We start from the raw sequence: 144,179 nt of genomic DNA on the forward strand, positions 1-144,179 counted from the left end.
CAGTGGGGGCGCCCCCTCCTGTTTCAATCTACTTTAACCAGTGTATATGAGCCAATATAAGTCTGCCCTTGCCTGAGGTGACATTGCCTGTAGGTATCCTACAAATGCCCTGCCAAAGACCAAGCACTCAGTTGACCAGCTCATCATTTTTCTTTTCTTATCATTCCCTGATGTGCTGACACTGACAGGCAATAGTAGAGGAATGACTTCAATGGATCAGTAATTTTGCCACAGTAGACTACCTAGTTGGCAGCATTGTAAACTGATTTGCAAAATACTCCCTGTACTCACAGACCCAGCTTGGTGTTCAAGATTACAGCTCTGGGTTAAAAACTGCCAAGTTATTCATTGTGAATATAGTATTTGAAAATTAACCTGCTTTTCTGTGTGGGAGGTGTTCTCAAACCACACCTGATTTCTACCCACCTATTTGTTGCGTGTATGTATCTGCCAAATAACTTATGCAAGCAAACTTCCATCAGTGAATAGTTTGTGAACTGTTTACTCTGATAAGCCACCTAAGGTCTTGTCTACACTGGAAAGTTTCTGCACAGTAAAGCAGCTTTCTGCGCTGTAACTCCCGAGGTGCACACACTGCCAAGCCACTTAGCACGCAGAAACTGTGCAGTTGTAGCTCTCTAGAAAAAAACCCCAAGAAGAGGCGTACAGCTTTCTGTGCCAGGGCTACAGTGCTGCAGTGCCAGTGTAGACACGATGGCCATTACAGCGCTGTGATTGGCCTCCGGATGGTGTCCCACAATGCCTGTTCTCACCTCTCTGGTCATCGGTTTGAACTCTACTGCCCTGCCTTCAGGTGATCAACCGTCATCCCCACCCCATACATTCCTTTGCAAATTTGAAAGTCCCCTTCCTGTTTGCTCGGTGACGCGTGCAGTGGTCTCAGCGCATCTTTCCAGGTGGCCATGCCTGCTCCACACACCAGGCGATCCCCGCTTGGAGCAATGCCGAGCTGCTGGACCTCATGAGCATTTGGGAGGAGGAGGCTGTGCAGGCCCAGCTGCGCTCCAGCCGTAGGAATTATGATACTTACAGACAGATTTCACAATGCATGATAGAAAGGGGCCATGACCGGGACACATTGCAGTGCAGGGTCAAAGTGAAGGAGCTGTGAAATGCCTACCACCAGGTGCGGGAGGCAAACTGCCTCTCCGGTGCTGCGCCCACGAGCTGCCTGTTCTACAAAGAGCTGGACACGATACCCCACCTTCACTGCGAAGGCGTGCCAGTCAAGAGTGGACCGAGCCAGGAGGAGGAAATGTTGGACAAAGAGGGAGAGGTGGACCCAGAGGCAGAGGATGACTCAGAGGTCAGAGGTGCATGCAGTCAGGAGCTCTTTTCTACCCTGGAGGAGCCTAGCTAGTCACAGCAGTCAGATCTTGGTGAAGCACAAACAGGAGAGGAGGCCCCTGGTAGGTGGATCTGATTTTGGGAATCGCTGAAGCGAGTTGTTGGGGGCAGGAGGGTTGCAGAAAGCAGGCTTGTCTCCCACCGCATGCCTCGTCTGAGCGGCGGAACAGGCTGTTGGTAGACTCCCTCACTTCACAGCAATCTCCCTCAGAGAGCTCCAGGAAACTCTCGTGGAGATACTGGGCAATCCGCTGCCGCAGGTTCCTCGGCAGAGCTGCTTTTTTCTTGCCTCATTAAAGGTAACTTGCCCACGCCACTGTGCCATGGGGGGGACAGGGGGGAGACACGATTGCTGCACACAGGCGAGCTGCATAGAGGCCAGGGTGGAAGCTGCAGGCTTGGAGAAGACACACCCTTGATTCCCTGTTCACCCTCAGCAGCGAGATATCTTCCATAATGATCACATCCTGTGGAAAGTGTGGGGACAGGAATGATTATCAGCGCCCCTCCCCCCATCCCCACCCCATGCTGGCTCTCCCCAAGAGCCACATGCCCAGTGTACAGCAGGGTGCGGGAAGAGTGATTTACCCTCACCATTTTGGGGGTCTTGTGGCTCATGTGTGCTTGCCTGGGGTCAGCCAGTTAGTGACAGGTGTGTGAGTACTGGCTGTGTTTTAAAGCACTGAACCAGTGTTGTCTGTGTTGCAAACAATACTGCTTCTGTAAAATGTTGTATTTAAACTTCACAGAGATGGCATTGGGAGCCCAGCCTCCCCCTTTGTTATCAGCTGAATGGCTGCACAGAATTAGAAAGTGGCCAAGAAGAACGAAGAGGACTTTCTGCGTGATGTTATGATGCACTCCGCCACCGAGAAACAGGAATCGAAGGAGTTGCGGGACAGTGAGAAGAGGGACCGAAAGGAGAATGTGGCACACCAGAATGAAGCCATGGAGCGGATCTTAAACGTTATGGAGCGCCAAGTGGACATGCTCCAGACAATACTAGCTCTTCAAACCGAGCAGCTCCACGCCCACCCTCCCCTGCAGCCACTGTTGCAAAACTCTTTCCTATGTGCCCCCCACACACACTGCCAAAACACTATTATCAACCTCCTGGCTCCACTCTCTACCCGCAGCATTCCACTTCTCCCTCCTCACAGTCCAGCACTGTGGACTCCCACTACCTACTGCACTCAACACCCATCCCTCTGCAGTTTGGCCCTACTGAAGTACAACACCCGCTGAATTGTACTCCAAAGGAGAAGGTTGGGTATGATCCCTGGACATGCACAAATCTGTAGCCGTCTCGGGACCCCTCCTCATCTTGAGACCTTCCCTTCCCCCATCCCCCTCCCTGCTGATGAATTTTTTCATTTGACTCTCTCCTCTGGTTGTCTTTTAATAAAAGAATTGCATTGGTTTGAAAGCAATCTTAATTCTATTAAGTGAAAGCAAAAAGAGCACTGCAAAGCAACATACAATTATGTTAAGCCCCCTTCTTGCATCATGTGCACCAATCACCTCCTAGCATTACAAGCACTGCAATCCTGAGCATAGCAACAAATATTAGTGGCTTTCAGCTTCAAATTGCTGCTTCAAGGCATCACTGATCCTTATGGTCCTGCGCTGTGCCCCTCTAATAGCTCTGGTCTCTGGCTGTTCAAACTCAGCCTCCAGGCACTGAGCCTCTGTGTTCGAGCCCTGAGTGAAGCTTTCACTCTTCCCTTCACAAATATTATGGAGCTTACAGCACACAGCTATAAGCATAGGAATATTGTCATCGGCCAGGTCCAGCTTCCCAAACAGGCATCGCCAGTGGGCTTTTAAATGGCCAAATGCACACTCAAAAGTCATTCTGCACTTGCTCAGCCTGTTGTTGAACCGCTCCTTGCTGCTGTCAAATTGCCCCATGTATGGCTTCATAAACCATGGCATTAAGGGGTAGGCAGGATCTCCCAGGATCACAATGGGCATTTCTACTTCCCCTACAGTGATCTTCTGGTCCAAGAAGAAAGTCCCTGCTTGCAGCTTCTTGAACAGGCCAGTGTTCTGAAAGATTCATGCGTCATGCACCTTTCAAGACCAGCCTGAGTTAATGTCTGTGAAATGCCCACGGTGATCCACCAGTGCCTGGAGAACCATTGAGAAATACCCCTTGAGATTAATGTACTTGGTGGCTAGGTGGTCTGGTGCCAGAATTGGAACATGTGTGCCATCAATTGCGCCTCCGCAGTTAGGGAAGCCCATTTGTGCAAAGCCATCCACAATGTCATGTAAGTTGCCCAGAGTCAGTCTTTCAGAGCAGGATGCAATTAATGGCCCTGCACACATCCATCAACATGACTCCAACGGTCGACTTTCCCACTCCGAACTGGTTAGCAACCAGTCAGTAGCAGTCTGGAGTAGCCAGCTTCCGCAGTGCAATTGCCACGTGCTTCTCCAGCGACAGGGCAGCTCTCATTCTTGTGTCCTTGCGCCACAGGGCTGGGGTGAGCTCATCACACAGTCCCATGAATGTGGCTTTTCTCATGCGAAAGTTCTGCAGCTACTGCTTGTCATCCCAGACATGCATCACGATGTGATCCCTCCACTCAGTGCTTGTTTTCTGAGCCCAAAAGCGGCGTTCCACTGTGGTCAGCACCGCCATGAATGCCACAAGCAATCTCGTGTTATAGCTACTACGCTTGGCGAGATCAATGTCTCACTCCTCTTGCCTTTGTCGTTTAAGGAATAACTCCACTGCCACTTGTGACATGTTAGTCAGAGTGAGCAGCACACTGGTCAGCAGTTCGGGATCCATTCCTGCAGCCTGAAGAGGAAGGGCGTGCAGTACACAAACCGTTGAAAGATGGCACCAAATGTGGACGGAAGCACAGGGATGGCTGGGATGCGAAGCAATGCATCACGGGGCATTGGGACAGGACCCAGGATGCCCTGCGACCCCCTCCACCTTCCCACAATTCTTAGTGGCAAAACAGAAAGAGGTGCTCGGTGGGATAGCTGCCCAGAGTGCATCGCTCCGAAAAGCGTTGCAAGTGTCCCAAGTGTGAACAAGCTATTGAGCAGGCAGCTGTCAGTGTGAACACACAACAGCGGTTTTCCTTCTGCGCTCTCTAAGCGGTGCTGTAACTGCCGGCGCTGTAACTTTGTCAGTGTAGATGTGCCCTAAGTTACATGTAATTGTTTCTACTCTCTGAGTGGAAGCCTCTTCAACAGGCAGGTATTTATTGATGAATAACAAATCGTGCACTGATGGTTACTGGGAAATGATGAAGCATGTCATTCTGTATTCCCAACAGCAGAGTGAACTTGCTACACTGGCCTCTACTACACAAGAAAATGTTTGCTGGCACAACTATCGCTGTATCGTTGTCCCAGTAAACCTTCCTGGTGTAGACTTAGATTATACAGGCAATGAAGTGCCATTGCTGGTATCCTTATGTCAGTTTTCTATATGACAAACTATAGCAGCCAAAGCACTTTTTTTGCCAGAATAACTGTGTCTTTAGCAGGGCATTTGCTGGTATAAAAATGTTGTTGAAAAGACCATCCCTTCTAAATGACATTACTATGCCAACTGTACTAGTGCGACCAGATCTTATTCAAAAACATATTCTCCAATTTCTGTATGCACTCTATGGGCCAGCCCGAGCAGAAAACATCAATAGTGAAAACCTGGGCAGGGATATGGTGCAATTTGCAGCAAACCATAAGCTTCTCTACCTCATGTCAGGACCATTTTGGCCACTATGTGGGCTGAGGATAAGGGGAAGCATAAAAATGGCTTAGCTCCACCTTTTCCTGCTGTGCTGAATGTGAGCATAATGCAGTTCAGAATTGAGCCCCTATGTATTTTAGTGCATATCTTTATTTAACTAAAGAAAATTTAAAGGTTATAGAGAATAACATTTAGAAATTAAACCTCTGTCTGTGTAAGGATTTTCTATATTGCCCGTCACTGTGTATCTAAGTGCTTCCCAGGTGAATTAGATCTTCGTTGTGAGGTTCCTCATAGATTTCATGGACCCTTCTGCTTTTTCCCCCCTTCCCTGGCTATTGGAAGTTTTGTTTGGGAGGGTATATAAACTTTCCCTTTTCTTCTCGTCTCTTCTTACTCTGTTCATTCAAAGTGCACGGAGTGTTTCTTAGTCCTATTGTTTCACTTAATCTTTTCTTTCAATCAGTAGGTCTTGGTGTAGGACTCAAACCCATTCTGAAGCATGACAATGGGGCATGCAGTTCTTCACACCTCACCTCAGCTGTCTTTTATAAGACCCAATGACTAAGTCCAGAAGTGGGAAGTGGGCAAACCAGTTCACGCACACACAAACACACACCCCTGGAAGGTTCACCTAAGAACTCCACTTGTTTTATCTAAAACCCAAATCCCCAAAGGTGCTTAGGCACCTAACTCTCATTGATTTCAGTGGAAGTTAGAAGCTCAAGTAGGGCTGATCAGATCTGAGTGTAAGGTCTTTTTTCTGGTCTTTGGTCTGTTGCATTCTCTGGCTTTGCTATGTTATAAAAATCTAAACCTCTTGAAGTACTCAGGGTTTCTGCTTCTCTTTCAGTACTGCCCCTGAAATCACTGAACAAACAATTACTAATGATCACAGTTGTAATTTACCTAAACCATGGAGGTGAAATGTACAGTTCTCACTTTCATACATTTTTACTCCTTATTCAATAATTACTTATCCCGAAGATTTCAAATTATTTACCAGCTTTATGATTAATCGGGTGTGGAGCTGCAATGTACTCACATGAATGTTTCATGACTTCCTTTCCAATAAACTCAGAGAAATGATATCTCAAAATCTTAATCCTTATCAGGTTGGCAGGAAGCCAGGAGCAGAGTTGAAACTTTGATTGAATTTTAAATACAAAGATTTTTATTTTGCAGTGTCCATTCCTTTGCCAGAGGAAACAAAGCTTTTCTTAACATTCCTAAGAAATAAAACAGGCATCAATCATATGCTAATTTTCACATACAAGTAGCACTCAAGATTCAGTTGGCTTGGCTCATTGTGCTAATAAAAGCAGAGCATAGATGTGAAACATTAAATATTAAAATACAATATTCATTAAAATATGTGCCCAGAGGTACATATTGGTCCTGATTTACAATGACTCATGACACTTTTATCCCATTTGCTGAGATTTAGGCAGTGCACTGTGCAGACAGACGAGGAACAGTATTAGGAAATCAAAAGCTAAGGAAGTAAGAGAAGGAATGATTAGAATGCTCATCTTAGTCATCTGACTAAAAGAATTAAAATGCCTCCTTCAGACTGCGTTGGAAAGTTCCATGTCTGTTCGATTTGCATCATCCTAAAGAAATGTGCATGTTATTCCACTCCAAAATTTCCCTTCCCTTTCTTCAGCCTCCCTAACAGCACTGCAGCTCCCCTGCATCAGCAGGCCCTGGACGTCACATCGCTCCTTAGCACACTCCCCATGATGCTCCCTTCCTGTAACACCACTTCAGATGACTCCTGGATACCCACAGCCATCGCAACTCCCCCATCCAGCCTGCTCCTGGCACCCTATGCCTTTTCCAGTAGGATCTTGGATTCCACAGCATGCACATGAACCAGGCTAGATCCCTGCTCCCACAGCTCTGACTTCCTACAGCCTTCTCCAACAGAATGGTGATGCCCTTGGACCATCCCTCATTGCCATTCCAACACTCATACAGGCTTCTGATTTCCTGTACCGCTACCCCACCTCCAGGAAGAATCCTGCTTCCCCCACCTCCACCCCCACAACTGAGTGAGCCTTCAGTGCTCCCACACAAGAGACTCCCAGCACCCAGTCCATAGGCCCCCTGCCTTTGCCAACAGGAGAGATTCAGTGCTAGGATCCAGCTGGTGTAAACTGAGATGCTTTGGAGCCTTATTATCTTTTCCTGCTTGGTACCGTTGTCTGATAAAATGCATTTTAGTTAATGTTTCTCTCTCTAATGGATCCTCCCCTAAGCCATAAAGAAGCTGCTGTGTGTTATGGGACAGAGAGAGAAAAACATGACATACATACGCACATACAAACACTCATATTGGGTTGAATGTTTGATTTTTCTTCTTCTATCGTAATCAGCCAGAACTGGACTTTGTACAGGGAGCATGCCCCGATGTCGCTACAGAGATTTACGTACCTAAATCTCAGTTTCAGGCTCCAGTGCAATTCACAAAACTCCTGCTGAACCCTGTAGATGCCTAAATTCATTCAGCACCTATGCTTCTGCCTCTGGGCATTTGCACTACTGCCACCCTTAGGCAACTGGTTGCCTCTCCCATCCAAGATCCAGAGCATAGACGGCATGTAATGGAGGCCAGGGAGGCTAAGCCTCCCCAAACCTCGCACTGCCGGGGGCAGGGGAAAGTAGTGGATTTGGAACCCCTGAAAAATCTCCTCCGCCATGGCCCGAGGGTTGGAGAAGCTTGGGCTCCCTGCCATGATCCTGGGGCACAGAGCTTTCCTGGTCTTGGGGCAGTGTCAGGAGGAGGAGTGAACAGGAAGCAGAGCCTCAGGAGGAAGAGGCAGACTGGGGGCAGAACGGGGGTGGGGCTGTGGGTGCAATGGGGTGGGGCCACAGGGGAAGGGGCAGAACGAGGGAAGGGCATCAGGCTCGGCGCTCCAGCCAAGGCTGAGAGCTGGACCTCAGCCGGGGCCGAACTCTCAGCCCCCCCACTGCCCCAGAGAGGAGCGAGTGGGGGCGGGGCCTCAGCGGGAAGAGGCAGGTCAGGGGCTAGCCTCCCCAAGGGGAAGCTTCACCCGCTGCCCATGCCCCCAGAGCAATTCACAAAACCAGCAAAGGTAGGCATTCAGCCATCTAACTCAAACATGGGGCCCGATCCGGGAGGCATGCTCAGAGCACATATACCAGATTGGGCAGCTCCGCCAAGAAAGATCACACAAAACAGCTTGTAGGGAGGCCCTTCCTTATAACTTTTAGCCCAGTGATCAGGGTGCTCACCTGGGATGTGGGAGATCTCCCTGTTCAAGTCCCTGCTCCACTGGATGAAGAGAAGGGATTTAAGCAGGGATCTGCCACTCCTCTAATGCCCTAACCATTGGGCTATGGAATAAACTGATGTGGGGGCTTCCTCAATCTCTGCAGTTGAAGCTGTTACATTTTGGATAAATAAAGAGTCACTGGAGCAGGAAGTCTACACCCTGCATCACCCACATCATGGGTGAGTGACCTAACACCAGGCTACAAAGTCACTCATGCTGACTTGCTTGCTGTCTCTTCCCTCTATCCCTCCAGGACTTAATTATTTAATCAATGTAAACATTTCTTTAGTAACTTTTTTAAAGAAGATTCTTTCAACTACATTTTTGGCTAGAAATTTCCTTAGATTTTTGTTTTGTAAATCTGCTGTGTGAACTATTCTAAACTTGAGTGACTAAAGACAGGCACCTAAAACCATATTTAGGGTGCAGTTTACCTCATCCACCCTCTGAGCACAGCTCTGCCTCAGTTTCCCCACTAATTGCAGTCTCCTTCTCTCTGTCTGGTGGGTTCTTTTTGATTTGGCTAGAGGGCCAAAATTGTTTCCTCTTGTGGGAGAAACAAAAAGTTAAATACAATAAATGCATTGCAGACAAGTCCTTCACTCTCTTTTGTAGCAGCCCTTGCTGTAGACTATAGCTACATGATGGGGCTGAAAACAGAGCAGATGAAAGAGGAGCCTGAGCTTCTCTTAAAGGCCCATCTCAAACAGTGATAAGCGTCAGCTAACAGGCCTGATTTCAAAAGTACTGAGCATAAGGACATGACTTCATTGGGAGCTGTGGGTGCGCAGCAGCTCAGGAAACAGGCCGTTTACTGAGGTCATGGATTTCAATGCCCACGTTCAGGCACCCATATGCGCAAACACTGAGATTGATGATGGGAGACAACATCGTCCAATAGAGAGGACACTGGAATGGGAACTGGGACACTTGGTATCTATTTCCCACTCTGCCGGTGACTTGCTGTGTGACCTTGAGCAAGTCACTTCACCCACCTATATCTGAGTTTCTGCATTTGTAAAATGGAGATATTGATATTTTGCCAACTTTGTAAAGTGCTTTGAGCTCTGTGGATGATAAAACTTATATAAGAGGTAAGCAATAGTAGATGGAATTATTCTCATTTGAAGCAAAGAAAGAATAAAGACTAATTTGTGTGAACAATTACCACAGTTCACTCTGGAACTTTATGCCTAAAATATTTAAAAATCAGGCCTTTTATATTTTCCAGTGGCCCTGGTCTTTTACATTTGAAAGCACTTTACAAACTCCAGTTCAATTTTTTCACAAGTGTATTGTGAAGATTAGTTAAGGGCCTACTTTCAGAAGTGCTGAGCACCCACAGCTTCAATTCACCTCAACTTTGAGTTGAAAATCAAGCTCAAAATCCCTTAAAGAGGGCCCAGAATGAGGTATTCTCAGAGCTGGGATTAAAACTCAGATGATCCTGGTGCCAATTTATGTGCTGAAACCACTAGACCATGCAAATAAGCCATTAATAAAACATGAGTATATAGCAATGTGTTTTTCATTTGGTGTTGACTTTAGTTTGGTCTAAAATCTTGAATTTCCTACAACAATAAACCTGGATAATATAGAATCATTTTAGAGTGATCAGTTTAAAGCAAAACCTGGCCCAAGGCCTTTCAGCACCTTTCCCACGGTAAGGGCTTGAAAACATTTCAAGAGTATAATACGTCTCAATGGAGAAATAAATATTTATCTTGCTCCACAAGAAGAAGGACTGGAAGCAAGTCCAAATAAACCATGCACATAAATCTCTTTTATAGGAAAATCCAGCAATCAGTGTTGTTCAGCCTTGGTAAGGAGTGAGGCCTGGGCTTGCAATCAATAAGCAGAAATGCACAATCTATCAACATGTCTGTGTGTGCTAGTGGATAAAGGAGAACTATCATAACCTGAGTGTAAACAACAAGATCGTGCGTCAAGCTGAATTAAATGCAAAAGCAAACTGTTTTCATTTCTCTTGTCCTGTCTAACCAAATATAATCTTTCCCAGCTAGGACAGTTTCATCCTAGCAAATAGGCTAATTTACCAAGAAGGATCATAAACAATATGCAGGGGGAAACAGGTTATACACCATTGTGGACTCAGTGTAAGCATTTTAACTGCGGGAAGAGAAAAGTCTATGGACATCTATTGAATATAGAAGTTTAGATCAGCTGATGTATATCAGAATACACTGGCTGAGGATCTGACCCAGAATGTCCACTTACAGGTTAACAGAGTATGCTAAAAGTGTATTTATATTTTGGTGCCACGTTGTACAGATGAAACATGGCTTGATTATTTTTACAGACACAATTTAACTTCATAAATAAGTGCTGTAGACTCAACATCCCTTCACAGTGGTGTCTGACAGAGGCCACCACCTCTGTACTGTGTCACCTAATTTCTCTAGAACTAATTAAGTGAGAATGTAGAAAATTCTGAGAAGCAGTGTGAATAACGTTCACCCAGAAGTCCAATATTAAAACCAGGAACGTCCCATTGTTTAATAGCTCTGACAAAGCACTATCAAATGTAAAAGTCCTTATTAAATATTTCCATATACATCAATATAAGAGTAACGAATCAGAGTAAAACTTTAAATATTTTCTCAGTTATGCTTACACATACATGGCTTTTAATATGGAGAACTCAACATAGAGGCTTACGAAAAATTGAAACAATATGTGTATATAGTTGGGAATTGATAAATAGCCACTTCACACTGAACTTGCATAGGAATCCACAGTCTTTAAGCTATTTGCTGTTGTTAAATTTTAATTTTAACAGAAATTACTAGGAATAATGAATCCTGGATTTAACAGAATAAAAAAAAATCCACTGCCCAGATAGAATGATGTCAAAGTAAAACATTCAGATGCTGCACACATTGTAACCTCTAACTATCTGCAACTCTACCTAGCCATAACAGCAGATGTTGGCTGATGTATTGGCATTTACCACGTTACATTGACATATAGCTTTGGGGTACAGTATGTCAAAAGTTGAGCCAAATCAAGCAAAATGTACAGTTAAAGCTATGGTGCTTAAGTTTGCCTCTGCCAGGACTCCTCTGAACATTATCACAACTTCTGACCAAGTACAATAGGAAGCTTTACACTACATCAGTGAGTTATTTCTCTTCTGCCAGAGAAAGGAGAGGCTACAGACACAGGATTGTAGACACTGGTCTACTTCATTTACAAGGTGTACAGTTCCTGCTGAACACAGACTGTTAACCAGAGGTGGATGTTTAACATCAAAAACAGCATAGCACAGGCTCAAACTAGAGCAAGGGTGTTTTCGAGATCACTTTGTTATTTCTTTGCTGGAGCAGTTTTGTCATTGATTTTAATGAGAGCATGAACAAATTCCCTGTCTTAGTGCAGTTCAACTCCAGTAACACTTTCTTTAGTTTCCAAAAAGTTTGTGTTGTGAAACTCCCCCCTAAAAGAGCCCTTATTTCCCTTGTTGTTAAGGGAGATATTTTAGCTCATAAGCAAATTACATTTCTATGATTATGAAAGTTGCTTACTTTGTACTAGCCTGGTGCCTCCTTTTGTATGGTCCCTCCACAATACAAATGGAACTCCACTTGGATTCAAGTGTCAGTGACCTGTTCTCTTTAAAGCCAGCGATGTGATGAATATAATAACAAGAAGTTTATTTATCTGTCACTCCTTCCTTGCTGAGAGGCTGGGTTGTCAGACAGCTATTTCAGAAATACAGGATAATGAAAATATACTACTTCCAAGTAGCTTTTGTTGTAGTTAGTTTGTAACAAGCCAACTTTCTTTATTTTAGTTGGAACTAGTCTACAGTGTTTTGAACTCTTAGCTATTCCTATTTTTTACAGATCATGGGCCTAATTTTCATTGGTGCAGAGAACCCACAACAAAGTCAACATGTGCCAGGATTTTCAACACCCCTGAAAATTAAAGACTTAATATTTAAGTTGTATATTTTCACCACGTCTGTCACATAATCATATTGGGTGAAAAACTAAGCATGACAACAGGGAGAATTAAGACTAGAGTGGTAGACTTCAGCCTGATTTTTTGAGTGTGAGAGATCTTACTCTATGTCATTATTTTCACATATGCATATTATAATATTTTATATCTATAATACAATTGTAATATACACACAGGCACATACAAACATGCATGCTGTCTGGCACACACTCACACGACATATATACTTTTTACTAACAGTAAAGAACTGCCAATTTTTCTGTCAGTGTATAAAATTTACTTCTGATATCACTGCTTTCTCTGTTCACCTTGAAAAGTTTATCTTACCCTTCCATGGACATTTTCTTATCAAAGGGAAAGAAAATGAAGTGCCTTTAAAAATGTCATATGGCCAATTAAATTGGAGGGCACAAAAAAGTTGTTATTTTTTCCCAAGAAATTGCGGACAGGTGGTTCAATACACTAACTTTTAAATGAGGCCTTTAACATGTCAGCATATGCAAATATACTTTTTTTGCTGCCAAAGAGGTTTAACAATGTTCCTGGACGGCTAGCATTGCTAGTGTAATTCTGAAACCTATATTTTGAAGAAATAAAACACCAGATTGAAGAATTTGTATAAAGCATTACAATTTATTTTTACTTTTGCCACTGTTTTATCCCGTAGAGTCTAAAAGAACAATTTGAGGAAAAGGTCATGTGAACTAGTTATAGTCAAGAGTGAGCCAAATGCATACATGGGTATGAGGCAAATCTGAAATATTTTCATTTTTGGAGGTGTGATACTAGCTCAGACCAGATGCTTATGTGGTTCAGTATTTTGTCTCTGACAAGGACCAGTGCCATATGCTTCGGAGGATGGAGCAAGAAATCCCAGAGTGGCAACTATGGAAAAACTAGCCCCTAGGAGAAGTTTCTTCCTATCATTATCACAGATGTCCACTTCCGTTCTAGAATCTAGGAAAGGATATCTCGTTGGAAAAATATGATATAGATTCCAAGGCCAGAAGAGACTACTGTGATCGTCTAATCCAACCTCCTGTGTAGGGTAGGCCAAAGACCCCTTCCCGCTTCCACCTCCCCCACAAAAAAAATCCTAGAGCAGATCTTTTAGAAGATCATGGAACCTCTATCATTTCCTACCTTAGTCACCTCTTTTCTGAGATGAACAATTCTAATTTTTTTAGTCTCTCCTTGTATGAACACCATTCCAAACCATTAATCATCTTTGTTGCTTTTCTCTGAATCTTTTCCAGTCCCACAATATCTTTCTGAGATGGATGACAAGCACTGTACACAGTATTTAACGTATGGGAGCACTATGGATTTATATAGTGGCATTGTGATATTTTCTGACTTATTTTCTATCCTTTCTTAATAGTTCCTAACATATTATTAGACTTTTTGACTGCTGCTGCTCACTGAGTTGACGTTTTCAGAGAACTATCCATGGTGACTCCAAGATCTTTCTTGAGTTGTAACAGCTAATCTAAACCCCATCATTATATATGGGTAACTGGGATTATTTTTTCCCAATGTGCATTACTGTGCACTTATCAATGTTGAATTTCATCTGCCATTTTGTTGCCCAGTCACCTGGTTTTGTGAGACCCCCTGTAATTCTTTTCAGTCAGTTTTGGACTTTAATACGTTCTCAGGGCTCTTCTCTGAACCCTCACCAATTTACAAACATCCTTCTTGAATCGTGGACACCAGAGCTGGACACAGTATACCAACTGTGATAGCACCAGTGCCAAATACAGAAGTAATATAACCTCTCTACTCCTACTCAAGGATCACATTAGTACTTTTGGCCATAGCATCACTCTGGGAGCTCATGTTCAGCTGACTGTCCATCATGACCCCCAAATCTTTTTCAGAGTCACTGTTTCCAGGCTACAGTCCCCCATCCTCTAAACATGGCTGCATTCTTTGTTCCTAGATGTATACATTTATAGTTGGCTGTTTTGAAATGCATATTTGCTTGTGCCCAGCTTACCCAGTGATCCAAATTGCTCAAATTTGGACCTGTCCTCTTCATTATTTACCACTCCTCCAATTTTTGTCATCTGCAAACTTTATCAGTGAGACTTGTATGTTTCATAAAACATATAAAATAAAACATTCATAAAAATGTTAAATAGCATAGAACTAAGAACTGATACCTGTGGGACCCCACTAGAAACACACCTGCTCGATGCTGATTCCCTGTTTACAATTACATTTAGCCAGCCTTTAATCAATTTAATGTGGGCCATGTTACTTTTATATCATTCTAGTTTTTTAATCAAAATGACATGCAGTACCAAGTCAAATGCCTTAGAAAAGTCTAAGTGTAATCCATTAATACTATTCTCTTTGGTGAACCAAAGTAATAATCTTATAAAATATTAAGTTAGTTTGACAGCATCTGTTTTACATAAACACGTGTTGATTGGCATTAATTATATTACCCTCCTTTAATTCTTTATTAATCAAATCCTGTATCAGCTGCTCCATTATCTTGCCCAGGATTGATATCAGTGTGACAAGGCTGTAATTACCCAGCTCACCCTGTTGACCTTTTTTGTATATTGGCATGTTTGCTTTCTTCCAGTCTTCTGGAACTTCCCTGGTGTTCCAAGACTTAGTGTAAATCAGCATTAACTGTCCAGCAAGCTCCTCAGCCAGCTTTTTTAAAACTGTTGGATGCAAGTTAGCCAGACCTGCTTATTTTAAAATGTCCAGTTCTAGTAGCTGGCATTGAACATCCTCGTGAGATGCTAGTGGAATGGAAAGAGTGTTATCGTATGATATGATTATATAATCAGTTTTGCCCCAAATATGAAACCAAAAATATTTATTGAACACTTCTGTCTTTATTGGATTATTATTGCTTATTTTACCATTTCCAGCTGCTAATGGATCAATACCATTGTTAGGATTTTTTTTGTTCCTAATATACAAAAACTCCTTATTGTCTTTAACATTGCTGGCCATAGAGTTCTCCTTGTGTCCCTTTGCTTCTCTTATCAATTTTCTACAGTTCCTTCTGAAATTATATTCATTACTATCAACTTCCCCTTTTTCCAGTTATGTTACATTTTTTACTTTTTTTAGCCTTCATTTCCCCTCTAAACCAGGTCAGTTTTTTAACCAATGTAACAGTCTTCTTTTATTCTGGGATTGTGGTCTTTTGGGCTTCTAGTAAAATGTTCTTAAACATTTCCCAATTATCATTCACCTTTTTTTTTTATTAAATTCTTGCTCCCAGCTGATTTGGCTCATAATTGTTTTCAGCTTTGTGAAATTGGTCCTTTTAAAGCACCGAGTATAAATATTACTGGTCTGAACTTGATTTTGTTTGTATGATATAAATGTGATTAAGTCATAACGTTGTATCTAAGCTATCATTAATCTTTAGTTCTGTGATCAGTTCTTCATCTGTCAAGATGGGGGGGTTAACCCCCATGTTGGAGGCAACATTATTTGAGTTAGGACATTGTCATCTATAATATTTGGAAATCCCAAGGATGTTTTAGTCTTGGCAGCATGAGACCTCTAGCATATATCATTCAAATTGAAGTCCCCCATCATCACACTTTTCCCCCTATAAATTATAGATAGGTGCATAAGGTGCCAGTCATTCTGTTCCCTGGTGTGATTTGATGGGCTGTAGCAGACACCAACGAATACCCCATCTTGTGCCTTATCTGTGAGGCCATTGATCCATAAGCATTCAAGATCTCTTTCTTCTTAGTATCTATGACACAGAAATACGTAATGCCATTTTTGACATACAGTGCCTCTCCCCCTCGCCTTTTGCCCTCTTGAACTTCCTAAATACATTGTCACCATTGATTTTTACACTCCAGTCATGCAATCATCCCACCAGGTTTCAGTAATACTAACTAGAACAAATTTATGCTCACAAATTAGCAACTCCAGTTCCTTTCATTTGTTATTTAGGCTATGTCTACACTTAAAATACTATAGCAGCACAGTAGACACACACTATGGTGACAGAAGAGGTTCTCCTGTTGCTGTAGTTAGTCCATTTCCCCAAGAGTCAGTAGCTAGGTTGATGGATGAATTCTTCTGTTGACATAGTGCTCTCTACATCAGGGATTAGGTCAGTTTAACTATGTCTCTCAGGGGGGTGGATTTTTCACACCCCTGAGAGACATAGACATAGCTGTGCTGATGTAAGTTTTCAGTGTAGACTAGCCCCTAACATTGGTGTGTAGGTGATTAAAGAATTTCTTCTCTTCATGTCCTTTGATTTCTTTATTAATTTTGTTCTTAACATCTTGATTTTGTTCTAAATGAGTCCTCATATCTTCCTTCCTTTTACCCTCTGCTTTTGTATGTGTGTGTGTGTGATAAATATGTTACAGCTGATTATGAGACAACTGAAAAATTTTGTTGGTTTCAGACTTATTCTCCAGTATAACAAGATCATTTTGAATTCTAATCTGTCCTCCAAAGTGTTTACAGCCCCTCCCAGCCTGGTGTTAAATGCTAATTTTACAAGCAAACTCTCCACTCCATCATCTGAGTCTTAAATGAAAATATTGAATGGTATTGTACCCAAGATAGCCCCCTGCAGGAGCCCACTTGATATGTCCTCCCAGTTCAACAGTGAACCATTGATAACTATTCATTGAGTAAGATCCTTCAACCAGCTGGGCACCTACCTTATAGTAATTCCATCTAGATCACATTTCCCTAGTTTGCTAATAAGAATGTCGTGTGGGACTGTATCACACCTTACTAAAGTCCCTATATATCATGTCTATCGCTTCCTCCATCCACTAAGCCAGGTACCCTGTCAAACAAGGAAGGTAGACTGGTATGGCGTGACTTGTTTTTGACAAATCCATGTTGGCCATTACTCGTTATCCTCAGGGTGCTTACAAATGGATTGTTTAATACTTTGCTCCAGTATCTTTCCAGTGTTGAAATTAGGCTGACTATGGTAGTTAGGATTATCCACCAGCCGGAGGAAATGGGAGAAATAGTTGCTGCTGCAGGACCTCCCCTCTTCAGATTCCTATTTCCCTGATCTTTGTCTGAACTTCCCTTCTGATTCCCTTCTCTGTTCTCCACATCCCCTCACTGCACCATACACTGAGTACGGAAGCCAAGAACAAGAGGGGAAGCAGTGTAAAAGAACAAGAGGGAGCTGATGCTCATGATAGTGTCCCTACTGACTGAAGGGCCAAATCACGGGGGGGGGGGGGGGAATCTGTCTTTCCTCACCAATACCCCCCTTCTGGGTAGGAGGCAGGGAACTCAGATTAAGGGAGTGTACTGCTCCTTATTGGCTTTATATCCCCACGCCTGCAACATCTGCCACTGCAGCCAACAGGAGTGGATAATCACAAGCTTTGTTTACTTCCAAACAAAAAACTAGCTGAACATGGAGTTACGGTGGACAGTACATATCAGTAACGTGAGGGTAAAACATCTTGCTTGGATGCTCTAATTATCCCAGAATCATGCATTACAAACCCAGGGAATTCAGATTTAAGGTTATACTTAAAAGAAATCCAGACATATTCAGGTGCAGAAATGCACCGTTAAGGCACACGAGCAACCTTAACTCTGCCCTGCAGTGATGCTATGAAATCAGAACAATAAAGTGCTTGTGATCTCATTTTTCCAGATATTCATTTTTCATGTTTTTCCCCTCTTGGTGTCACTACAGGACAGAGTTAAGATTTACACTGCTCTCCATTCCCATGTCCCCAAACAGAGTCAAGGCCCCATTGTTCTACTATTATACCAACATATAAGAAGAGACCATTCCCACCCTGAGCAGCTCACAATTGGATGGACATTTCTGCTAGAACAATCACTAGAGGAAAAAGTTAATGATGTTGACATTTAAGCATTTATCATCAGGTTTCAGGGTCAACACTCCACTTCAGTGAATGGGGAAGTTCACATCTTTTGTAACTATTGTCTAACACTTTCTGCTGATTCTGAAAGACAATCCTGGATCAAGAAAAGGAGTACTTGTGGCACCTTAGAGACTAACAATCCTGGATCAGTTTACTTTGGAAGGCTCAGAGCAGCGTCATCTCTGAAGTGTATAGAGCAAAAAAGCAATATACATAAAAATCAAGAAGTAATGAAACGAGAAAAAATTACAAAATAAAAACTACTAGATATATAAAACTGAATCATTATTACAGTAATTATGTTGTGCATATTCAGTGGGTTTTTTTTGTAATATGTCATTGAACAGATATGCTAAGTGACTCATACCTTTGGATCAGTCTGTGATCTTCAGATATGCAATTTACCATGAGCCACCTGGCACCTGCAAAACTGCTCAATCACGATGAGGTAATCTGTTTCAAAAATTTGGAGTTGATTCAAAAGTGCTAGATTTTAGATTTAGAACTGGACTTGAACCTTTGAGCTTGGTCTGATCGTAGCAAAATACGACTTCCAGGTTGCTGAATGTGCTTTTACTGTATTCCCCAAAAGCAAGGCAAGAATTTCTTTCAAACAAAAAGAACTGTTTGAATAACACATGTTCCTATTGAGCTGTAAACTTGTTTTTTGATGAATTTCCCTGCGGGGGGGGGGGGGAAGGCTTACATTAAGATGGGAATGGTTCACAACAAAAGCTGTTTGTAAGAAGTATGCAGACCTCTGACAAGATTAAGGGTTATGTAGTTCAAAGGTCTTTGGGTCTCTAGGGATATCACTGTTTAAAACAACATTTACTCATTTAATCCTTCTCAGAACTTTTTTATTGTAAAGGCAATACTAAAAATAAATAAGAAAAAAATGAAAGACTTCCCTCCCTTCTTAGGGTTCTAACATGAATTCAATACTTCGATTCCATTTTTTTTCTTTCTACCTAGAGTCAAATAGTTCTGAGGATGATCCATTAATTTAAGCTTAGTTCTATTCATCCACATTTATAGAGTAATTATTAATTTAAATGTTAATACTTTTATCCAAAACAGCATAGATAAAAGGTCTAAGCAAAATTAGACCTTGTGTTATTTATAAACATAACTTGAAGTAGGTTAAACAAGATATTAACTGTTTTTTCCCCCAACAAACCCCTTATTTTGGAATAAGCAAATGAGCAAGAATTTGTATTTAGTTCTACCTTATTATTTTTATTTAATATTAAGCATTCAAAACCGCACGCAGAATCAAGGCCTGATTGTGCTAAATGCTATACAAACACATATAACATGATTCTTACCCTGAAAAATTTCAAGCTAAGACGACATATAAAGGGCGGGAGGAGAGTTTTATATGCATAACTTAAAGACAGTCTTTCATTTCCCAGATTAAAGGTGAAGCTGCTGGTTGATGTAAATTATTACCAAGTTCGAATCAGTCAAAATAATGTGAACCTGAAAGCTGCAGCAGTACCCAAAATATTGTTGTTTTGGCTGGAACTGTACATTTTACTAGTACCTTATTCCCTTAATAGCCCATCCATGCATTAATTAGTGAGTCCAGCTCTTCAAGAGGCAGCATGCTCTAATAGGATGGACACTGGACAGGAACACAAGAGACCTGGATTCTATTCCTGGCTCTGCAACTGACCCGTGCCACCTGGAGTAAATCAGCCCCTTCTCCGCCTTATCTATTTAGGCTGTAAACTCTTCAGATGGTCTATTACCATGTGTTTCTACAATGCCTAACAAAATGGGACCACAGTGTCAGCTGGTGCCTCTAGGCAATACCTTAACACAAATAATGGTAATTTTAAAAGAAAGTCTTTCCTATAGTCTTCCCTGAGGGAATCGTAAAAATAAGAAAACATGCACTTTACCTGTTCACATAAATCTGGTTGTACTGTACACATAATTGTGTGACCAGTTCCCCGTATTAAAGGGTATCTTTCATAAGATATCTATTAACATTAGTCCTCCTGTACCACAGCACTTTGAGAGTTCACATGTTAACAGTGGTAGACATCTGCTGCTTTCTTCATTTCCCCCTTCACATCCAAAAAGCAAGGGCTGTTTCTTATCTCCAGAGCTTTTATTAGCAATAATCACAGTTCTTCAGCACAGGGCCAATTACAAGGCAGTGGTTTAGCCGTCTTAACACTCATTAGCCCTTATGCTAAATATGGCAGTCCTTTCTTCAGGCTCTGCATCCTGTACAGTTAGGCTAAAGGTATGATTTACTTCTTCTGTTGTTATCAATTAACAGCAGTCAGGAGCCCAGAACAAAATATGGAACCTTCCACTTCCAGGTTGTCATTTCCAATTTAGGCGAGGTCAATAGTGACTGAAAGTTGGTAAGGCCTGGCTGCGTCCAGCTCCCAGAGTCACAAACTCTGAGGGCAGCAGGCTCAGCAGTGAAGCCGAGCTCTGAATGGCCTACAAGAGTGAAGACTCCTTATCCTAAAATGTGCTCTCTCTGGGTCAGGATTGAGGTATGTTGATGGAACAGTGAGAGGAGAAGGTTTACACTGCTGTTTCTCACGTAGTACCCCTTTTCTGTATAAATAGAGGTGACTACCTGGTCTGCCAACCTGGTACTCTTTCAGCATCACCACATTCACAAATTTAAAAATAATAATGGTAAATATATGCATATATATTAAATAGCCACAGAATAAGAAAATATTTCTGAAGACTCTCTTACCTGACTAAACCCAACATTGTCATCCTTAAGCAAAGTAGCACCGAAGCAGATGAGTGCATGCACTCACAGTGTTATTTCTAAGTGTGTTGTATTTTAACTTTTACCTTTCTTTTTCTTCTGTTCAAGGGACACTCTTGAGCTACATATAATACTTGGTACTGAATTATCATTTACTAATGGCAAAAAGGATTTTCTTTGATGCACTGTGGACAATACATGTTGAGAACAGGGGTCAGCAACATGTCCGTACATGGACACAAGTGAACAATTTTGAGGTCTGTGGTAATTTTTCAAAAAATTGAATGACTGAATGACATAACTCCTCCTCCCCCCCCCCACCCACCCCATGTCCGTAACTAGGTATGATAATTTTGTCAAGTGTCTGTTGCACAACATGGTGGTGTCGACCCCTGGTTGAGAAATTTAGTTATCTAAAGGGAACCTTTATAATAGGCTTTATATATAATTACTTTTTTCACTGTTTGACACAATCAATATTTTAAAGTGCATTTTTTCTAAGTTATGTTTCATGAAAGGAAGAGGATATCTCCAAATCCTAATCTACAGCAGAGATAAATGGAGGTTATTGTATAAGTCAGGATATGTTTATTACTAGATTTCAGAGTAACAGCCGTGTTAGTCTGTATTCGCAAAAAGAAAAGGAGTACTTGTGGCACCTTAGAGACTAACCAATTTATTTGAGCATGAGCTTTCGTGAGCTCATGCTCAAATAAATTGGTTAGTCTCTAAGGTGCCACAAGTACTCCTTTTCTTTTATTACTAGAGAGTGCAATTCCCTTTCTTCAGTACTTAACACCTCTGCTGTTAGCTGGTTTCTTCCTCCCCCTCCCCCCTCATTTTCTCCCTTTAAAAGAAGGCACATATTGCCAATCACAAATTTGTTTTACCATGAGTTTTCCTCTTCCCTTCTACAAACTCTATGAGTTAACACAGAATCAAATGGCTAACATTAAGATCCAAAATGTGTTTCAGTAAACAGAATTTACTATTTTGACTTGAGTTCTCTGGTCACGATTATAAGCCAGCTGTGTTTTTCACCTAAGGCAACATCCGAGGAAGTGGATAGAGTGAAAAACAATTCTTCTCTCCCTCCTGCCTCTTCCAACACTTCTCTGCAGAAGTTTTTCCACTGCTGGAGATTCCAAGGGAAAAACTTTCAAAGGGAAGTATTGAGAAGTTTAATTCCCTAGCCTTGTTCATAATCATTGACACACTTTATTCTGTACACTATTCAAAATGCTAACTCCAATTTATTATTTTCCTTCGGATAACATAGTTCCCCATTTTAACACATTATCTGATAGTAACAGTTTCAGGGTATTATTTTAGATGCACAGAGAGTTGCAAACATCAGCACAGAGTAACACAGAACTAGAGGTAGTGAATGTGCTTGACATATTTTACAGCTACTGCAGGTCCACTTAATTCTTTTTCCTTTACACTTCTAAGATCAAAGGGTTTTGTTGAAACAACTTTCACAATAATAACTTGGCTTCTTTCCTTTACGTCATTTGCAGAGGTTTACATAGGCCTTGAGTTTACCATTATAATTAGAACAAATGGCCAAACTGGCCCCACACATGTAATAGCTTAGCAGTTGTTCTACTTAGTTGGCTTGGGGATGGCTGCACATTGCATTACTGGTGACGATTATCTTTGAGGTGTCTGTGAGTTAGCGAATGAAGCCTAATGTTCGTGTGATAAAACTTCTGATCACAGAACAGAATGAATTATGTCCTTGACTCCTCCTAGAACATGCATAATTTGAGACGAATACTTCCCACCGTATATGAACCAAAGTACCTCTCATAGCCCTGCATTTCCAGTTCTGATCTGAAGAGGTTTTTTTCATTTTACTGATCCTCATAGACATCCACTAAAAACTGGGCAAGAGCTAAAGGTGTGCTGCCTGGCAACAGATGTATGTGTAATTTCAGCTAAATCTTTTCTCCTAAGTCTCTTCTCTTTTACACCAGTGTAATTCCACTGCACCAGATCCTGTTGTTGGTGCAAAGCTGCCCAAAAGCTGGTGGCACTGATCTCTGAGTACTCCCCCTGCCTGGGGAGTGGTGTAGAACCCAAGTGGTATAGAACCATCACAGCAGATCTTGTGCCAGCCCTCCTCCAGACCCGTGACACACAGGATGTGTCTGGGAGAAGGTGTTAAGACCCCCTGTGCCTCAGCAATCCTCAGCTATTGGCACAACTTATGGGGGTGATTGCCAGCCTGGGGAAAAGTAGAATTGCCCTGAGGCTGCTCTATTTTAGGTCAGAGATGAGCTCTGTGCCTGCATCGGGGGTGGGGCATAAAGGTGGCTTGCGACCACTCCCATTCTGAGATGCATCAAATGTAGCTAACACACAGCCCAGAATCTGGGACCTAGACTTAAACAGATTTACTGCTGATTCTCTTCTCTTGTGCTACTGATTCACACTGATGAAAGTGAGAGAAGAATTAGGACCTGTAGTTTTTTGAGTTCACTTTGCCACTGCTATGCACCCAAGGAACATGCAATCCAAAGGGTAGAGGAAGGTAAAGTATTTGTCCTTCTTCCAAAGATGAGAAAGCAGAGTCAATCTTAAAAATCTTTAGCAAAAAAGGATACACGAGAAATAGCAGTAGCCTTGTAGCAGCTCGCAGCAGTGTGGCGTGTATCATACCAATGAACAGGGGGTGCAAATACAGGTCTGCAATACTTTTGATTCACAAATAAAGCATGATGACAAAGGAAATCGACATGACTGGATTTCACATGAGCGCCTGTATATTTTCCAGCATCTGTGGGGACAAATGTTTTCTTTTTAAACTATTTATTTATTTAGGAAGTTTTAACAGGTTTACAAATCCCTGCCATGTAAATAGCAGAGACAAAACAATCATTACAGCAGTGAGATTTTGTTTAGAGAAACATACAGTAATATAAACATCAGATGGCTCTCTAACAGGGTGTTATAGTACAAAGTGTTTCTGATGACTTTAGTAAATTGCGTGAAGTCTCCGCAGGTTTGTTTCCTTTCATATCACTCTTAATTTAAAGCAACATTATTTTCTTCAATTAAATCATTTGAATTCTAAAGATTTTATTTTTGTATAAAGGAGCGGAGTGAGTTCAATTGTGAAGATACTGGATACATAGGACAACTGGAGACTAAGGACCCAATTCTGCAAACACTTCCATGTGTCTTAATTTTTTTTTTAAATCTATGTATGTATTTAGGAAGTTTTAACAGGTTTACAAATAATTGCCATGTAAATATCAAAGACAAAATGCTGATCATTACAACAGAGAACTTTTGTTTAGAAAAACATACAGTGATATAACCATCAGCTCTCTCTATTTAATAGGTATTATCATATTGCACTCCCCACAATGTGTTATTTATTTATGGTGATATTATTAAATTGAGTGCTTAATTTTAAATGCACATACAGTAACTTTAAACACATGTATCTTTGCGGGATCAGGGTCTAAGTTTGAATGCTCATTTTCATTCAGAGCATGGTGAGAGAGAAAAATCCTTTTGTATTTTGTAGCAATGTGCTTGGTGAGCCAAGATAGGTACATGATGCCTTTTGTAGAGTATATTTTCAACACCTCTGTGGCTCTGATTGCACTATTAAGGCAAAGGTCCACACTGGCAGTAGTGCAGAGACATCCCACTCCAAAGAAAGGCCCAGGAAGCTGGTCACAGCCCTTTCCCCATTGCCTCCCCACAAGGTGCAAGCAGGGAGCATTCTCTATGCTCAGACAAGTGCATAGACTGCAATTGTACCCATCACATGTGCTAGACAAGTAGGAGGGAAAAGTCTTCTTGTAGTTCAGGGGACAGTGGATGGAGCAGCAGGATGCCTGAGTTCCATTTCCAGTTCTGACACTGACCTAGCAAGTCATTTTTCTTCTTAATTCTTCCATTTTCCCATGTGGTAAATGGGGATCCTGATACTTACCTTCCTTGGTAAAGTGCTTTGAGATCTACTGATAAAAAATGCTATATAAGTGCATAAATGTTATTGTTGTGGTCCCCTCCTTTCGTTCGCACACCAGGCAAGAGTATAAGCTGGCACGGCAGCCCAGATTTGTAAAGGTATTTACAACCTCAGTATTGCAATGCCTAACCGATTTAGGAGCCGACATCTCATTATAAAAACTGGTTTTGGCATTTAATAGCCTAAATGTCAATAGGCTTTTGGCTTCCAACTGTCTAAATCCCTTTGAAAATGAGATTTAGGTTCCTAAATCAGTTAGGTGTTGTAATGCTGAGCACAGCAATACCTAAATACCTTTACAGATCTGGGCCTATGAGTATGCATGAGAAATATGTTGGAGTAGGCAACACAGGGCATTTTCACTAACACACATTTGCCTATACCCTTTATAGGCATGTAAATAGAGTTTGTTGGGGAATCTGTTTTGTTCTTCAGCTAAAGGCTGCAGAAATATAATATTGTGGGCATTTTTCAAACTGATTCTAAAAGACTGACAGCCTATCTACCAGGTAATGTTAATGCTCCATTTACCATCTACAAAATCATTTCCAGTTTTATATCTATCACATAAGTGTTATGACCCCGCTGTCAGTGTTAAAGCAAGAGACCCATATTTTCTATTGTGTGTCATTTCTAGTTGTATGAAATAAACAGCAGTTAGATGGTCCTTTTTCTGTCAGTTTTCTTGTGTTGATCCTTTCATATGATAGGATTTTCAACTTAGTAAAAACGCAGTTGAACTCATAACCCCATTCCAGAAAATAGTGAGCACTGAGCTGTGTAAGCATTACTATAATACAGAAGGCATTAGTAGCAGACATCTGTCAGTAAACAAAACTGCAGGCAAGGTGAGCTATTCTGCCTTTACTCTTGCTATATGAATTTGATACTGAATCAGTAGCTGGTTCATTAAAATTCAGGGGTACCAGTTTGTGTCATAAGTGCCAAATTACAATTGAATTTGTTAAGAATGTCAAAACACTGCTATTCTACAGTCAACATTCATCTACTGAATACCATTCCTCCATGTTATCTAGATGGCAGTAGATAAAGCCTTTCCCTAAAAAGTCTCTTTAATATTTTGTTGATCATGATCTTTTTCCTATGGTTGTACGTTTGATTTTGCACATGGGAGTATTTCTTCCCTTCTCTGCACAAAGTGATAACGTTCCAAAGAGTTTTTAAAAGTTTAATTTAAAAAAAAAAAGTTTTCATTATGTATGCTAGAGATGGCTGAGTGGTCAGCAAGGGATGACTAAATTCAGGGGTGTCATTGTGCAAGCTACACATCAGTAAATCGGTGTAAGTGGGTGTGACAGCAAGTATAATTGACATACCAAAGGCGTGTGTGGATGAGGTGGTAGCAGGAAAAGCACTGAACAGGAAGCCGTTACATCTTGTTACGCCCATTAGTTGGCTACATTTGCTGTTACAATCCTGCCCTTGCAGTATGTAAATTTCAGTGGTTTCCATACCTGATCCTGGATGCATAGTTGACACCAGAGTTTCTCAACCAAGGTCTGAGGCCCCCTGGGGGGCTGCAAGCAAGTTTCAGGGGACCACCAAAATAAATCAGACTGCAGGGCCAGCATTAAGAGTCGCTGGCACCCAGGAAAGAAAGCTAGACCCTGAGCCCCACTGTGTGGGGCTGAAACTGAAGCTCAAACTCTGCCGCATGGGGATGAAGCCAAAGCCCAAACAACTTAGCTTCATGGGGCCCCCTGGGGCTACCCCATAACTCCAGCCCTGGCTTTTAATCTACTGGATATGCAGAAAAACATTTCTTGTGGCACAGGCGGGCCGTGGAGGTTTTATAGTGGCGGGGGGGGGGGCTGCAAAAGAAAAAGGTTGAGAATCCCTGACTTAAACCATCATTTATGTCACCTCTGAATTTGGCTGGGAAAAGCTCTTTCTCATCTTACTTATCTATGGGCTGTATTATGCCATCAATTTAAGGCGGAATTCCTCATTGATTTTGTTTCAGTGAGGAGTTCTACTTAAACATCTGATGGCAAGTTATGGCATTATGTAACTATTTATATAATATTGTACCTGATTTTGAACTGTGCATTGCCCAGGGCTGTGCAAAGCCCTGTCTTTATCTTCACTTTAAATCTCAACTGGAGACAAGTAATTACCAAACGAATGTCAATGAAACCATCTACTACAAAGGCTTTAAGAAACTGACCAAACAAAGCCAGGATTAGGAAACGTTTATCAATTCTTACCACTCTTTGCCCATTTGTCTTTGTTGCAGTACTTACTTACGCCAAATATCCTTAAAGATAATAATTTCCGTAGCTGCACTACCCAAGGATCTTTTGTTTGTGATCGGATTTTCTCATTTAGTCGATCTAAGTTCAAAGAATTATAAAGATGAAATTGATTGGTATGTGAAAAAAGAACAGCACTGCTCTCATTAACACGTCACCACAAAGGCCAGCTAATACCATTAACACTTCACCACAAAGGCCAGCTAAACCAATATCTATACTAAAAGGATTAGTAGTGTTTTTAAAGAGTACATTTTCTAAGAGAACCCAAACTATATACAGAAGTATAGTGAAGCCATTTTAAATACCAGCTAGAACAATATACACCATAGAATATATCTCTGTTATATAATATATAATAAATTATATAGTCTATATGATCACCTAAATGGTAGTTTTCGATATGCAAGGAATCCAGGATCAGACTCTAAATTTGTTAAAGGAAAAGGCTGTCATTGAACTAAGGGTAAAATGCCATAGAAAATAGACTGCATGGAAAGCTACATTAATTTATATTCACTGGATCAGACTAACATGCAGTGCACTAAAGAGCAGAATCCTCTTAAGTCTAAAATAGTAAGTCAAAAAGAAAAATACTGATGTAACAAGATTATTTAACACATTTCTACATTAGCTAAATAGCTACACCAGTAACACTTTCCATTGATTCTAATGTACTCTTATTCTGGTTCAGCAGCACTTTATTCCATGAATACTTCTATTGACTCCAGTGGGGCTACAGGTGGAGTAAGGCTATTGGAATCTGTCCCATAGTGTTTTCTATCATAGATCTCAAAGCACTTTACAATCGTGGTAAGAGTTGTTATCTTTATTAGACGGATGCAGAAACTGAGGCTCAGAGCTATTGAGGCCAAAATTTTCAAACGTATCCACTCATTTTGAATGCCTCAACTTTGGGAGCCCAGCTTGTGAAACTGTGCACGCCAAAATGTAGAATGTCTCATGCTCACACAGCTAGTTCATGGCACTGTCAAGAACCACAGTCCCTTGACTCTCAGGGCTTCTTTTCTCACAGGTTTTGTACGACTTTAAGTATCTGGGTTTAAAAACAGATATAATTAAAGCACTACAGTGCCTGAGTGGGAACACAGCTATACCGGTATAAAGGTGTTTATAGTGGTATAGTTTACTCCTGTAAATATTTGGAGAGAAATAAACTATACTGACATAAGCACCACATGCAAACTGACATACAAGAAAACTTTGGTTCACTCTCTGGCTGCAGCAGGGAAGGGGAAGGCCGGATACTGTGGCATTCCAAGCGTTAATTTCTGAGAGTGAACTAAGGCCCCAAGGCCAGCTGGATTACAGGTGTTCCCCCTCTTGAACTTATCTCATGAGGTGGCTAATAAAGAAAAGGCCTTTCTGCAAGCAGGGGGAAAGAGGTGCAGAGTAGGCGATGACTGATGGAGACAGAATTGTCAGAGGGAAGAGACTGTTATATTTAATGTCAATAGTGAAAATGTAAGGATAAAAAAATATAACTAGGAATAAAACAGTGATTGTGCTACCCATGAAGCTACAAACCAAGTAACTACAAAAACAAACTGCTCAGGTGTGGTGTCTGCTATTGGTGTGGTGTCTGGCACACGAATCAATGGACCAACTGGTCAAGCCCTTACTCTTATGAATAGCCCCATTGATTTCAGTGATCAGGCCCCTAGTGTGTGTGTGTGTGTTTGTGTGTATGCACGTGCGCACACATTTTTGCTTGAAACTGTCAAAGAATGAAGATGTGGTCTTCTCTGAATAATTCCATTGGGAACCGCTAAGGACTCTGTTATCTGAAACAACACATGTACGGTGGGTTCTCGGAGTTCAGTGAAGACTGTCATAAGATATACCCACACATGCTGTGTTTTCTCATAGAGATATGATTGTTATCTTTTGTTGTTGTTCTCTTAATCTAAAATACAATACAGTACAGGGCATTCAAACCGAGAGCGTCTGTTTGTTCTTTATTCATGGGACAATATAACACGTCGTCATCACAAAGATTATAAAATGGGAGCTGAACTTTCAAGAATCATGCTCTTTTCTCCAAGCTACTGGGCTCTCTTCCAATGGCCGTAGTTTCCCAATAGTCTTGTGAAAAGTGTGAGATCCTTAAAAGCTTCTCCACCTCCCTTTTTTCCTAGATATTCCAATAAAAATTATCAGATTATTTACTGCTTGGGAGGTGTGATGAGATGGACAACTGTAGCAGGTTAGGAAGAGGTTAATAGTCTATCCTGGACACGCACTGAATCAGGCTCCATTCTGCAACACCTTCCAGCAATACCAAGCCTTGAGAACTTCCACTTAGATGGAGTGAAATACAAGGGAGCAGGCTTTCGAATTGGGCTACCTTGGAAGAACCTAGGCAGCGGGTTGAGTTGAATCTTGTGGTGTTTAGGGACGTTCTATAGACATTCATAGCTGCTTGACGTTCTATAGAAATTCCAGCAATTTCTCCATCACACTTTTTACTAGCTGAAAGTAAGGTCATTATGGGATAGAGTCTGAGCTTGCCACAAGCCCTGGCCATGGGCCAGCGGGTAGTTATACTGCCCCACGCAAAGACTGGGAAGCAGAAAATGATAGAGAGAGACAACATCTCCTTCCTGGTTTCCCCTCCTGAAAGGGGAATGTACCCTGTGCCAGCAATGTCCCACCAAGGCTGCACCTACTCCTTATCCCTTTCTGCACAGTCCCCGTCCACATGAACAGCCTCCGCAGGGGCCACGTGCTGCCGTTTGCACAGCTAACTGCAGTAACGGGTGTGCAGAGCGGTAATGGAGTATTCCCTGAGCGGGTGCACAGGCAAGACACAATCTGGCACTAATTACAGCTGGATATATCTCTTTAGATTTCATAAGCCCTTTATGATAAAGACAAGGTACATCAAGTCAGTGTGTATAAATAAATAAATAATAACTGACCACTTAAAATGCATTTATCAAAGGGGTTCAAACCATGCTACTTTAAAGCTCTTCAGTGCACATTACAGACTTGTGACTGAGGCACAAAGCTAACATTTTCCCCTTTCTGTTTAAATGCCAGGTTTGGGAGACTTAAGATTAAGTGCACAGCCCTTATTAAGAAAGATCTAGTTTAGGGTTCGTGCTTGACATCATAATATCCTTAAGTGGTCATTGTACAAGTCCATGAGATATTATGTCTACTGGTTGTGTTCCAGTGAGTGCTGCAGGATTAACTCAAAGCAAGCATTGTTCAAAAGTTGTGGTCAGCATGTTCTGCTAAAGTGTGTTGCTTTAATATAGTTAAGCAATTAATCAATTAAACCTGGGTGATATATTTGACATTTAAAACTGAACTACATCAGGGTTTTCTCCCTTTCACCCTGATCTCCTTCCAAACTGCATCCATGGAATGCCTAATTTTTCTTGACAGAAGTGTGTCACTTCTTTAGATTTGGTGGGAAGTTGTGATGAGGACACTATTAACCCCATGGGTTGTTATAGAGCCTGACATACTTGTGTTTATTGATCACAGATCCTATGGCCACAGTCTGCTTGATAAACAGGAGAAAGGCTGAAGATGCTGGATTTTAAATCTCACACAATTGCAAGAAAATATTTGAGCCTTCCTACAGTTAAAATTAGTTTTCCAAAATCATAAGTATTTAAACTAGATCTGTCCTCAAGAGTGGATAATCGAAGTACGTTACAAAATAGTGCTAAAAATATACAAACAAATGGGTATATGGATAAAGGATTTTGCAGCTGTATAGCCCCAGCAGAAGCTCCTGGAGGCATGGTCCTTCTAGGAATAGAGATATAGCACAGCTGCTATACTACCCTTGAGATACATGCAGCTGCACACATCAGACTGGTTGAACTCCTGGGTCATGAAGTCCAGTCCCCTGCCATTGCAGGCAACCCTGTCATATAATCCCATTCATAAACTCATCAAGATTCATCTTAAATCCAGTTAGGTTGTCCCCCCTTCTCACTCCACCCCCTTTCCCCACACACCTCCACACACTGGAAGTCTGTTCCAGGGCCTCCATTGTTTTACACACACACACACACACACACACACACACACACACACACACACACACACACACACAGTGTGTGTGGAGCCAGCTCTGCTGGGCAGCATGGAATTTGAGATTGGAGCCCTGGTCCTGTCCCTCCAGTTCCTCTCTGCCATCTCTAGGAAGTTTGAGCCAACAGCAGTGCTGATCAGAAGTAGGTCTTCTTGGTCCTTGCAGTGCGAAGATTGCCATTGTAAGAGGCCTCTCTTTAGGGAGTACGAAGGGAAGGGGATGTTTTCCATGCCTGTCTTCCCCAGTCACAATCTCGCCCATATGGTATATATACATTTTTCTTCAGAATCCATACTATTGGTTGTGCTTATTACAAAATGAAAAAAAGTCAGTTTTAGCCCAAATACTGGCTCTCTGTAATGTGGCAGGTTGATCTTCAGCAGCACAATTATTAGAAATTATATTTAGAGTGCCTTCTTTTAACTGTCATTAACGACTGAAATCTCACTGGAGGTAAACCTGGACATTCTAGCTTCAGCAGAAAATCATATTTTTTACTAGAGTGCAAGATTCTCCCAGGAGAAAGGGAACTGCCCACAGCCCTGGAGTTGAGACTCAGAGGTGGTGGCCAGGCGGAGTGGCACAGAACACAAGTGACTGCTCTATATTGCAGTGGCAGCTGCCAGCTGTTCTCAGTGGGTGAGCAGAAGTGACATCTGTTGCCCTGCTGAAAACAACTGGGATGCACAAAAAGCACCGGCTGAATCCCAGCTGGGAGGCCCTGGGTGGCAGGAGAGTGGAAAGGGGCTGACAAATGGCTCTCATCAGGCCACAGTTAACACAGGTGGGATAGGGGAGGGTGCGTCTTTTCATTCCATTAAGGTCCTGGCAAAAGAAAAAAGGGAGAGAGACAGCTGCGTAAGAGGGGAAAGAATAGTTGTGTGTGAGAGGGAGGAGGCAGAAAAAGGAAGGGAATGGAAAAGAAGGACAATGGAGGAATGTGATCTGACTGGGATAAAATCACTGGGTGCTGACGAAATCATCACAGCATCCTACAATCTCAGGGCTTGTCTACATGAGAAAACTGGCCAGCATAGCTATAGCGGAATAAGCTAATCTCCAGAATTAAACTCACTTTCATTCCAGAATAGAGTTTCCACATAGGGAGTTATTCTGATATAGCTACTGCAGAATAGTTTTCCCCCCTGTATATTCCTCTGTAAATATACTGGTCAATTTCCCCATGTAGACAAGCCCTCATTGTCTCCCCCTGGGTGCTGTCGCATGGTTTCCTCGGCGTAGTTGAATTGGCAATAAGCCAATTTCCCCACCGGAATCAAAACTACAGGTGTCCTGGAGATTATTACCTCAACACATGCAAGTATGAAAATAGGATTAATATACATGTCTTGCAGTATGGGAAGAAAGTGGTGTCAGCCACAACGCTAGCGGGCCCATTCTCCCTTCTCACTTGGTTTAATTTGCCTCCTTTTTCCATTCTGAATCCCAAAGAAAGAACTATGATAAATAGTGGTCATGGGGCAGGTTCCGAAAACATACTGTACATGCCAGATTAGGAATCAGCTTCTAGCACATGTTTCAATTAGATAATCAACACCAGCCATCAGGAGAGAAATTTGGTTTGATTATAAAGATAAAAATGGAGCCTGGTTTAAGAGAAAATGAGAAGCAGATTCACCCCTGTGCAAAGGCTTTCACAGGCTTAGGTACCACTTAATCCCCATTCGGAAAGATAAATCAGATTTATGTGATTCATAGACCTTGTCCTTGTGATAGGGGTGAATTTCACCTACACAGTGAAATCCGTTGCTACCAGAAATCGGAGGACAAAAACTGATCACAAAGCTTAGCAGCTGCCACTATACCATATGGGCCACGGGAGAGGGGGAGACCATTTTACCCATTTCAGGGGAAATTAAATATAAGATGATATAAATGTTAATAAAAAAATGTTATCTGCTCCCTGCTGTGTTTCATCTGGGGAAGAGGAGATAAAATTCTTGTTTGCCATATGCTACTGTGTGAAAAATTAAAAGTTGATTTTAACAATCGTTCAATAGCATTGATAGCCCTAATTCAATCACACAATGCATTAAAAAGATATTAGAGCAACATATTACAGCTCATGCAATCTCAACCTGTCAAAGGAACACTATAGAAGGAACACGGCTGACATTAGTAAGTCAGAAATGGAACACGCCTCTTTGGTTTAATGTAGCTGTTTGCAAAGTCAAAAATAGAAATGTTTAAATAATACAGTATTTTCCAGACAAAAAGGACTCCCAGGCAATCCCATGACAGACCGGTTTGTACACACTGTGGGGACAAACAGTTTTAAGTATGTAAGGGGTTATTTAAAAGAAAAGTTAATTAGAAATCTATTTAAATTATTAAATACCTGCTGCGTGTCCCTATAAAAGGCACCACAATGCACCCATGTATTTGTATTGCTTGACTGCTTGCATATTCCCACCCACAGCATAGCTAGATCACTGATGGGTTTTCTTTGTTTTTTGTTTTGGACTGGATATATCTATTAAGTGACCAGACTTGCGTGGTGCTGAGTGCCCTCATCTCCCCTTGAAGCCAGTGCTATGTAAGGTACTTACCACCTTCCAGCATTGAGCCATAGATCACACAGCAGAGTTCAATTCTCAGATGAAAAGCTAGGAAGAGAACACACTGCAATTTCACCCACTAGCCCCTCTCTTCTCACCCCTGGCATGCTCATATAGATTAACGCAGTGACCCAGAAGGGCTAGGATGGGAAAAAAAGCTGTAGATCATTTTGGTCTTTCAGGTTACTCTGGCATTTAACAAGTCTGTGCAAGTGTCGGATGAGTCACGAATGGCTCAGCAAATGCCGGCATTGCCGAACCAGATGAGAGAGCAGCCTCAAGCACTTGAAGGGAAACATTTGTGATGATTTACAGTGCGCTCCTTGAGCCTTGCAGGGCCTTAGCCTTCAGGATTAGCATGGTGAAGAATTAGAGAAGGACTGGTATTAAAAACAATAGCTACCTGCATCTCTCCACCACTAACGACAAAGGACCTGACCGTGCAAGGGGCTGACTGCCTTTAACTCCCACTGACAGCAAGAAAGATGGAGGATTCTCAGCATATTGACATATCAGGCCCATTGTGTTCATTTATCCACTGCCTTTCCAGCTTCCTTCAGCAAAGTGTCATATTTCCATCTGGAAACCATGGCACCAGCCTGCTGACAGTGAAGCTATCGAAATTGCTCCTTAAAGTCTGGGTCATCAGGAAAAAACACTTGCTAAAGGTGCACAAAGCACAGGCACTAGAATGACCGGTCCAGAATCTTGTGGTGTTTCATGGCAATGTCGACTGGTGCCTTCTCATACTGGAGGGGCACCAGCTAAAGGGGAGGGCACGTGACCACCCTTGTGTCTCCTCCCCACCCCACCTCCAGCTTGGGGCTCCCTCACTATTCCCACCCCCTCTCTGTCCCACGTTACCTGCAGGGAGGGGCTCCGTCCTCCCACTGCACCGGCTCTCCCCTTCCCTTGGCACATTCAGCTGCTCTCCCTGACAGCCAGGCCCTGGCAGGGAGCAGGATGGAGCCGCTCCCAGTCGCTGCTCTGTGCAGCATAGCCAGCTTCCTGGGAGAGAGCCCAGCTGGGGCGGGGCGGCAACCCGCTCCCTGCCTGGGCTCAGCTTCACTTCCGGAGACAGGGGCCAAACATGTTGGGAGCGGGGGGAAAGGAGGGGTTCCAGCTCACCTGGCCCGATGTCCCTGGAAGCCGAGCCTGGGCAGGGTGGGCAGCCTGACGCCTCAGCCAGGAGCTCTCTGCAGCGGGCAGCATCCCAGGCCGGAAGAGGCTTTGGTCCCAACTCATCCACTCCAGCTCTGGTCCAGGCCCTTCCACTCCCCACCCGATCTGGCTGCTGGGGGGTAACTTCATCCCATGTGCCCCCCTGACACGTCGCTTCTCATAATGTGAAATGCAAATAATTAAAACATCCTCATCAATCTCTTTTCTTCATACTACCCTTCAACCAACTCAAAGATTACAGCTGACCATCCAGTGTAAAATTACATATTCTCTCATCTGTGTTTGTGTGTTAATGATGGAAGTTTGAAATTCTCTGATTGTACAAAAAGTCACAGACACTGTTCCTAAAGAACAGAATTAAATAAATTAAAGATTTGTTTATGAAATAAAAGGAAAAATGCAATGTAACCATGCAAATGTGGTGAGGTTGCTTTGTTGGTGTTAGTAGTTGCACAGGGCTGGCCTTACCATGAGGCGACCTCAGGCAGCTGCCTCAAGTGCCAGACTGGGGGGGGGGGGGGGGGGCACCACTAAGACCCAGAGTGTAGACAATTGTGTCTGCTGCTGGTGCATATATATTCTCTCCGCTCTAGATGCACAGAGATGGTGGAGTGCTGTGCTGGAGGAAGGAAGGCACAAGAGACATAACAGGCAGGCAGGAGAAAAGGTGAGAGGGAATAACAGAAAGCAGCAGGAGCTGCAGGGAGAGAGAGGAAGAGGAGCCTCTTATGTACCTCTCTAGCACCCCAGGAGCCTGATTAATTGGACTGATTAACACCAGCTTCTCAGAGAGCTTCCTGTTTCCTGCTGCTTCCCTGAACCCACTTGAGGAGAACAGGCAGTCAACTGAAGTAGTAGGAGCCAGTTAGGCCTTTAAGACGCTGATATCTTCCCTCACTCAGGCCCTGCTACCAGCCAGCTTATTTGTCCCTTTCAGCTGAGTGTTGAGAGCCACTATAGCTGGCACAGAACAGCAGTCATGAGTGAAAGAATAAAATGCCCCTCTGGGGCAGCATTCAAAAAAAGAAAGAAAGCAAAGGAAGCTTTTCTATCTAAGCAGGAAGGCGCTCTTCTGAGATACATAGACACAAATGTTCACAGTGAGCCTTCTGGCCCCTGTGAGGATGTGAGTGGTGAGGAGATGCCTGATCTTCCAATTAGTCAGAGTGCAGGTGACTTGGCAGCTACTGCAGCATCCGTATCTCCATCTCAAATGGATGTAACCATGCACATTCCTGAAGAAACGTGTAGATCAGAGAAGAGTGTGGTGGAGGCGAAAGAAACAGCTGCTGCTGAGTTTAGTTCCTTAAGTCTAGATGATCCAGGACTGTGGACCCACTTGAGCAGTAGCCTGAGGGACTTCCTTGTACTGCATGGGCCACAGCAAGTGAAAAACTTCATATTCCCCAAAGACAATGAAAATAGATGTTTCCATCCAACACATTACTGACGTGAAATCCCCAATGGTGACAAAGTGGAGAGGCCATGGCTTATGTACTCAAAAACACAGAATGCTGCATACTGTTTTTGCTGCAAACTCCTCCAGTCTAATGTTCCAGCCACATTAGGTTCTACAGGAACAAGGGGACTGGAAAAATCTGGCTAGAAATCTGGCATGCCATGAGAAGGCAGCAAATCACCAGAGAGCATTCTATAGGTGGAAAGAGCTTGAGATAAGACTAATGTTAAAGGCCACCACACTTGATCAGCATCAAGAGAAGATCGCATCAGAGTCTCTTTACTGGCAAAATGTTCTGAAAAGGCTCATTACCATTGTGAGAATGCTTGCTACCCAAAACATAGCACTGCATGGCACTTCAGATCAGCTGTATGTGCCAAACAATGGAAACTTCTTTAAAATTGTGGAGCTGATGGCTAAGTTTGATGCTGTACTCCAGGAGCATCTAAGAAGAGTCACCACCCAAGAAATGTACACACACTACTACCTTGGAAAAAACAATTCAAAATGAAATCATACAGTTACTGGCAACAAAAGTCAAACAAAAGATTATGGCAGATCTGAAGTCAGCAAGATATTACTCTGTTATTCTGGACTGCACACCTGACATCAGCCATACGGAACAAATGACTTTAATGGTGCGTTTTGTAACAACAACAGAACCTAGTGAAAATGTCCCTGCAATGGTGACTGTCAGAGAGCATTTTCTAGAATTTATTGACATTGATGATACTACAGGAGCTGGTATGACAAATGTGCTTCTTAAAAAGCTGGAAGGTATGGAATTGCAATAGCTGACATGAGAGGTCAGGGCTACGATAATGGTGCCAACATGAGAGGAAAGAACAGAGAAGTGCAGACACGGATCCAAGAGTTAAACCCTCGAGCTTTTTTTGTCCCATGCAGTTCTCATTCGTTGAACTTGGTGGTCAGTGATGCAGCATCAGCTTCTAGTGAGGCTGCTGAATTTTTTAATATAATTCGAAGCATCTATGTATTTTTCTCTGCATCAACTCATCAATGGCAAATTTTGAAGCAACATCTGGGAACATCCTCTCTGACACTGAAACCACTGAGTGCCACACGATGGGAAAGTCGAGTGGAGGCGATAAAGCCTATCAAACACCAAATTGGGAAGATAGATGATGCCATAGTTGCCATTATGGAGGATAATGCTATGACAGGAACTGTTCATGGGAGAACAGTGACAAAGGGAAATGGAATCACCAGAAACATACATAACTTCACATTTCTGTGTGGCTTAGTGTTGTGGCATGACATACTGTTTGAAATAAATGTTATAAACAAGAGACTCCAAGGTGTTGACCTTGATATATCTGGAGCAATGGAACTACTGGACAAAGCAAAGTCATAGCTACAGTCTTACCGGTCAGATGAGGGATTTCAAAACATTCTGAAGAGTGCACAGAAGTTGGCAGAGGAACTTCACATTGAAGCTATTTTCCCACCCATTCAAGAATACAAGAGTCACCGAAGAAGACATTTTGATTACGAGGCATGGGATAATCCCATAAGAGACCCCAAACAACAATTTAAAGTTGAATTCTTTAACCAGGTGCTAGATTGTGCAATACAGTCAGTTGAAGAACGTTTCATGCAGCCCAAGGAACACAGCAGTATATTCAGGATGTTGTAGGATATTCCAAAACTTCTCACTATACCTGAAGAAGACCTACACCAGCAATGCAGGGTACTAGAGACAGTGTTGACACATGATGACATGCGCAATATTGATGCGAGTGATTTAGGTCATGAACTGAAAGCCCTTTCAAGATACATTTCAGCAGGATCAACTCCAAAGGCTGTTCTGGAATATATGAGCACAAATAAGATGACCACCCTCTTTACAAATGCTTTTGTTGCTCTGTGCATATTTCTAACACTTCCTGTAACAGTTGCCAGTGGAGAAAGCAGCTTCTCCAAGCTGAAGTTAATAAAAACACATCTATGCTCCACAATGACACAGGAGAGGTTGGTCAGCCTTGCAACCATCTCAATAGAGCATGCGTTGGCCCAGACTATGGACCTTCAGGAAGCAGTTCAAATCTTTGCAACCAAGAAGGTACAGAAAGCATCACTTTGATTATTCAAACAGATAAAATGCCAGTGTTTACTATGCAGACAAGAAAAGTTACATTTGCTGTTCAGGCATTTGAAAGTTAAGTGTTACTTAAAATTTTTGAACAAGGCATTTTAAGTTGTTAGTTCTCCTTTATTGGGGTAGGTAGCAGAGCATTACCATGAGAGGAGTAGAACAGGGAAGATGGCAGAACTGAGACCTTTCAAGGTTTTGGACCAAGTGAGGGGGTATGGGGGCATCATTTGAGCTCCCCGCCTCAGGTGCCAAAATGTTGTGGGCTGGCCCTGTCATTGCATGTGTGTGTGAGATCCCTTTGCTAACTATAAAGCATGTTATTGGAGAAGGAAAAATATGAGACAATCTAAACTTGACATAACATAACCAGCCATGGTCATAAACAGATGAAAAAGAGGGTCGTGGAGAGCAGAGACAAAGTTTACAATAATAAGATCAGAAGGAGGGTTACAATAATAAGATTGCATGGATAGTCAGCAAGATACATGTGTACATACATTAACTAGGTTACTTTTTAAGGGTTTTCTGTAGTTATTGTTTGTTGGATATTGTTTAATTATTGTTTATGATAAATGAGTTTTATTATGCCCATGTAAAACTCCCCCTGTAGATTCAATTGGAAACTAAAAAAGCTAGAGAAGGACTTTTTGTCCAAAATCTGTGCACACTGCTAGAATACATGGATGTTACGTTTCACCCCAGAGAAGACTGCAGTTCAGTAGTTGATGAAGTGATCAGTATATATTATCTATCACATTTAAGTTTGTATATCACTTGGCAATTATTATTAATATTATTACTTATTATGTATTCTGTGTCCAAAAATGTTGTAGGAGCTCTGCAGACAAATAAAATAGACTCACTAGCCCAAAGAGCCTGCGATCTAAATAAAAAATGACACCAAGTGATAGTAACAAACAATGAGTGTGAAATAAGGAAATGGGAAGAGGAGGATACAAAAATCAGGCAACAGAGTTACTTGATAGGTTCACGTCGTGTTCTGCAAAATCTATACAGTTTTTTATATTCCCTTTCCTGTTTGTATCTAAAATGTTCCCACATTTTCTAAACTTGAAATGATTTTCTGTTTCATTACTAAACAGATAGACTCCTTACAAACAATCCACACAAAGTTGCCTGTTGTTTTAAACTATTTCATGTGTTAAAACCTACTAAGCTCCCACTTCTTAGCTTAAGTGCTTGTTTACACATATCCCCTATCTGACTTCACCACCAAGCACCTTTAGCCCAGACCCCCAACCCAGGGCGTCTGTAAGCGTCTCATCCTATGATGAATGCATCCAATGAAGTGAGCTGTAGCTCACGAAAGCTTATGCTCAAATAAATCGGTTAGTCTCTAAGGTGCCACGAGTACTCCTTTTCTTTTTGCGAACAGACTAACACGGCTGCTACTCTGAAACCTGTCATCCTATGATGTCTCTGTATCTCTTCCATCCCCAGCAATCATGTCCTTATTTCAGTACATTGCTCCAGCCCCAGAAATGAGAAGTTTACAAAAGTTACTCTTGTTATCAGAGGCCTGATCCACCTTGAAGTCAGTGGAAAAATTCCCACTGATTTCAATGGGTTTTAGATCAGGCCCAGAGGCTCCAAGAGCCACTTCTTCCTCTTTCTCCCCAGAAGCCCTTCAACATCATATTGCCTCCAGTTCCAGCATTCAGCTCAGTCTCTCTGTTAAATAATAGAGAACTTTGGGGCTATTACCTCAGAAAAGCAGAACGTTTGTTACGCCTGTTTTATTGTCCCACTTGAAATAATTCTTTAAAATGCAGGTTTCTCTTGTGTAAGGTAACAAGTGACTCAGGATCACCATCTAGCCACAACATGCACGATGCTGAGAAATAAGTAGGTGCGGTGATTGGTTGCTGAAAGGGAAAGCCCTGGTTTGATACTGAATACTGGAACAGACATGAACTATTAACATCTCAAGAGCTCCCAGGCCTCTCCCACCAATGGCCTCCTCTTTCGCAATCAAGCAAATGGGATTTGCATGTGAATTCTTACAATGTAACATTCAGGGATAAGCTGGGCAGCTCGGAGCTCCTTGGAGTTGTACTTTCTGTGAACTTTAATCTTTTGTCATTCTTTCTATCAGAGCAGTACAATAGTGGGATCCTAGGTTGTACTAGCCAGATGTTTACTTTACTAACTTGGAAGGTTGCTGTCCTATTATTTTGTCAGATGCTTGAATTGCACCTATCTCAAGTGATATAAAGTTGAACAAGGCAGAACATCTTAACGGATACCTCCTGCATACGTGATTGCAGGTTGGGGGTTTATTTCTTTAAAACAAATTTGGACCACAATGCCTCTGAGAAACTTGACAATCCCTAATATGGAACAACTTTTTGGTCCTGTCCAGAGCAGTTGTTGCTACAACACCAGTAGGATAAGATCTGCCTACATCTGTGCTTTTGTTTAGTGTAACAGTTGCAACATAAACCTAACGAGGCTTGAATACTCAGGCTTAAGCTTAATACGGTTGTATTGCTTTGGAATTGATATCATTATATAATAGAAGAGCTGAACCATTTTACACTTGTTATCCAAAACATTATTTAATCTTCCAAGTCAATCTGATTAGGGGAAGTCTGTTATCATTTGCCAGATGAATTCTTATAATGGAGGAAGAAAAATAGACTGTCCTTCTGGAGGCAATAGAAAACAGGTCTTTTCAAGTCATTTCTTCTCCAGCTCTGCAAAATTAGGGGATGTTGGGGTCCATTTTCAAAGCACTCAGAAATTGGGAGGGAAGGGCTTTAACTAGTTTTGTTAAACGGGGTCTGTTTATACTACATAGCAAACCATGTCAAGGCACCCAGGTATAACACAGTTGTGCCCTGACGTGGTTAAAGCATGCTCCACTTTGTAGTATAAACAGGTTCCTAAGTGTATTCCCAAACTGAGCTAAAGCCTGGACTTCACTGGGCTTTGAGTCAGACCCAGAGTTATTATTAGCATAAGATCATTGCCTGCCCCACTAGGTATCTTGAGGAGAGTTCAGGATGTGAGGAAGAGCTCTGTGAATGCTTCTCTCTTTCACCAACAGAACAGAAATTGGTCTGATTAAAGATATTACCATGCCTACTTTGTCCTATATTCATTTCAGGCCATTTATGTCTGTCGCTGAGTCCCCCTTTCAATTTCTGGGTTAAACATCACATTTTCTTATTTAAAAAAATATTTTCTCTCAGCTGTTGCTGTGTGAATGACCCCAACACACAGCAAAGGAAACTGACAAAGGGACTGACTGTACAGAGACAACTGTACAAAATGCAGTTAGAGGCACAAAATAAACACTGGAAAAATATATACTCCCTTTTCTCTAAACTCTCTCACTTCCGGTAATGTTAGGTGTTACTTGTGACAACAGTAGGTAAAAATGTTCAGCAAGAAGGTATTTAAAATGGTAATACAGTGCTGTAAGCTATTTTGCAAAGCCAGCTTAATTTACAAGAAAAACATAAGAAGGTTAGTGTCAGTTCAATCTTTATCGATTAGACAAAGAAATAACTATATGCTAGCCATGAAATGAAAACACTGTAAAGATAGTGAGAGGTGTTACACATTTCTAACATATACTAGGAATGGCTTGGAAATAAATCTGAATTAAGCATTAGTCAATCCCTACAGATCTTTACAAAGACTAATTAATTGTTTTGTGATTTCATCTAAATTGTTATTGTTACAGGAAGCTCTGGAAATCTTAGTCATGAGTGAAAGGGCTTCACACATTTTAACTTTATTAAGCATTGTGCTCTGTATTTGATATTTGTAAACATTGTTGTTACAAAATAGCTGCTGGATATGGAGCTGATGGAATGTAGCTCCACATTCCCCTCTGAGAATTAGCCTGAGGTCCATGCTGTGTGGAGCTGGGTGAGCTTATTCACTAATCATTATGTATTCAATTTATTTTATTTAGCCCTTCTTTTACATGCATGAGTTATTCATAAGCCAATCACAATTTCCCCAAGATTTGTTTTTGATTTGTACCTGGCCAAACAGTTTTGAAATTTTGAATGCTTTTTTTTTTTTTTTTTTTTGGTGGGGGAGAGGATTTTTTTTCAAAACTTCTTCCAGAAAAATTGTCCCCATTTTTTGACCACCTCCCTTTGTAACTGTTGGTCAAATACTATGATGGAACAAAGGAGAGCTTCTGGGTTACCTATGAATCGAGCGCTATGACCAGATGTTACTTGTTGTGTGTTGTGCCATCTCCCACACAGCCAGCCAGGTCCCCCTAACAAAACAAAAAACCTAAATGGATATAGTTAATGTAGGTGACATCACTGGGACTTAGGAGACACTGAAAGGGTCACCCCCTGCTGCTGTATAGTTCCTTTCTACTGTCCAGCTTCTTTCTACTCTCCTACGGATCTGTGGGGCCTTTTCTAGGCCACTCCCAGGAAAGCAGAGGACTCAGTCACACATGATCAGTTGGCGGGGAGGGTGCTTGGGTCCCTCAATCCCCATTGTCTCACTCCAAGGGTACAGATGTGGTTAAATTTTTTGTTTAAAATATAAAGTTCTGGTCATCATTGCAAAATGGGAGTGAAATAAAGATTGAAGCTCTGGCCATAAATCATACACACAAATGACCATTAGCCTCACTGACTCTGCAAAGAAATGAGGACTCCCATTCCCATTCATTGGCTGCAGGCATTATTTAAACAAGAAAAAAGATAGGACTAATTGTCTGAATATGTGATCATTCCCCACATCTTGATTTCCTGACTAGGCCAATATCACTTTGTGTGGTGATCCTGTGAGATCTCAAAGGCTCTGTCTACACTTGTTACGAATTACACCTGAGAGGACACGCACACAACTGCTGCGAATTACACCTGGTAGGACACGCACACAAATGCCACACTGCAGCCTATGTCGGCAAAACTTATGTCGCTCAGAGGTGTGACTATTTCACCTCCCTGCGCAACATAAATTACACGGACATAAGCGTTCATGCGCACAGCGCTATGTCAACGGGAGAACTTCTAATGAAGATTTCTAACAAACTCTGAAATCAGCTGTAATGTATATGATTCACTTTACATTTAATAATTCTTTTCTTTATATATATATATATATATATATATATATATATATATATATATAATCTTTAGTTTTAGTTACAAAAGGATTGGCTACCTGTTTGGTTTTGGGGTGAGATCCAGAAGTACATATTGATCTGTGAGGCATGTCTGGTTCTTTGAAACTGGAAGAACCTAATATATGTGATTTCTGGTTTTAATAATAATTTATCACAGAAGACTGGTTCGTCTGGGTGGTGCATTAGGGGCTAGAGGGCCTGACAGGGGCTGTCTGTGGCCCCATAATAATTAGTACGGTATTTTGGGAGCACACATTTGTTACTGGTTTGGTGAGATCTTATCAGTGGTGGATTAGCCACTGGGCCAGCGGGGCCCATGCCCAGGGCTTTGGCCAATTGGGAGGCCCCTGGAAAAATGGGTGCCCCGGGACTCCAACCCACTCCAGCCCCCGCCCACACACACACGGCACTCCTGTCAGGGAGAGGGGGAAGCCCCCATGCCTCGACACCGCTTCCCAGCAGGAGCACCAGGTGGGTAAGGGAAACCCCCGTGCCTCGACCCAGCTCCCTGGAAGAAGCGTTGGGCGGGGTGGGGCAAGTCCGCACGCCCTGACCCCATTTCCCCTGCAGGAACACGGGCAGGGTGGGGAGTACTGCAGGCAGAAGGGATTGGGAGGGGTCCCCACTTGCTCTGGCTCAGGGCCCCACAAACTCCTAATCCACCTTTGAGTCATGATAGCGCAGGGATTGGCAACCTTTGGCACGCGGCCCATCAGGGAAATCCGCTGGCGGACTGGGCTGGTTTGTTTACCTGAAGAGTCCCCAGGTTCGGCCAATCATGGCTCCCACTGGTGGCGGTTCGCTGCTCCAGGCCAGTGGGGACTGCGGAAAGTGGCAGCCAGCACATCCCTCAGCCTATGCCGCTTCCCACAGCCCCCATTGGCCTGGGACGGTGAACTGCAGCCAGTGGGAGCTGCGATCGGCCGAACCTGCAGGTAAACAAACCGTCCTGGTCTGCCAGCGGATCTCCCTGATGCGCCGCGTGCCAAAGGTTGCCAGTCCCCGTGACAGAGTATGCCACCAGTCTGGGGTATATGCGCTGTATTCTGGTAGTCTGACCTGAGATCGGCACTCTTTGCTGTGTCCCTTATCAGACAGCGTGACAATTGGCTCATGTGATGCCATCCATTTTCGTCACCAGTGTTTACAGCAGTGTAATTAGGAGCAGAATCTGACACATCAGCAGAGCTGGTTGAAAAATTACAATTGATTTTCAAGGGACATTTTCCGGGACAAATTTTCAGTTTCTCAGTGAAAAATTGAAACATGAGAAGTTTTTGGATTTTGAAAAAAATGTTTTTGGTTAAAAGTTTAACTGAAAAAATGTTCCATTTTCAGTAAAAATATCTGAGGCTTGTTTTCAGGTTTTTTATCAAAACCCAGAAAATATCAGCCATCTTTTTCCCTAAAAAATGTTTTAACAATCTTTTTTATTAACTCTATAGATTTAGGTATATTCTCTAATGATACAAAGGTATTTGAAATCCCCGGGAGCATGGCACCTGAGGATCTGTGACATAATGGTTATTCCTACTAGTAGTTCTTGCATAAAGCAAGGGGAGAATGGACTTTATAATTGCTCTATCAGGAATTGCTTAATCACCTCGCTCATCTTAACATCAGTATATACAGCTTTTGTCTTTGTTGTTAAAATGTGTCTATTTCACAGTGTCCTAGAGCCTGAAACTATCAAGGAAATAAAAATCTAAGTCAATGTAGGGGCCAGAATGAAACCTGGATCTCATCAGTATTAATTCAGCAGATCTAAGTGGTTTATTGTCAAGCTTAATTGTGAGAAGAAATTAACCTTCTCTATAAATCTAACCTTCCATGGCGCAGTTGAATAATCGTTGTAACTGGACAGTGATACATCTGTAGGTAAAGAGCTTTAATAATCAGATGCTACATGGTCATTAATGGTGTTTATGTTTTTATGGCCATGTTTTTTTATTTGCAAGGGCATTCTTTTTTTAGCCTAGCAGTTACAGGAGTCAGCTATATCTATATGTTTCTAGAAAAGAATGTCTTTGTAAAAAAATATGACTTACATATTTGCAAAGACTTTGGTGCAAAGAATCTCAAAGCACTTTATAATCCATGGCCCCTGTTCAGAAAAACATCCTATTCAGAAAAGAACTTCAGCATGTGCTTATAGTTAAGCTGCTTAAATGCTTTGCTGAATAGAGATGGACTTAAGCATATGTTTAAGTGCTTTCTTGAGTCAGGACCTATATATGTAGCCACCTCTAGCCTGAGCCCAAACGACTACACTGCAATTACATAACTGTGTCAGGAGAACATGTCTGCTTGATGTTACTACATTTGGGTCTTTTGCTGTTAAGAATATGTCTTCACTGCAGAGATAGCCCGAAACTGTTATGCTCAGTGCCCTCCCCAACCTGGGCTAGCTGGCTTGTCTGAGGTCATAAGCTAAAAACCAAGTCAGGCTTTCACTCGGGCTGGTAAACCACCCACTTTGCAGTGAAGATGAAGGCTAAACCACTTCAGTGCCAATAATCCTCCAATGCTTTCCCACAATTTCCCCCCTGTGCTTGGAAGGACAAACAAGTTCTCCCACAATTCACTGGGAAAAACATAGAGTGGCTCATCAGCTCAGCTTACTGCAGCACTAAGAACCATGGGATATGACCCTAGAGGCATGTCTGCACTGCAATAAAACACCTGTGGGTAGCAGTGGCAGCTGACTCGGGCCCTTAGAGCTCAGGCTGCTGGGCTATAAAATTGCAGTGCAGAAGTTTGGGCTCACGCTGGAGCCTGGGCTTTGGGAGCCTCTCCCTTTACAGGGTCTCAGAGCCCAGGCTCCAGCCCAAGCCCAAACAACTACACCTCAATTACATAGCCCTGCAGCCCAAGCCCTACGAGCCTGAGTCAGCTGACATGGCCAGCCACAGGTGTTTTATTGCACTGTAGACGTACCCTAGGAGTCCTAGTGACACACACAGGGGAACACAGCATCAGTGTGGACAGAGTAACTCAGATCTGGCTTTGCAGTATGGCTGCTCACACCTGGGATAGGCTAATCCAGGCACTGATCAGCTGGGCTAACTCTGTGGAGAAGACATATCCTAAGAGGAAAATCCTCAGGCCATTGTTCACACTGAGCAGCTTGGGTGAGTGCTGAAGGGCAGGGAGAGAAAGAATCCTCGCCTTCAATCCATGGAGCAGCTTGCAGGGCTGCTCATGCAGTTCTAACACATCCTTTCTCGGGGAGGACAGAGGATTCCTGTAGCAGTGGACAGAGCCTGTGGCCCCAGCCTGCCCAATTCATGCAAGGAGACTCCACGGAACTCATCTTCATGCTGCACAGCACGCACCTTATTCTGACCCCCAACAAATATTCCTTGTGTGGCAAACTGCACTGGCACCAGTGCCTGGGGATCCTTTACACCAGTGGTTCTCAAAGCCGGTCTGCCGCTTGTTCAGGGAAAGCCCCTGGTGGGCTGGACCGGTTTGTTTACCTGCCGCGTCTGCAGGTTTGGCCGATCGCAGATCCCACTGGCCGCGGTTCACCGCTCCAGGCCAATGGGGGCTATGGAAAGCAGCGCGGGCCAAAGGACTTGCTGGCCACCCTTCCCGCAGCCCCCATTGGCCTGGAGCGGCGAACCGCAGCCAGTGGGAGCCGCGATCGGCCGAATCTGCGGACGCGGCAGGTAAACAAACTGGTCCAGCCCGCCAGGGGCTTTCCCTGAACAAGCAGCGGACTGGCTTTGAGAACCACTGCTCTATACCACACAGGCTAGGACAGGATTTCCCCTAAAAGTAAAGTTGCAATATCTAAAGGTTGGGACAGAGAGCAACCATCTACCTTCTCCCTTTTTTGTAACTGATGGTATATCCACCACACTTCTAGTGATGGCAAAAATGATACTCTGAGTCAGTCTTTACAAAAACATTTCTGCACTCTAATCCCCAGTGAAATGATACACAGAAAGAACCTTGTGAGAAACAGGTATATGCACTTTTTGTAGGCACTATTCGATTTTAGACAACAGGCAGATCTGTCGGTGCAAATGGCTTGTGCTTCCAAATTAGGGAGCTACTTCTCTAAAATGCCTGGACTAGTACTTCTGGCCCCACTTTAGGGTTCAGCTCCTTTTAAAATCTGGCCCACATTTAATAGCAGAAAAATGATGGAAGATGAAATTAGAGCTGGTGTAATTCCATAGTATCTTAAACCATTCCACCACCCACCCTCCGCTCTGCTGGTGCCATCCACAAACAAGCATCTTATTGATATCATTGGAATGTTAGGATGTTCCTGGTACATTCAGCAATGCAGCAGGTGCATTTACCTGCATGTGCCTGCAGAGTTTAGGACGTGACTTTCACAAGCCTTTTGGTTGAAATCTCAAACAGCAAGGTGCTGAATTAAAGCTCTGCATTTTTGAAGCCTGAATGTGCTCTTTACTTAAAAAAAAAAAAATCCCCCCCAACCTTTAATAGGTGACCCAGAAAGTCCAGGTTTAAAGGCTTGATTGTGCAAGGCACCAAGTATCCCATCAGAGGTGCTGGGTGTGGCACTGAGGGTCCTCAGTTCTTCTCAGGGGCACGCTACACTTTGCAGGATCAGGCCCTATATCGTCTTGCTTATCTCAAGGGGCAGGCACTGAAGAAAATGCCTAGGTAGCTAGGGAAAATGTTTTCATTAACAATGCTTTGGAGCTTATAGTTCTAGGTGCATGTACAGTACAGGATCCACATAGTCCTAGAGATGCCTTCCTGGAAGAAACACATCTCTGAAGTTTTGTTCCCATAAAATCCAAATGTCTGTAGTGGCCCCATTAATCTTAGGAAGACTCCTCTAGTGTTTTGACTCAGTCAGATTGCTGGAGGAGGAGACTACTGAAAGCATATGCTCATAAACAATATTTTAATTAGTGCTTGTCCTTGCTGGAGGCAATGGAGTGTTGATGATCTGAGCCACTCCTCTAACGTCAATGAACCAGCTCACTGGTGATGTCAGCCGGGCCTTCTGCACACAGACCTGATTGGCTATGTTTGGATTGCAGGGGCCGGCTTAGCTATAAGGTGAATATGCAAGGAAGCAGCTGTGTGGAGGTGTGTAGTCAGAGAGTGTTAGCAGCAGACACAGTCAGACAGTGGGGCTTTACTGAGGCTGAGGAGCCTTTTGTATTTCGCATAGGTAAATAAACAAACCAGCAGCAGACTTTGGAATTTGGAAAGACTCACTGGGCACTTATGCAGGAAGAGCGCAAGCTGCAGATTCCATAGAGTGGCTTTTTTTCTTTTTTTTCCCCCAGAACCATAAGTGGAATAAGTGTACCTGAAACTGATATGCCAACTGAAATCTCTCACGCCGTAAGAATGCACGCCATCTCGGACTTCCCTTTGACAGTGCGACTCCTCAGCAAGGGGCCAGAATACCTTCGCAGACAGATGGAGGCAGGCACCCCAGGCAGGAAAAGTGCTGTGGAAAGACTGGCAGCTGATAAGGCCAAGTATGTAAAAAGTCAGCATGTAATCAGCACTAAGCAGGAACCCGTCATCGGGCTGAGCTCAGCCTCAGAGAGCAGCAGTGAGAGCTGTTCAGTGGAAAACAAAAAAATCAGCAGGGACATTGGTGGAGGGAAAGGCACAAAAAACTCGGAGCCAACTAAAGCAATGTATTCCTACAGTGCTCCCCTGGAATCTGATCCACCCATAGCAAGGCGCAGCAGCTCCAAGAAGCAGGTACGGCCAGACTCCCTAGTGATCTATCGCCAGAAATGTGAGCTTGTGAAAGGTCAAAGCAATGAGAGGTCACGAGGGGGCCTGGTGAGGTGGCTGTTCCAGGGGTCCATGAAGGAGAAGCTGCTGACTTCCCCTGAGATGCCCAACGTAACTGGGGAGGGCCTCACACCAGAAAGTGAAGAGACAGTATCCACCAAACACGCCGCCAATGGGCCAAACAGCCGCGTAGCTGAGCACGCTGCCCCTGCAAACACAGACGCACGAGCTGTTCCTGAGCATGAGTGTGAGGACTCCTCACAACTGACTGTTGCACCTGATGAGGTCAAGGACATGAGGAGGAAAGGGTTGCATCGTTCCCAGTCTGATATCAGCTCTCGCTATTCCAAGTCTTTCTCTGAGTTTGACACTTTTTTTAAGTACTGCGGCCTCGAACCCGAGGTAGTCGAGGATCTGGGCAGAGAGAACTTCTCTGTGATTTCTGACATCTCCTTCAGGATCCGCAGCATCAGCCTGGCAACATCCGAGAGCGACTTCACAAGGCACAGTGGGGATGATGGGCTGTTGGAGGAAGAACTGACTGAGCAGGTCCCTAGCACCACGTCAGTGATTGAGCGCAACGCTCGGATAATCAAATGGCTGTATACTTGTAAGAAAGCCAAGGAGACTAACAACATGCTACAAGAGCTTGCGTGAAGGCTTCTCCTTTCAGCATGCGTTACAGCCTGGTAAACTCAAGGTGTGTGCAAAGCCCAGCCATGCCCATTTATATTTATCTTTTTATTAAAACACTGTTGATTTATCTGAGTTTGTCTGTTCTATGAATGGCAGGAACAAGCTGCTTTCTGCCCATAACGTTGCTATTATTATTATTTATATAATTACAGTAGCACCTAGGAGCCTAGTTTGGGGGAATGGAGTTCTTGTAAAACAGGAGTCCGGGGTATTACAACAACAACAAAAAAAGAGAAACCAACTGTAATTTGCAAGCTTGGATCAGATCCCCAAATGAAAGTAAACAGTCAGGGTTTACAAGGAATGTCTGCCCTTTGCAGTCTCCTGCTTTGTAAATGACTTGTTTTCACCAGTTTCTGCTATGTTAAACTCAAGACAAACCCCAGAAAAATTATTCAGCCCTTAATTGTAGCAGGTAAGATCAAACAAACTGAACTGAACCACTCGACGTTTAGGGGTAGTCTGTATTTACCGTGTAGTAGTACAATTTTCCCCTCCCTCCCCTTCTGTCTCGCTCTCTTTCTTTCCCTCCCACTTTGCCTGCACTTATTATATCCATGCTTTTTCTAGAGATCCCATTCTCACAGAGCTTTCTGCCTTGGCAGTAGGAATTGCCAGCTGATGCCTGGCATTTCACAAGCTCTGCAGGGAAGTGGGACTGCTCTTTCTGTTCACGTCGATTGTAATCAGTTTGGCTCTTTTGACTTTGGAGAACTTTCGTGGCTTTGCCCACATGGTTGTGCTACTGCAATTCAAGCAGCAGATTTTGGAAGTCAGTGATGTGGTTTGTTTGGTGGGCTGGGCCGATATTTAAAAACTACAACAATGAATAAAAATGTGAGAGGCTTGGAAAGCTATTACTTCACGTAGAGAAATGGGCTAAATGCACTCCTGGTGTAAGTGGGCACACTTCCTATTGACTTCTAATAAGAGCTGTATCTATGCCTGGGGTGAGTCTTGTCTATTGGCAAGAACCATTTTCCTAGGAACTTTAGTAGCTATTCATTACATGCAAATTGCCCAAAGTATCCATTATATGAAAATCTTACTGACCCAAGCACATACATCCCTTAGGCCTTGGACCTCTTACACAGTATTATTTTAAATTGTGCTAACTGATCCTTGACACAATGAGCTACATGTGCTCTTTGTGAATTTATCATGTTCATAATCTGTATATTAAGAGGATACTAATTAGCCCTTGGCACAGTTGTTTGAAATGAGTCCATGGCTTATCCAAAAGAACATGGATATTATAATGCCTGAGCCAGTTTCCTAGTGGATCAAGAACTGTTACCCAGATTTCTCCTGGTACACCGATTTTATAGTGGTATGAATCCACTGTCTTCAAAGAAATTCATCCCAAATTACATAAGTGTAGGTAGGAAGTGAGTAAGGCCCTGTGACTCCATCCCACGCAATTGCCTGGGGGCTCAGAGTTATGAAAATGTTGGGATATGCATTAAGCATACTCACTGCATCTCCTGACATGCTAACATGGTGGTGGATTCTAGCTTGGTTGTCTGACAATGTAGGGCAGTAAAGAGTCTGAAAGATGCAGCATACAGTACCTACTAACTTCTGAGCATTCCTAATGAGGAATATACCTTTTAACACCATTGAAATATATTAGGCTGAGAGAGCTTTCTAGAAGGCACAAGATGGAAACTTGATACAGATTCTGTTTAAAAACAGGACCTTTTTTAGAGGTGGATAAAAAAAGTATTCTGGTTGTGCATTTGTTTGAGAAAAACAAAAAATGCATTTTCATTTACCTTTTTCATAGAAAGAAAAGGAGTACTTGTGGCACCTTAGAGACTAACCAATTTATTTGAGCATAAGCTTTCGTGAGCTACAGCTCACTTCATCGGATGCTCACGAAAGCTTATGCTCAAATAAATTGGTTAGTCTCTAAGGTGCCACAAGTACTCCTTTTCTTTTTGCGAATACAGACTAACATGGCTGCTACTCTGAAACCCATTTTTCATAGAATTAGTTTTGTCATTGAAATGTTGAAAACTCAAAAATTTTGACTTTTGTCAAAATCATTTCCACAAAATATTTTTCACCAGCTCTAGAGTGTGCCTCCAGAATAGGGACAGATGTCATGTGTGATGCTGTCAACCCACAGATATGTCACTGGGTGAGAGCTCCATGCCTGAATTCAGTCGCAGAGAAGAGAGGGTTTCTCTGAGCTGAAGAGTTCCCCTCCCTCACTCTCCAGAGCTGATGGGAGAGGGAGCCACATAAAACAGATGGTGGATGTGGGGGTTTGCAAAAGTTTCTGCAGCTGTGAACTTTACACAGTTATGAAGGTGGGGCCTTTGATCACCTCCTGCTACTGGGTGCAGGAGCCTGGCACTGGCTTTGTATAAAGCAACTGGCTTTGTATAAAGGGAAACAAGAGACGTCTGGCTGTAGGATCTCTTTGCCACTGCTCTTGGGGCCAGCTGTGAGGTTATTCTCCTACTGGAACTGTGGTAATTCTCATGGGCCATGTGGGCCTTGTCAAATGGAAGAAGGCTGTTGGGCCTCTTATTATTTATTTGTGAAATGCTATCAGTGTGTTCAGCGTTGCAGATGACACAGGAGACAGATGATCCCTACCCCAAAGAGCCTACAAATCAGCTAGGCACACATCATAAAAAGATGTCTGGCAAAGGGTGCTGTAATGTATGGAAAGCCGGAAGTACATTCACATGTGCTCCCCACCTTCGCAGAAGCTCTGCAACTCCCTGGTGCAGAATCAAGTGTTGCCTTTTTCTCTTTCTGCCCTTTGACCAACCTATCACACAGTCAGCATCTGAAGCCGTAGGTGCTTTTGCAGCCAAAGAGACTTTCTTCTTGACTGGACCCTTAATATTTGTCATGTTAATAATCCACAGAGCAGGACTTTAGATAAATTATACTTCTGTCGCATTTTAGAGGGGTATGCAAAGGAAAGACAGAAGCAGGGCCAAAGCTGTGAGAGGTTTTTCAAAGACATAGAATTTTTTATGTAAATGAAAGTACTGGGTTCTAAAATGTAGCATAGCAGATTTTAAATGGATTTAAAAAAAATAATATTCTGATTTTACAATAGCACACTAATTTATTTTCAAGCTATCCAGGGTCAGCTCTTTAAAGGACCTTGCCCAAACATGTGAGCACATTTCTGTGCCTACGTTTGTTAACATAATTATCTCCATTGCTTGTGCAGATGGGGTTTTTGCATGCCCAAGTGGACTTTTACGGCCTGATTCTTTTCTCATTTACACCAGTGTAAATCAGTGCTAATTTTATTAAGTTAATGGCATTAAACATGCATAGACCTGATTTGTATAAAAGGAGAATTGGGCAAGTAGCTACCTAAATAGCCATTTGCACATGCAATGGCCCAATTTGCACATACAGGTAGGGTAACTTCACATAAATATAGACCCATACATATGTGCAAATATTTTCATGCTTTCTGTCTTTAAAAATTGTAGCCCAGAATTTTTCTCATGTTATGATGGGAAATTTACTTTTAAACTTTGTTTCCTTAATATCTTTTGATACTGGTCTGGGGAAGAGGGAATACATAGGAAGCATACACCAGAAATTTTTAAGTAATGTCATTAATAGTAAAGACAAAGAAATTCAAAGTATTGACTGACACCCCATTGTGCCTTTGAATTACAGGTAGTTTTATAACCTATTTCTTCTTATCCATATAGGCACAGGGTTGTGTTTTGTTTTGTTTTTTTGAGGACATGGTGGCAAACACATTTAAAATTCCTTAACTGCTTTTTCTATGAGTTTGTGTCACAGTTTTAATGTTGCTTAAACATAGTTGTACATGTCTTTTCGTGTGTTTTCAAAACAGATCCATGTATTGGGACAGGACAGGAATTTAGGAGATAGGGCTTTTGTTATTGGCTCTGTCACTGACCTGTTGTCTGATCTTGGGCAAGTGGTTTAACCTCTTTGAGCCTGGCTTATGCCCCCGGAGAAATAATACTTCCCTACCTCCCCAGGGCATTGTGAGATTTTAATCATGTTTTTAGAGTGGATGGAAGACACATTTGAAATGTTTATTGGTATTGCTTTCTGTTCCAACTAGCAGTTCAGAGGATGCTGAAATATGTGGGTACCACGTGAAAATTCATGGTAACAAATGTCATCTACAGTGTCAAGCCCTTCCATGATTGACCTGAAATTAGATTGGTTGACTGGTCCTCAAGAATACATATAAACCCTTAACACTTTCATTAATATTTAAGAACTTGCTCTTTTTTTGGTACTAATGTTTCTGTACAAAAGAAACCCTTAGCAGAATGATCTTCTGTATTAATCTAAACCACAAAATCTCCACTTATAACTCATCACGTGTTTACATAATTGGTTAATCAGAAGATGAGCCAGCAGGGAGACAAATTAACCACTCACATGCTAAGCCTTCAGCCTAGGCCCTTTGAAGCAATGCAGGGAACTTCCTGAAGTGAAGCAATGCATCCTGGCTTTCTGCAAATATTGGATGTGATCCACAAAGCATACAGAGACATTCATTACTAGCATTACTGATCCCTTGAATTTTACAAAGGCAAAACTAATCCGCATGGGAATGAGTATGACTGGGACACGAGTACTCTAACTCTCTTGGCAATAATATGTAGAGAAGTATAGTACAAACCTAGAATTGGTAACAAATTACTTGAGTAGAAGAGTGTGTGAGTGAGTATACAACTCAGGTCATATAATTTGCTTATTTTTAGACAGGGGGTAGAAAGAGATTTTAACTGCTGAGCCTGAGATCTGCTCAGTCACATGTCATTTAATTGTATTTAATTACCCAATGAATGTGCCAAATAAACAATTCAAAATTGATGCTATTTACAGCCCATGGTTTAACAGAGTAGGAGAAGGACCTGCATGAACTTGGGTATCTATTGGTTAAAAACTAAATTCATAGGCTAGATATGGCCGTTCTAACTCTAACAACCTAGTGTAGCTGAAAGTAGCTTTTCCCTCAGCTGCTTTCCCAGAAATGATGCCATCTTGAGTTTAATTTGGAATGATATTCAGAGGGGCACACTACATTATGTTGTCCATCTCAGGCAAATATTTTGGTACACTCTGTTTTTGCAGTTTAGGAAACTCTAGTCCATCAGGTTTGTACCCTAAACCTGACTTTAAATATATAGGGACAGATTCTCAGCTGGTGTAAATCAGTAATGGAGCTATGCTGATTTCCACCAGCGGAGGAGCTGGTCCACAATTAATGAAAAATCAAGGAAAATCCAACAATGCTGATTTTAGGCCATTACTTTTAACAGACCCAGTAACCGTTAGAAAACTCACCTATAAATATCAATGTACAGTGCCCAGCACAAAGAGGATTCGGGCCTTTTGGAGCTACCTTCATATAAATATTTAATAATAAATAAGGCTGAATTAAAGTAGTTATCACCAGACAATCGGTGGTGTTGACTGTGGGTCTGAGACTTGTGTTTCCTACAAACCCACAAGCTAGCTTCTTGTCAATGCTAGAGTTTATCCTGACCACAGGCCATCATGTTTGTTGCAAAAAATGCAGTGCTCACAGGATATTTTTACATTGCAGTTAAACACCCGCAGCTGACTTGGACTCATGGTGTCAGGCTGCGGGGCTGTAAAATTGTGGGAGGAGACATTCGGGCTTCGAGTGCACCCCAGATTCTGGGAACCTGAGTGGGGAGCATCACACCACACAGAGATCAGACAGATAAGCTGAAAATAGAAGCTAGCCCTTCAGCTCCCTTTGGCCTTTGTGTAGACAAAGTGCACAGCATTTATCAGCTGTGGGAACAGGGAGGCTAACGGACTAGACCCAGGAAACCTGCCCCATGGAAACTAGGTGCTTTCTTTGCCTTTCAGCAGACATATTCCTTAAAGCCCCTGGCATGGCCTGGTGTATTGAAATTGTTGCACCGTATTTTAAAAAAGAGAAAAACCAACAAAACCCTCTGTGCATGTTTCCTAGACTCTAATGTTCATTCTCAGTAGAACAGCTTTTTTAAACTGCAGGTTTTTAATGAATCAGACGCTCCTATTAATATTTTATGTTCCTAGCTTAATTTTTCATGAATTCTGTTATGATTGGTAAAACACTGCATAAATAAAACAGCTACTCGAGACATGAAGTGAACTAACACATTTGTTTTAGCAGGATGATAATTAAGAAGCCATGTTATCTATAGTTAGCCTCAAAATAACCCAAAGGTAATTGACTAGATTTTGCCTAGATAAGCAGCATTATAAAGTTACAAATTCTTAAAGGCCAAATTCACCAATGGCATTAGGAGGAACACAACTCTATGGGCTTTCAGGGAGTTTTGCTCCTCATTGCTTTAATGATGGCTATGGCTTTAAAAAGAGGGTGAACTGAACATCCTCCTCTCTGATTGTAATCAAGATTACGCAGTTCATATCAGTCCTGAGCTTCAAAAGCATTTTTTTAAAAAAAGAATGCTCCTTTTTAGGGTGGGTTTCTCAGGAAAGGAATTGATTATGTTGGTAGTAGTTGTAAGCAGTTGGAATGAAGTGTTAAAGCTTACCCTGTACCAGTATGATGCATTAAGTGTTTTAAATAGCACATTTTTCTTTCCTTAGACTGAAAACATTCCCTGAGATGGCAGCTGACTAAACAGGACACAGACAGATAGACCCACAGCAAACTCTTCTATCATCTGGCTTATGATAAATCTGTGCAAGTTTATCAACTTCCTGTTGCCCTCCCACCCGTCTGCAGGCTCACTCTTTGTCACAGGCATATGTGTGTACAGAAGTACAACAGCAAGAGGAAGTTACAAACTGAGACGGAGGGAAATTAAAGCTTCTGGAAGAGCAGGGGCAGGTTTATGTGCTAAAATATCTGGTAATATCCAGAAAGAGGTCAGTGCACCAGGATGTCATCCTAAATGTGAAGGAAGGTTGGTGTGGCATGTCTGGCTCTGACTGATGGCAAATCCATCAGCAAGACCCGGGGAGGAGAAAGCGGGAACAAAGTGGCAATGACCTCTGGGTCAGGTATTTCTTTGCAGGGAGGCTCCACCTACACTTTCAAAGAAAGTGTGTTAACAGGACTTTAAACCTGGCTCACACTGACATGAATTCAGCACACTCTGCCTGGCTGGTGACAGTGGACCAAACATGACAGTTTTATAAACAGTATTTAAAGCCAGCTGTACACTAGCTTCCTTCTTAGGCCTTGTCTAGATTGAGATTTAAGGCAAACTAGAGAACCATGTTCTCCAACTAGACCAGGCTGATCAGCCAGTGGGAATGGATGGCTAAAATCATGTTTCACATATGGTCTTGGGCATACTCCCAAAGCCTAGCTATGACACAGAGAAACTCAATGCACATTCCATATTAGACAGGACTCTTCTTTGCTATAACAGTGCTCCAGCATGGTAACATGTGCAGTCTAGGTAGGCCCTTAGGCTCTTCTTATACTACATCTCAGACCCTGCCAGCACATGGTTGTCTGTAATCTAACACATTTATTTTTGTACTGAGGATGGGCAACATGTTTATTGACTCATGTTAGGGAATAGTGTCACAGCATATGTAATGTTACGGCTGATTAGCATGAATCTATAATAGCATTGTCCTATCTGCATTGTAAACAAGAAGGCATGTTAGGACACAAGTCCTATCTGCATTGTAAACAAGAAGGCATGTTAGGACACAACCGCAACATACCAGACAAATGTGCTGAGATTATTCGACTTGTAGTATAGACAGCACCATGTCAACATAATTGTTATAACGACTACACCTACTTTGCACTGACCAAGCAAACTTTATTTGAACTGTGTTTAAACACTGTTTAAAAATAATTTGTGTCACTCAGTTTGATTGTAGATGTAGATGTGAGTTTATGGCCCTTGGCTATGCCTCAGATCCTTAGCTCAGTCAGTCATTAGTTATCAGAAAATGCCCTTCCCTGAGTTATTTATTCCTGATACCATAAATCACAAAGCAGGGTGGGGGGGAAATGAAGTAGGGACCAGATTCTGATTTTAGTTATAGCAGTGTCAATCTGGAATAATTGAACTGATAAAAAAGAGATCAGAATCTGGCCCTATATTTCAGTGTGCTGAAAGGTTAAAAGTTGAACCACAGGTTACCATGGCTATAGTATTCTGTTTACAGCACTGGACTGTCAGACCTGTACTGTAACAAGTACAGGAAAATGAGATTCCATTCTCAACATTCCATTAGGGTTATACGCGGTAAGCAGTCAATCAGCCCCTTTCAACGATTAGCTGCCATGCCCCCACCGAACAAAGTGAACCAGACGCAGGCATAGAGGAGAAGATGGAATGAACACCTAATCAGCACTTTTAACATCTTATAAAAGACTTAGTCTTGTAACATAACTATGAGAGAGGGAGGAGAAGGACTGAGTGATGGCATTTTTATAGAGCATTCACTCTAACCATAAGAATCAAATATTTCCGATTTTAATTTATTCAACCATTGTGAGCCAAAATACTGCACTGTAAGTGCTATTTAATAGTTTTTAGTTGACTTTAAGTTAATAATAGACTTATGAGTCAGGCTAACCTTATTTAATTAAGAAAAACATATTTGTCACTATTTCTCACCCCCAGGATGAGAATGCAGAGTATTTGTCTATATTGGTTTAGTGTTAATTCACATACACATATCTTAAATTGTCTATATATATAAAAATAACATTTCCAAATAAAGTATTTATTGAATCTGCTCTACACAGGGAAAACTGAAATGATTGTATTAGTGAGACACAGAATTTAAGGTCAGAAGAGACCACCAGATCATCAACTCTGACCACTTTTTTATCACAAGCCACCAACACCACCCAGCACCCACACACCAAACCCAACAACCAAAATTTGACCAAAATATTACAGCTCACAGGAGAATAGACTATTATGTGCCACAGGCAGAGAATAGGAAGGACCAAGTAGCACCAGTAAGATACTGTATACTTAGAGATTAGCACCTTCAAAACAAATAATCTAAGTTTCTGTTTTGATTCACGATAGACTACACCGTCAATGCTAATATGGTTAGAGTTATCCACTGATGTGCAGTTGTTTAAAGGGAGATTGTAAAGACTGATAAGTCAGCAATGTGACCCATTGTATTCTTATGCTCACTTTGCAAATTACTGTACATGGAATTATGTATATGTTTTATCAAAAGCTATTGAATGCTTTTTCTTGGAAATACGAATGAACCACTGTAGACAGCTCAGAGCTCATGAGAAATCCCACAGCTACAAACCAGTGCACCAACACAATGGCGGGGGGGCCGGGTTTTTAGAAAGGTTTCTGGTTTCCCTTTCAAGTTTCCATTGGGTCTGTATCAGAGATGGTAGTGAGATAAATTGACCATGGACTTTAAATAACAGGAAGAGATATGTAAAGGACTTAGATGGGATTCTCAAAAGCATAGAGAATCAGTTGATTCTGTCCTGACTGAAGTCAGTGGGAGTTTTACCATAGATGTCAGTGGGATCAGTTATGCCAGGATTGTGCATTTTTGAAAATCCCACCGTTGGCCTTTATGAGCTGCTTAATGGAGCTGTGCTGACCTTTCACACCAACACCAGAGCAAATGCACCTGGCTTTGTTCAACTTTGGATGTGTTGAACCTCAGAGAAGATTTGCCCAAGACCTTTCCTAACACCTAATAAGCTATGAATTCCCCTTACCTATAAGTGTCTACTGAGCAGATCTACCCTTTTCCACCTTACCAGAAAAGAGGACAGCTGACAGTCCCTTTATCCCTACATCTCTTGGGAGTGGACATCTTACCACGCTCATCCTGAACAGTGGATTAGCACATTCAGCACAACAGTGGGGATTAGCACATTCTGCTCAGCTATTGCTGCTGTTACTTATAAAGCCTTTTACCTCATTCTGATGCTGACCTGCCCCATGATGATAGGGAACCCAATGGCTACTCTTGGCCATTGACTCTCCTTATCCTTTGACTCTCCTTATCCTTCAACAAAAACCCTTAAAATAAGGAAGGGATGCACTGGGAAACTCATCTATTTCATTACGAAACTGGTGTGTTTTGTAAGGGGTTGCTCAAGTTTTGTTTAGCGCTTTTGGGTAAAATCCCAGCCCCACTGAAGTCAATTGGAGTTTTGCCATTGTCATCAGTGGGGCCGGGACTTACCCTTTATTTTCATGCAAACATAAAACTAGGATTGCTGGGAGAAAATCACAAATTAACCCACTTGTTTTTGTTTGACTGGAACCATGCAAACCAAGACAGCCACATTGGATGCAACCCTATTGCACAGCTTAATTTTAACGGTCCAGTGCTCTTCATAACCAGTTTTTTAAAGCTAATATTATCACTGTGAAAAGGGACAGTGTCCATAGTTTTAATTTAACAGGAAAAAAGGTACAAAGTCCGCTTTTATGGCAAGAGCCTGGTGTTTACAATTAAGACATCAGGTGTAAACTATGATCCCTTCAGTATATTGTACATAGCCATGTACAGGAATCTGTGTAACAAGAAGAAAAGGAGTACTTGTGGCACCTTAGAGACTAACACATTTATTTAAGGATAAGCTTTCGTGAGCTACAGCTCACTTCTTGTTAGTCTCTAAGGTGCCACAAGTACTCCTTTTCTTTTTGCCAATACAGACTAACACAGCTGCTACTCTGAAACCTGTGTAACAAGAGTGCAGATTGTTGTATATATATAAAAATTTTTAAATGGATATAAATCTTCATGCTTCAGGGCATAAATCAACCACTAATTGATGGGGACTAAGAAGAAACTGCCTCCTATAAGCATGTTATTCCATCATTGTCTGTTATGGGGTTTCTTGCACCTTCATCTGGTCCTGGTCTGACCTAGTATGGAATTTCCTAGGTTCCTACGTTTATATTCTTATAAAAAAACAAATCTGTATTTTATTTCATTGCATACAAATTAAAAAAAAACACAACTGAAAGTTTGTAATTTGTTCTTGGTAGCTTGTAGTTTTATTTTGTTTGTTGTTTACATTACTGTTACTATAGTTTTTTTAAAACTCAGACTCCTAGTCACATGTTTAATTGCTCTGGGACAGCAGCTTCTTTGGTGGTGAGCAAAGCTTTGGTTTGAAGAAACATTCAAAGGTGCAGATGATTCTCTGAAACATATCCCAATCCCTGCATAAAGAACCAGGCAAGCAATCTCTTAAGAAGATCTCTCTCATAAAATGGATAGTGGGTTCTGGTATCAGTAAATTTGATATCTACAAAGCAAATCTTTCTCATAATAATTTTGTATTCCCATTTTAGGTCATGGTTTAAGTGGCGTAACATTTATTTTTAAAAGCAAACAAAACTTTTTCAAACTAATTAGGGTTGCCAACTTTCTGACTGAACAAAACCAAACACCCTTGCCCCACCCCTTCTCTGAGTCCCCACTCCACTCACTCCATCTTACCCCCTCCCTCTGTTGTGTGCTCTCCCCCACCCTCACTCACTCAGTCATTTTCATAGAGCTGGGGAGGGTCCTTTTTCGACCGGGTGTTCAGTTGAAAACTGGACATCTGGCAACCCTAATTTTCGGTATTACCTACATTTGGTTTTGTTCAATCTCAAAAACTAGGATGTGCCTCAGGCAATATTGTACAGCCATTACCCTCACACCCAACTGGCCAGAACAGCTGGGTGTTTGGGTCCATCAGGAAAAGCTCTATCTGAGGAACCTTACTGAGATAATTTTGTTTAATGGATTGAAAGAGACAAACTAGATTTAATAAATGTGTGTTTTGTGGGAAGAAGTGAAATAATGGTTTTTAAAGTGAGTTTTTGCTGAAACTAATACATACTCATCCTAGGGCCTCAACATCATTTGCCCTTCAAACTACTAGACAAACACCTGTCAGGGGTGACCTCTCAAGGTCCCTTCCAGTCCTACAAGTCTATGATTCTATAATCTTCTTAGACCGGGCCTACCCTTGTGACAGGGTGTAGTGTATGTGTGGCTACATGCAACAGTGGAAGGCTCCTGCAAGGGGAGGAGCAGGAAGTTGCCTGGGCCTTTCCCTGCTGCCTCCCTGCTACCTGAGCCTTTCTCTGCAGCTGGAGTCTTTCACCGAGGCAGGGAAAGACTCCAGCAGCAGGGAAGCAGCAGTAGTTTCTACACTAGCAACAGCAGTGTAGACATGGGAGGCACTGTTTGGGCATATAGGGAGCCGTGTAAGATATATACTCTAGGGTTCAGACATTTAGGGCACTCTGTTCAACTCACCAAAGCAGTGCCTCAGTCTGCACTGCTACTTATACCCCTGCTAGCTCAGTCTACACACCACCACAAGTGTAGACCTACTTATGTAAAAGTAGTCTCACTGACAAGAGTTTGAACACAACTCAGAGTTCACTGCTATGCAGCCAGTAGGATTAAGGTCTTTAGCACAAAACGGAAAGCAATTTTGAGATCATTGAAATGCAACCCCTCTCACAAATCCTAATTAATTGGTGTTTGTGCAAGGTCCTAAGCAAAGGCTGGGCAGGGGAAGGAATTCATGCTTTTAACTTACGGGTGGGACAAGCCACCTTAGCAGTCTGCAGCTGGTATTCTAGTCTCAGGGCTGAAACAGCAGTCGCTGTACTTCCTGAGGTCCCAGTCCGGCAAAGCAGTTAAGTACATCTTTATTATATTAGAACTCAACCCTGCAGTCCTTTTCCTCCTAAGTAGGCCTTCCTTGTGCAAGCCTGTGAACTCAGCTGGACCACTCTCACAAATAAGGATTTGCAGGCTCAGGTTCACAGATTGCCCAGTGTGGATAAACAGTCCTTTTAAATTTCACAAATTACTCATCAAGATGCTCTTCTTTCTGCTCATCTGTGAACAGCTTACAAAGCACAGCTGTTGAAAAGAGAGCCTATGGTGATTTTACAGCTGAGAACAAGACCCTTTGCTGCAGCTTTACACAGATTGGTGTCCACTGAACATTAGAGTGTATAAGATCTTGAAGGGCTTTTCACAAAGCATTCTCTGAAGCTCTGTGCAGTTGCCACTGACAGATGCCCTAGCACATAAGTGACTTACACAACCCTGCAAAGACAAGCCTCCTAACACAGTTTCTCTCTTTTTTAAAAAATGGTGCAATAAGATACATTATGTCCCCCTCCTTACTTTAGTATCTGAGCACATTCTTTAATACAGTTATCCTCACAACCACCGTTCCCTGCCCCTAAGGTAGGGAATTGCTATTGTTCCCATTTTACTGATGGGAACTGAGGCACAGAGATTAAGTGGCTTGCCAAAGGTCATACAGGAAGTCTGTGGCACAGCATGGATTTGGATGCAGGTCCCCCAAGTCCGAGATGAGTGCTGCAACCACTGGACCATCCTTCTTCTTAGTTTCATTAAAGCTTATCCTTGAAAGAAAATGAAGACATTTTTAAATTACAGGGTTAAAAAGCCTGACTACTTCAAACTAATTTTGCAACCCCCAAAAAGTAGATTTGAAAAAGCTCACCCTCCTAGAGGTTCACCTACCCTTAGTTCAGGGATCTCAAACTCAAATCACCACGAGGGCCACATGAGGACTAGTACATTGGCCCGAGGGCCCCATCACTGACACCTTTTCATACAAAGATACAACCCCCCCCCCCAGCCCCACCCCCACTCCCACTCCACCCCTTCCACGAGGCCCTGCCCCCGCCCCGGCTCTTCCCACCCCTTCCCTGCCCTCATTCTAATCCCTTCCCCAAAGTCCCCGCCTCAACTCCGCCCCCTCCCTGTCCCCTATTCCAACCCCTTCCCCAAATCCCCGCCCCGCCCCACCACTTCTCTGCCTCCTCCCCTGAGCGCGCCACATCCCTGCTCCTCCCCCCTCCCTCCTGGAAAGTCCTAAGTGCTGGGAGATAAGCGGAGGAGTGGGGATGCAGCATGCTTGGGGGACAGAGGCTGGGGGGCGGGGGGTCAGGGGAGCTTGGCTGCCGGTGGAGTCGGCGCCTATGGCAGGCTGCAGCAGATAACGCACAAAAATGGCCTCGTGTTTGAGACCCCTGCCTTAGTTCATACCATCTCCTACACGCAACACACAATTAGGCAGTGGTGCTTTTCAGGCAGCTCTAGCAGATGAACAAAGTCACAACTTCTGTTTCTCTTTGGTCATTCTATTGTGCTTTTCCCCACTGTTGCATGCAGAGGAAATATTATTCAACTGTTACCAATTTTTTTTATTAAAGATCTCAGTTAGGAAACAAGACTTCTTTTCAATCACATACAACAAACTGGGTCATGAACACTGTGTATGCATTACATGCATGGGCCCAAATGGTTACAAGTTGGGTTACAAGTCTGCACCCAAAGTTAAGGCCACACATTTGCATGTGCAAGATTTTACATGCAAAACACTATTGGCCAGAGCCTCAACTGGTATACATTAACAGAACTCTACTGAAGTTAATGGAACTTCTCTGTCATACACCAACTGAGGATCAGATACTCAGTACATATGTGAAACTGGGGACTGTTATGTGTAAATAACTTTGTTCACACATAACACTGACTTATGTGCATGCATTAGGACTTTTGTGTGTGCCACTCATGGATACTGTCTTTTATACATTTGGGTGATGTTTAAGTTAAGCATATAATCACACCATTGATTAGCTCTGATATTGGACTCTGCTGCACGTGCTTTCATTTGCTATTTACTACCTAACATATTGCGGGCCAAGTTAATTGACTTCAGTGGGGTTTTGCCCATTTACACCTGCCAAAATTTTGCCACATATAGCTTTAAAATAAACAAGAAAAAAGACAAAAGGCAACAGCATCACCAACACCAAAATGAGTTTCAGTGATTTCAGACATCCCTATCCCCATCCAGTAGTTCAGCAAGAAAGGACATGAAAACTTGTAAAACTAGCTTGGATAATTTGAGAAGTATTAGGTTGTTTTAGCGAGGAGTGTGATTAAGGGAGCTAAGAGTCCTGTGTGGATTCTGGAAAATGCTTCAAAAATCAACCACCTTTCAGGAGCATCACCTGTAGCGAAAAGATGGGTATAGTAATTACTGACACTAAACCACTAAAACATCTGATTGTTTGTCACATAACTGTGATGACTGTAAATCAGTGCTGAACAGATCTTCCATTAACGAGCTAAACTGTAGAAACAAATGCAAGGATATTGATAGGGCTTAGCTGGTATTGCTAATTTCTTCCTGTTAATGTATCCTTTTTGATTACTTTTTCACTGAAAACCTAGGTCATTGAAAGTCTAACCATTTCCCCTTCACTGTTCCAGAGTTATCTGTGAGCTTTAATTGCTCAGCTTATGCTGGCCTTGACAGTCCCATTTTGTGTTTACATTTCAAGCTAATTCATCCAGACAATGAATACACAACCTGAGGTACTATCATAAGGTAAATGTTGCATGTTATTTTCTTATGAATGACATTTTCCAGAGAGACAAAAAATCCTCCTTCCCTTAACTCTAGACCAGTGGTGGACAACCTGCGGCCCACAGGCCGCATGCAGCATGTCAGGGCGGGCCGCCAGACAGTTTGTTGACATTTGCACGGCTGCCCTCAGCTCCCAGTGGCTGCAGTTCACCGTTAACGGCCAATGAGAGCTGCGGGAAGGAGCGTGGGATGCAGGGACATGCTGGCCGCCGCTTCCCGCAGCTCCCATTGACCAGGAACTGCAAACCGCTGCCACTGGGAGCTGTGGGAGGCTGTGAAAATGTGAACAAACTGTCTGGCGGCCTGCCAGCAGATTACCCTGACAGGCTGCATGCGGCCCATGGGCCGCAGGTTGCCCACCACTGCTGTAGACACTGCCTCAACTATATGAAAACAAAAAAAGCAAAGAGCCCAGGATCTGCAAGTTGCATAGTTAATCAGAATGGTATTGCATGAACATTTACTATTTTAGCCCTTTTCCTGCCACATCCCCTCCCTTTGTTTAATGTCATCCCTTGTTAGGTTATAGCTAGCCTAGACAGTGAGTTCCCTGTGGCTGGGGTTGTCACTTTACATATCTGGAAAGGCCATGGGCACCTTGGGAGCTAAATAAATAATAAATCATAAAAATCTCTTAAAGATGAAATATATTCCAAAGCATTTAAGAAGGTTGCAGCACAGAAGTGTAAGAGTGAATGGCTGGCCAGTGAAAATAATAATGTGTCACCTGGGTACTAAAATACAAGCCTTGCACAAGTGTTAGCATGGAGGGGGGAAACGGTCCTGGGGTATTGCGGATCAGGTCCAATGTATCATAGTTTTTCATAAATTTGTTGGAAGTGAATAGCCTGCCCCTCTTATTCCTTGGGGACTGACCCCTGCTCAGCAACCAGCTTCTTCAGCAAAGTAAGGCCTCTTGTGCTCAGAGTCATATTCAAAGTCAGCACTTCTCACTGCCAGAGTATAAACATGAAGGGAACAATAATGCAGCCCAGTGTGTCCAACTGCAAATGCAAAATAAGGTAATTTTCTGCAGCCAATAGTTCTCAGAAAGGTGGGGTTGTCAGTCAACAGCTCTCCCATGAAGCAGTAATGCTTCTTAGCCAACGAGGGGTCAACTCCACCTGACTTTTTAAGTCTTCCTATTCTTCTCCATTTGTCTCCAGGGAACATTTGTTCTCTCTCCTTTGAAGCTCTCAGAACAAGCATATGTCCCGAACACGCTGCTTATAATCCAGTTAGGATCAGAGTGGGGAAATCATCCCTGTCACAGCCCTTCCCATTCCCTCATGGCAACGTTCCACTGTAGTCTCTGCAGTGGGAGCAGGCACCGATTCTCTCTTCCCTGCTTTGGGAGAGGGTTTCCACCTGACCCCTGCCAAACGCTGCTGGGCTCTCATAATTACAAAGAGTTGCAATTTTCACTGAAGTGGTGCAATTTTCACTGAAGTCAATAGGAATTTCACCCACTGATGCCAGCACTGGATTTGGCTTTCTCACACCAGAAAGATACTTGTGATTTCTGAGATTTTAAATATAATTTCCAAAGAAGAAAAGTGATTTGGGGGATTAAAATTCTTGTCTTTTCCATAATAAGTCGCTAAAATCAGCCTGTCAGAATTCAGGCCGCCCTGTGGCATGACACACTCATCTGTTATCTTGTGCTGCTTTCAGAATATTGTGGAAGCCAGCAGATGGATGGGCTGGTCAGAATGTTCCTTGTTTTCGACTTGATGCCAAGTTCCACAAGCACGTCATATGCAACAGGCGGGTTTTTTTTCATAATCACTTTGTTTAAAGCTTTACAATCATGCTTCTATTTGCTACACAAAAGACAATATCGGGTCCTCAATCTGCATTTGTAACCCACTTTAATCCCAAATGTTTACAATACAAATCAAAGTGTATCATCATGTGGCAAGACTCTTGGCTTACTTGGGAGTGGCCAGAGTTGCTCATGCCTAAGCCAATTCAAAGAACTGTCGTTATTATAGCCCCAAAATTAATTGGGATAGTGCACGAGTGCATGATGTATAGGAAAACCTGGCTACGAAGCTGGCAGATTGCCTTATAGAAAAGTCCAATAGAGTTTAATAGGGAATTGTATTTCTCCTGTGGAATTCACAGAAACATAAAGGAACAGGATAATCTCTATTGAATTCTATAGGTTTTTAGACTAATTGCCATAGAACTCTAATTAATTTCCATAGAATTTTAACCTTTCTTTCTTTCTTTCTTTCTTTCTTTCTTTCTTTCTTTCTTTCTTTCTTTCTTTCTTAGAATCATAGAAGATTAGGGTTGGAAGAGACCTCAGGAGGTCATCCAGTCCAACACCCTTCTCAAAGCAGGGCCAACACCAACTAAATCATCCCAGCCAGGGCTTTGTCAAGGTGGGCCTTAAAAACCTCTAAGGATGGAGATTCCACCACCTCCCTAGTGAAATAGTGTTTCCTAATATCCAACCTAGACCTCCCCCACTGCAACTTGAGACCATTGCTCTTTGTTCTGTCATCTGCCACCACTGAGAACAGCCTCACTCCATCCTCTTTGGAACCCCCCTTTAGGTAGTTGAAGGCTGCTATCAAATCCCCCCTCACTCTTCTCTTCTGTAGACTAAACAAGACCAGTTCCCTCAGCCTCTCCTCATGTGCCCCAAGTCATGTGCCCCAGCTCCCTAATCATTTTTTTTTTGCCCTCTGCTGGACTCTCTCCAATTTGTCCACATCCTTTCTGTAGTGGGGGGCCCAAAACTGGATGCAATATTCCAGATGTGGCCTCACCAGTGCTGAATAGAGGGGAATAATCACTTCCCTCGATCTGCTGGCAATGCTCCTACTAATGCAGCCCAGTATGCCATTAGCCTTCTTGGCAACAAGGGCACACTCCTGATTCATATCCAGCTTCTCATCCCCTATAATCCCCAGGTCCTTTTCTGCAGAACTGCTGCTTAGCCAGTTGCTCCCCAGGCTGTAGCAGTGCATGGGATTCTTTTGTCCTAAGTGCAGGACTCTGCACTTGTCCTTGTTGAACCTCATCAGATTTCTTTTGGCCCAATCCTCCAATTTGTCTAGGTCACTCTGGACCCTATCCCTACCCTCCAGTGTATCTACCTATCCCCCGAGCTTAGTGTCATCTGCGAACTTGCTGAGGGTGCAATCCATCCCGTCATCCATACCATTAATAAAGATGTTGAACAAAACCGGCCCCAGGACTGACCCCTGGGATACTCCACTTGATACCGGCTGCCAACTAGACATCGAGCCCTTGATTATTACCCATTGAGCCCAACAATCTAGCTAATCTTTCTTTCTTTCTTTCTTTCTTTCTTTCTTTCTTTCTTTCTTTCTTTCTTTCTTTCTTTCTTTCTTTCTTTCTTTCTTTCTTTCTTTCTTCATATAAAATATAAAACATAAATCCTATGCTCTAAACACCTATTCCATAGGTTTAAATAGAACAAATAGTGCAACCCAGCTGCCTGTGAACAGAGCTATCCCTTGGGTAGGACGAATCAGGGTGACTGCTCCAGGACCCGCGCTGTGGGGGGCCCCACAGGCCAGTGCAATTGGCCGGCGTGGTTGGTCCTGGAAGAGACGAATCCATTACTTCTGCCCCGGACCTCGCACCTCCCTAGGGATGGCTCTGCCTGTGAATATAATCTTCCCAACCCTGAGCCTACTTCCTCCTTAATAGGCTATAAAAAGAAAGGCGTAGTAGCCTACCCAGAATCTGGATCTGGCAGGATCTGGGGGAGCAAGTTGCAAAAGTATGGTCACCTCCCACAGCATAAAGAAAGCCCCACTTAGGGTTTGTATGCACACAGTTATACCGGTTTAACTAAGGGTCTGAATTTAAACCAGTTAGTTAAACCAGTGCAAACCCCCACGTGGATGCTCTGACTGCAGCTGAAGAGTGGGTTATTTTGGTTTTGCTCAGTCAGTTGGCAGGGTTAAGCTGAAGAAAAATAAAGCACTTTTAAACTGAAATAAGAGTGTCTACTCAAGGGTTTGCACCTGTTTAACTAAAATGGCACAAGCTTGTTTGTAGATAAGGACTTAGAGCTACGCATCTTTCCTTTCACCATGCCCCTACCCTAACAGAAAGAAAGGGTGGTTTGTAGGAGCTGCTGTGACAGAACTACTTGCTCATCCCCTTACGCTGGCATTATTCTCCTACAGCAGCTTTAGGGTCAGTTTGTGCCTTGCCCTATTCTTTAATAAAAAACACATGTGCCACTGAGTAAGTTAAAAGGAGAAAACAGTGGTGGAGCTACAACAGGGATTCCTTTTTGTGCAAGTGAACACTCTGTTGTTTCAAATAGCCCTGTGTTTACCCTTGCGTACAGACTGAAAAAAAAAAATCTAACTAGGTGAGCAACTTAAATTTGCTTATTTAACCCTCCCCCTCACTTAAAGTCACACTTGGATCCCTGTGTGTGTGTGTGTGTGTCCCTCACTGCTTTAACTGAGAGCCCCATCTATGCATCTGTTGACAAAATCTCACCTTTGATCTTTCCAAGAGTTTTTCTGGATATTGGTTAAGGTATGGAGGAGCTCTAGCTGCAAATTTCTGATCCAGATCTAAACAATCCAAATGCAGGAAAGTGCAGATCTCAGATTTTGGCACCACAGAGGAAGAGCCTGTCATAAAGGTTGGATTTTGATTCAAGTCAAGACTTTACGCAAGTTCAGGGTGTTCCCATACAGAGCTTTGGGATAGGCCATGTCCAGTTTTTGAGGGTTTTGTTGTCAGAAGATGAGTCTTGTGTAGATAGTGAGTTCTTTGGGGGCAGGGACTGCCTTTTTGTTCTATGTTTGTGCAGCAGCTAGCACAACGGGGTCCTGGTCTATTACTGGGGTTCCTAGGTGCTACCAAACTACAAATTTAATATTTTATTTATTTAGTTATAAAGTCTGAGATAGGTTCCCAAATTGTTTACTTTTGGAAGCAAGTTCAACAGCCATTCCAAAATTCCAGGGTTTGTTCTGAATAACATAGAGGACACAGTTGAAGACAGAGAATTTCTGAACAATAATGACCATGTTTAAATTAGTTATCCTTGAGCTATGACTAACAGTGACAGCGTCTAGGGGACAAATAAAGACACTGAATTTCAAGAGGATGTAAACCAGACAGTTTTGAATGAAATCAAATGAGACAATGCAATGGAAAGAAAGATGACAGAGTGGAAATAGAAAGTGTTCAAAGATAAATGAGTGTATCCCATGGGTAAGGTGTGCCAAAAGGAGAGAAAACAAAGCCAATGTAGATTAACAAGGAAGTCACAAATATAATCAAAAGTTCAAGAAGGATGCATTAGAACCCAAAAAAGGGGACAGAGATGAAATAGAGAGCTCGCAGACTGAAAAAAACTATGTGTGTAAACATGATGATAAGATTTTCAACTGTGTGGAAGATATAAGAAAAATTCATCAGGGATAAACTGAGAGGTCACCTGGACTGCTAGGGCCTCATTAGAGACAGTCAGCATGGATTTACTATGCTTTACAAATTTGACAAGTTTTTGAAATAAAACAGAGTTTTGGGGGAAATTATGAATGTAATCACAGAGACTGGAAACTGGAAATTTATATTATGTAGTGCTTTTCATGTGCAAGCTCTCTCAAAGTGCTCTACTGAGTAATGATAAAGGAAATACTTTTGGAGTATAAGACTGGGACTTTTCAGCTTGAAAAAGAGATGACTAAGGGGATATATGATAGGTGTATATAAAATCCTGACTGGTGTGGAGAAAATAAATAAGGAAGTGTTATTTATCCTTCTCTTAACACAAGAACTACGGGTCACCAAATGAAATTAACAGTCAGCAGGTTTAAAACAAACAAAAGGAAGTATTTCTTTGCACAAGGCATAGTAAACCTGTGGAACTCTTTGCCAGAGGATGTTGTGAAAGCCAAGACTATAACAGGGTTCAAAAAAGAGCTAGATAAGTTCATGGAGGATAGGTCCATCAATGGCTATTAGCCGGGATGGGCAGGGATGCAAAACCATGCTCTGAAGTGTCCCTAACTTCTTTGCCAGAAGCTGGAAATGGGCAACAGGGGATGGATCACTTGATGATCACTTGTTCTGTTCATTTCCTCTGGGGCACCTGGCATTGGCCACTGTCAGAAGACAGGATACTGGGGTAGACAGACTATTGGTCTGACCCAGTATGGTCTTTCTTATGTTCTTATATTAAGGGAGCTGTGTGATTGTGAAGACAAAAGGAGCAGTACTAAGACATTTCCCAATGTCTCATACATAGCTTTGGGGTAAAATTTTCAAAAGTGCCTATGTGACTTAGGAGCCTAAACTCCATTTTCAAAAACAAGTTAGGGCCAGGTTTACAAAGGCATTTAGACACCTAAAGATGCAGATAGGTACCTAGTAGGATTTTCAAAAGCACCTACATGAGTTAGGCACTTAACTCCCAATGACTTTCAATGTGCCTTTGCTCAGGCCCTTATTGAGGTGAAGTATTTTGGCCAGGATATCTACTGTTTCTGAAAGGTCTCAGCTAAAGAGCTAGCTGAGATGAGTAGAAGAAGCTTCAGTTGGGTGTGAAATATGGCAGCTCTGTATGAAGTATGGCAACTCTAAAGTGCACATACACCTGAAAGAGCACTGTAATATCAGCATTGTAGAGGGTTTGAGGACAGGTGGGATTAGGGTGACCAGACAGCAAGTGTGAAAAATCGGGACGGTGGTAGCGGGTAATAGGATCCTATATAAGAAAAAGACCCAAAAATTGGGACTGTCCCTATAAAATCGGGACATCTGGTCACCCTAGGTGGGATTGGAACCCTCAGACATGTGGGGCAGACGGGGCTTAAGAAATGTGCAGTGACAGTGATACACAAATGTGCAGTGACAGTTATAAAATGTGCATTGACTTTTAGGAATACACATGTTGGTAAAAATAAACAGACCTATGGAATATTAATCTAACTCTGGAGAGTCCAGCTGCCCAGATAAGCTCTTCATTATTTGACATGCGCATTGACTTTTTGAGGTTATGTTAAACTCTGGACCCATTGTTCAGTGCAGTATTAACTGAGACATACTGACACTTATTATATCTCTTTGACAGCAAGAGAGAAGATTATGGTGCATCACAGAGGACACAATCTGGCCAGAGAACCCTGCCCATAGATGACAATGAGGACATGAGGCAATTGAATTACAGCTCCCATGAAACGCTTCCAAATCTTTTGTTTGTTTGTTTGCTTGTTTTGTTTTGTTTTGTTTGTTTTCACCTGACAGTTTCCACTGAACATTTTTTGGTTTAATATTTTGGTGAAAAAATAAAATTTTTGTTAAAAAAGTTTCAATAAAAATAAATTTGTTTGTATCGAAATTCGCAGCAGAAAACCCCCTTAGTTTTCATATTAACTTAAAAGTCAGATGGTGACTGCATATGTGAATGTACAACTACTGTGGCTGTTAATATATAACTAAACGGAAAACACCTTGGAACACGAATCTGGGTTTGTCTGAGGCTGATCCGTCCCTCCTGCGGTTGGCAACAGCAAAGCAAGGTCTTGATGTTTGTACGTGCAGTGGTAACTCATGTTAAATACACAGTTATCAGCAAACAGTGAGGTAAAGGGAAGGTGAATTAGCTGTAGTTATTTCTGTTCCCAACAGATTTAATGTATAGCAATTGCTGTACTTATATAGTAATTTGCCATGCAAGGATCTCAAAACACCTTGCAAATATTAATGGATTAAACCTTACCACAGCCTTCTGAGGTAAGTAAACATTACTATCCTTATTTTCCAGAAGGGAAAACTCAGGCAAAGAGAGATTTGTTTTAATTACTTTTCATATAGCCAGTTTAAAAAGAAGATTCACATATTAATACCTAAGGGGAAAACAAACTATTAGCTGAGATACCTCAGCGATTGGGATAGATAGATAGATAGATAGATAGATAGATAGATAGATAGATAGATAGATATTCAGGCAGAATTTTGTTAAATAAAGAAAGGCTGGATTGAAGAACAAATGCCACTATAAATAATGGAACTAATTGCATAAAAACAGTTTAAAAAGGGAAGGGAGACCAGAGTATGACCTCTAGGTAGCTTTGGTGAATTTAAATGATGCCAGATATCAGGTCATACGGATAAGCCTTGATGGTAAAAGATGTCTTTTGCTGACATTTCCGAAATTCCTCCCCATATTACAATTACAAAAAGGATTAATAATCCATTCATTCTTTGCTCTTAAATTGCAGTTAATTCTCTCTCTCTGACACACACACACAGACCTAACAATTCTAGACACTCACTGTGCAGTGCAACATTACCAATATTATGTAGCACTCTGTGAAATATGTTGGGGATTCCTGGAAATCATACACTGTACTAGCATCCTCCCATAAAGGGGCAGAGATCACAAATGTTTGCAGACGGAATCTGTATTGTTGATTCCCAGTCCTCAAGGTACAAGCAGATCCTGTCTGCTGTAGTTCCAAAAGTAAAGTATTAGTAGAATCATAGAATCATGGGACTGGAAGGGACCTCGAGAGGTCATCTAGTCCAGTCCCTGCACTCATGGCAGGACTAAGTATTTTCTAGCCCATCCCTGACACTGTCTAACTTGCTCTTAAAAATCTCCAATAATGGCGATTCCATAACCTGCCTGAGCAATTTATTCCAGTGCTTAGCAGCACCAAAGAGACACATGCCAATTTCCTCAGTCATTCAGTTATTTGTCTAGCCCAGATGTGAGCAATTTCTCCTCAGAGCTCCTTGGTGACATTCATGAGTGGATTTCACTAGCAAGGTAAGCTGCCATAGTTGCACAGGCCTGTTACATTATCATGGGTTTTCCCCGCATTAACATTTTCTAACTAGCAATTAAAATGAATATTTCAAATACAGCCAGTTTTGGAGCTCTCAGGTATCTAATGAGTTCATTAATCACTGGGATCTGTGTAGTCACTTCGATGTAGGTGTTTACATAACAGCAATACCAAAACTTACTGATGTGGATGACATTCAGAAATACATGTTCCTAATTAGGCAGCAAGCCAAGAGAAAGGGTGGCTTGATACATTCTTTAATGGTGGATGTATTCATCTTAATTAAAAATGATCGCAGGGCCAATAAATAAGCCATTCATCTTGGCTCCATTCTGCGTGGCCTCTTTTCCTGTTCCAGTGTTACTCTCGCTGGTGAATGCAGTGTTTTGGTAGCCATGTTGGTCCCCGCTGCACAAGTCACCATCTGATGAAAACTTGTGTTTTTCAGAGAAGTATGACTGACCTTGCCTTTCTAATATCCTCTGGTCTACACGGCTACAACACTGCAAACAACTATGGAAGATATTGAATGTTGCCATCTGAAATGGAAACTCCACAACATGAAAGAAAAGGAAGCAAAACTTAACAGCGACTTCTACTTCCTGAGGAAATTCAAGAAACAAAACATACATCACCACCAAGGACTCACCATCTCAGAAGTTGGTCCAGTAAAAGATATTACCTCACCCACCTTGTCTCTCTTGCTGGTGGACATAGGAAGGAGACACCACAGGGCCATCCGACTATGACTGTCCTCATGTGCGTTGTCCATTCTTAGCTTATTTTCACTGTTCATGAATATCATGCAAAAATTAACAGGAAGGTTTCTCAACTACTCAGACTTTCTGTCACTCGAACTTGTTGGTGAGCCACCCTAGCCTGTGATGGTGAATAGCATGGAGACATCCTGCCACAGGTAGACGGCAACTTTGTACTGATAATTCTTAAAATTTCACAAACAAGTGTCTGATAATATTAATAAATAATATATTGGGCCTCTTTCTCCACTGCTTTGCACACTGTGCAGTCATGTAAATCGGGGTCAAGCGAGGGCTGAGTGGGTGTAAATTGCTGCCATTCTGATTCAGTAGGATTTTGCTGGAAAGCTGGCCAGAAAATTTTCAAATATGCTGAGGACTCCCGAGAGCCTAAATTCTATTGACATTCAGTGGGACTTAGGCACCTAACTCTCTTAGGCACTTTTGAAAATCCCACCCAGAGAACATACCAAGCACAATGAGCAGTACAACATTCTGCCTGGATATACCAAGTGTGGGTAGCAGCAGCTACTATGAAGTCTTTAATATGCAGCTAGGTTGAGAAAACTTCCCATGGCAGAGTCCAAACTCAGACTCAACTAATGAGTGTTCTCACCTGCCTGAGCGTGAGGAAGTTGCCCAATCCATTTATTATTTCAAACTCAGCTCAGATGAAGGCAGGGTCGTTTATTACTCTCCTGTGGGAAACTGAAAATGCACAGACTCGCCATACCCCAAAGCAAAGTTAGATTCTGTATGAATTGGCAAGACTCGGCTTTAACTCACTTCTACCCAAGAGAAAAGGTAATTTAGAAATGCTAATGTTTAGTTAATTATTCCCAGCAGCCACCACTCACAAGGCAATTTGGGTCACCTGTCTACCTCTACCTCAAACTTTCTACATGCACAAATAGCATTTAAGAAGAACTTACCCTTAATCATGAGCTATAATACTCAGGCATTTGCCGATTCCTTTGCAAACAGTGCTATAGCATGTACAGACTAGATTCATCTAATTAATGGGTGGCACGTAAAATAATTAAGCAATCAAACCCCATTGGCAAGGCATTACAAGGGAATTACTGAATGTCTTGGGTGCATTGCACAGTAAGGGACCAAAGACTGAATGCCTCAAGCCACCTGTGAAGTGCAATAATACCCAGGAAATGCACGGCCAAGCAGCTCTTATTTCTGATGTAAAATAGACATAAAGGTATAAAAATGATACCATATATCTACTAGGGATTCCTGACACAAAGCTATAGCTGCTGAAAACCAATCCAAAACCTGTCTTCAAAATGCCATTTCAGCACTATAGTTAAGGTACAAATGAAGAATAAACCAACATTAAAACACCAAAATACAGAGGGTGAGTGAGATCCTCACCCCCCACTTAGGGTTGCCAACTTTCTAATCACAGAAAACTGAACACCCTTGCTCCACCCCTTCCCTGAGGCCCCATCCATGCCCACCCCTTCTCCGAGGCCCTGCCCCCAATCACTCCATCCCCCCTCCCTCCGTCGCTCTCTCTCCCCTGCCCTCATTTACTCATTTTCACCTGGCTGGGGCAGGGGGTTGGGGTACGGGAGGGGGTGAGGGCTCTGACTGGGTGTGCGGGCTCTGGGATAGGGCCAGAAATGAGGGGTTCAGGGTGTGGGGGGGGGTGCCGGGCTGGTGCAGGGGGTTGTGGTGTGGACGAGCAGGTGGACTCCGGCTGGGGATGTGGGCTCTGGGGTGGGGCCGGGGATGAGGGCTTTGGGGTGCAGAAGGGGGCTCTGGGCTGCGGGATGGGGCTGAGGGGTTTGGAGTATGGGGGGGGGCTCCAGGCTGGGGCAGTGGGCTGGGGTGCAGGACGGGGTGAGGGCTCTGGCTGGGTATGTGGGCTCTGGGGTGGGGCTGGGGATGAGGGGTTTGGGGTACAGGAGGGGCCTCTGGGTTGGGGCAGGAGGTTGGGGTGCAGGGAGGCTCCAGCTCCAGCTCCAGCTGCGGGTGCAGGATCTGGGGTGGGGCCGGGGACACTGTGCACACTGCCATTAGGCTGCCTCCTAAGGATCCTCTCAGAAGTCTTTGCATTGGCAATATACCAAAGGCGGGGGTGGGGAAGGGGTATGTCAGGGGCAAGGCTACAGTACACACTACTACAGAGATTCTTGGCAGTGCTGCAGCTCATGGGGCAGTTCACAGAATCATAGAATCATAGAATATCAAGGTTGGAAGGGACCTCAGGAGGTCATCCAGTCCAACCCCCTGCTCAAAGCAGGACCAATCCCCAATTAAATCATCCCAGCCAAGGCTTTCTCAAGCTGGGCCTTAAAAACCTCTAAGGATGGAGATTCCACCACCTCCCTAGGTAACCCATTCAAGTGCTTCACCACCTCCCTCATGAAATAGTGTTTCCTAATATCCAACCTAGACCTCCCCCACTGCAACTTGAGACCATTGCTCCTTGTTCTGTCATCTGCCACCACTAAGAACAGCCTAGCTCCATCCTCTCTGGAACCCCCCTCCAGGTAGTTGAAGCCTGCAATCAAATCCCCCCTCACGCTTCTCTTCTGCAGACTAAATAATCCCTGTTCCCTCAGCCTCTCCTCATAAGTCATGTGCCCCAGCCTCCTAATCATTTTCATTGCCCTCCGCTGGACTCTTTCCAATTTTTCCACATCCTTCTGGTAGTGTGGGGCGCAAAACTGGACACAGTACTCCAGATGAGGCCACACCGATGCCGAATAGAGGGGAATGGTCACATCCTTCGATCTACTGGCAATGCTCCTACTTATACAGCCCAAAATGCCATTAGCCTTCTTGGCAACAAGGGCACACTGTTGACTCATATCTAGCTTCTCATCCACCATAACCCCTAGGTCCTTTTCTGCAGAACTGCTGCCTAGCCACTTGGTCCCTAGTCTGTAGCAGTGCATGGGATTTTTTCGTCCTAAGTGCAGGACTCTGCACATGTCCTTGTTGAAGCTCATCGGATTTCTTTTGGCCCAATCCTCTAATTTGTCTAGGTCCCTCAGTATCCTGTCCCTACCCTCCAGCATATCTACCACTCCTCCCAGTTTAGTGTCATCTGCAAACCTGCTGAGGGTGCAATCCACACCATCCTCCAGAACATTAATGAAGATATTGAACAAACCAGCCCCAGGATGACCCTTAGGGCACTCCGCTTGATACTGGCTTCCAACTAGACATGGAGCCATTGATCACTACCCATTGAGCCTGATGATCTAGACAGCTTTCTGTCCCCCTTATAGTCCATTCATCCAATCCATACTTCTTTAATTTGCTGGCAACAATACTGTGGGAAACAGTATCAAAAGCTTTGCTAAAGTCAATGAATAACATGTCCACTGCTTTCCCCTCATCCACAGAGTCAGTTATCTTAGTTCTGGGAGGCTACCAAAATTTAACCAAGTTCCCAAGGCTAAGTTACGCTGGGTGTGCTATTGTAGCCCCAAATATGGAGGGTGCAAAAATGTCTTAAAACCACCTTAGCATCTCCTCCCCCTGGGCTAGAAGTTCTGTGCTGTGCCCTTTGAAGAAAAACTAGAAAATATGGAGCAAAATTGTAGCTTAAAGGGAAGTGACAAACAAAAATGGTGAGTTACAGAAGGGGAAAGAAGTTGCTCTTTAAAGTAATTGTAAATATTTTTGCTATTTATAACAGTATCCATTCCAAGCGTGTCCTTTTCTAAAAATGAGCTATCATGCATCTGGCTGCTGGTAGTAACTGTGTTATCAGTGGGTTTTTCCCTGAGTCAGCAACCTCCTTTGAACTGTAATCTAATAGAACCAATATTTTCTCTGAGTAGCCTGTCTTTAGTATCTTGAAAATTCTGTTTGCTGTTTTCCTCCAAAATACAATTATCTTAGGGCAGGCCCACCATCCATTTCAGAATATATAACTTCCTTTTTATATATTTTTCTTTCTTTAGTCGGAGCAAGGTACATTGATACAGGATTTTGCAATAATTTTCCTTACTGATTACACAAATAGATAGGGTTTTGATCTTCCTCCAGATATTTTCCTGTTGTTCCAAAGTGACTTTTCCTTTTAGAGCCTTTTCTCTTTTTGCATAAAAGTAGTCTTATCTTCTAGATTCATCAGTAACCATTGGTATACCATGAGGAGATCAGGCCTTTCCCATAAATAATGTTCCTAGACTCATTTTCTGTATCAAATTCCATATCAGAAGTGTCATTCTGATATTTTTATGTTGATCTAAATCAGTGGTTCTCAAACTTTTGTACTGGTGACCCCTTTCACAGAGCAAGCCTCTGAATGTGACCCGCCTTATAAATTAAAAACACTTTTTAAATATATTTAACACCACTATAAATGCTGGAAGGAAAGCAGGGTTTGGGGTGGAGGCTGACAGCTCGTAATCCTCCATGTAATAACCTTGTGACCTCCTGAGGGATCCCAACCCCCAGTTTGAGAACCCCTGATCTAAATCATAGAATCCTAGAATCATAGAATATCAGGGTTGGAAGGGACCCCAGAAGGTCATCTAGTCCAACCCCCTGCTCGAAGCAGGACCAATTCCCAGTTAAATCATCCCAGCCAGGGCTTTGTCAAGCCTGACCTTAAAAACCTCTAAGGAAGGAGATTCTACCACCTCCCTAGGTAACGCATTCCAGTGTTTCACCACCCTCTTAGTGAAAAAGTTTTTCCTAATATCCAATCTAAACCTCCCCCATTGCAACTTGAGACCATTACTCCTCGTTCTGTCATCTGCTACCATTGAGAACAGTCTAGAGCCATCCTCTTTGGAACCCCCTTTCAGGTAGTTGAAAGCAGCTATCAAATCCCCCCTCATTCTTCTCTTCTGCAGACTAAACAATCCCAGCTCCCTCAGCCTCTCCTCATAAGTCATGTGCTCTAGACCCCTAATCATTTTTGTTGCCCTTCGCTGGACTCTCTCCAATTTATCCACATCCTTCTTGTAGTGTGGGGCCCAAAACTGGACACAGTACTCCAGATGAGGCCTCACCAGTGTCGAATAGAGGGGAACGATCACGTCCCTCGATCTGCTCGCTATGCCCCTACTTATACATCCCAAAATGCCATTGGCCTTCTTGGCAGCAAGGGCACACTGCTGACTCATATCCAGCTTCTCGTCCACTGTCACCCCTAGGTCTTTTTCCGCAGGGTAAAAAAAATTCAGTGCACTAATTTTATATTTAAAATCCTGTTGTTCAATTTCCACTCACTGTTTCTATTTAACTATAATCTTTTATTATTATAACCCTAAAAAATATAATGCCCTAACCACACTCTAATCATGTTCTTCTGTATCTGGATCACTATTTCTCCTCTAAACTTTATCCTCTTGTCTTGGTGGTTCATCTCTTTGGTGCATTTTCAAAGGGTAGACATTGCCAGTTCTTGGAAGATTTTTATTACTTGGTTGAAAATCATCAGTGTTTTTCCTTCATTGCTCTCAGTATTTTTCCCTATCGTGGTAGTAATGTCGATGAACAATCACTTCTCTTCCTCTGGAAACTGCTGGGGTCTTGGGAATAAGGGATCTATGGGCCATCATCACAATACAAATATATACCTTGCTGCCCAATTGTATTTCTTCACATAACGCACGGTCAACCTGTGGAACTGTTTGTCAGAGGATGTTGTGAAGGCTAAGACTATAATAGTGTTCAAAAAGGAACTAGATAAGTTCCTGGAGGACAGGTCCATCAATGGCTATTAGCCAAGATGGGCAGGGATACAAAACCATGCTCTCAAGTGTCCCTAGCCTCTGTTTTGCCAGAAGCTGGGAATGGGCAACAGGGGATGGATCACTTGATGATTGCCTGTTCTGTTCATTTCCTCTGGGGCACCTGGCATCAGTAGACAGGATACTGGGTTAGATGAACCTTTGGTCTGACCCAGTATTGCCGTTCTTATGTTTTTATGATCCTACAAACAGTTCTTAATGGACAGATCCCTGCATCCTGGTAGAGTTTGAATGAATTCAGTTGCTTTCAAGATAAACGTGCTAGCTGAGTGCTCGCAGTATTGGATATAGCTAGCAGATGCTCGATCTATTCCAGTACATGTGGGCACAATGCATAGTTACAAAGAAATTATTTATCTCACCATCTAGCTAGGTTCTTATATGGCCACTATCACCTAGCATCTGAGGCCCAGTTCCTTAAAGTTATTTAGGCAGACGAACTCCCATTGAAATCAATGAGAGCTAGAAACCTAATTACCCTATAAGGAGCTGGGCCTGATTGCCTCACAAGTAGCTAAAAACAGAAATAATACTGTTCTCTCTTTCTTCCTTCCCTTTCAGCCAATAGGAAGAATAGCTTGATTTATTCATGAGAGTCTGTTGTTTGTTTAGGGGGCTATTTTGTGTGTGTACATACAAAAGAAAAAGCTTAAGAGGGAAAGTCACAAAGGTGAATTTTGTGTTTAGGGTATTCTCACTTCATTGGGCTTTGGATCCCTTAGTTCTGAGTGCAATGACAATAGTGGACATCCACTTAAAGTCAATCATTAGTCCCTCCGACCCATCCCTTATAAGCAATGCTACCAACAATTTCATCACTGCACAGGATGACTGCTCTGGGTGCCCTTATTTGTTTAAAATAAGGACAGATCTCTCAGTCCTTTGCCAAAGCCCCTTCTGCAAAAGCTGGATCAACCATTTATGAAATTTGCATTTTGCTTGTGAAATATTTTTTTCTTCCAAAAGTCAGAGGGATATGAAATTCATCAATTTTTAATGTGGTATTTTAAATAGGCCATTGCCTTACCTGAGGCATCTGACTGAGGCTCTTGGAACCAGGAAATTGATAAGGCAGCTGCATCTTCCAATAGGAATATCCACAGTTCCATTTCAGCTTGCACAGAAGCCAGTGCATTTTGTCAGACTGCACCATATTCAGGTGCTTTGTATAATATGATGACTTTTACACACAGGTCCATATTTTCCCCCTTAGCTGTGCAGTGCAGAGGGGGGGAAACTGGATGAGAAAACCATGGTAAGGCCCTGACGAGGGGAAATATGTGATGTTGCCCATTCACAAAGCCACTTCTGTCCCTTCACTAAATATCCAGGCAGTCCAGGGACTACATGGAAGGAATAGACAGGGCAATGAGTATGGAAACAGCCACTGTAATGGGCATATGCCGCCTCCAATATGCAGTCTATCTATCTTAGCTTTAAGGTACTTGGTACCATGGGGTCTCTGTGTTAGGCAATTAAGGATAATATTGAGCATGTATCCAAAAGAACAGAGTTCTCACAGCCTCCCCAGTGCAGCATGTGTGTGTTTTTCTTCCTTCCGTGTGTGTGTATGTGTGTGTGTGTGTGTGTGTTTTCTTTCCTTCTCCTCCTACCTCCCTTTTCACAGTGTTTCTTCTTTCCTTCCCCTCCCAGGATGGTCTGGGGGTGGTGGGAGTTAATGAGTAATTTGACTCCTTTCCACAGAACAGCTCAGCACTGGGCAATGAGGAAGTTACAACTTCAGGGTATCCTGGCTACCAGCCATACCTTGCTACTACGGTGTAGGCTGGAGGCTGCAACACAGTGTGGCTATGCGAGGAAGTCCCTCTGGGCAGCTGAGCATCCTGGCTCTCTCTCCTTTCTCTGGCTCCGTCCCTGCTAGCCCCCATCCAGCAGTGTCATTCGAATAGGGCAGATCTACACTGCAGCCTAAGTCAATATAATTTACATCGCTGAGGGGTGTGAAAAAGCCACCCTCCCACCCCAAGTGACACAAGTTTTGCGCTGTCCACACCAGCGCGATGTCAACTGGAGACACTCTCCTGCCAACATAGCTTTAGCTTCTCACCAAGCTGGAGTAATTATGCCGATGGGAGAGTGCTCTCCTGTCGGCATAGCACATCTTCACCAGATGCTCTACAACCATGCAGCTGCATCAGTGCGGCTGCACCCGTGTAGTACTGTAGTGTAGATTTGCCCTGAGCAGAGGGAGAGCTGTGGACTGCAGGATCCCATAGAGGCTGGAGTTCTTCCGTTAGCTGGGTCTTGTCTGCACATTTGTGCACAGGAGAGATCATACAAGCCCATATTAACACTGAATAGCTAGTGCAGACATGATATTTCTTACACAAGGTGCCAGTACCTCATGTTTAGTTACTGGGCAGTAACTTCCAATATAAACCCTTGCCATTGATAACACAGGGCAGCAGGCTGCACAGAGATTAGAGCAAACAGCCTGCTTGGTTCGGTACAGCTCACTGATAATGTGAAATGTGAGGAGGTGTGCTGGACTAGCTGGAAAGTTAAAAATGCATGTTTGCAGGAAGCTCAAGTTACAGCCTTTATTTTTGTGTAGTGGTTAGCTCAAGCGTCAGTGGCTGCTGTTCACTGGTGCATGTGGAATTAAACTAGTGACAGGCAGAGAGAAGATGAGAGAACACATGGAACACAGCAAGGAGCAAAGGCCCTGTTGATGTTATCACTCATCTCAGAAAGGGCGGGTGGAAGCGGGGAGGAGCTGCATGTCTCACTAATGCAATGTGCTGTGACCTCAAAGAGCTTCTGCTTTCCTTTCAACTCCAACTCCCAGAACGGCGAGACAAAAGAGAAAAAACAAATGGGAAAGCCCTGAAGGTAGGTAAGACACATACAAAACAGTAGCATGAAATGTCCCGAAGTGAGTGAGGAAAACAAAACGGGGAAATGTGCTTTTACTGAAAACAGAGGATAATTTTCTATCTTCAACAGTAATTACCTGTTGCCCCCAACCAAGTTAAGTAGCAGTCATGTTAGGGATGGAAGGCTGAATGGGCTTCCCTTTTCTTAATGCCTACTGGCTTTATAATAGATAAAAACTATTAATTATTATCTTATTATTATCTTATTATTCAGGCCCTGATCCAGCAAAGCACTTACCCTCAAACTTAACTTTCAGCACATGAGTTTTCCCACCAAAGTCACTGGGGCTATTCACTTGCTTAAAATTAAGCGTGCACTGAAAATAAGCAAGCACTTAAGTGCTTTGCCAGATTGAAACTGTGAGTACCTTTCACCTGCAAGTTCCCTAAAGTGCCATACAACTTATCGGGCATATCCTACTCTCAGCTCATTCACAGCACCCCTGCTGACATCAATAAGAATCCTATGAGTAGGGCCCTACCAAATTCACAGCCATGAAAAACACATCACGGACTGTGAAATCTGGTCTCCCTCTGTGAAATTTGGTCTTTTTGTGCTTTTACCCTATACTATACAGATTTCACAGGTGAGAACAGGGGGATGCAATGGTAGTGCCACTTCCCCTGGGGTAAAATTCCCCTGACAATCAGATATCAGGCTGGTGCAGAGGAGGGTAGCTTCCAAATAACTGACCGCCTAAAATCAGCCATGGAGCAACAAGTGAGGATCTCACACAATTAGGGTGACCAGATTGCAAGTGTCAAAAATCGGGACAGGGTAGGGGGTAATAGGTGCCTATATAAGAAAAAGTCCCCAAAATCGGGACTGTCCCTATAAAATCGGGACATCTGGTCACCCTACACACAGCACAAAAAAGAGGAAGAACAAGACTTACAATAACACCCAGATGTCAGTAAGGTCCCAGTCCTACAAAGACTTATGTATGTGATTAATTCACCATACGGCAGCCACAGTTTAGCAAAGCATTTATGCTCATGCTTAATTCCATCCCTATTCAGGTTTCAGTGGGACTTAAGCAAGTACTTAAGTGTTGTCAGGAACAGGGATGCTTTCCTGCAAGTTCCACACATAGGTCTTTGCGGGAGTCTTACATATACACACACATCTTCTTCATGGCTTCATCTGATTCATTTTTTCCAGAAGGGAGTGGGAGGGGGCAGAAGGGGACAAAGTTTTTAACTCCCTTCTGGCAGCTGACAGCACTGTACGTGCCAAATTTCTATTGCTGTGCCAAATTTTTAATTGTTTTCCCTTTTTCCTTTGTGCTCTTTTCCTTTGTGCTCTCTTCCCATCCCTGTTATACTCAGCTGTGGAAAAGGAGCTGAAAATAATACATTTAGCTTTAAAATAATTAGCCAGAAATTTATAAAAAAGCACTATTCCCACAAATTGCTGGTGTTTGTAGGTATAAATAACTGACACATTCCCACTGTTTTAATGAAAATCTCTGACATTCAGCAGAAGTGTTCTTTAATGTAGCAACTCTTTTCTGGACTTTGTTTATAATAATGGATTACATTTGATTGTCTTCATTGGATGCTCACTTTGTCAAAATGGAGACATTCCTAGCATTAATAATACCACCTAGTTCTTATATAGCACTTATCAGTGGATCTCAAAGCATTTTACAAAAGAGCTTGGTATCATCATTCCCATTTTATGATGGGGAAAATGAGGCACAGAGCAGTGATGTGACTTGTCCGAGTTCATGCAGCAGACCGGTGACTGAGCCAGATTCCCTGAGTTCCATTCTAGTGCTCTGTTCACTAGGCCATACTGTCTCTCTTTAGAGCCAGCCAGAAAATGAAAAGCTATTCTTATGAAGCAGTTTGCATTTTAGAAAGTTTTTCCATCCTGAATTGGGACAAAGTCAAAAATACAAATTATTTTGTGGGAAGGGCGGGGAGGCAGAAAAATTCTGCTTTGGAAGAAGTGTAAGAAGGGGAGCTTGGCTGCCAGTGGGTGCAGAGCACCCACTAATTCTTCCCCATGGGTGCTCCAACCCTGGAGCACCCACGGAGTCGGCACCAATCCCCCAACCCCACCCCAGAGACCACACCCCCAGCTAGAGCCTGCACCCTCTCCCACATCCCAAGTCCCCGCCCCAGCCCAGTGAATGTGAGGGTGGGGGACAGTGAGCGACGGAGGGATGGGGAGCTGGAGTGAGCGAGGCAGGGCCTCAGAAAAGGGGCAGGGCAGGGGTGTTTGGTTTTGTGCAATTAGAAAGTTGGCAACCCTAAATATACTGTGGCTCCAATATCTCATCAGAAGGATGTCACACTCCTTCAGATGGATGTCACACTCCTTCAGATGGATGTAGGGTCAAATCTTGGCCCCACTGAAGTTAATGGCAAAACACTCATTGATTTCAGTGGGACCAGGATTTGATGTGATCAGAATAAACTATGAATAATTTGGGAGATATCAATCAGTGGTTGGATTACAGCAGGGACATTCCTGTTTGCTATATCGCTCATTCAGAATTCAGACACAGAGCTTAAACAATAACTTTCATTTTGTTCTCTCTGATCCTGAATGCCACAAACCTTCCTTCTCTTTCAGGACCTTCCTCAGAACACACTTATCTGGACAATCTCTTTATGCTGCTCTACATGCCCATGTCAGTGAAATAAAATCTAAATTCATCATAAAAAGAGTGGTAGCACGCGCTGCACATTTTGAAAACAAGCAACTTCATAAATGGCTTGTGCAGGTCTCCTTCCCTGCCGCTTTGTAAATGGCACATCTCAGCCTGTGTCATTTGAGATCATATTCAAGATAGACTGCAAGCAAATGCCTTGAGTCTGGGGACAAGGTCCCTTATTTAGTCTATAAACTGCCATACAGGTCTCTGGCATGATATACAAACAACAAATATCATACTTAAAGACTACACATGGTGTAAATGTTCACTATGATGGGAGAACCCTGTTAAAATTAATGGAAGTTGTATAGGAAAATCCCCACCCAGAATACTGAAAGTGTACCCATCAATAACCCAAAGTCAATGGCGCATCCGTTCTTTATACAGAATAGCACATCAGAAATAATTGCTGCAACACTTTGGAAAGTGGCTAAATATTAAACAAGGATTCTATTCTTTGCTAAAGCTCTGGAAAGGTGAAATTCACCCCTGTGCAGTAGCACTGCAAGAGGCACACCTCCATCTTACTTAAATCCTCAAAACAGGGCTCACGGAGAACTTAAATGGTGCTTAGACTTTTTGATGGCCCTCTGCACAGGAGGAAATTTCACTCCAGATGAAAGTCATGCACTCATTCTTTTCATGAATCCAGACCACAGGTTCAGCTGCAGATAAGACATTATTCCTCTGCAGGAGTAGTCTAATGTAGTCACCGTTAAGGAGAAAAGTGACATTTATTCATTAATTTCTATTATGTACTGTTCTACAGAATAGTCTATCATATGCTTTGTCCTGCCAGCCTCTAGAAACTGATCAGTCAAAGTCTGTGACATATCACTGTCCCCTTTGAGTCATCTCATCTGGGATTTGATTGTGATCTTTAAAGAATTGAATGGTCCAGGACTCAATGGCAATTAAGATTTATTTTCCTGCTCTTGCTATTGGTTCTTGTAGTTTAATTGTCCAGGGCAATGGCAGAATATTCTCAGTGGAGATTCCCCCACTACACAACTTACTTTCTGGCAGTCCTCCAGACAGAACCTAAGTTTTGTTAGCTGTATGGTAACTTCCAACTTATCTGTATGTATATATATCTTACTATATGTTCCATTCTATGCATCCGATGAAGTGGGCTGTAACCCACGAAAGCTTATGCTCTAATAAATTTGTTAGTCTCTAAGGTGCCACAAGTACTCCTGTTCTTTTTATAGTGGTTTATATTAACCTTGACTTTATCATCACAAAGCTAGTTTATTCATTCAATCCAGTCACCTCAGACAGACTATATAAGCATGTATTGTGTTTTAACTGTTGGAAGGGAGCAAGGTGCCATGGCTGTGGGTGCCACATTTAATATATTCACCTAATGTCCAAAAGCACTTTCACATCTGAGTAAAGCATTGTGTATGGCCCAATAACAATGATGTGGTGCTTCTGGTTATAAGAACTGGTCATTTAACACAAAGACACAGACACACAATAACATTCCTTGCCCTCCACAGTGTGTTCAACCAATTTTTATACTTATGATAACTGATCCTCTTGAAGGTTATTACTGTTTAATCATAATCCTCCATATGGTCGACTTTCTTAAATGTAAAAGCAGATGTTCTCCCTTTCCTCCGTTGCCAACCAGCTGAAATTCTGCGTTTTATTGATTAGAATAGCCACTTGATAATATTTTATATTAAACATTTATTCACTTATTATTCTAACTTTTGTAGTAAGTTTGTGCCATTTTTAACCCTTCTCTTCATGACCATTTGAAGAAGAAGTGATTCTTTCACTGCTTTGAGATGAGCACCTGGGTTCAGATCAACGGAGAGGAGGAAACAGCTCAAGTGTGGAGTTAAAAATCATGATATTCACCGTTATGATACCCCACAAATAATGTTATGTAATGTAATGTCATGGCAATGTAAAACTGTGTCCCTGTCCATCACACGGAGAGGAATGGCGACATCTGCAGTACACTAGGTCAGAAGGTTAATCAGACTCCACTAAGCACAATGTTTTTTTAACTAATCCACTTTTGTTTGTCTGCACTGTAAACGAAATACCTCGTGTAAGCTGCATTAATTCTCCTATTAGTAAAGGCAGGATTTATCAAGTGGTAACTGGGATCTGGCAGATAGTAGGTGCCATGCTGGGCCCCTCATGGAATTGTTCCCCCAGTTCTTTAGGAATTTCCAGACAGGAGGTTGGTTCTGTTTTCTCTCACAGGAGTGTTGGACTGATAGGAAGTGAACGAAAAACAGCTTATTATCTAAATCACTTAGCTGTTGCACCAGCATAAGAGGGGAATTGTATTTTCTGAAGCCAAACAAACAGGCCAATTAATTTGGCAGATTTTTCTGTTTGGAAAAAGCTATTACCGTAACTCTCTCTTCAAGTCTAAAGGGCCTTTGTAAATGAGATAAGACCAGCCAGTCAATGGGTTTGTCTTTCCTGTTACGATACCGATATGCTTTGGACAGGACAGCATGGGAAAAGGAGAATTGCTTTACAAGTCTTTTTTTAAAACCAATTTCCTGCTTTTCTAGTTAAGCACCTTAGTTGCAGAGGTCACTGAGCTTCCCAGCTACAGTATACGCTAGTAACCATAAGTTACTGCTGGCTGTCAGGCCTCATAAGTAGTCTAAGCAGGATTCAGTTTAAATCATTAGTTACCTGGAAACGTTTATTTCATCTGACCCAAAAATCAACAAAAAAAAATCCATCAATAACAGTCAGGAACCACAGCCTCCCCCAGACCTAGTGCCCACAGGGATCTGATGTCATCGGCCCCATGGCCAGGTAGGGAGCCCCCTGCAGCCGTGCTGTCACAGCTCTGCTTGCTAATGGCCAAGAGTATGGGGGTCATCCCCGGGCAGGACCCGTTCAGCAGCCAGGGTGCCTCCTCCTCCTTGCAGCCCTAACTGAGTGTCTTTGCTCTGCCCTGTCAGGACTGCTACCTTCCCCACACTGGCCCTACAGCTGTGAAGGGAGCCCTCTGCAGCCCCCCTGTCACAGTCCCACTGACTCACCAGCCAGGAGTACGGAATATGGATGTCCCAGAACTGTTCAGCAGGGAGGCCTCACCCACAGCTGGGGACTCTGCCGCCTCCTCCTCATGGCCCTGGCCTGGCATCTTCACTGCATCAGCCAAAACCTCAGCCTCCCCCTCATCTTGTGCCTGGGTGTCTCGGACCCCTCAGCTGCACAGAAATCCCCCTGCAGCCCCGTTGTCAGCATTGCCATAATCCTAACCCCAATTCTAACCTCCCTTAATTTCCCACAACTGTGAAAATTAACATAGTTACAAATAAAAATGCTTAAAAATAAAAATCAATATTAATTGCAGAAATTACAAAAAATAAATTTGAATTCTGCCAAAGGATCTGATGTTGCCAGCTATCATGATTTTAATGATGATATTTGGTGCTTTTCTTAAGCTCCAGATTCTGGAGTCAAGTGATTATGTAGAAGACTTGGCTGAAAGAAATCATATATATTACAGGCATGCACACACATGCCCTCATAATGGTGGAGAAAAGCTTAAACAAGGAGAACCCTAAAGGCTCACCAAGCAGAAAACAAAAAAGAACCCAGACTAGATGATTTTATGGTCCCTTCTGGCCCAGAAACCAAACCAAACAAAAAACCTATTAATCTACGAACCTCAGACTTCTCTAGTTCTTTTTTAAACTCATAACTTAATTTTTAATTTAGTTTTTAACTCAAACTGTTGCAGTGTTTGATAAAAAAAATTGATTGTTTTAAATTAAGAATTTAAGTTAGTAAAAATTTAGTAAGAATTTCAAAAGTTTATGAAATTGTTACTGTTTTTAACAACGAGCTGCAGAGCTGATCGATTTTTTAAAAATTTTGGGGAAAATATTTTACATTTTCAAAATTCTCAAAGTTGCTTACTGTATATTGATTTTTTCTACCTTTATTTTAAAATGCTGCATGATTCCTGATTTTGCCACCTGTTTTTAATTGTTTTTAACACTGCCTTTGTCTCTTAAAAAAAAATCAAACCTGTCCCTGTTTCGACTTTTTAAAAGCCTTCACTGTTGCTCTGTGTGGCTCTCACATATTTCAGTAACACAACGCTGTGTGTATGAAATGTTTTCATTAAACTGTTCATAATTGCAGAAAGTAAGAAAGTAGTAAGTCAATCGGGATCTTACATGTTTATTTTTTTACAACTACTGAATATGTTTGTAAGGCATCTATCAATAGGCATCGAAGTGTCATACAATAATATGCACTGACTTGAAATCAAAATAAAGGGCCAGACCCTCAGCTAGTGCAAGTCACTGTAGATACACTGTATTCAACTACAGGTTCTGGCCCAAAATCTCAACCAGTCTAATCCAACACAATTAACTTGAACTGACCGGTCTGGCACAGGGGCAAACCATTTGACTTTGATTGTCACTTGTTTGATCTGAGCATTTATCTAGCTCACCCATTTCCGATATGGCGGCTCTGTCGCATCCTGCCAATGGCTGAAGCATTTTTTCTAACTGCTGAAGTGAGAACTACAAAAACAAACAAGCTGATGCAGATGCTGGAATATTCAATTCTTATGCCCATATTGCTTTGTGTGCCAGTGTTGTGCTACACCTCAAATTTGCCCGTTGTATACAGTAGGGATTCAGCTACTGCTTCTGCTTCAAACCTTCTTTACATGTAGAGTGGTTCTACATGTACATCTAGGCCACAGAAACCATCTACAATTTATGCCATAAGTTGTGACATACCTTCTCCTCTGTACCATTTCTTTCCTGGAATGTTGGAGTCCTCACCTGACTTGACTCCCTGCAAACTTAAACATGTTTTTCCTTGTTTTCTTCCTGTTCCATCGCACAGCACTTATCACACGTTTTAATAACTCCTAGCAGCAGCTGTCATCACAGTTCAATGGACCTATTATAAGGCCTTTATTTACTATAGCTAAACTGGCTTCCACATGACTCACTTCAGAGCCTCAGGAGCTCTTCTTGTCAAGTGCCTGGAAAATAAAGGAAAGGAGGCTGAAATGTTTTACTCAGTGTAACAATGCTAATGGTAACTTTACAGGTTATGTTTGTTTAACAAGGACACAGTATGCATTGACTGTTGTGTTATTGCCTTCCCTGCCTGGGACCTCTGGTAAAAAATATCTCAATATCTCTGCTCCCAGAATCAAATCTGTATAGTAGACTAACACCACTCCAGATAAGTCTGTTACACTCATTATGGCTATGTCTACATTACAGACTTTACAGCAGCACAGCTGTATTGGTGCAGCTGTGCCCCTGTAAGGTCTCCTGTGTAGCCGCTCTATGCTGGTGGGAGAGAGCTATGGTAGCTATGTTGGCAGGAGAGTGTCTTCCACCAACATTGTGCTGTCCACACTGGTGCTTTTGTCAGTGAAACTTTTGTCAGTCAGTGTTTTTTCACACCCCTGACCAACAAAAGTTTTACCAACAAAAGTGATGGTGTAGACATAGCCTATGCCACTGCACAGCACCTAGAGTTTCCTTTGACCATGGGGATGTGTTTATGATAATAATGGATCACTGCAGAAGATTATCAAGATCCATATCATGCTGCACAAAATATTATGAAAGAAGATATGCAGCTGTCCAAGGTGGGCTTGTCTAGTCCACCCTCACAAGAACAACAGCTACTTTTAGATACACATCTACACATAAACATCATGTGACTTACTGTGACACAGGGTCATCACTAGAGGACCATGACTCTCTACTACACCTTCAGATAACAGTCTGCTTTTAGGATTTTGTGATTACTTTGTTTGTAATTCCTTCTTGTTACTTAGCTCTTGCATAGTCTCTTGGGATCTCATGGCCTTCAGAACAACCAGGCAGGGGCATGCACAGGAATTTAAATTTTATCACTTGGGGGCTGGGGCACATTAAACACACACATATTATACACATTAAATCATATCAACACATGCACATACATCATATGCAAAGAAATAAACAGCAGGATATTCACCATTTCCACAAACTGTACCTTTACTCCACCTTGAATACAGGTTCCTTAACGTTATGGGGAGAACATGTGCAAACCACATAGATACACGTGCATCCATAACCTCACGTTATGGGGATACATGTATGACTGACCCCCCCCCCCCCCGGCTTTTTCTACTATGGTATTTCCTCCTAACATACAGTGTGCAAACTCAGTGAGGTCAGAACAACTGGCAACCCCTCCAGCTCTCTTTTCATTCTCTCCTGCCTTCACCAAAGAAGCTGCTAATATCCTGTCCTTCTTCTCAGCATGCTTTGTTGTGGAAGTCTGCAAATCCCTGTAGCGCCTGGGACTACATTTCCCAAAAGTCCTTTTGGCTAAGAAAGAGAGGACCCTTCCCCTACCACACTTCAAGGTTCTCATTCCAAGCCCTGGACAGAGTCAGAAGCCTATGTTCTCTTCCAACCCGTAAATTGTCACCCCGGGACCACTTCTTCTTTCTCAGCGATTATTTTCTTTGGCCCAGATCCTCAAAGGTATTTAGGCTCCTAACTCCTATTTAAACCACTGGAAGTTAGGAGCGTAAATACCTTTGAGACACAACTCCTGGACCAGAGTGGCATGGCCATGGAGTCTTCCTTGCTCAACCTTGAAGGGTCAGTATACTGTTACACACCCCAAATACCCATCTTACCTGTGGCCATGTTGCCAAGCACCAGAAACAAATTATTTTAACACCACTCCTCCAGGATATATAATATTTCTCAAATGTATTATCAGAAATGATATAATTCACAATGGCAGCAACCACATATTTACTGAAGGATAGTCTCCCAAACATCTCTAATTTACTAAGTATCCAAAAATATTTCAACCAGTTGGGCCAATCACCTATTTTGCTGCTGTCAAAGCCCATCACATTGTTTAAGGAATATAAAGGCATCTGGCAGGCTCAGGGCTCAATCCTGGCTTTGGCACAAGTCCAATGTATGGGGACAGTGCATTGGTTGCACTGCCCCAGGGGCAGCCCCAACCAGAAAATCAGAGTTCTGTCTTCTGGTTCCCCCCTACATGGAAGGGGGTGGAGGGAACTTACCCTCTACCCTACACCTGCCACAGTGTACATCTCTCAGCACTCTAGTACACATTATGGAGACAGAGCCCAGGCATCGCCCATTCCCTGTCCTTTTGCATAAAAGGGTCAGAAGCAGCTCTGTGGAGGTTGCTTCATACTAACCTAATGCAGGTAGGTGGTACAGGGACATAAGGAGGTACTTTATGCCCCCTTACTATCCTGTATAGGTTTGTAGGAGGCCACAATCTTGTTCTAAGATAGTAAATCATGCCTAGTTAACCACAACCCAGTGGCTACAAAAATTAAAAGCTGTCAAATTCCATGTGTTCTGGAGAAGTAATGAAATCATATGCCCTGTAAGCTATTACTGTGGTAATCAAGTTTGATATTACATTATTAAACGTTTACTTAGCTTTCATCCCTACCCTCAGTCTGTTATTTGTGGTTGAAGAGCAACTGAAGTTTATTCCTGGCTAAAAAATGGCTTTGTTCCAAACCAGATGTCTCACCCACTGCACATATGTAAGCCCTGCAAGTCCTGTGGTAGATTCAAGAAATAGCAAGTTTTGCAGCAATTTTCAGAGAACAAAGTGATATCAAGTTATTACTTAGACAAAATAATAGAACACTCCCTACCTTTTATCTCAGCAATTTTTTTTCCACACGTTGGATGCTGCTGGTATAAACTGGTATAAACACAGCGTAAACTCCATTGACTTCAGTGGAGTTATTTCGTTTGTACAGCAGCATAACTGAGAGTGTAATTTTGAACCAGTGTATAGACTGGCCGAGGAAATGTCTGAGTAAGACTTTAATACTTCAGTGGCTCAGATTCCAACTGTGCTCTCATTGAATGCAGTGAAAGCAACATCAAGTCCACAAAGAGCATTTCAACAGGATGGTAAAATTTTACTCTGCTTTCACATGCACATTATACCACATCAGTGTAAACAGTAGAATCTGTCTTTCCATGCAGGGCCGTCCTTAGGATTTATGGTGCCCTATGCAATATTATTAAACTGGTGCCCCTATGCCCGACTTGCTCTTAGCAACACAAAAATAATCAGTTATAAAAAATAGAAAACAATTAAAAAATAGCTCTGATCTGACAATAATGTTCTATTGCTAACAACATGTTCATGCTCAAAGCTGATCAATGGCAACACAGTACTGCTTTCATGCATGGCTCACCCCTGGCCTACTGGTCCAACAGCTGCAGCAGAAGAGATAGGTGGAAAGCCGTGGGACCCCAAAATCTACCTCTTGGGGTGCAGAGTGGCAACAACAGCAGCAAACCCTCAGGTCAGGTCACATCACCGGACACCACCGTTGGCACCACGGTGAAGTGCAGCATCTCGGGGCTGGGGAACCTGGGGGGCAGCGGCAGCTCCTCCTACCCTGCATGGCTCCCCCCGGATCGGATGGATCGCTGCAAGGGTGCAGCACCTACCGGGCGAGAGACGCGCTCCCCAGCCCAGCCAGCTGTGCGCATTCCAGCCAGTGTGGTCACTTGGAGTGAGGCATTCGGGCTGGCTGCCGAGAAAGTGAGTCACTTCCTCAGCACGCAGCCAGACAGCCCACACATCTGCACCCCACCCAGCCCTGCCAGAAGGGGGGGGGGTGATGGCCACTCCACGGGGAGGCGGGGGCTGTGCTCAGCACAGGGGAGAGGAAAAGAAGAATGCGTTACCCAGGCAGCAAAGGTTACCACCGGAGCCAGCGCCACCCGGCCCACCTCACCTCAATGGCAGTGGGTAGAGAGTCACACAGGTGAGTTCCACCGCCCCTTCCCAGAGACCCCAGCAGTACCCTCCCTCAGAATGCGCCACGCCGGCGCATTTGTGTCTACAACCCGACCCCACTCTTACCCGTCCCGGCGGGACCCCAAATGTAGTGGTGCCCTACGCAGCCACGTATGCTGCGTATGCCTGAGGACGGCCCTGTTTCCATGTTTAACACAGTTTTTGTGCCCAGAAAGCTACCATAGAGCATATCACAGCTATACTCACTTTACAAAAACTAAATGAAATGTAAAGAAAGCTACTCACTCCTAGTTTCTCATTTGAGAGAGAAAGTTTTGAAAAGTGAAAAACCTGTGATATCCCATATCACTTTTGCAATGTTTCTGGATGATTTAGTGGTTCTCAAACTTCATTGCACTGTGAGCCCCTTCTGACAACAAAAATTACTACAGGGACTGAAGCCTGACCCTGCCCAACTGCCCTAAGCGGGGGAGGGGGCGGAAGCCAAAGCCTAAGTCCCACCACTCCATGCTGGTGGGCCAAAGCTGAAGCCCAAGGGCTTCAGCCCCAGGTGGGGGATTTAAAACCTGAGGCCCACCACCAAGGGCTGAAGCCCTGGGAGGTGGGGCTTGGGCTTGGGCTTGGGCCATGACGATCCCATTAAAACAGAGTCATGACCCACTTTGGGGTCCTAACCCACAGTTTGAGAACCGCTAATTTAGTGTCTTTTGTTAAATAACTTTCTTAAGCAGCAAAACTTAAAATCTAGATAAAAAGATGCTCTAAGATATTAAGGGGCTGTAATCATTTTGATAGCAAAAAGAACCACTCCCTATCCTGTCTGAAACCTTTTCTCATTTTTTTTAGAACAAAAATGGACAAAGAGGACTTTAAGACATCTTTGGTCCCCAGATCCTTCAATTGCAGGTCTAGCTGTGATAGCTGAGTGCCAGACTGGTCTCTCAACACATCTTAGAGCAGTTCAGAGGTGGCTCTAAACTGCACCAGCTGCTTAAGGAACTTAGATCAATGGGATGTACCGTAGCCAAATCGCCTCTTCCCTGTTTACAATCCTGAGTCAGGGAGCAGAAGTGGGGCTGGCATAAGAGCATCAAGGGGAAATCTTGCCAGTGTTGACTGGAGAATCTGACCCTGGATCTTTTTGAAGGTTCTGAAATGCTCAGTTTATATTTTCCAACCTATTATTTTAATTTTCATAGATGCAGCTGCAACTGTGGTGCTGGCAAAATACAGAAACAGACGTGGCAGAATGCTAAGGGACAGCTGATCACCTTTCAGTGTCTGTTTTCAATGAAAGCTGGAATTACCAGAAGTCTCCTGAGATAGCCTCTTCTCACAAGATTTCCAGCCAAATTCCAGACTAAAACAGTTCAGTTCAATAGTTCAGGTAAACCTGGGAATTTCTGGGTGCGTTTCCAGACTGAATGTCTTTTGGGAAGATTTGCAACAGACTTTTCAGAAGCTCGGGTTTTTGAGTATCAGAAAAGCACATATCAAATGCAGGCAAGAGTTGACTCTAAAAAGACAGCATGCATCAGGTCATTTACAAAAATAGTATTCACAAGGATTTTCTTAAACATGCCGTTTATACAGTATGTGACGCTGTTCTACCAGAACATAGGCATGAACAGAATTTGAGCAAATAAATCTCTGAAAAAGATTTGGCGGCTGTGGTGAAAAATCAGCTGACCATGAGCTCCCAATCTGACACTGTGGCCAAAATTGCTAATGCAATCCTGGGATGCATAAACAGGGGAATCTTGAGTAGGAGTAGAGAGGTTATTTTACCCCTATATTTGGCACTGGTGTGACTGCTGCTAGAATGCTATGTCCAGTTCTGGTGCCCACAATTCAGAAGGATACTGATAAATTGGAGAGGGTTCAGAGAAGAACTACGAGAATGATTAAAGGATCATGCCTTACAGTGATAGATCCAAAGAGCTCAATCAATTATCTTAACAAAGAGAAGGTCAGGGGTAACTTAATTACAGTCTACAAGTATCTACGCAGGGAACAAACATTTAATAATGGGCTCTTCTATCTAGCATAGAAAGGTATAACATGATCCAATGGCTGGAGATTGAAGCTAGACAAATTCAGTCTGGAAATAAGGCATACATTTTTAACAGTGAGGGTAATTAACCACTGGAACAATTTACCAAGGTTGTGGTGGATTCTCCATCACTGACAACTTTTAAATCAAGACTGGGTGTTCTTCTAAAAGATCTATCTAGGAATTATTCTGGAGAAGTTCAATGGTCTGTGATCATGATAGTCCCTTCTGACCTTAGAATCTATGAATGTCAAGGTATAACTCTGGTGAAGTTGCTATTTAATTAAATATCCCTTTTCAGCACCTGACAACTAAGTCAGATGATTTTGCAGATGTAGCTATAAGCCTTATCTGATGCAACACATTTCACTGGCATACCAAAAAAAAAAAAAAAAAAAAAAAGCAATGTAAGAACTAAAAGAGTTCAGGTCATATAAAACATGTTACCTATGAAAACAGCCATATTAGTCATAGGGGAGTATTTAAATAATCTTTTAAAATGAGACAGGGTAAAAGTTAATCACAGAGAGTGACTTGTAGAGGAGTTTTAAATGATGTAAGTAACACATCGATAACCCATCTCTGCTGGCCAGATCCTCATCTGGTACATCAACTGTGGATCTGGCCTTGTAAGCAAAAGTCAGTGTATGGGATGGAAAGACTGGTAGCAGAATCAAAAAGGTGTGTAAGTAGGAGTCAGAGAAAGCAGGCCATCAGAGACAGTATAACATGAAGCTGCCTACTGACACATTTTGTCTAGTTCTTTGACATCATACGCCCTCCCATTGTTTGCTTTTCCCACTACAACTAAACCCTTTCACCCCCTCGGCATCTAGACTATGCTAATTTGCATCCATTTAATTATCCTATTTATTTGCCTGCCAGGATGACCAATATTGTCGTACTGCTCCTGTGTTCTCTCCTGTAAGTTTGTCTGTTGCTTTGTCTTGTATTTAAGATTGTAAGCTCTTTGGAGCAGGGACTGTCTATTTGTTCTGTATTTGTACAGCACCTTGTACAAAGGGCCCTGGCCCATGACTGGGATTCCAAGAAACTACCACAATACAATTAATAATAAATACATAAATAAATAATATTTATTTTGATTAGTAAAGGTCTGAATTATTCAATTAATAAGTGGCCGTCCCAGGCTCAGGGACTTAGAAGTTACATTCTTGCAAAAAAATATAAACTTATAATAACATTTGAGTGTGTTCATGCGTCACAAAAGAACAATGTCAATGACAAACAACCCCAGAAGATCAACCTGCCTCCTCCTCAAGTGTCTGACAGAGAATATGGGCCTTGCAGCACGCCCAGAGGCTTAACAAATCTTGCAGTGCATTACCAATGTTTAGTTTACAATACTATTCACTTCAGGTCTGAATTCAACCAGGATTCTGAAACCTACACATGCAAACTCAAATGAGAAAAGTGGCTCTCACAATCCAAAGAGAAAAGCCAGACAAAGGATGTGTTTATTACCCTTATTTTATAGATTAGCTCGAATTTCAAACTGAACTGAACCAGAAAGTCTTTTAGGTTTGAAAAGGTTAAAAGATCATACCCTCTCCATCACCTCTGTTAAAAGGACCACAGGAGCCCTCCTATCTGTGCTCAAATCCATTCTGGGATCTCTGCAGAGCTGGCAATTTTTGGTACACTAGCATATGCTGCCATCACATCTTGCAAGTTCCAGGGCTTCCCCAGCACTAGCAGGAGGAGAGCCCTTTGGGGTTTTTCAGAACTGGAGAAACTTGGTAGAGCATACAAAATTTCTTGGCCAGGATTTACAAAATGCCAGATTTTAGCTCACAAAGAGAGGAAGTTTGCCCCACTGGCTAGCATGCTAGTCTGGGACATTCCCTGCTCTGCCACAGACTTCCTGTGTGATTTTGGGCAAATCACTTGAGTCTCTATGTGCTTCACTTCCTCATCTGTACAATGGAGATAGTACTTCTCTATCTCACAGGGGATAAAACAAGACAGGGTAAAAGTTAATCACAGAGAGTGACTTGTAGAGGAGTTTTAAATGATGTAAGTAACACATCAATAACCCACTGCTGCTGGCCAGATCCTCATCTGGTAAACCAGCTGTGGATCTGGCCTTGTAAGCAAAAGTCTGTGTATGGGATGGAAAGACTGGTAGCAGAATCAACAAGATGTGTAAGTAGGAGTAAGAGAAAGCAGTTGTGAGGATAAATAATTCCAAGATTGTAAGTCACTCACACACTGTAGTGATGGGGGTATATAGATAAAAACGTTGTCAGACCCCTGTGGATATCAGCATGGTAGGGGAACTGCAAGAGGCCCAGGAGAAGTGGCAGACAGGGGAAGATGTGACTGGGTATAGAAAAAAATATGAGATTTGTGATGGAGGAGAAAAAATCATGGGATTCAGAGAAGGCAAGGCCTTGAAAGCATATACACTCAGAAAAGCCTCCAAACTGCACTGGCACGCATTTGGCACCCACCATTACGCTGTGGTTAGGGTCTGATGCATGGGCTGCCATATACAATCCCTTTTCATGGCTCTGTGATTGAAACTGACTCATCTGAGCTGAAGTTTTCTCTCAGAATTGCTGCTTCTCCTGAAGAATCATATGACTGTTGAGAAGTCAAGAATAAAAACGGCAACGGAATGTTTTATTATATTGCTCTAGAGAACCCTGGTTTTGACACAGGAGACTGAACGGCTAATATGGGGCAATATATCAAAGCCAAATTGTTTTTATTGGAATCCTTTAAATTGTTTCTATCTGTTTCCATAATACATAAGTGGGAGAAGTAGATAAAACATTTTCAAAGACAACCATAAATAAAAGTTGTTTGTATTCTTTTTTAAAGCCTTAAGAAACCAAACTGCCTCACGGTTTTGTTTTTGTGTGTGTGTGTGCATGCCTGTATTTTAATTTTTTCAGTACTCTTCACTTTATCTTTGCTTACCAGCTTCAGATAGACTGTGGTGTTTAAAATGTTAATCCAAAAGAAACTCGTTATGTGATATCTCGAGCACTAAGCCAAAAATATATCTATAACAGTCAAGCTTAAAACAAACTTTTCTTTTCCTCATTCAAAAGTTTAAAAACTCTTTCACTTTATATATTGTATAAAATTAGTGGAAATGCTTAATTAAATTTGCTGAGTACAAACATATTACTGCCAAATAAATTACATTTGTAGAACATTTTAACATAATTGGCACATGCTAACAACCTTTCTACAATATTGAATGAGGTCTATTTTCAGCAAAGCTAGTCAGTGTGTTCCTAACCTTAAGCATGTGCCGAAGTCTCTTTGACATCTATGTGAGTTAAACATATGCTTGAATGTTTAGCTGACTTGAGGCCCCAGGAGCAGATCCTCAGCTGGTGTAAGTGGTCATAGGCCCTGCTCAATAGTGAAATTTTTAGTGTGACATTTTTGTTCTATTTAATTCAATGAGAGGTTAGCCATTGACTCCAGTGGAGCCAGGATTTCACCCTTAATCTATCTGTCTAGAAGGAAGCTACTGCTGATACAGTTCATTACTTTGATGTACCATCTTGTGTATAAAGAAAAGGAGTACTTGTGGCACCTTAGAGACTAACCAATTTATTTGAGCATGAGCTTTCGTGAGCTACAGCTGTAGCTCACGAAAGCTCATGCTCAAATAAATTGGTTAGTCTCTAAGGTGCCACAAGTACTCCTTTTCTTTTTGCGAATACAGACTAACACGGCTGTTACTCTGAAACCTGTCATCTTGTGTATGAACTCACAATATATTTCAAGAAACACTTGCATAAGTATGGTTACCAGGATCAGTGTTTGCTAGTTCCAGTGGTTACTGTTATAGGGTCCATGTTGGCAGCAATCTTGTCAATCTTAGTGTTAGTTATTTCTAGGTAGATAAAGGATTGTTTGGGTTTCTAATAGCATTGGCTGGAAGACCCAGCCCTGTAGTTTGAAGATGACATGTTTCTTTCCCAGTTCGTTCTTCCCTTTAAGCATTTTGATTCTTTTGTCTTTCTTAGTAATAATCCCAGAACTGTAGATTGCATGGGTAAATATCCAGACTGATGCAGAAACACTAGAAATATTAGGTATGTACAGATTACAGGAGTATCTGTACATACCTAAGTCCATCTGGGCAAAAATCACATTGGGGAAGAAAACGACTAGAGCCTCCCCTGTGATAGTACTTGGGGTGTGCTATAGACCGCCAGGATCTAATTTGGATATGGATAGCGCCCTCTTTAATGTTTTTAATGAAGTAAATACTAATGGAAACTGCATGATCATGGGAGACTTTAACTTCTCAGATATAGACTGGAGGACGAGTGCTAGTAATAATAAGAGGGCTCAGATTTTCCTAGATGCGATAGCTGATGGATTCCTTCATCAAGTAGTTGCTGAACCGACTGGAGGGGATGCCATTTTAGATTTGGTTTTGGTGAGTAGTGAGGACCTCATAGAAGAAATGGTTGTAGGGGACAACCTTGGTTCAAGTGATCGTGAGCTAATCCAGTTCAAACTAAATGGAAGGATAAACAAAAATAAATCTGTGACAAGGGTTTTTGATTTCAAAAGGGCTGACTTTCAAAAATTAAGGAAATTACTTAGGGAAGTGGATTGGACTAAAGAACTTATGGATCTAAAGGCAGAGGAGGCCTGGGATTACTTCAAGTCAAAGCTGCAGAAGCTATCAGAAGCCTGCATCCCAAGAAAGGGGAAAAAATTCATAGGCAGGAGTTGTAGACCAAGCTGGATGAGCAAGCATCTCAGAGAGGTGATTAAGAAAAAGCAGAAAGCGTAAAGGGAGTGGAAGATGGGAGTTACCTAAGGAAAGCTACCTTATTGAGGTCAGAACATGTAGGAATAAAGTGAGAAAGGCTAAAAGTCAAGTAGAGTTGGACCTTGCAAAAGGAATTAAAACCAATAGTAAAAGGTTCTATAACCATATAAATAAGAAGAAAACAAAGAAAGAAGAAGTGGGACCGCTAAACACTGAGGAGGTTAAGGATAATCTAGGCATGGCCCAATATCTAAACAAATACTTTGCCTCAGTCTTTAATAAGGCTAATGAGGATCTTAGGGATAATGGTAACATGACAAATGGGAATGAGGATATGGAGGTAGATATTACCATATCTGAGGTAGAAGCAAAACTCCAACAGCTTAATGGTACTAAATCGGGGGGCCCAGATAAGCTTCATCCAAGAATATTAAAGGAATTGGCACATGAAATTGCAAGCCCATTAGCAAGAATTTTTAATGAATCTATAAACTCAGGGGTTGTACCGTATGATCTGAGAATTGCTAACATAGTTCCTATTTTTAAGAAAGGGAAAAAAAAGTGAACCGGGTAACTACAGGCCGGTTAGTTTGACATCTGTACTATGCAAGGTCTTGGAAAAAATTTTGAAGGGGAAAGTAGTGAAGGACATTGAGGTCAATGGTAAATGGGACAAAATACAACATGGTTTTACAAAAGGTAGATCGTGCCAAACCAACCTGATCTCTTCTTTGAGAAAGTAGCAAATTTTGTAGACAAAGGAAATGCAGTGGATCTAATTTACCTAGATTTCAGTAAGGCGTTTGATACTGTGCCACATGGGGAATTATTAGTTAAATTGGAAAAGATGGGGATCAATATGAAAATTGAAAGGTGGATAAGGAATTGGTTAAAGGGGAGACTACAGCGGGTCACACTGAAAGGTGAACTGTCAGGCTGGAGGGAGGTTACCAGTGGAGTTCTTCAGGGATTGGTTTTGGGACCAATCTTATTTAATCTTTTTACTACTGACCTTGGCACAAAAAGTGGGAGTGTGCTAATAAAGTTTACGGATGATACAAAGCTGGGAGGTATTGCCAATTTAGAGAGAGACCGGGATATCATACAGGAAGATCTGGATGACCTTGTAAACTGGAATAACAGTAATAGGATGAAATTTAATAGTGAGAAGTGTAAGGTGATGCATTTAGGGATTAATAATAAGAATTTTAGTTATAAGCTGGGGACGCATCAATTAGAAGTAATGGAGGAGGAGAAGGACCTTGGAATATAGGTTGACCACAGGATGACTATGAGCCGCCAATGTGATATGGCCGTGAAAAAAGCTAATGCAGTCTTGGGATGCATCAGGCGAGGTATTTCCAGTAAAGATAAGGAGGTGTTACTACCATTATACAAGGCACCGGTGAGACCTCATCTGGAATACTGTGTGCAGTTCTGGTCTCCCATGTTTAAGAAGGATGAATTCAAACTGGAACAGGTACAGAGAAGGACTACTAGGATGATCCGAGGAATGGAAAACCTGTCTTATGAAAGGAGACTCAAGGAGCTTGGCTTGTTTAGCCTAACCAAAAGAAGGTTGAGGAGAGATATGATTGCTCTGTATAAATATATCAGAGGGATAAATACCAGAGAGGGAGAGGAATTATTTAAGCTCAGTACCAATGTGGGCACAAGAACAAATGGATATAAACTGGCCATCGGGAAGTTTAGACTTGAAATTAGATTAAGGTTTCTAACCATCAGAGGAGTGAAGTTCTGGAATAGCCTTCCAAGGGAAGCAGTGGGGGCAAAAGACCTATCTGGCTTTAAGATTAAACTTGATAAGTTTATGGAGGAGATGGTATGATGGGATAACATGATTTTGGCAATTAATTGATCTTTAACTATTCATGGTAAATAGGCCCAATGGCCTGTGATGGGATGTTAGATAGGGTGGGATCTGAGTTACTACAGAGAATTCTTTCCTGGGTATCTGGCTAGTGAATCTTGCCCATATGCTCAGGGTTCAGCTGATCACCATATTTGGGGTCGGGAAGGAATTTTCCTCCAGGGCAGATTGGAAGAGGCTCTGGGGTTTTTTCGCCTTCCTCTGTAGCATGGGGCACTGGTCACTTGCTTGAGGATTCTCTGCACCTTGAAGTCTTTAAACCATGATTTGGGGACTTCAATATCTCAGACATAGGTGAGAGGTTTATTGCAGGAGTGGGTGGGTGAGATTCTGTGGCCTGCATTGTGCAGGAGGTCAGACTAGATGATCATAATGGTCCCTTCTGACCTTAATATCTATGAGTCTATGAGTCTATGAGTTCTCAGAAACAATTTCTACCCTGGTGACTAGTAGGGATACCTGCCCCTCCCAACAAACCCAGTGATTATTAATCTGTCGAATATACCTAAAGGCAAAAGGAAGATGGTACATTAAGATAGATCATTTGTATAAATTACTTGATATGTCAGACCACGATTCTGCAGGCTTTGCATACATGAGCAACCGTTACACATGTGAGTAGTCCAATGGAGGACAGTGGGCTTCACACAAATAAGGCTTGTAAGTGTCAAACTGTCCTGCAGTGGTTCAAGAGTATGAATATCAATCTCCGGGCAGACTGTTAAGAGACAGAGCGCAAACCCGCAACTGGCTGTGAGTTCTGTACTTCAATTTCACCCATCAAGTGTAAACTCCTCAGGCACTATAACTGCCTAACCATGGAGTCACAGACAGTCCCCTTGGGTGCTCTGATCTATCTTGTCACCGAGGCAAGCTTGCCTTTGTGGTAGATGGTCTCTAACACCAAAAATCACAGCAATATTCAGGTTACTCCCAGTCCCAAAGGACCAGTCACTTAATCCAAACCAATTGCTCTTTAGATCTCACACCAAAGACAATACTTGCTGCCAATACTACAATTAACTACCTAGAGATTTATTATACAAGAAAGGGAAATGAGAGTTATTTACAAGGTTAAAGCAGATAAACATATACACACAAAAAAGAGTTACAGTCTTCAGTTTCAAAAGCTTCTGTAATGAGCAAGCTCTCTATGTCCCTTAGGGCTAACCCAGGCTAAATAGTGAGGATCTTTTGTTTATACCTAGAAAAACTTGCCCTCAAGAGTCCAAACAGCACAGAAATACTGTTCTTCCTTGTTAGAGCTTTTTATTCTTTCCCCACTGCTGCTTCAAATTACAAACTAAGGCTATGTCTACATTGCAGAGTTTTGTCGCTGTGATGGGGAGCACTTGCCCCACACTGGGCATGTTCCAGCTGGAGTCTATGTATAAAAGAGAGCAGCTCAGCTCATTCAGGGCTGGCCGCCAGAGGGAAAGGACCTTGGGTGGAGGCTTCATCTGAAGAGCCCTCACAGCCCTTGCCTGCAGGAGCCAGAGATCCTGAGAGTCAGACTGGAGGTCTGTGGCCAGCAGAGTCTTAGGGAATCATCCACGCTGAGGAGCCTGGAGACCCTTGATACCCGATGGACTGCAGCTTTGGGAAACACAGTGAGAAGTGACCCAGGGAGGGTGAGTGAGTGGTATCTCTCACCCAAGTGAGGTCAACATGTTTCGTTGGGATTTCCCACTGACCCAGGGACTCCGTCACTCTTAGGGTCCTGGGTCGGGGCCTGGTGGATTTGAGTGGTCCCCCATGTACTGGTCACTAGGCCACATTGCCCTGCATCTGGAGGCTGTTATATTGACTCTGAATGCAAGGGCCACTGTAACTGACTCTGGCCATTGGGCCACACAACCTTGAGAGGAGAACAGCCATATTGACTTTTACAGTTAGCCCTCACCACCCCAAGACAAAGACTGGTTATCAGGACGTGACCACGGGGAAGCAATTACCTCACCGCAAGAGGGCATGGGGTGCACTTGCCCTGCGACAGTCACCAAAAGTTATGCTGCTTTAATTAAAGCACTTTAATTAAACCCCTGTTGCATGTCCACATGTTGGCAGAGTGCATCCACACCAGCAGCTCTTGCATCGACACAGAGAGCAGTGCACTATTGGTAGCTATCCCACTATGAAACTGGCCGCAGGGTGCTTTGCGAGGGTTTACAATGCCTCATAGGACAGGTATAGCATCACATGATGCAGGTTTCTCAATACCATTGTTCCATGGTCATCCTACTAGGTTGCCAGCTGTTTTTCAACTGAAGTATGTGGGGGTGAGAGTGTGACAGGGAGCATGTGGTGGGGGAGTCAGGGAGAGTGGGAGGGAGCGTGTATGTGAGAGAGACAGATAGGGTTGTCAACTTTCCTCTAGCACAACACTGAACACCCTTGCCCTGCCCCCTGCCCTGCCTCTCCTCTGAGGTCCTGCCCCTTCCCTGAGGCCCCGCCCTCGCTCACTCATCCCCCCTTCTTCTGTCGCTCGCTCTCCCCACCCTCACTCACTTGCTTATTTTCACTGGGTTGGAGCAGAGGGTTGGGGTGTGGGATCTGGGGTGGGCCAGGGATGAGGGGTTTGGGGAGCAGGAGGGGGCTCCAGGCTGGGGGTGTGGAGCCAAGGGGTTTGGAGTATGGGAGGAGGCTCTGGGCTGGGGCAGGGGGTTGGGAGGGGAGGGCGATGGCTCTGGCTGAGGGTGCAGGCTCTGGTGTGGGGCTGGGAGATTTGGGATGCAGAAGGGGGCTCTGGGCTGGGGCTGAGGGATTAGGAGTGTGGGATGGGGCTCTGGGCTGGGACAGGGGTGCGGAGGGGGTGTGAGGGCTCTGGCTGGGGGTGCGGGCTCTGGGGTGCGGCTGGGGATGAGGGGCTTGGGATGAAGGAGGGTGCTCTGGGCTGTGACCAAGGGGTTCAGAGGGCAGGAGGGGGATCAGGGCTGGGCAGGGGATTGGGGCTTGGGAGGGGGTAAGGGATGCAGGCTCCAGGCGGTGCTTACTTCAAGCAGCTCCTGGAAGGAGCGGCATGTCCCCTCTCTGGCTCCTACATGGAGGCACAGCCAGGTGACTCTGTGTGCTGCCCTGTCCACAGGCACCGCCCCTGCAGCTCCCACTGGCCACGGTTCCCAGTCAATGGGAGCTGCGGAACTGGCTCTTGCGACAGGGGCAGTGTGCGGAGCCCCCTGACTGCCCCTACACATAGGAGTCGGAGGGGGTACATCTTCCTGGAGCTGCGCAGAGCCATAGCAGGCAGGGACCCTACCTTAGCCTCGCTGCGCTGATGACCAGACTTTTAACGGCTCAGTCAGAGATGCTGACTGGAGCTGCCAGGGTTCCTTTTCGACCACACATTCCGGTCGAAAACCGGACACCTGGCAACCCTAGAGACAGAGAGAGTGTTGGGGGAGTCTGTGTGTTGCAGGAGAGTGAGTGTGTCGGCATGCTGTCTTTAAGCTCAGACAGCCGCCAGAAGCAACCAGTCCTGAGGCTGGGGGTGGGAGGGTGTAGCGGGGTGGTCAGCTGATCTGGCCTTAAAGGGCTTAAAACAGCCCAGAAGAGGGCTGTGCCTGGGAGCAAGCAGTTCCCGGGCTGATTGGGGGAAGCAGGCTCAACTGTGGCCATGCCCCAATCAGGGCTCAGCTGGCCCTTATAACAGGGCAGTGAGCCAGGAGCAGAGAGTCTCCTCTAGCTGTGAAGGAAGACAGGCCTGGCTGCTGGGGAGCGTACCAGAGTACCTGAGGTGGAGCAGTGCTGGGGGAAGGCCAAGGGCAATGGGGAGCTCCGGCCTGGAAACCCTGCAGGCCAAGTGTAAGGCCAAAAAGGGTACAGGGATTGCAGGGGGCAGCCCATGGGTAGGCAGAGGCAGCAGGTCCAAACCCCCCTTGCCTGTGATGATTGGCTTATACACTGCCGTCTGACCCAGTGTGCGGGGGCTAGATGGTGACTGGGCAGTAGCCATATACTGAGGCAAGGTGGGGATAGGGGAGACTCAAAGACTGTGGGGGTACTGCCAGGGGGCAGCACCCTGGGGAGAAAAGGGGCATCTGGGTCTGGGAGGGACATGGGGGCCAGTGGCAGTGAAACACTGGCCTGCAGAGGGCACTCTGGAGGCTGGAAGAGCTAATTCCCTGAGAGACCAGCAGGAGGGGAGGAGGGATAGCTCAGTGGTTTGAGCTTTGGCCTGCTAAACCCAGGGTTGTGAGTTCAATCCTTGAGGGGGCCATTTAGGGATATGGGGCAAAAATTGGGGATTGGTCCTGCTTTGAGCAGGGGGTTGGACTAGATGACCTCCTGAGGTCCCTTCCAACCCTGATATTCTATGATTCTATGAGGTGCAGCAGGGGTGAGTTTTGCACTGTGACAGAGGGAATAGCTCCTTACATCAGCCCCTGCTTACCTCCCTGGCTCTGCCCAGCACAGCAGTTTCTCTCTCTCTCACACACACACACACTCCTGCCTGCCTCTGTGTTTATAGTGCAGGGGAGAGCAAGAACATTCCATGTTAATGATTCACTCTCTGCTGCTGGAGCAGAGTGGCATGCTCAGCTGTCAGAACTTCCTGGAGCTTGGAAAGTGGGAGAGTGCATGCCTGCAGGGCAGCTGAGTTCAAAACAGTGAGAAGGGTGGGCATTGTAGGATACTGGGGAGGGCAGTTCTGGTGATATAACAAACAGCAGATTTAATAATTTTATTAAGATGATGTTAAAAAGAAAATGGTACAGAGTTTAAGCATAGAAGTTTCTGGTTATCAGGGAATAAGGTACAGATTATCAAGGGGTGCAATATCTACACTGACCCTTTGTCACTTTACGGGCTTGGCTACACTTACATTTTATAGCGGTCTAATTTGCTGGCTCAGGGGGGTTAAAAATCACCCCCCTGAGCACAGCAAGTCAGAGCGCTTTAAAGCGCTAGTGTAAACAGGCTCCGAGCGCTGCCTGGGAGCCGCGTTCCCAGCACTCGGAGCTAATCCCCTCATGGAGGTGGATTACCAAGAGCACTAGGAGAGCTCTCTCCCAGTGCTGCACGTGACCACACTCGCACTTCAAAGCCCTGCTGCAGGAGCGCTCCCCGTGACAGCGCTTTGAAGTTTCCAGTGTAGCCATGCCCTAAGTTTGCCACAAAAAGCTTTATGCCACTCGTCGAGGTGGTTTTATTCTGTCACCAAAACTGGCATTGGAGTGTGTTCACCTCTGGTATTTCATTGCCAAAAGCTGCCTTTTGACAACAAAACTCTGCAGTGTAGACAACGCCTTAGCTGATGGGAGGAATTCACTTTCATGTCTCCTCTTCATGGGATGAGGGGAGAGCAATCAACAAAATCTTTGTCCTCTGATGTTCCACAATAGTTGGTTGGGTGTCGATGAGCCTTCTCTCTTGGGCAGGACCTAACACCTTCTGTTGGAAGCTAGCATTTCACAATAATTCATGTCCCTTTCATGTCTGGTGATTTACACACTTAAAGAGGCTTACAATGCAGACACTTAAATATGACTTTACAAGGTAGGATACAGATGTTTTAAGGGAGATTAATGCATACAGCAATTTACAAGCATTCAATAAAGTCTAAATACCAAGTACATTTTTATATCTCTAATACCTATTTTAGCAATACCAATACGCAGGTGAGCCAGACTAATTCCAGCTATGTTTTTGTCAGTGTTCAACTGAGACATGGGGGCTTGGCATGAGCTGGCACCATTTGCCAGCATCACAGTAGGATCAGAGGCTGAGGTTGAAGTTGGACAAGTAGCTGACTCTTCAGCTGTAAACAGCTATAGTTTTAGTCGCAGCGTGCTTGCAGAATGATGGTTGAAAGGAGACATCCGTCATAAACTCCTGAAGCCATATTGTATGATCAAATTTTAAGCAGACCTCCCAACAATAGGGACATCTGCTTCAAAATCAGTTGTGTGATGTAGTCTGGTTTTTAAGATTTATAATTAGCCAAATGATCCTTCCGTATTAAGGGTGAAATCCTGGCTGTGCTGAAGTCAGTGGCAAAGTTTTCACGGGCTTCAAACAGGACCAGAAATTTACCCTGAGAGTTGGCATGTATGGTCTCAATATGGGACTAGTTAAATAATGATTTCATTTTAAAAAATATTATACACATATAAAATGTAGATTTCTGGGGTTCAGATACCACAATCTGTTACAACAAACTATCTAAATACATATTTACCCACTTGTGGTCAGTCTACATTTTCCAAGTAAACATGTCTAGCTTTTCATGGAATAGTTCCATCTTTATTGGGTTTGTTTTAAAGGAAATTAAAAGGCAAAAATATCCCATTCATTTGGACAACCTTGAGGCTGGGACAGAAATCAACAAAAGCCAGGAAATTCAGAGTGAAGGCTGACAGGCTGCCCTTCACTCAAGGCTTGGTTCTGGGGGTGTGGGGACCAGGGGGAAGAAAAAGAAAACTCAGACAAAACAGCTTGTCACATAATATTTATAGACTTCCATTCTGTTGAGTGTTAAAATGGTTTGGGAATTGGGATTTTGGGATACATTAACCCTGTAACTAAATTTAAATATTGCATTGTCAAACCTGCCAGAATCTGCAATAGGTACTAAACAAAATATATTCTGACTGAAGTTGGAGACTGGTTCTTTAGTACAGTAATGACTGTTCTGAATGGTCCCAATATTGAAAAAAGACATTCAAATACATCTTCAACTATTTGTCAGTAACGGTGTCTTCTTGCTACTTGAGAAGCACTGGTTTCAGAGTAACAGCCGTGTTAGTCTGTATTCGCAAAAAGAAAAGGAATACTTGTGGCACCTTAGAGACTAACCAATTTATTTGAGCACAAGCTTTCGTGAGCTACAGCTCATTTCATCGGATGCATACTGTGGAAAGTGTAGAAGATCTTTTTATATACACACAAAGCATGAAAAATACCTCCTCCCATTTTTGAAAAGTACTCCTTTTCTTTTTGAGAAGCACTGTACTTAATCACCTCCATTGTTTAGTTTTTAGGTTCTATATTTTGCATATAAATAGTTGTGGATTTATAAATATAATTATAAAGGAATGTTGGGGGTTCCTCCTGATTTTGTATGTTGTACTTGTGTCATAAATATAAAGGGAAGGGTAAACACCTTTAAATCCCTCCTGGCCAGAGGAAAAACCCTTTCACTTGTAAAGGGTTAAGAAACTCGTTGGCACCTGACCAAAATGATCAAAGAGGAGACAAGATACTTTCAAAGCTGGAGGGGGGGGAATAAAGGGTTCTCTCTGTCTGTGTTGCCTTTGCCGGGACCAGAGCAGGAACGCAGGTCAGAACTCCTGTAAAGGGTTCATAAGCAATCTAGTTAGATATGCATTAGATTCTGTTTTGTTTAAATGGCTGATAAAATAAGTTGTGCTGAATGGAATGTATATTCCTGTTTTTGTGTCTTTTTGTAACTTACAGTTTTGCCTAGAGGGATTCTCTATGTTTTGAATCTGATTACCCTGTAAGGTATTTACCATCCTGATTTTACAGAGGTGATTCTTTTACTTTTTCTTCAATTAAAATTCTTCTTTTAAGAACCTGATTGTTTTTTCATTGTTCTTAAGATCCAAGGGTTTGGGTCTGTGTTCACCTATGCAAATTGGTAAGGATTTTTATCAAGCCTTCCCTAGGAAAGGGGGTGTAGGGTTTGGGAGGATTTTTCTGGGGGGGAAGATGTTTCCAAGTGGGCTCTTTCCCTGTTATATATTTGTTAGACGCTTCATGGTGGCAGCAATAAAGTCCAAGGGAAAAAGGTAAAATAGTTTGTACCTTGAGGAAGTTTTAACCTAAGCCGGTAAAAATAAGCTTAGGGGGGTTTTTCATGCAGGTCCCCACATCTGTACCCTAGAGTTCAGAGTGGGGAAGAAACCTTGACAACTTGTTGTATGTCTATTGGTTGTAAATGGAATTTGTAAATAAAATGTCAATCTATTAACTGAAAAAATCAAAGTTAACCCTGCTGACTGGAGAATCCTAAGGGAAGAATTGGTGTGTTATATGAATCAGCACCAAATAATAGCTGACTTCATTTCTCTCCAGCCCACCTTGGGAAGAAAGAGCTGAGACGGCCTAATGGGAATGGCGTTTTTGTTTGCTGTTCCATCACAGCTGCAGCTTTGTGTTACTTGGACTGTCTAAGGTTCATCGACAGGTAAAAAACAATTATCTTCTAAAGTAAGGTCAATGAAGGAGATACATTCCTTTACACTGAATCTCTATATAGCAATGAAAAGAGCAGTATATTTGACACTAACACAGTATAAGATTATTTCCCATTCTGTACAGCATATCATAGAGAAAAAGAGATTTGATACCTTCGGCTTTGGTACTTAGATGGGCTCTTCAAATGTCTGTGGAAGTAACTGAACACAATAATGGTCTGCAGGCTAAACGTGTGGAAATCCTTCTGTATTTCTGGCTTGCAATACACGTCTACAGAAACAAACACAGGGCCTGATATGGAGAGATGCTCAGCAGCTGTGCTTCCCATTAAAATCAAGATAAACCTCTCAGGTTCTGGCCCTCAGTGCATCTACAGGGAAATTGAAACCTTCCATTTAATTCACAGAACTCAGAAACCAGCAGTAATGAAATAGCTGTCAAATGGAAAAGGGCATTCTGGTAACTGACATAAGCAAACCAAAAGTCCTACTTGGATTCAAGGTATGTATAACAGTTAGATTACTATCTAGCTTTATCATTATGCGATTCTGTCACGGAAACTACAGATTCTGTGACTTTCCGCAACCTCCATGATTTTTGCAACTGCAGTGGCCAGTGCAGCTGACTCCAGGGCTGCCCAAGAAGCTGGCTCCGAGGCCAGCTGCTTGGGTTCCATGCAGCCAGCCGCACTGGCCACTGCTGGAACAGCCCCAGGGCCAGCTGCTCAGGCAGTCCCTGGGGCCAGCCACACTGGCCGCAGCTTGGGGCGGGGGGCCAGGGAGCTCCTGACCAGCGGTCCTGGAAGCAGCCATGGGGAGCGCCTGAGCAGCAGGTCCTGAGGGCTGCCCTGGGCCAGCCACACCAGCCACTGCTCGGACAGCCCCAGGGTGGCTGGCCCCGGGGCGTGCCCAAGCAGTGGTCCTGGGGGTGGCCCCGGGAAGTGCCCAAGCAGCAGCCCCAGGGCAGCTGGCCCTGGGAAGTGCTTGAGCAGTGGTCCCTGGGGCCAGCCACACCTGCCGCAGCTGGAGCAGCCTTGGGTGGCTCTCCCTGGGCCACCAGAGCAGCCTCAAGGCTGCAGGAGCAGCAGCGATCCCAGGGGCCTTGGAGCAGCAGGTGCCTGGGGGCTGCCAGTGCAGGAGCTAGCTGTTGGTCCCCAGGGGTCCCCCAGAGCAGTGCCCTGGGTCCCCCTAGAGCAGCAGTGCCCCAGGACCCCAGAGGCTGCTAAGTTTTAGTCAGGGATATATATATATTCAGTAAAAGTCATGGACAGATCACAGGCTCTGAATTTTTGTTTATTACCTGTGACCTCTCCATGGCTTTTACTAAAACTGCATGTGATTAACCTTATTGATCATCATGAAATTAACCAATCCATATAAAAGAATCTGCACTATTATAGTTACCTTTCAAAATGTCTGAAAAATGGAAGGACAATTTAGGTGAGCTAATGAATGGACAATTTTTGGTAGTATTGTAGGCAGCAGTGCTAAGAGCAGGGACATCACTGTCCTCCCTCCAAAAAAATCAAACATCAAAAAGCAGAGTCATGCCCATTGCATAAGAAAATTTATATTCAACAGCCTGCTCCAGTCTCCTGTTTCCCATTAAGTAGAGGTCCTTGTATATTTTTGAAGCTCACCGCAGAAGTAATCATTATTGGCCTATATGCCTAGATCCTGTGAAGTACCATAGATCCTCAATTTCCATTTAAATCAATGGGGCTCTGTGATAAATAATGTGTGGGGGGGATAACTCCCTTTGATGGACACCCAGCCAGCCGGTTAGCTGTAAAATCCCTCTTGGTAGCTGTTCTTTATTTGCTTTACCTGTAAAGGGTTAAAAAGTTCCCCAGGTAAAGGAGGGGGGAAAAAAGTGGGCAGCTGACCAAAAGAGCCAATGAGAAGTCTAGAACTTTTTAAAATGGGGAAAGAAACTTTCCCTTTGTCATTCTCTGGGGTGGAGGGACAGAGCAGCCATGCTATAAGCAGCTTTAAACCTGGTATGATCATACCTAGAACTACTTATCTGAACTCCAAATGTGTAAGTGGATCAGAATGTTTAGCTAGATGCTATCAGGTTTATTTCTGTTTATTTTTTAAGGCTTGTGGATCTCCTTTGTGCTAACCCCTGAGGCTTTTGTTTGTTTGTAACTTTTAGGCTGAACCCCCCAAGAGAGCTGTTTTGGGTGCTTAATTTTTGTAATTGTTTCTTTTAAGATCTAGCAAAAAGCTTGAGTTCCAGATGTATTTTTCCCTTTTTGTTAATAAAATTTACCTTTTTTTAAGAACAGGATTGGATTTTTGGTGTCCTAAGAGGTTTGTGCATGTTGTTTGATTAGCTGATAGCCACAGCTAATTTCCTTTGTTTTCTTTTTCAGCTCTTCCCTGGAGGGGGATGAAAGGGCTTGAGGGTACCCCACAGGGAGGAATTCCCAAGTGCTCCTTCCTGGGTTCAAAGGGGTTTTTTTGCATTTGGGTGGTGGCAGTGTTTACCAAGCCAAGGTCAGAGAGAAGCTGTAACCTTAGGAGTTTATTACGAGCCTGGAGAGGCAAGTATTAATTTTTAAAATCCTTGCAGGCCCCCCACTTCTGCACTCCGAGTGACAGAGTGGGGATTCAGCATTGACATGGTGGTGTGAAGTGCCATAGATCCTCAATTTCCATTTAAATCAATGGGGCTCAGTGCCTTGCAGAATCAAGCACATGAAGAGAGAACTGGATGAGCAGTCCCTATTAACAGCAGTTAAACATAGGTGCTTAATCCTCTGTGAATGGAGATAATGTTCCTTATTTAGTATTAAGTGGAGAGACTATCTGCTGGGCTTTGCACACAAATAGACAGAGGCCCTCTCGGCCAAATCACAGAAGCTTCAAGCCAAATACTAGACACAGCAATGGCAGCAAAAGAAGAAGTGTGTGGAAACACGATATGAACCATGAAAATCAGCTTTGCTCATTTATATAATGCTGGAAGTGGTGACCACACTGCCAACATCTTTCTTGTACACAGGTGAAATGGCAAGAGACAAAGAAAATGTAAGTCTAACCTCTTCTCCATCCTCTCACTTAAAAGATCAAATGTAAGGGTCAGTTTCCAAACTTGTATAAACTGTAAAATTTAAATCAAGCTATAGGCTTTGTCTGTGCAACCTTGCTCTTCCACTGATGCTCTTGATTATTTAAGGGATTCATGAACAGGCTTTAGCTAAGCTAAGTTTCAGACTCTTTGAAAGCAGTTAATGAACTGCTTTCATTCTTACTGTGAGTTCCCAAAGTACAAACAAAATTACTGTGGCAAATTTCAAAGGACATCAAGATAATCCAACAAGTCTAAAAGGCATTTTTCTTTATAGAGAATAAAACAATGCATTATCGCTTTTATTGCTAGATAATTTGTGGAAAAGCAACAGACTGCTTCTAAGATAGCAAGGAATGGGTTTCTTGAGGTGTATGCATTTGCCAGCTATTCCTGCTTTATCCAGGAAATACTGAACATCCAGTGCACTTGTGCAGAAAGCAGTTTATGCAGTTCATTATATTTCTTAAGAGTGCAAGTCTTATACAAATCAGCTGGAAGAAAATGAACAATCCCCATTTAATATACAAAATGCAAGTATTCATTCCACATAAAACCTCATGAAGGTCAAATTAGTAAAACCCCAGGAAAAAAGAAAGAGTACTCGTGGCACCTTAGAGACTAACAAATTTATTTGAGCGTACGCTTTCCTGAGCTACAGCTCACTTCATCGGATGCTGTAGCTCATGAAAGCTTATGCTCAAATAAATGTATTAGTCTCTAAGGTGCCACAAGTCCTCCTTTTCTTTCTGCGGATACAGACTAACATGGCTGCTACTCTAAAACCTCAGGGAAGCTGCAAAGGACATGCCACTAAACTGCCAATTTATGTAACTGTGATATATTTTTAAAAGATCACCCTTTAAGTAGTCCTAAACACACTTTATGAAATGTAGTGTGTGTGAATGAGAGAGTGTAACTCTTGCATTCATAGTTAATAGGATATATTTGTGGAATAATAATTGGTAGCTTTGATAACTACTTAAGGGCTGATTCTGCAACACATATTCAGTAGTACTTATTCAGACAGGTAGCCTCATTGAGAGGACCTCTAACATAAGTGCTGCTGAACATAACTCTGTGAGCATTTTAAGGATCTAAGAATATGCCTAAGTAGGTACTTGAGTCCACCCCTATTCAGAAAAGTACTTAAATATGTTAAAGTTCCATTTCCATGAGTGTTTCATTGCCCTTCCCTGTTTTCTATTTTTATTAATAATTACACTCCCCTCTCCAAAAATAATTAGGGAAGAATTAACTCTTCTGAACTTTCTCAAAAACAGGTTTAAAATACAAGTTCCACTCCTTTTGTTCATTCCCCTCTTTGTCTAATCTGGGGCCCTGAACTGTGCCCCTTCACTCTCATCCTTCACTGAGGATTCTCTCTTGTGGCTGTGAAACAGTTAAAAGAAAACACCACGTACCTTCAAAGTACCCAGAGTCTGAGGGCCATATGGTCTATTCTATTCTATACAGGCTCTACTAAAATCATGAGAGTGATATAAATCTGAGCACCTTCCCATAGTGCATTAAGTGATGTGACTAACCTGTCACATATGGTTCATTCCTTTCACTCTGTGATGGGTTGGATCACAGAAACCCCCTGGGGGCTGCCACCTGATGTGCCAAGACTACTTCTGCCCCTGCCTTCCTTGCCAGCTTGGGACTCCAGAACCCTGCCACAAACACAGACCCAGGTCTGAACCACATCCCACAAACTGCAAGCTTAACTGAGAGCAGCTTACAGAAGTGTGCTTGTCTTTAACACTCAGATGCCCAACTCCAATAGGGTCCAAACCGCAAATAAATCCGTTTTACCCTATATAAAGCTTATACAGGGTAAACTCATAAATTGTTCCCCCTCTATAATACTGATAGAGAGATATGCACAGCTGTTTTCCCCCCCTCCCCAGGTATGAATACATACCCTGGGTTAATGAATAAGTAAAAAGTGATTTTATTAAATACAGAAAGTAGGATTTAACTGGTTCCAAGTAGCAACAGACAGAAAAAAGTGAATTACCAAGCAAAATAAAATAAAACACAGACGTCTAAGGGTATGTCTACACTACGAAATTAGGTCGAATTTATAGAAGTCGGTTTTTTAGAAATCGTTTTTATATATTCGAGTGTGTATGTCCCCACAGAAAATGCTCTAAGTGCATTAACTCGGCAGAGTGCTTCCACAGTACCGAGGCAAGCGTCGACTTCCGGAGCATTGCACTGTGGGTGGCTATCCCACAGTTCCCGCAGTCTCCGCTGCCCATTGGAATTCTGGGTTGAGATCCAATGCCTGATGGGGCTAAAACATTGTCGCGGGTGGTTCTGAGTACATATCGTCAGGCCCCCGTTCCCTCCCTCCCTCTGTGAAAGCAGCAGCAGACAATCGTTTCACGCCTTTTTTCTTGAGTTACCTGTGCAGACGCCATACCACGGCAAACATGGAGCCCGCTCAGGTAACCGTCATCGTATGTCTCCTGGGTGCTGGCAGACGTGGTACTGCATTGCTACACAGCAGCAGCAACCCCTTGCCTTGTGGCAGCAGATGGTGCAATAGGACTGGTAGCCGTCATCCTCATGTCCGAGGTGCTCCTGGCCACGTCGGCCAGGAGTGCCTGGGCAGACATGGGTGCAGGGACTACATTAGAAGTGACTTGACCAGGTCATTCTCTTTAGTCCTGCAGTCAGTCCTATTGAACCATCTTATGGTGAGCAGGCAGGTGATACGGATTGCTAGCAGTCCTATTGTACCATCTTCTGCCGGGCAGGCAAGAGATGAGAATGGCCTGCAGTCCTTCTGCACTGTCTGCTGCCAGCCAAAGATGTAAAAGATAGATGGAGTGGATCAAAACAAGAAATAGACCAGATTTGTTTTGTACTCATTTGCTTCCCCCCCCCCTCCCCCGTCTAGGGGACTCATTCCTCTAGGTCACACTGCAGTCACTCAGAGAAGGTGCAGCGAAGTAAATCTAGCCATGTATCAATCAGAGGCCAGACCAACCTGCTTGTTCCAATAAGAACAATTACTTAGGTGCACCATTTCTTACTGGAACCCTCCGTGAAGTCCTGCCTGAAATACTCCTTGATGTAAAGCCACCCCCTTTGTTGATTTTAATTCCCTGTAAGCCAACCCTGTAAGCCATGTCATCAGTCGCCCCTCCCTCCATCAGAGCAATGGCAGACAATCGTTCCGTGCCTTTTTTCTGTGCGGACGCCATCCCAAGGCAAGCACGGAGGCCACTCAGCTCACTTTGGCAATTAGGAGCACATTAAACACCACACGCATTATCCAGCAGTATATGCAGCACCAGAACCTGGCAGAGCGATACTGGGCGAGGAGGCAACGTCAGCGCGGTCACGTGAGTGATCAGGACATGGACACAGATTTCTCTCAAAGCATGGGCCCTGCCAATGCATGCATCATGGTGCTAATGGGGCAGGATTATGCGGTGGAACGCCGATTCTGGGCTTGGGAAACAAGCACAGACTGGTGGGACCGCGTAGTGTTGCAGGTCTGGGATGATTCCCAGTGGCTGCGAAACTTTCGCATGCGTAAGGGCACTTTCATGGAACTTTGTGACTTGGTTTCCCCTGCCCTGAAGCGCATGAATACCAAAATGAGAGCAGCCCTCACAGTTGAGAAGCGAGAGGCGATGGCCCTGTGGAAGCTTGCAACGCCAGACAGCTACTGGTCAGTTGGGAATCAATTTGGAGTGGGCAAATCTACTGTGGGGGCTGCTGTGATGCAAGTAGCCCACACAATCAAAGATCTGCTAATATCAAGGGTAGTGACCCTGGGAAATGTGCAGGTCATAGTGGATGGCTTTGCTGCAATGGGATTCCCTAACTGTGGTGGGGCCATAGATGGAACCCATATCCCTATCTTGGCACCGGAGCACCAAGCCGGCGAGTACATAAACCGCAAGGGGTACTTTTCAATAGTGCTGCAAGCTCTGGTGGATCACAAGGGATGTTTCACCAACATCAGCGTGGGATGGCCGGGAAAGGTACATGACGCTCGCATCTTCAGGAACTCTTGTCTGTTTCAAAAGCTGCAGGAAGGGACTTTATTCCCAGACCAGAAAATAACTGTTGGGGATGTTGAAATGCCTATAGTTATCCTTGGGGACCCAGCCTACCCTTTAATGCCATGGACAGTAGTCAGGAGCAGCCTGGACAGTAGTCAGGAGCTGTTCAACTACAGGCTGAGCAAGTGCAGAATGGTGGTAGAATGTGCATTTGGATGTTTAAAGGTGCACTGGCGCAGTTTACTGACTCGCTTAGACCTCAGCGAAACCAATATTCGCACTGTTATTACTGCTTGCTGTGCACTCCACAATATCTGTGAGAGTAAGGGGGAGACGTTTATGGTGGGGTGGGAGGTTGAGGCAAATCGCCTGGCTGCTGATTACACTCAGCCAGACACCAGGGCGGTTAGAAGAGCACAGGAGGGCGCGGTACGTGTCAGAGAAGCTTTGAAAACCAGTTTCATGACTGGACAGGCTACGGTATGAAAGTTCTGTTTGTTTCTCCTTGATGAAACCCTCCACCCCTTGGTTCACTCTACTTCCATGTAAGCTAACCACCCTCCCCTCCTCCCTTCGATCACCGCTTGCAGAGGCAATAAAGTCATTGTTGCTTCACATTCATGCATTCTTTATTCATTCATCACACAAATAGGGGGATGACTACCAAGGTAGCCCAGGAGGGGTGGTGGAGGAGGGAAGGAAAATGCCACACAGCACTTTAAAAGTTTACAACTTTAAAATTTATTGAATGCCAGTCTTTGTTTTTTGGGCAATCCTCTGTGGTGGAGTGGCTGGTTGACCGGAGGCCCCCCCACCGCGTTCTTGGGCGTCTGGGTGTGGAGGCTATGGAACTTGGGGAGGAGGGCGGTTGGTTCACAGGGGCTGTAGTGGCAGTCTGTGCTCCAGTTGCCTTTGCTGCAGCTCAACCATACACTGGAGCATACTGGTTTGATCCTCCAGCAGCCTCAGCATTGAATCCTGCCTCCTCTCATCACACTGCCGCCACATTTGAGCTTCAGCCCTGTCTTCAGCCTGCCACTTACTCTCTCCAGCCCGCCACCTCTCCTCCCGGTCATTTTGTGCTTTCCTGCACTCTGACATTATTTGCCTCCACGCATTCGTCTGTGCTCTGTCAGTGTGGGAGGACAGCATGAGCTCAGAGAACATTTCATCACGAGTGCATTTTTTTTCTTTCTAATCTTCACTAGCCTCTGGGAAGGAGAAGATCCTGTGATCATTGAAACACATGCAGCTGGTGGAGGAAAAAAAAAAGGGACAGCGGTATTTAAAAAGACACATTTTATAAAACAGTGGCAATGCTATTTCAGGGTAAACCTTGCTGTTAACATTACATATGTAACCCTTCTGCCCATCAGAGTTGGCAGCAACAAGGGCCGGGTTCAGTATCTAGGGGTTCCATTCCAATAACACAATGCAAAACCGGCTCGAGCCCCCACCTAGTGACCTGGGACAAATATATACCACCCCCGCTGGGCGCCTCCAAGAAGCAATACTTCCCCTCTCGCAAACACGGAGCCTGAGTGTAGCAAAAAAGCCTTTTAATAACAGAGAGAAACAATGTGGCATTATGTTGGGGAAACACCACCAACAGGATTCATAACACAACCCATGAGCAAAAACCCATCCCAAGCAAATTGGGGCATGTCCTTTCCCTTGGGTTCTTGAGTCCAGCAACCTGAAATCACTCAAAGTCCCAAAAGTCCAATAGCCCAAAAGTCTCTGTCCCTGCTCAGGGCAGCCCCAGAGTTCGAAAGTTTATCTGCAGAGTTTTACCTCCCAACCTGGGTGGAAATGGGGGGGTGGGGAAGGGGAAGAGGTAAGGGGCACCTTACATGATCTGAAGCTGACTGTCCCACAGCTCCATAGGGCTCCGCTCCGCTCCACCAGCCAGTCCACAAACTGCTCTGCGTCCCACAAGCAGCTCCCACCGTCCCATGAACTACTCCACCAGCCAGTCCACAAACTGCTCTGCTCGGCATCCCACAAACAGCTCCTGCCATCCCATGAACTGCTCCACCAGCCGGTCCACAAGCCTCTCCAGCTGTCCCACAAAATATCTTCAGGCTCCCCCACTACTTAACACAACACTCAGTGAGTTCAGCTCTTAGTCAGTTTTTAGCTCTTTTGTGATTTCAGTTTGTAGTAGGGGAGCCTCAGTGCTGGTGCACCATTAGCCCAAAGTGAATTCAGCTCAGCAGCCTGTAACTAGATTCCTAATGGAATCAACATTAGCTCTGATATTCCACAGTGGAGAGAGGAGGAAGTGCAATTAGCATGTAAGGCCCTCACCAGAGGGCCCATGCCACCAAGTACTAATACCTGTCCCCAACCTCTCTCAATTCACAGAGTTTTGGAACCCATGTCCCTTGCCTAGTGAGTGCTGCTTAGTTGATGGTGAGTCCCTCCATCATAACAAAAGGCCCAGTACAGTTCCAAGCACAGTTCCCATAATCAGGGTAATAACAATTTATTCTTCCTGCCCCAATAACAGAGACACTGGGGATCCCACAGCAGCCAAAGTGACCATTTGGGCAGCTATGGTCTCATGCTAGGCGGGGTGGGTGTGCCTATGCAAATGAGATCAGCCCCTGAAGTTCGTTTCCACAACTTGCCACACCTCACCACCAGATGTCAGGGTGGAGCTCATCCTGACTCTGCTTACACATACATAGCACATGTGCTTTCGTTACAAGGTCGCATTTTGCCTCCCCCCACCGCGTGGCTACCCCCTCAACCCTCCCCTCTCCCCGTGGCTAACAGGGGGGAGTATTTCTGTTCAGCCACAGGCAAACAGCCCAGCAGGAACGGGCACCTCTGAGTGTCCCCTGAAGAAAAGCACCCTATTTCATCCAGGTGACCATGAATGATATCTCACTCTCCTGAGGATAACACAGAGAGATAAAGAACGGATGTTGTTTGAACACCAGCAAACATACACTGCAATGCTTTGTTGTACAATGATTCCCGAGTACGTGTTACTGACCTGGAGTGGTAAAGTGTCCTACCATGGAGGACGCAATAAGGCTGCCCTCCCCAGAAACCTTTTGCAAGGGCTTTGGGAGTACATCCAGGAGAGCCGCGAATTAATCCTTTCACATGCTTGCTTTTAAACCATGTATAGTATTTTAAAAGGTACACTCACCGGAGGTCCCTTCTCCGCCTGCCGGGTCCAGGAGGCAGCCTTGGGTGGGTTTGGGGGGTACTGGCTCCAGGTCCAGGGTGAGAAACAGTTCCTGGCTGTTGGGAAAACCGGTTTCTCCGCTTGCTTGCTGTGAGCTATCTACAACCTCATCATCATCATCATCTTCTTCGTCCCCAAAACCTGCTTCGTGTTGCCTCTATCTCCATTGAAGGAGTCAAACAACACGGCTGGGGTAGTGGTGGCTGAATCCCCTAAAATGGCATGCAGCTCATCATAGAAGCGGCATGTTTGGGGCTCTGACCCGGAGCGGCCGTTCGCCTCTCTGGTTTTCTGGTAGGCTTGCCTCAGCTCCTTAAGTTTCATGCGGCACTGCTTCGGGTCCCTGTTATGGCCTCTGTCCTTCACGCCCTGGGAGATTTTGACAGAGGTTTTGGCATTTTGAAAACTGGAACGGAGTTCTGATAGCACGGATTCCTCTCCCCATACAGCGATCAGATCCCATACCTCCCGTTCGGTCCATGCTGGAGCTCTTTTGCGATTCTGGGACTCCATCATGGTCACCTCTGCTGATGAGCTCTGCATGGTCACCTGCAGCTTGCCACGCTGGCCAAACAGGAAATGAAATTCAAAAGTTCGCTGTTCTTTTCCTGTCTACCTGGCCAGTGCGTCTGAGTTGAGAGTGCTGTCCAGAGTGGTCACAATGGAGCACTCTGGGATAGCTCCCGGAGGCCAATACCATCGAATTGTGTCCACAGTACTCCAAATTCGACCCGGCAAGGCCGATTTAAGCGCTAATCCACTTGTCAGGGGTGGAGTAAGGAAATTGATTTTAAGAGCCCTTTAAGTCGAAAAAAAGGGCTTCATCGTGTGGACGGGTGCAGGTTTACATCGATTTAACGCTGCTAAATTCGACCTAAAGTCCTAGTGTAGACCAGGGCTAAGTCTACTACAGTAATAAAACTGAATACAGATAAAATCCTCACCCAGTAAACTTCCTTTTACAGACTAATTTCCTTCTAGTCTGGATCTAGCAATCACTCACACCCCCTGTAGTTACTGTCCTTTGTTCCAGTTTCTTTCAGGTATCCCTGGGGGTGGAGAGGCTGTCTCTTTAGGCAGCTGAAGACAAAATGGAGGGGTCTCCCACAGGCTTAAATAGACTTTCTCTTGTGGGTGGATACCCCTCCCTCCCCCTGTGTAGAATCCCAGCTGCAATATGGAGTTTTGGAGTCACATGGGCCAGTCACATGTCCCTGCATGACTCAGAACTACAGGTAGCAACCGTGGTTCACATGCTACCTTGAACATCCTCAAGTAGACTTCTAATGTGGATTGGAGCATTCTAAGATCCATTGTTCCTTAAGCACTTCTTGATTGGGCACTTAATTTGCACATTCCTTTCTCAAGAAACTGACCAAATGCTTTACAAAGGTTACTTAAAAATCAAGCCAGTACAAAGCCAATATTCATAACTTCAAATATAAAAATGATACATGCATACAAATAGGATTAATAGATTCAGTAGATTATAACCTTTACATAGGTTACATGGCATATGTAGCATAAAACATATTCCAGTTATGTCATATATATTCGTAAGCATATTTCCATAAAGCCTTATGGGGGGCAACATCACACACTCATCCTCCCCAAGGGAAATATTGTATGTGTAAAGTAGTGTTTTGTTTTGGTGGTGTTGCTGTTCTTGTAAGAAACTATATGTACATATGCTATGTGTTTATATTAGCAAAGCCAAGGTATCCCTAAGTGTCTCGCCAAGTGGCTCTGGCCATTGCTGCTCCTCCAGGAGTTCATCAGGGTGAGGGTAAAAAGCCAACTGTATGGTGTCTCTTTTCACCTGCTGAGATCCAAACTCAAGTGTCTCTCAGAGCAACTCTGGGCAATGGTCCTCCTCCAAGGTTGGTGAACTCTTTAGTAGAGTAGAGGTAGAGCGCATCGTAGTATTCCAGTCCTGAAGTGCCAATGACATGGATCACTCTGGGATCACAAGGGGAGTGGGCACCATCTTCTTGCCACTCCGAAACTGAGAAAGTAATTTGTGTCTACTTCTGCGACCCAGCTATCCAGGTCTAGGACTAAGTCATCTGTCGCCAAGCCAGTACACCACTTTGATAAGTAGGAGCAATCATGAATTTCTGGAAATCTTTCAAAGTATTTCCCCCTCCAAATATTATTTCTTCCAGACATTTAGGCAGTTGGGTGACAGAAAAGTGCTCAATAAAGTAGGACTATCTGATGCACACTAGGGAAGTCTCTGCTTGTAGCTGCAAAGGTAAGGTTATCACATGATGACTAGTCTCCTTGCACCAAATCCTCACTCAAATCTTATAGAGAAAAACCTTTAATTGATTTCAGTAAAATTATGCTTGATTAAGGACTGGAGGGCCTGTTTCTGACTTCAAAGGACTTATTCTAGATTTGTACTGATGTGATTTAGGGCCAGATTCTGCCTTCAGTAAAGACACCATAATTCAGCTCCCAACATTTCAATACCTTTCTTCCCTCTCCGGACTTTTGATTTTATTTATATATATGAAACCCTGTCTTGGTTGGCACTTTGAGCAGTCATTACTCACCATTTCAGACCTAGAGCTGTGGCATTTTAGAACAGTTAACTAATTAAGGTTTAATCACCCCCAAACTGCAATTATTTAAATACAGGTCTCCCACTCATCTCTCCTTCTCATAGAAATATGTCCCAGTGCTTCATTTAAAAAAAAAAAAAAAAGAAGAAGACGCTGATGTTGCTCTTCTTGGAATTCACACCTATTAGCAGCATTTTCAATAAGCAGTACAGAATACTTTCATTAAAAAGAATTCTAATAGTCAGTGTTTTGTCTGAAGACACTACAGCAGACATAACTAATTTGCAGAATCCCAGATCTAGTGCCTGGATACAGTTCACTGGGCCAGATTATGATTTTAATTATACCAGCCCACTCTATTAATCTGTCTTTCCCTCTATGCATCCTACAGATTACCTCACTCAAGATTGAAAACAAGACCCTGCTCTGTGGGAAGTAGCCATATCAACTGAACCAATAAGGAGCCTTTCTCTGAGCTCATAGTAGCTGTGCTTGATTTTCTCGGCTGAAAATTGTTCACTGCAATGAGCAACTGAGCGTTTGAAGTTCTGAATGCATGCATTTATAATGCTACTTCAGCCATGCCATTTGCTAGAATCACTTCATTCTCCTTTTTTACCAACTGACAAGTCACTTGTGGATGTGATTACACCTTCTCTGTTGACCTGCCTCTGTTGTGAAACAGTCTTCTGAGCATACTCTAACCAAGTGACAATCAATCTTTCAAAAAATCCTATGCCAACATTTCTAAACTTCAGTGTTTAAATTTAAACACCATCTTCCATATTTAGGCAGCTGAATAAAAATGGCCTGATTTCCACATGTGCTGTGCTCCTCCAGTTCAGTTTTGGCAAATCAAATTATTTACAATACACGCATACGTTGTTGAGATTGGCAATTGGTAGGCAAAGAGTTGAGAAGACTGATCTCCCTGACAAAAAAATAGCCTACACATGCACGATGTTAACCCTTTGTATAATTCAGCATTATCAAACTTGCAAAGCCTTTTGAGACACAATTGAATGAAAGAAATTATACAAAACAAAAAATACTAGGGCTGGGTGAAACTGGTCAGGGTTGTAAGTTTTTTTTTTCATGAAAATTCATGCAAAATTTCTCACTACTTCATTTTTAAAATTTTGGGAAACAAATGTAGGTTGGCTTGTTCACAATAAGTTTGTGGAAATAAAAAAGTTCTTGGCCAAAAGCAGTGTACATTTTCAATCAGATTACAGAAATATAGAAGCCACTTCTTCTACTCAAATTCTTTCACTCTTATTCCCATTGGACCTAATTCAGCGCCCATTGAAGTCAATAAAAAGGCTACCACTGACCTCAGTGGGCCCTGGAGGCAGCCCATATAGTAAAATCTTACTCTTACACGTTGGCGTATATAAGGCCTTTATCTTTCTTTCATTGAACTCAATGGTAAAACTCCCACGGATGTTCATGATACTTGATCAGACCCCAGCGCTAGTAGAAAAAATTCTAAATCTGGATTATCTGGAATCCCCCCTCCCAAAAAAAGGACACATTTTTCATTTACAAATAATAATCTCTTTTTTGACCAGCTCTATACATCAATGGGATTCCTTGCTCAGTGTAAGGATAGCAGAAACTGGCTCTGGAATTGGGCATTTCTTTTTTTTAATTGACTGGGTGCAGACTTTTGATGTTGAGATCATTAAAGCTTACTTTAATTATTTCACACAGAAGACAGATGGGTAACTACTCAGTACTGAACTGCCTACTTTTCAGAATTTGAATTATTCCATTGAGTAGATGGAATATAATTTTTCCTTCCCAAGAGAGAGAAATTGACTGGTTCAGACAGTGGGCTCTGTTATTTTATTGTGTTAATCTACTAATCCACATTCCACAGTTTTCAAACCAAATATATCCTAATATTAATTTAGCCTGGGAAGACATCTCTTGAGTGCATGTGATTACCCTAATCTCCTTCCAGGAATCCTTGGCCACTCTGCTTGTCTGTCAGCATCAAAGAGAAAATCATGGCAACTGTCTTTTTCCTTTAAGACTGTTTATTTACCTGAAATCTGGCAACCAACACTCACTGCAGACCTCACCTCCACCTACAAGAATTTAAGTTTACACTGAAGGTGAATACACCAAGCATGAGCATTATGTATTTGGTCTGTTTTATAGTTTTACCTCCTCCATAAACTTCAACATTTCACTATCAGTCACTTTTTAGTTATCTTGTCATACTGCACTAAACTTCCTAATAGGTTTCCACGGCCCCAAAACAATGGCAGCATGTCATCTCTCTCTTTCTCCTCTCTCTGGCTTTCTCCACATTGCACATTTGGAAACACAGCAGGACCCTCTGCAGGAAGAAGGCAGTTTCTTGAGTTGTTGTTCCAAGGAAACTCCACATGATTCCAAAATGGTATTTTCCTTTTTGGCAGTAGCAGAGATCTAATGTCACTGAAGGCATTACTATGAGTCCAATCCTAGGCTCTTGATCAGGCTGCCTCAGCAGCACAAATTGGCTAGAAAACAGCTTTGAAGGAGCATCCAAGGATTTCCCCCTGGCAGGGAGTATGCCACGACAAGGGTGGCCTTCCCAGGAGGAGTACACAGCCCTCTTCCTGATCCTTGGCTGGCACTGCAGTTGTTATGAAATCATTACAGCCTCCATAATTTAAAGTAGCCTATAGGATGCTCTACATTACACCTGTGGTCATTTAATTGAATCCTACATGCCTGCCTATAAATGTTTCGTTTCCACTCTGTGACTCTGTATATATCAGGATGCCCTAAGGCAGGGAAGTGGTTCTTCCCTGATTAATTGCACAGTGAGCTAAGGAAGATTTGCATGGAGCCCTGTGGTAGACAATGGGTCACCTGACATGCTCAGATCCAAGGATAAGAATATGGGTTTGTCAACTCAACATTATCCTAGTCTTTCCACTAACACAACAGCAATGGCGAAGGCACAGTCATAATTCCTGATGTGGTGAAGTAATTCCAAGCCCTTTCTAGAGACTAAGGGCAGAAGCCTTCCCACTGTTCACCTCTAGTGATGAGTGGGTCTCCAACGACGGGATTTTTTTTTAAAAAAGAAAACTTACCCTTAAGCTGGACCAAAGCCGGCCCATCTCTCTTGCACAAAGGTATAGTTCCAGCCCTAGGAACAGCTCTTCAGCACAAGCAGGGGGTGGAATAACAAACTAAAGATAAGGACTTCTGAAGTGGCACAGGGAGGTAGCTTATTTGCATGAGCTCTCTTTCCTCAGCTGCACCCCCAAGCTCATTAGGGGAAGAGAGCTCATTAGGACTTTAGTTCATTCTTGTTTGTTTCAGCTGCTGGTTATAAGTTAACTGGCAATTAATATAAATAGTCTGACAAAGCCATGTGGGAAACATGTCTTAAGCAGTGAAGAAATATCATTCAGGCTGGGTTTCAAACGTTCACCCAGAGCAAAAGCATTTATGCTTAGTTTATTGTAGCAGCAGCTTCTGATCTCCATCAGGTTCTAGAAATTAGTTTATTTGACCCTCAGAGACTTATTTTTACAGGTCATGGAAAAATGCCGTTTACTCATGTTGTAAATAATTAGTACTCTTTTCCTACTAACATTATCAAAAAGTAAGTCAATTATTTTGTCATAGTAGGAGCAGTCTAGTTTACCCTTTTTAACCAGCCAAAAGTGAGATTTTTTCCAACTTGTTTGTCCCACATCTGACACTTACTGTTTATCCCAGACCCATCCAGGATTTCTCAGAAGGAAGGCATCATTCTCCATGATAATTGCTTAACATATCTGAATCATTTCTGCATTCTTACTATCACGCAGGATGGAAATAATCACAGGTTTACAGCCCCCAAATCTTGGAATGTTTGTACAATTTCAAGTTTATCTGATCTTCATAAGTTACATGAGTGAAAAATCTTCATAAAATTCAAACTCGATATGTTGATCTGTAACCAAAAGCATATTCTGCTAGATCGATTTTTTGAGCTCAAAATCTTAGTATCTATCGATAGAGCATCTGTCATTGTAATGTCTATGCACTGGATTTTAATGCTATGTGTATGCTTCAGCCCCTAGATTTCATTTAGACTCTTGTTGCACAATGTACTCAATCAAACATAGAAAAACTGTTAAGTTCATGTGCAAACAGAAAAAATGAGAAATATTGGCTAGGAGCTAAATTCTACTTTTGGCTGTATGCAGCTTTACACTCAGATTTAATGGAAATCAAAATTAAATGTGAAGCCATAAGTAAGGACACAACAGAGCCCTTTAAAAGCCAGTGAAATTTCTCTTCAGAACTAATAACTGAGATTCATAATAAGGTGCGAAATAAATGTGTAAAAATTAAATAATGTATATAATGCATATTCTTTATGATTATTATTTTAATTATTCTTAAATGCTCGGTTCCCAGAAACTAAAAGATAACATGATCCTATCTCCCAGTGAATTTATTGGGGTTCCATGAGGGCACGGGGTCCATCTGAGTGGAACTAATTGCAAAATCAGGCTACATTAGACATGACATAAGGAGAGCATCAGAAGCAAGTAGGGGAGGGAAGATGTGGGTAACATTGATAAGCGTACATGATTACTCAATGAAGGCAGGTGCCTGGCATGATTTACTGTAAGTGGTGGTTTTCAATATGTGATTAAACAAATGTATTGCTTGACTGAGTTCTTGAAGGTGTCTGAAGCAGGACATAGTTAACGAATTTTCTAAAAGGACACTGTGAAGAGGACAGGAGACCTTAGCACTTATCATGGCAAAATTCCACCTCTCAAAAATGATCAGCTATATCAATTATTTTTCTCTTGCAAGCTTCTATAGGGTACCATGGTTCATAACGTTCAATTACCAAGGTCTAATTATATCAGTTCTATACTTCTCTTTATTTTGTCAACTTTCCTCTTTTCTACCATTCTCTACCTGTCTCCATCTTTCTCTGCTACTCTATTATATTCCTCATATTCTCTCTCTCTCTCTCCTTTCATCCTATTACTACTCTTTTATTTAACCCAAGGTACTAATTTAGGGCCAACTCCCACTCCTGTTGAAGTCAAAAGTTGTTTTGCCTCTGGGAGCAGGACTGGACCCTTAACTTAACAAACAGCAATAACAAACTTGTCTATTGTGGTAGGCCTGTGGCAGATGCTACAGAGCTATTTTTATTTAAGAAAAAATTAAACATCACAAATCTCTCAAGATGATTGTTCTGCTGCTCACTCAGTTATCTCTCTTTTGCCAAAATATGGCTGCAGCCTGCACAATTGATGTACTCAAGAGCAACCTACAAAACTAAACAGTATCACAGGTGCATGATGGAAGATAACAAATTTCAGTAAGGAAACATTTACTTTCAAACTTCCAAGAGGTTATATACACAACAGTGTGTAAAAACTGTGATTTTGAAAAAAAACAAACAAACCTATCTTGATTTCAACCACCTTGAGAAAACTACCATTTTCTGGGCAATAGTAAAAATCTTCTATGTGGATGCACAGTGCCTTTGTGTTTTTTAAAAAAGAAGGTATTTGCAAATCTCACATCTATATTCAAGAAGATCTGTATTGGAAATAGAATGTTTCTATACAATTTGGATATAAGAAGTGCCTCTTATGGACATTATACACTGTAGAGCTGCACACTAGTAGAAAATGACATATCTGAGGACTCATGCCATATACCAAGCATTATATAGTGGGCCAGGTATATTTAATGCACAATGTATCCATCTGGTCTGGAATCAGTCACTGATCTGAAAAACTACAGATATTATTTTGTCGTGACTACAAAAATCATTCCAACAAAAGGCCATGAACTTCACACTGTTTTTTCTCATCATCTTTGTGTTCCCCATCTTCAAGTGCTATCTCCTGGGACCATCATTTATAGATAGAAAAGTCTGGGTTGTCATACAAGGAGCAGAGAATTCTTCAACTGCTCATAACTTATTTTATCCTGGCTGCTAGTTTTGGCAGTTCAACCATTAGAAACAGTCAGATAATAAGAAAAGGAGTACTTGTGGCACCTTAGAGACTAACAAATTTATTTGAGCATAGGCTTTCATGAGCTACAGCTCACTTCACTCCTTTTCTTTTTGCGAATACAGACTAACACGGCTGCTACTCTGAAACCAGTCAGATAATAAAAGCTCACAGTGTGATACATGTACATAAAGTCTTGTCTTAGTCTTGTTTTAATGCTTTGTTTCTGCCATCTAGTCAAGGATGTTATTTTGCTATCTGGGCCAAATTCTGCAATCCTTGTACCAGCATGCCAGGGAATGCAGTTGTACCAGCTTGTTGGAGAAGGGATGCTATGCCAGGTATAGACCTGGCACAGTTACCTCCCTCCCCGGAGCAGTCAGGAGGCCAGGAGGGAAATTTGTGATTCAGGGAGTCACAGTCACCCTCCCAGGCTGCTTTTGGGGCACCACAACAGTGCACTTCCCCTTACTCTGGGTTTGTGGCAAAACAATGGTTGAGCCTATAATGAAATGCAATAATCAAGAGTGGAGCTCAGGAATGCATGAATTGTTGTGGCCAGGTCTGAGTCCACTAGGACTTCCTGAGATACAGTTACAGTCTTGGGAGCTTTGCAGCCTTTCAGAAAGGACCCCGTGGGATTTGGGGGTCTCCAGAAAAGCAGTTAGGTAGGAAAGGAGATGCAGTAGAACACAGACAGTGGTCTGCTAGGAAGGTTTGGACAGAAGACCAAAATTTGAGTGTGGCATTAAAGTCGGCGTCAAGTCATTAAGTTAATGGATTCTGAGATTTTTAAGGCCAGAAGGGACCATTAGATCTAGTCTGACCTCATGTAGAATAAAAGCCCCTTCTGTGTATTACAAACCAACCATCATGTACTGCAATACCTTTGCTTAACCTAATAAAGGCAGCACATTAACAGGCCTCCTCCTTAAGGAAAGAAACTCTACATTTTGCCTCAGTTTATGGATGTGCACAAGTCCTGACATTCTGGTTTAGTTTCATGTGTCTGATACAGTTATAGTAGAAGCCCACAATAGACCTGCCTTAAGGCACTTTTCAGAGTTACCATGTGAGGCTCTGACTGGAGGATTTCATGCAGTTGAAATGAATAAACCTGTGGGACCTGATTCACCTCTGCATTATACCAGCTTTATACTGTGTAACTCCACTGAGTACTGCAGTGTTGAATCAAGCCCTGGAATATTATGTTTGCTTGGTGTGGTGCACACTATAGCTGAAAGCTTAAAGCCAATGGGAATTTTCACACTGATATCCATGGGAGAAAGATTTGGCTTTAAGTGAAGAAGACTTCACTTAACTAAGCAACACCAAAAATGTGGAAAATTTCTGGCTTTGGAGGGGATTTTTGGCTTTGAGACTTCTAGCATCCATGAACTTTTCTGACTAAATCTCTTATCTCCGAATAAGCCACATATTGTGACTGTGAGTACATACAGCACCACATAACACATAGCACGTGAGTGAGTAAGCAGTATTGTGTGCATGTATTCTCTAATTCCAGAAGGCAGCAATTAATAATTCCACACATCGTCAGCATCATCACCACACACAATTAACTGCAGTCTCACTAAAGTTGTCTAAGATGGTTTTGCACTAAGGGATGCTGGCTATATCCACCATGCACACCTTATGCACTTTGCAAACATCTTATGTTTCCTTTGCAGAATAACTAGATTGTCGATGCTGTGGGCCTGATTCTGATCTCACTAACACCAGATTTATGTAGTGTAACTCGAGTGACTTTGGTGGAATTACTCCAGATTTACAGTGGTGTAAACATGATCAAAATCAAGCCCATTGTTAGGGGTGACACCCTCCTAATGCTGACAAAGATCACTAGAAGAATGTCCACATAAACACAGAGCAAGAGCCCAGATGAGCATTTTTCTTCTCCTCCCAAGCTCTCAGATGCATTCCAGATAAATCTCATTAAATACAATGAGCCAGATTCTGGGATGATATTAGAGTTCATTGATAAGAAAACATGTGTAAGTAGTCCAACAGTATAATTCGCACCAATTAGTCAGTCAGAGGACATGCAAAATCAGAGCAATCTATATATCAAGGGAGTGGGATGAAGTAGCAGGAATTTAATTATTAAAAGGATGTACAATAAGGACAAGGAGGGTTGCATAATATTACTGTAAGCCAAGCCTGCTCGGTGCAGCACTTTGTCCCCCTCTAGCTGGCTTGGCCACCACTAGAGGGGGACAATGTGCCCCATCAAGCAGGCATGGCTTACATTACATTACGCTTTCCTGTTAAATGTTTAACTTGCTCTACACCCTTTTGCCCTGCGTAAATTGTAATACATATAATGCAGGTAAATAAAATACACTTTGCATACCAACTGAATGGTAAATCATGCTCCTTTCCCTACACCCACTTGTCTGACAAGATGACACCTGACTTGTAACCTACGCCATCATTTTTACCTGTGGAGAATTTTGACCCATAATCTTCCATAGGACTTGCATCTGCTTCACCATTTCTGGAAGGCTTTTAAGGACAATAGTAATAACCACAGTAATACCCAACTGTAACATCGACGAACGTAGCGCTGCTTGCACTATGCATAAGTGCGGCTGAGTATATGGATAGGCTGTTGCCCTTTGTCCCATGTCCGTGCAAAGGTCTTGTTCTGATAGTCTGGCTGTGGTGGTTAATGGATTTCAGGAGGCTCTGAGGGAAATTGCTATCTTGCAAACTGACAAATAAATAGGTAAATCAGGGTGGAAAGTATCTTATCAAATATGCTAGAAAAGATAGTCTAGAGATTAATACTTTTAATACTGGCATCTGAAGAAGTGGGGGGGGGCATTATCCACGAAAGCTTATGCCCAAATAAATCTGTTAGTCTTTAAGGTGCCACCGGACTCCTCGTTGTTTTAGAGATTAACAATGTGTTACCCTAAAGTTTAGCATAGTATTATGCATATAAAATCATCCAAGCAAACTGCTTACATATCCTGATCAGTAGAAAGCGGATTAGCCTTTTTGCCTGGGAGACAGAGAAGTTTGTTCTTGTTCACTTTAGTGAAAATTATTAATCTCTTCTGAGCTATCCACAATGTAGTAAATAGTCAGAATTTGCCTTTAGTGCTCCTGGAGATACTGTAACATACTGGCAAACTTTGCCTAGTGAAAGCTGCTTTTCTTGTAAATGTAATGTGGTATACTACACCTATTCTTCTCTCTTACAGCCGGGTATGAGGCTAAGTAGGGAATCAGTGTGCAAGGATAGCAAACTGCTCTTACAAGTTCTGTCTGCACTGCAATTAGAAACCTGTGGCTGGCCTGTGCCACTGACTTGGGTTTGCAGGACTAGGGCGAAGGGGCTGTTTAATTGCGGTTTAAGTGTTTGGGCTCAAGCTGGAGCCCGGGCTGTAGGATCCTGAGAGATGGGAGGGTCCCAGAGCTTGGGCCGAGCATGTCTACATCGCAATTAAACAGCCCCTTAGCCCGAGTCAGCTGGTATGGGCCAGCCATGGGTGTCTAATTGTAGGGTAGACATACCTACACATACATGCATAACTAATTCTGATTTTACTCACACTGGTGTAATTCCATTAGTTTCATATATAAGTGTGAACTGATTTATATAAATGTAACTGAGAACAGAATCAGGCACAATCCACATGTAAGACTCCTTCACCCTTCTGACCCTAAAAAAGAAAAAGGAAACATCTGCTTAATACAGATATTCTGGGAACTACAAAATAAGTGCCAGGTACTCATGTAGTACATGTAAGTGCCAGGTACAAGCTAAACATTAGGATCTGTTACCACATCCTCTATCTGCAGGTGAGGGACAATAGAAGAGACTCCATTTGGGAAAGTCTATGAATCATAGTTAAGGGCCAGAATCAGATCTCCGTGTAAATCAAAACTAATTTTCCATTGACTTCTCACTGCCTTCTTCTTCTTCCAGCTGTCCTCTCTGCACTTGGTGCTGGTTACTGATGGGTTAATAATACTCTTCCCAACTACAAGCACTTGTCTGAGGGTAGAATTTAAGTCTTGAAGATCAAAGCGTCACTTGTTTAAATACCAACTCATGTAAGTTATCTGATTATACACCCTTTAGTATTTGGAGCATAGTCATAGGTCAAAGGTATTTCAACTTGAGCTCATAAATAATTTAGCTTCATCCAATGAATAATTCAGCTTCACCCTATGAATAATTCAAACCTGCAATGAGGTCAGTCCTAATTATATGAAAAAGTGAGATTTATTTAAGGTACATCCTTCAGGTTCCTCAAGTTAACTACAGAGCAGACACGCTATCAAAGCCATCATGTTCCTTCAAGCAAATCAGAAACTAATACAGTTATGCTGAATGTTGAAACATATTTATATCTATGCTACTTCCTAGAAAGGATGGCATACCTAAATAATCACCATTAAAATTGGTATGCCAAATGACAGCATATTTATATTCTATAATATAGATAAAATATTACCAATACTGCCACATTTTTATATGATATGGCACAAGGAGAGAAAAAATGTTCTTAGGATAATTTACTTCCTTTGCAGTGGTTTGCAAAACAGCTCATTTAAATAATGTAATAACCAGGTCAGTCCAGGTTTTGAGTTATAGAACGCTGTGCTTGATCTCAGCCCTACAGTTAGTGGGGCTCTTTTTGCATTCTCTGCACCTAAGTAATCTGCACATTTACTTAACTACATATGTCCCTCTGGAAAGGAGGGACACAGTACGTTTAATATGTTTCAAGCAATTGTGCATCAACTCTAAGGTGAAAAAACAAAAAATAAATTAAAAATAAATTAAAAATGGAAAGATTAAAACTAGGACAACTGTCTTCAGCACACAGAGAAAGCTCTGCAGGAAATCATCATTGATTTAACAAAGGAGTAGCGAAAGGGTTGCTTACTGATACATGTGGTCCATGAAGTGGCTTACAGTCAAAATCATTTTTAAGTTGGACGTACAGCCTACCAAAAGTCTGGAAGCTTTCCCAATCAAGGTGAAGGAAAGTGTAGGCCCTCTACTGAGCAGGGAAGGAGAGTTTATAACTGATGACATCAAGAAAGCTGAGTTGTTTAATGCCTATTTTGCATCAAAATTCACTAAAAAGGTTAATGGTGTCCAGATGCTTAACACAATTAATATCAACAAGGGGGAAGGAATGCAAGCCAAAATAGGGAAAGAACAGGTTAAAGAAATTTTAGATAAGTTAGATGTACTCAAGTCGGCAGGGTGTAATGAAATTCAGTTTAGGATACTTAAAGAGCTACCTAAAGCAATCTTGAAATCATTAGCAATTATATTTGAGAATTCATGGAGGATAGATGAGATCCCAGGGGACTGGAGATGTGACAAACATATTACCTAACTTTCATAAGGGGAACAAAGAAGACCCGAGGAATTACAGACCTGTTAGCCTATCTTCAATGCCAGGAAAGATACTGGAACAAATTATTAAACAGCCAATTTGTAAGCACCTAGAAGATAATAGAATTACAAGGAATAGCCAGCATGGATTTATAAAGAATAAATCATGCCAACCCAACCTCATTTCCTGTTTTGACAGGGTTACTGGCCAAGTGAATAAAGGGGAAGCAGTAGACATGATATATCTTGAGTTTGGGAAGGTTTCTGACACAGTCTCACATGACATTCTCATAAGCTAACTAGGAAAATGTGGTCTAGGTGAAATTACTATCAGGTGGGTGCACAACTGGTTGAAAGACCATACTCAATGAGTAGTTATCAGTGGTTCACTGTCAAACTGGAAGGGTGTATCTAGACAGGTCCAATAGGAATCTGTCCTGGGTCTGGTACTATTCAATATTTTCATTAATGTCTTGGAGTGGAGAGTTAAATTTGTGGTTGACACCAAGTTGGGAGGGGTTGTAAGTCCTTGGAGGACAAGAATAGAATTCAAAATGACCTTGGCAAATTGGAGAATTGGTCTTGAAATCAACAAGATGAAATTCAATAAAGATAAGTGCAAAGTACTACATTTAAGAAGGAAAAATCAAATGAACAAATACAAAATGGGGAATAACTGGCTAGGTGGTAGTGCTATTGAAAACAATCTAGGGGTTATAGTGGATTGCAAATTGAATATGAGTCAACAATGTGATGAAGCTGCAAAAAAAGTATCATTCTGAGGTGCATTAACTGGAGGATCATATGTAAGAAACAGGAGGTAATTGTCCCACTCTACTCTGCACTGGTGAGGCCTCAGATGGAGTACTGTGACCAATTCTGGGAGCCATACTTTAAGAAACATGTAGGCAAATTGGAGTGAGTCCAGAGGAAAGCAACTAAAATGATCAAAGATTTAAGAAAACTGACTGAGGAAAGGTCAAAAAACTGGGTATGGTTAGCGTTGAGAAAAGAAGAGTGATGATCATCTTCAAATATGTTAAGGATTGTTATAAAGAGGACAGTGATCAATTGCTCACTCTGTCTGTTGAGCATAGGACAAGAACTAATGAGCTTAATCTGCAGAAAGGGAGATTTAGATTAGATATTAGGAAAAACTTTCTAACTATAAGGGTAGTTAAGTTCTGGAATAGGCTTCCAAGAGCAGTTGTGGAATTCCGATTATTGAAAATTTTTAAAAACAGACTGAACAAATACCGATAGTTTTGGTCCTGCCTCAGCACAGAGGCCTGGACTTGATGCCTTCTTAGGTCCCTTCCCTCCCTACATTTCTATGATTCTATGAACAGTCAGTTGAAAGGGTTACTTCATTCTCCAGGAATGGCACATATACTATTTTCATAAAGTTAAATGGCCCACAGTATCAGCAGCACAGCAAAAATGCTACTCTCACCTTCCACACTCTGCAAAGATAAACTGCTTCATGAGGGTCAAATAAATAATTCCATAGGGTCCTTTTTTAAAAAAATTCTTTATCCTAAAAGAGTTTACAAAGGTAAATAAGAGTTTCAGGGGGAGAGAGATGTTAACAGAGAGAAGCAGTGATGGTACTACTAGTTTTTCCGAGGAAGTGTGAGAAATTCCCAAGAGGGAGCCAAAGGGATGAGATGATAATAGCCCCAAAAACCCCACAATGTACCTGAAGCATCCTCCTCTCTCTCTTATGAGCTCCTCAGAATAGGGACCATCCCCTTTGAGTGTGTGGAAAGTGCTGAGTACATAGTGGGTGCTACCATAAGTAAATAATAAATAGTAACAAAGGGAAACAGACTTTTCCATTTTAAGGTCCTTGATTCAAATCCAGCCCAACTCACCAGTGACAAACAGTCATTACCATCTGATAGGTGTTTGATTCTCTTTGTGAACTGAAAGCATCTGTCCAATATCTTATGGATAAGTATTTATATCCTAAAAGTTGGCATCCTTGTTGGTATCTTTACCTGAGGGGGCTCAGGGTTTGAATGGGCCTTGAAGAAATGAAGTACAGTTTCCAGAGGTGGTTCAGGGTTGATGGAGCGATGGAGTGATTTGAGGGTGCGCATGTATTATTGTTGCCTCTGCCATTTCTGTTCAGAGGGTAATCAGGGGACTTCCCGCTTCAGCACCTTTCATAAATGCTAAATTTCACTGAAAGGAAAAGAAAACTGCTCCCTTAATTTCTAGTCACAAAAGAGCAACAACAAGTTTATGAACAATATAAGCAGGTTTATAAGTCTGATTGCCAGCACTACACAAGTTATAAGCATATGATGCAGGGGGAAAGAATTATATTTTAAACCTAATGATCTTCCAGCCGAAGATGATATATCATGTATAAAGGGATAAAGGTTTTTAAATGTACAGACTAGTTTGAAGGTATTGTTTATTTTAGATTATTACAAGCCCCGCTGTCTATTTTCAGTTTCCTTTCCAAGCCAGGTGTTTCTGATCTGTCTGCTGAATGATCCCATGAGAAAAGATTGTATAGTCAATGGAGGATTAGATTCATTCTTCATGAAAACTCAAGGCTTTCCTCATCATTAAAAGAATGTGTCTTTAGCTAACAAGGAGGCAGCACAGACTGCACAGTATAAGGTAAAATAGCATGACATCTCTGAATAGTCACAGAAAATTATTTCTTATAGCCTTGGAAATTTTATACTGATTTCTTCAATATTTATGCTAGCAACTAAACTCTAAAATTGTGCATTATAATGAACAAGGCTGAAAATGTCCATATTTCCAGTTCAGTGAAACTCTCATACCAGACGGGTGAAGCTTATAACCTTCATGGTTCTGAAGGTCAGCAGAGTGAGTCTTCAGTTAAATAAAGTCTTGTGAGCTTTGCAGAGCCGAAACTGAACTGAGGCTAAGAATACCTGGCAAAGTTCTCCACATCTGCAGCTGCTTACTGACACTTCCAGCCGTACAAGGAGAAAAGATGATCAATAATTACTGCTTCCAAGATAAGACAGCTATGAATTACTTTAAACAGAATGGAGTGCACTCTACCTAAACAGTTAATTTTGCTGCATTCCTTTTGCAGTATCAGGACAGTATGCCGCTGAACAAAGCTATTTTCTCTTCTTCAAATAAAAAAACAGCAGTTAGAAGAAATGACCAAGTAAAATTGGATGGAATAACGGCCCAAATTTCTCAACAGGCCAGATGGTTGGAAAGACATGTATTTTTGCTTTTAAGAATACAATATTCTCTCTCTTTCTCTATATATACAGTATAGATACAGATATAGATATTAGACACTGTACACTTTATAATTACTGGGCCAAATTCAGAGGTGATGTAAATGGCAGCATATAGTATAAATTAAAAATCAGTAAATCAGCAAAAATGAGCATATGTATAATTATACCAGCCTAAGTAAGCTGGTATAATTAAACATGCTGAAATGGTAGAAGGACAAGAGAAGCAAATGAGAAGTCTGGGAGGATATAAGATGGAGGCCTGATATATTTTACTCCATTTGACACCTTCCTAATCATTGCTTATTACGCTACAGCCTCAGTGTGTAAAAGTTACTCATTTATACTGTCTTACTCTAATTCATCAACATGCCACTAATACCACCACTTTATTTCACCTCTGAATGTAGGCCATTATCTTAACTGAAAAATGTTAAATATATTTCAGTAATTGTAAGAAGGCAACATTCCCACCTCACTCTCAGCACAATACACCCACACAGAGCTGGTCCAAACTAATCTGCTGCCTGGGGTTTGATTATTGTTAATTTTAACAACAAACCATAAATCTCATTGTAAGTCTGCTCCTGGGCAGGCTGCTCCTGAGGGCTTTTTCTCTGTTGGATCACTTTTTTCCTGCCCTAGGTTTCCTCTGTCCTAAACCCGTTTATACTTCTGGATTGGAGTTCAGAGGATATTCCAGGTCTGTCTGCTATGGTGAGTCAACAGAGATACCTCTTCATCTTCGTGCAAGTTGTTAGCACCTGCCATTCATTTCAGTCAGCAGAAGAGTTCTGTATCACTATGCACAGCTCTAGAACCAGACGTTATATTACAGTAACACATATAATTTAACAGTAACACACAATAATAATTCAAAAATAGAATATAACCCAAACTACTAAGAAAAAGGAGAAAAAAATAAGTAATGAAAACTAGGGCTGTCAAGCGATTATAAAAATTAATTGCGATTAATCGCGTTGTTAAAGAATTTTGGAATACCATTTATTTAAATATTTTTGGAATGTCTTCTACATTTTCAAATATATTTATTTCAGTTACAACACAGAATACAAAGTGTACGGTGCTCACTTTATATTTATTTTTATTACTATTACAAATATTTGCACTGTAAAAAACAAAAGAAATTGTATTTTTCAATTCACCTCATACAAGTACTGTCATGCTCTCCCTTTATTATGAAAGTTGAACTTACAAATGTAGACTTATGTACAAAAAATAACTGCATTAAAAAATAAAACAATGTAAAACTTTAGAGCCTACAAGTCCACTCAATCCTACTTCAGCCAGTTGCTCCGACAAACAAATGCGGTTACAATTTTCAGGAGATAATGCTGCCCGCTTTTTGTTTACAATGTCACCTGAAAGTGAGAACAGGCATTTGCATGGCACCATTGTAGAGGGCGTCACAAGATTCATATGTCCCTTCAACTTCAACCACCATTCAATCGGACATGCTTCCAGGCTGATGATGGGTTCTGCTTGATAACAAGCCAAAGCAGAGCAGATCAATGCATGTTCATTTTCATCATCTGAGTCAGATGCCACCAGCAGAAGGTTGATTTTCTTTTTTGGTGGTTCAGAGTTTGTAGTTTCTGCATCTGAGTGTTGCTCTTTTAAGACTTCTGAAAGCATGCTCCACACCTTGGCCCTCTCAGATTTTGGAAGGCACTTCAGATTCTTAAACCTTGGGTCAAGTGCTCTAACTATTTTTAGAAATCTCACATTGGTATCTTGTTTGCATTTTGTGAAATCTGCTGTGAAAGTGTTCTTAAAACAACCATGTGCTGGGTCATCATCCGAGAATGCTATAACATGAAATATTTGGAAGAATGCTGGTAAAACAGAGCCGAAGACATTCAGTTCTCCCACAAGGAGTTCAGTAACAAATTTAATCAATGCATTATTTTTTAATGAGCATCATCAGCATGGAAGCATATCCTCTGGAATGGTGGCCAAAGCACGAAGGCGCATATGAATGTTTAGTATATCTGGCACATAAATACCTTGCAATGCTGGCTACAAAAGTGCCATGCGAATGCTTGTTCTCACTTTCAGGTGACATTGTAAATAAGAAGCAGGCAGCTTCTGTAAATGTAAACAAACTTCTTTTTCTGAGCAATTGGCTGAACAAAAAGTAGGACTGAGTGGACTTGTAGGCTCTAAAGTTTTACATTGTTTTATTTTTGAATGGAATTTTTTTGTACATAATTCTACATTTGTAAGTTCTACTTTCATGATAAAGATGAACTACAGCACTTGTATTAAGTGAATTGAAAAATAATATGTAAGACAAAGTGGACTTGTCAGCTCTAAAGTTTTACATTGTTTTGTTTTTGAGAACAGTTATGTAACAAAAAAATCTACATTTGTAAGTTGCACTTTCATGAGAAAGAGATTGCACTACAGTACTTGTATGAGGTGAATTGAAAAATACTATTTATTTTGTTTATCATTTTTACAGTTCAAATATTTGTAATCAAAATAATACTATAAAGTGAATACTGTACACTTTGTATTCTGTGTCATAATAGAAATCAATATATTTGAAAATGTAGAAAAACATCCAAAAATATTTAATACATTTCTATTTGGTATTCTATTGTTTAACAGTGTGATTAATCACAATTAATTTTTTTGAGTTAATTGTGTGAGTTAACTGCGATTAATTGACAGCCCTAATGAAAACTTTTTTCTACAATTGTTATTTAGTCATACATTAAGTCATTTGTTAATCTATTGCATCCTTCACCATTACTAAATTACATATGGTATCAGTGATATGGGTTATTGACTATAAATATATCTTCACAGGCAACTGAGTACAGGTCGTGGAGCTAGGGATGTCTCTTTAATTGGCTTGGCTTCTTTTTAGGGCTTATTCAACCCTTAGTTTTCCTACAGCTTTGCAGCCAGTGGACCTTCCAGTCATGGAAGACTTGGCGACATCAGTCCTCATTAAGCAGGTGGGTAATATTCTAGTGAACAAGAAGCAACATACTTGTGCAAAGCATGTGTGAGCAATGGGTTATCTTAAAGCTTTAAGACAGATCTCATACATATTTTTCATAGGTTTCATGTGTCTGTAGATACTCCTAGTCAAACTAAGTATACATCAGTTCTTCAGATTTTTTAAAAAAAGGAATAATATCCTGGAAGAAAATAAATTACCGGGGAGGTGATAGTTGAGCATATTTCACAGAAAGTCAGAGTTATGTGCTGTCTGACCATAGCTATCAGTTTGCAGTTGCAAACACTGAACTCTTGCTGCTGTTGAAAAAATGGTTTATAAGAAAAGTCTGATCACTTTGACTGAAGGTGATTTCCATTGTATTTTAATCCCTGGGAGAGGAAGCATGATCATGTAACTAAAACACCGGCCTGGAAGTCAGGAGATCAGAGTACTCTGCCACAAATCTTCTGTGAGACCATGAACAATGGTCTTGTCAATTATGAACAATGCAGATGGAGAAAAATAATTCATTGATGAAAGGTGGGTAAGGCACCAAAGATTATTAGATATGAACATATACTGCCTATGTATCCAGGCCTCTCTTGATATCCAGACTCTTGAATTGGGTTACTACAGCACAAGCTCTTCTGGGGTAGCATCATGATCAAATTAAATTACACTGTTACGTGTTAAGCTAAGTGCCAAACATTAAACCACAATGTTGAGACAGACTTAATAACATCTGTCAAACCATTCGCTCAGCCCTGATCTAGATGTTTTCTTTGGCATGCAACCTGGCCCAAGACAGATGTGTGCTTATGGATACAGGTGCCTATTGAAAACAGGGCAGAAGCTATGAGGAGTTGGGGCAGGTATTTTTCTATTTCACTGGAACTTAAAAAGATTTTATGAGTAAGGTGTTCCTTATATTTTTGGATTTAAAAAATTAGAAAACCAGAGGAAATATTGTGAAAGTATCAGAACTATGAATGATTTTACAGGCAGTACTTCATCCTGCTTTGGGAAACAAAAGAAAGAAAAAGATATATGCAAGCCAATATGGAAAGAGGAAAACAATGGTGTGTGGGTGAGAGAGCAGGAGCAGGAAAGAGAGCGATCATGGATACAGTTTGAGAAGTGTATTGAGAAGTGTTGAAGATAACTGCAAGAGACACAAAGAAGGCAGGAGTAAAAGAATGAAAGACAGATAAAATATCAGAAGCATAAAATATTGGGAAGTATTAAGGGCAGCTAAGAGGGAATAGAATGGAGAGGTTTGCTACCAAGGAAGAGAGAAAACCTTGACATTAAAGCAAAGTTAACAAATTCTGAAGTGAGGTGAAAGTGAGAGAGCTATCTAGGACCAACATTTTCAGCTTCAGCCTCTGAATTACTTGCCTACTTTTTGACTGTTTAACTAAGTGTACCATAAACTGTGTGTACTGCAAATTTGTATACACACTCAAAC

General features: G+C 42.6%; 1 protein-coding gene and 1 long non-coding RNA gene across 6 annotated transcripts; one reads left to right on the forward strand and one right to left on the reverse strand.

Annotated features, from left to right (window-relative positions):
• Window positions 1-48,891: 48,891 nt before the first annotated feature.
• FAM110C (family with sequence similarity 110 member C) lies at window positions 48,892-72,900 on the forward strand. 5 transcript variants are annotated; one of them, XR_012638758.1, is made up of 3 exons: window positions 48,892-50,260; window positions 56,869-57,150; window positions 72,784-72,859. XR_012638758.1 is itself a non-coding variant. In XM_074947759.1 (2 exons), the coding sequence occupies exon 1, from the start codon at window positions 49,129-49,131 to the stop codon at window positions 50,215-50,217; it is 1,089 nt and encodes a 362-aa protein (XP_074803860.1). In that variant the 5' UTR covers window positions 48,892-49,128; the 3' UTR covers window positions 50,218-50,260; window positions 72,780-72,900. The 5 variants fall into 5 exon arrangements, 2 of the variants coding, with proteins under 2 accessions (XP_074803860.1, XP_074803861.1); XR_012638757.1 differs by having other exon boundaries at window positions 72,780-72,855; XR_012638756.1 differs by lacking the exon at window positions 72,784-72,859 and adding an exon at window positions 57,937-61,503 and having other exon boundaries at window positions 56,869-57,894.
• LOC141984623 (uncharacterized) lies at window positions 63,114-95,018 on the reverse strand. The gene is made up of 3 exons (XR_012638759.1): window positions 94,801-95,018; window positions 91,310-91,560; window positions 63,114-63,650 (listed from the first exon to the last, which is right to left on the reverse strand). It is a non-coding gene; the product is annotated as an uncharacterized LOC141984623 (long non-coding RNA).
• Window positions 95,019-144,179: the final 49,161 nt, after the last annotated feature.

The sequence above is a fragment of the Natator depressus genome, chromosome 3 (assembly GCF_965152275.1).
Source record: "Natator depressus isolate rNatDep1 chromosome 3, rNatDep2.hap1, whole genome shotgun sequence".
Classification (NCBI taxonomy): domain Eukaryota; kingdom Metazoa; phylum Chordata; order Testudines; family Cheloniidae; genus Natator; species Natator depressus.

Bases quoted from the DNA above. Each gene is read 5' to 3' on its own strand.
- FAM110C (XM_074947759.1), top strand. From the start codon at position 49,129: ATGCCAACTGAAATCTCTCACGCCGTAAGAATGCACGCCATCTCGGAC.